At 43.0% G+C, this 144,179-nt stretch overlaps 1 protein-coding gene across 1 annotated transcript; it reads right to left on the bottom strand.

The window, feature by feature from the left end:
* Positions 1–57,240: 57,240 nt before the first annotated feature.
* On the bottom strand, positions 57,241–111,123 carry LOC147626749 (uncharacterized). Its single transcript, XM_086816769.1, has 10 exons — positions 110,716–111,123; positions 79,998–80,065; positions 79,837–79,898; positions 79,581–79,730; positions 79,292–79,465; positions 62,328–62,543; positions 60,275–62,205; positions 60,129–60,194; positions 59,977–60,046; positions 57,241–59,861 (listed from the first exon to the last, which is right to left on the bottom strand). The coding sequence occupies exons 1-10, from the start codon at positions 110,889–110,891 to the stop codon at positions 57,495–57,497; spliced, it is 5,280 nt and encodes a 1,759-aa protein (XP_086672895.1). The 5' UTR covers positions 110,892–111,123; the 3' UTR covers positions 57,241–57,494.
* Positions 111,124–144,179: the final 33,056 nt, after the last annotated feature.

The raw sequence follows: 144,179 nt of genomic DNA, 5'->3' as shown, positions 1-144,179 counted from the left end.
GTCTATGTCCCTAGTGTGTGAATGAATTCAAGGATAGGGTTCTAAAAAGTCCTTCAGCCATGACATCTCCGGATAGATAAGACTACACAGTTAATTAAGAGAACACATTTTGGTCAAAGAGACATTCACAAATATGTTACTCATTGTTTTAAGTGTCAGGTAAGTAAATCTGAAGGAGTTCGACCACCTAGATTACTTCACCCCCTGCAAGTTCCAGAAAGGCAATGGCAAAGTATATCCATGGATTTTATAGTTTCTCTTCCTAGGACCCAGTCAAGGAAGGATGCCATATTTTAGTGGTAGTTGATCGGTTTTCTCAAATGACACATTTCATTTCCATAGCCCGCCGAGACTGTGCATGCACCTTAGGTCATGCTAAGTTATTTCTACAGCATATTTTTAAGCTGCATGGAATACCAGAGTCCATTATATCTGATAGGGATTCAAAGTTTGCCTGGCCATTTTGGCAACATGTCTTTACAAGCTCATAGTTACTCTTTGTATAAGGAGTGGGGAGATCATCCAGATACCGATGGTCAAACCAAAGTAGCTACTCTTTGTATGAGTAGTGGGGATCATCCAGAGACCAATGGTCAAACCAAGAGGGTTAATCAAATATTGGAAGACATGCTTAGGGCCTATGTTTCAGAGAGGAAAATGGATTGGGAGAAGCTCTTGCCACTCCTTGAATTTTTGTGCAACAACAACATAGGTTTCTCTCCTTTTGAGATGAATTATGGGTTTACACCAATTATTCCAAGTACGATTGGTATTCCCACCAAATGCCCAAGTGCGGCTGAATTGTTAGAGAGAATGCAACACATGCTGCAATTGGCTCAAGGAAAAATTTGGAGAGTAGCGGATACAGCTAAACATTATGCAAATAAGAAGAGATATTTTAGATCTTTTAAGAAGGGAGATGAGGTATTTTTAATCCTCCCTCCTAAATCTACTTCCTTGAGAATAGGAAAGTGTCCAAAGCTCTCACCGAGATAATATGGTCCATGGAAAATCTTAAAAAAGATCGGTGATGTAGCTTACAAATTGGACTTACCCAGCAGATGTCGTGTCCACCCAGTTTTTCATGTTAGTAAGCGAACGCAATATTTACACAGTATCGACTGATGACTGAATCAGTGTTGATAGATACAGAGCTGATTGAAAGGAAAAGTGTCAGGTTCAATGCAATACTTTGCAAACATGATTTGTTGAAGTTGGAGTTGATTCCATAGCTTGTGTTGTTAAGAACCTCACTCACCAATCCTTGGTGACTTGCTTTAAGAGCTATGCTCCATTGCATCCATACAAATACATGTGTGTGCTAGTCGAGACCTTAATGGTCAAGCACATGGTTGTAGAGTAGGTTAAAATAACTTGGAGAAGCTCTTACCAATGAATTTGCTAAAATTTGTAAGTGGAAATCAACTTTAGGTCAATTTTTGTGTGACAAAAATGCTCGAAAGTATTTTCGGCCATACATTTCCAAGAGATAGCAATTGAAAAGGGCATCCAGGGGCTAGACAACAATGAAGTAGTCATTTGCCGGTTGAACCAAGGATTGGAGAAGCAAAATACCATGCTGAAAATATGTGTATATACTGGTTATGCTGAAAATTACCTTTTTATGACAAATGTGCAAACTTTTAGAGAGAGAGAGAGAGAGAGAGAGAGAGAGAGAGAGAGAGAGCCTTTCCATACTTGGAGAAAGTGGCCACCACTGGGCCACATTAGTAGAGGCCACACCTCTCCCATAAGTGGAGAGGGCTTCCATCAAGTTGTCCACACCCAGAGAGAGAGAGAGAGAGAGAGAGAGAGAGAGAGAGAGAGAGAGAGAGAGAGAGAGAGAGAGAGAGCCTTTCTATCCTTGGAAAAAGTGGCCATTATGTTGCAAACCGAAAGCATAAACCAAGAGTATTTACACTTAAACACTGTACTTAACCATTGAATTTAGCATAAGCATCAAAATATCATTTCATAAATATACATTAGAAGATTCACTTCTTTCTATCGTGACACATTTGCACAACATTACGAACCAAAAGATGGGATGGTCTCCCCCCTTATAAACCAGCATTTTCATTACCATTAAGGAATGAAACATCAAGCATCATTAGTGAGGAGCCTTGTCAAACTACGAGTTCTTTCCATAATACAAGTGAAGACAGTAGCAAAGAATATCTTCCAAATGATTGGCACACCTCAACCCTTCATCACTGTGAGAACACCAGGGGATCTCGTGATTATGCGTGAATCCGTTAAATTGAGACACTCAACCAGTTTTAAATTCATTCACCTTGCCCCTGGCTCAAGTGAAGTTTCACACCTATGAACATTCTTGTCAATGGCCTCTTGCACTTAGGCATATCGACATACATTTCATTTGCCCAAAGAAGTCTCACAGCTAAGAGTAAAATCATTGTTTTGCCTTCATCGTGTACTTGAAACACATGAAATTGAATGGCAAGGTGAAAGTTTTGATTCTTACCAATATTTTAGCGTGAATCCACAAGATTTAAGAGCTATTGCAGAATTTATATGTAGACCCTAATTCTTGGATAGCAACACATGATAGTGTTCCTGTCTATGAGAGCAACACACATAGTTAAAAAGATGTCGAATAGTAGTTGAAAATAACCAGTAGTAGTGGGATGTAAAATAGTTTTCCAATAGTTATGGAGATATTAAACTACTCCCCATTAAGAGTAAGATGAAGATAATTGATTGTAGTAGCTTGTAAAGGAGAGTAAGCTATAGCTATAGGGTTTTTTAGCACTCCAAGTGGGTTCTATTTCATTTTATGGTTTTTATGATTTTTGTCTTCTCTAAAATGATTATGATGTTATGCCTCATTGAAAAAAAGGCATTCCCCTCTCTTCTTTAGTAAATCCAACCATTCTTTATCCTAGATGAATGATTATTAGATAAAATCAAGTTTTTCATAATGTTTTTCTTAAATAAGTAGAAAATGTTTTCATTAGAATGATTTAAATACTCTTGGTGAAATTCTAATTAATTTTAGAGAGTTAAAAATTGAAAAATGGTCAGCCATACAAAGGAGGTTATGGCAAAATTTTCTAAAATTGTGTAAAATAAGTTTTACTTTTTTTTTAATTCAAAAAGAGTAATTCCCATCATATATGTATTCTTAAAGTGTTATTTTTCATCCTAGGTATAGAAAAATGCATACTAAAAATAGTTTATTAAAAAAAAGTGTTACTTCTTTAGAATTAAATTCTATACATAGAAGGAAGCATATTGAAATTGTTATTTTGATTATAAAAGTATTATTTTCATCATAAATGATTTTTATGCATAAATGGATGCATAAAAGAAGTTCTTTTATATTAAAAGAGTGATTTTTATCATAAATGATTTGTATGCATAAACATATGCATACTAAAAATATTTTATTAAAAAAAGTGTTAATTAAATTCTATACATAGAAGGGAGCATATTGAAATTGTTATTTTGATTATAAAAGTGTTATTTTCATCATAAATGGTTTTTATGCATAAATGGATGCATAAAAGAAGTTCTTTTATATTAAAAGAGTGATTTTTATCATAAATGATTTATATGCATAAACATATGATAAAAGATTTTTTTAAATATATTAAAAGTGTGATTTTCATCATAAATGATTTTTATGCATAAAAGAAATTCTTTTATATTAAAAGAGTGAATTTTATCATAAATGATTTGTATGCATAAAAGATTTTTTTTATATTAAAAGTATGATTTTCATCATAAATGGATTTTATGCATAAATTAGATGCATAAAAGAAATTGTTTTATTATAAAAGTGTGACTTGATTCCATCTTGATTTTTATAAGTGATTATATTGTCGAGTACTATGAGCTAGGAACTATGAGTGGACAGGTGGTGAGCGTTCTGGTTGCCAATGATGCCATAGATACTCCGATGAAGGAATGATTGGAAATAAGTATTCAACCAGAGATTTTGAGGATTGTGATCATTCAGTGACACAATGGTTTCATTAAAGGATTGTTTTAAAGGTAGCTGATGCTGAGAAAAAGGTAGCTGATGCTGAGAAAAAGGCAATTTCATATGGGTGTGTAAGTGGTATGACTAGTTTTATGTTTGCATGAACATCCGGCTAGGGGTCCTGGGAACTCTTTTCCCTGGTAACTGGGACAAAACCTAACCAAATTCCTAATTGGATCCCATCGCTACAGTGTTTGGGGGGTTGGCTAACCCATGGGACTGGATGGGGTTAGGCTAGACTGATGGATCCGTAAATCGAGACTCAAATTTCTATTTAGTTCGATAGATGAAGTAAATTCCGGAGAAAAATTGTTCTATGGAAAAGAATCAACGGTTGTGCCTCTCAATGAGGAAAAAAGGATTGGTCTCTATGATCCAAGTACAGTCTTTTTTCCTGATCTGACTATGGGACTTACGGGTTCGGTCAGATGAGCTCAGTTAGTTAAGGCTTTTGACCACGTTAGGGAAAAGTTATCCTAGTGGAATCGCTCGTGCTTTCCGGGCAAAGGAAGTTTTTTCGGGTTCGGTTTTGGAAAAACCGATGGATTAGTCTCTTGTCCGGATATCCATGGGCAAGGCCCCGAATGTGGGACCTTGCCCGCGCAAGAAGTGCTACTTCCGCTCCTAGCACCCCTAAATTTGTTGCGCGGTGGGGACAGGGATCTTACAATTCATGGAAGGGTAGTAACTGTGGTGAGTTAATTCTTTTTGTGAACTCATGAGAGGGAAATTGCCCTGGTGAGTGAAGCCTCGTGGAAGGGGAAACCCTGGCAAGCATGTTCATTCTTGGAAGGGCACTAAACCTGATAAGTAAATTCTTTTTATGAACTCATGGAAGGGCAATTGCCCTAGTTGAGTGAAGCCTCGTGGAAGGGGAAACCCTGGCGAGCATGTATGGTCTCATGGAAGGGTTGTTTCCCTTGTGAACCATATGGACATGTGAAGCATGTTTGGCTTGGGCATGCGTATGGATCATAGGGGTGGTGCCCTTATACAGTCCATTGGCATGGCAAGATGTTTTGTGGCTATGTATGCTACTTCTTTATTTTTGGAGGTACTTAAAGCTACTTCTGGAATTATGGATATTTGAGACACAGTTAGCTCTTGTGCCTATGTCTGTTGCTTATCTGGCTTATGGATTTATGGACATTTGAGACACAGTTTGCTCTTGTGCCAATTTGTCTAGTTATTATCCGGCATATGGAATTATGGATATTTGAGACACAGTTGGCTCTTGTGCCAGTGTCTAGTTATTATCCGGCGTATGGAATTATGGATATTTGAGACACAATTGGCTCTTGTGCCAGTGTCTAATTATTATCTGGCGTATGGAATTATGGATTTTTGGGACACAGTTGGCTCTTGTGCTTCTGTCTAGTTATTATGAGAGTTGTTGATTCAAGATATGGATAAAGTTTCTTTCTTGATACGGTTGGCTCTTGTACGTATCTAGTGTCCGATCGTGGATTTGGATTTATGTCTTTAATACTGGGATTATGAAATATTCTGGATTGGCACTATACTGGAAGGATATCTCGGTGGTATTAGGTTTATACAGTTGCAGACAGACGGAGGGATGTAATCATTTGGTCCCTTCACTAGTCTTGACCTGTGTTTCACACACTGGGCGGAACCAAGGTGTGTGAACAGGGATTTTCCACAAAAGAAAGCTACAACATTTTATTGGCATGGTTTGGCCTAAAAGATGGCCATACAACATGTGCAACATGGGATTTTATTCATCAAAGTGACTTATAATATTTATAAGTCGTTGTGTTCACATATCATTAATGATGGGCTGGACATATTATTATTTTGGCCATGGATAGGTGGACAAAAGAAGGCGCCTATTGAAGATTTTCTGAACTTTCACATGATCAAAAGTTTTGTTGGGCTTCGTAGTGTCAGATGTGTCAGGATAAGGTTGTTGCTTATTTTTGGCAAGGCAATCCCGTGATTTGCGATGTTAACTGTGGCGCTGATGTTGGGAGCGATTCGCGACGTGAAGTTGTAGAAAAAGTTCACGATGTGAACGTTGTTCTACAGTTTCATGTGGAAGCTTCCCAGTCAAAATGTTATGTTTTTGGGTGCAAAATACTTATCTAACGGATCCCAAATTGATTGTGCCAGGCCTAAGGAATGGAATGCAAGTTCTCGGCACAGTAAATGGCTCTTTATGTTTTTGATTTTTGTGAATTTTTTAAAAAGAAGAAAATAGAACACTAACCTGTTTGTTCACGTTGATGCTTCCAATAATGCAAATATCAAAATTAACAAGAAAACACAATGAAGCTCTATCCTAAGACCACTCCACCACACACATACACAACATCACAACCCATTTCTTACTACCACACAAATCTTATCCATTCATTTTCTACACAATGCACTACCAGAATATACAAGGACAATCATGAATCTTATGCAATGGGAGCTGAAACTCCAAGAGGATGGAAGAAACAAAGGTGTTTCCTTGATAGCGGCGCCAAAAATGTTATGGGCTACCACACCTCCAAGTGGTAACTCAATGCATTCACCTAAAGGATGAGCAATAGATCACAACTCTTGTAGGGCACTTACCAATGCTTTGAAATTGAGTCCCTTGAGGCCTCCAAGGTCACTTGTTAAGCTCCAACCTCCAAGATCCACCTCCACGCTATCACCGCGTAGAGTCACTTGCACCGTTGCATAAGGCAGTCACTCTCTCTCACTCTTCCACACAAGCATGAGCATCATGTTCAAGCCTTTCTCGAGTAGGTTGGTATGCCCATCTTTGGTCTTCTTTAGCCCTACGTTTAGCATCCTCGGCCCTTCGTTCATCCTCACCTCGAGCTTATTCGGCCCGTCATTCTTCCATCTTTTCGGCGTCTTCTTTTTGCCATTGTTGCTCCATGATGAGGAAAAGTCTTCCAATTCTGAGAGTTCTTTTAGCTTTTTAGCTGCTTCTTTGGCTTTTTCAACCTCCTCTTTAGCTTTTTTTTGCTTTGCCACTTCTTCTTCTTTGGCCTCTATCTATTGCTTTATTTTGCTCCAAGAGTAATTCGATGAAGTCTTCATTGCTTTGTAGAAGTGCTTGTGTAGTGGTTGTGTCTTCCTTGTAGATCTCTCCTTCCATATCTTCTTTGTAGCTTTCTGGCCATGTCTCTCCTGACATTGTGGAGGCTTGGTAGTTTTACTTGACCGTAGTTTTACCATCCATGGAATGCTCTCACTTCGGGTTACAACTTGTAGCTCTGATACCAATGTAACATTGATCATCGTAATGTGCAACAAAGCCTTCTTTATACCGGTGAGTTTATGCAATTCCACTTTGAGAGAGAAGAGGAGAGAGAGAGAGAGAGAGAGAGAGAGAGAGAGAGAGAGAGAGAGAGAGAGAGAGAGAGAGAGAAGATAGATAGTCACGATACATGGCTTCTTTTGGGTGCTCCCTCACAACAAGAATCTCACACCGATGGAGAGCTTTGAAGACATGAAGAAAAGGCATTGGCAAGAGGAGTCATCGTCTAACCGAAGGCAAGAAGAGATTGAACAACTCCGAGAGGAGATCTATTAGATATGAGAGGCCAAGGAAGAAGAGTAGTGGCAATGCGTGAGGAAGAGGCACATCAAGCATAGCTTCGGGAATCTGCGTAACCTCTCATAGACAAACTGATGGTGGTAGAATGGGGAAATATCATGGCAGCATCGGCAAAGGTCAAGGTGGAATCACCTAGGGTTGTGAAGCATCCCAAGACCAAAAGTGTTGGCCCAAGAAAGGAAGGCTTCCAAGGCAGGGGGAGCTCTTGAGAAATGCAATCATAGAAGGAGGTGCTCTTGAGGAACAGCTATTGCCTGAGATGTATGTATGCGAACTAGAACAAGAAACCATACGAGATCCACGACCAAAATCTGAATTGTAGATTAAAAAGATGGATCTATCGAAATCCTATTCGGAAGAGAATGAGCTCAATGGGAGGAGCCCGACACGGAAATGAAGCAAAAGGTGTATGGAATACCCTAGTGCTTCAAGTTTAGCAAGAGGGGATGTCATGTAACATCTATTAATCCTGATTGCTCATGGACATGCTTATCCTTGCTAGTAGGTATATGGGTAGATTTGGACCCAATTTTAAGGCCCTATAAGTGCCCAAAACTGACTGAAACCCAGGCCCATGGATAGGACACCTTTTGAACACAATTTGAAGGCCAAATATGACTGTTTGGACATTATAATGTAGGTCAAAAATGAAGGCTGCACAAAGCTAGGGTTAGCACAAGTATGCAACTATGGTGGGTGATAGGTAAGGCCATGGCGTTGACGTGTGTGCAGAGAGAGAGAGAGAGAGAGAGAGAGAGAGAGAGAGAGAGAGAGAGAGAGAGAGAGAGAGAGAGAGAGAGAGAGAGAGAGAACAAAGCTAGAAAAGAAAGAAAGAAAGAAAGTTGTATAACATCTTCAAAAGACCAAAATGACCTATGAGACCACAAGGTTACATCATATCCATGAGGTACATCATCTTGGGTACAAAATAGTAATAAAGAAAGATAACAAAAATCTAGAACTATAAAATATGATCTAGGTACATAAGTAGAGAGCTCTCATACAACCCTAATATATCCCTTATGGGCCGTTGTGACATGGTGCTCAAGGTGGTAAAACTGAGCTGTACCTCATGTATTGCTGTCACAAAGTAGGGGACAAGGATCCGAAACGATACCACTGTCACAAATTGGTGGGGACCCAAAACAATAATAATAGACCAACACTTCAAATACTAGATAGAGCATGGAAAACACAGCAGAAGAACCATAAACAATACAATAACACCACAATGAGCTGGAACCGATGGCCCTCTTTAGGAACTTTATTCAAAAATAGAAGCTTTTACAACTGAGGTGCAGGTGCATATAACACCGGATTTTCCACCACAAAGCATCGTCACAAATCTCTTGCTCGGATATCTATCCAGAGCCAAGACAAAACATAGCTCCAAAAGCCATCCAATAAACTATCTCACAACAGTCCCATAATCAGCCCATAGACTATGTAGACCCCACTTCTGATCTTTTCCCTTTCTCATTGTTGGAAGGAAGCCTCTTGCTTCCGATTTCATAGTTGGGAAGATGAAGGGAAAAGTCTAATATCAAATGATACTCGGCATTCTCAATCAAAGAAGTTAGAAGAACTTTCCAAAGGAGGTAAAAAGAGGTCTCCCTTCTGCATAGAGAGAGAGAGAGAGAGAGAGAGAGAGAGAGAGAGAGAGAGAGAGAGAGAGAGAGAGATGAGGTGGTCTCCCCTTTTGTAGGGACATTCTCTCTGCCCTGTTCATGATGTATGTCATCAAGCGAGATGGGCGCTAGGAGTTTGTCCACTTCGACAAGATCACCACCCGCCCCCTCAAGAAGCTCAGCTCTACAGCCTGCGCTTGTTGCTTTTTCAGAAGGTATGCACAGGTGTCTACAAGGGCGTCTACTGTGACCCTATGCTTGTCGCTCAGAAGGTCTACGCAGGTGTCTACAAGGGAATCACCACCAGCCAGCTCGATGAGCTCGTTTTGCCAAAACAGCCACTGCCCTAATGGCCAACCACTCTGACTATGCCCTATTCCCAGGCGATAGACTGAATAAGCTCGAGGTGAGGATGAACGAAGGGCCAAGGATGCTAAACTTAAGGCTGAAGAAGACCAAAGATGGGCCGAGGATGCTAAACTTAAGGCTGAAGAAGACCAAAGATGGGGCCAGACCAACCTACTCGTCGTCGAGAAAGCTTGAACGTGATGCTATGCGACTCCAAAACCAGTAGTTGATAGCCGCTATGCAAGCGAATGTGTTGTCTCTTATCCCTACCATGGCACACCACGGAGCGAGTTCACCCACCCCAACCACCACTATCATACAATCTCAACCGAACTTTAGTAAGTATGATGGTAAGTGTGATCATGCTACAATAATGCGATTTATTCATCAGTTTGTAGCATATTTTCCATTGGCTAAGCTTTCAGATCCTCAAGAACGATTCCACCTGGCAGCACCTCACCTTTCGGGTGAAGCAGTCACCCGGTGGCAACATTGGTCAAGTCTACATGTAGACCAGATCACAGGGGCTCCGCAGTATGTATGGGACACCTTTGTAGACCAGATCCCATGGACCCCAACAACAACATGACTATTATGATTGGCCACACACTAGCCAAACTTTATGAGTTAATACTTGAGCTTGAGCTCAACACACTAGCAGAGAGACATGGGCACATAGCATTAGGGTAGGCAGGCTTCCACAGGTCAATCTCTACGTTGGATCACATCTTCACCCTCCAAGCCATCAAAGAGGAGGCCATAGCATGACACCAATGGGTTTATGAACATGTGCCAGCAGGAGGTCAAGTCAAAGGAGCATTTCATATGCAGATGCACCGTATATTATGAGATTTGAGGGAGGTTCCATTGTCTCTTCAAAGAGGGGTTTGGACCCTTATTTAGGATCATGGATTACCCAGATTAGCGGTGCATGGGCCTCTTCCTACTAGAGCTTCACGGCCACAAAGACTCACTGATTAGGGACTTAAGACCCCATGGGAGACACCCACCCCGGCCGCCCCAAGCGACCATCACTCAATTCTTCTGACCACACAAGAGGATTCCCCAATAGCTATGGATGACATACACACAGTGTCACCGAGCCACACATTCTTGAGTGCTCGACCCCCCACCAAACCCCACTTTGGCATGACTCTAGGTCGGACCACAACACTACAACGAGCCCGCCACCCTAGACTCCCTGGACCTTGCCAGCAACACAGACATCGGCCCCTGCTTGAGGAGATCTTGGAGAGGCACAGAGCCTCCTATGGGCTAACCCCATGCTCGATATCCTTGATAGCCCCCTCCCCCTATTGAGGGGTTAGCTCCATAGGTTGTATGATGATGGTCCCACTTTGTATCATATGGCTCGGATTTGACATTCTCAGCTCATAGCTCTAGTATTTGTTTTCTTTAGTACCATGATGAGATTACATGGACACTATTATATCACTTTTGGTCTCATAGACCCACTGTGTCTTTTGGAGGCGTTTAATATAACTCTCTCTCTCTCTCTCTCTCTCTCTCTCTCTCTCTCTCTCTCTCTCTCTCTCTCTCTCTCTCTCTCTCTCTCTCTCTCTCTCTCTCTCTCTCTCTCTCTCTCTCTCTCTCTCTCTCTCTCTCTCTCATAGAGCCACTCGATCTTTTGGAGGTCTAAGGACTGACTTGGAGCAGTTGAAAGCTGCGAGTGATAAGTTATGGGAAGAACTGCAGACCACTAAGAAAGATTGGGTGTAGGTGGTGAAGAAGCACAAACCCCCACATAGCATCATACATGAGATTCTCGAGGAGGAGAAATGCAGGAAGGATAGGGCCCTCCATGTGCGAGTGCGGGGCCTACAGGCGGGGGCTTCCCCCAAGGAGGATGCCGTGACACTTTGCAAGATGCTAGGAGTGGACGGGATCGCTCCCCCCTTTGTAGATACATGGAGAGCAGACAAGGATATGACACGAGCATGACCCCTCATCATTATATTCCCGAATGCCACCAACAGATAGGCCTTCTTAGAGGCGAGCTGCCCTAAGGGCACATAGGTGTACATGGGAGATGATCTCACCCCAGCACAAGTGGCACATTTACATGAGGCAATGGTGACAGTTTATGAGGCCCATAGAGCAGGCAAGTGGGCTGTCTACAGAGATGGTAGGGTCATTATCACTGAGTGCCATCCAAATAGGGACCCGAGGTCTATCTACAGAGATGGGAGGATCATTATCACTGAGCGCCATCCCAAATAGGGATGTAGGGTCTATGAGACTAAACACCTGAGGTTGGTAGTATGGAATTGCAAAATGGCATGATGTGGTCGAATCCAGGAGGCTTGGGCGAGATTCTCACAGGCAAGGATGTCATTTTTTATACAGACTCATCAGAGCCCTGAGAGGGGCTTACCATACATAATCGGGTATGAGTGGGAGTCAGCTTTCCGAGTTGAGACCCGCACATCAGGAGGAGTACGTGGCTCTGGAGGGGTAGCTATCCTTTTTAGATCGCATCTTCGATAGATTCTCAGCATCGTCCCCGGAAGGACGAGGATACATGGTATCTTTGGGTGTGGCTACAACTTAGCAGTGACAGTCATCCACATTGCTGTGTGTTATTTTGCACCATGCCACTCGCCTTACACCACATAGCATGGCTAGTCACTGTACTTACCATTATATGGGGATATTATGGAGTTCTCACAGTTGGGGGAAGTCCTCCTGCTCGGGGATTTTATTGCTAGGACTGTAAGATTCCTCCCTTCAGCTTTTAAGGTGTGTAGGTGTAAGAACCTCCCCTTTTGATCTTATAATTATTCCCCTCTCTGAAATAAAATAAAGATCCTATTTTACCCTGTTTTGGCCTAGAGAGAGAAAATGCCTAGAGGGAGGTAATTTAAAATTGAGATATTTTTTGGATATAAAAATCCTCCTACGGTGATCCTGTAAGACACTCAACCATGCTAAGCATGCTCTCCTGAGCTTGCCTTTTTGTGTCCCACATATGTCATGTGATCATGATTTTCAATTTGAGGTGGTTGGGTGGGTTCCAGTTTCTTGCTTGGTCTATAAGGTGCACCTAGTGCTGAATCAAAACTTCTTTCATCCTCACTAAATGACGTACTAGAACTTGTTTCATCTCTGACTTTCTTTGGATCGTCAGGTTTTCATTATGTTTGCCCATGCGACGAGAACAAACTTTCTTTTGGGCTTTTATATCCTGTGTCGCACATATGGGTTTTGTGGTTTTTTTTGGTTTTTGTGGTGGCCTTTGAGGTGGATGCTTCTACATCATGTGTAGTTTTTGGCTCTTTTGGGTTTATGTCCTCCACATGCTCCTTTTCCATGTCCTTTAATTTAACCTTGGTTTCGATAGTTTGTTGTCCCTTGTTTTTCTTGGGTTTAGAAGGTTTGGTTTTTTCTTAAAGGCATGTTCTTCTACCCATTTCAAAGTGTTATCTTTTATATTCTTTTTTACACTCTCTCGTGCCTTAGCTTGTAAGCGTCTAAGTACATATAAGGGTACTGTAGACAATTTTGCATTTTTTACACTTAAGATGTTTAGAGTTGTATTTTGTGAGACAAGTTGCATTGAAGCAACTCGTCTTGGGAAATCTTGGAACATGTGGTCAATGCCACATCATTCACATATGGGTTGCAAAGTATCAGTGCAATCTGCCACATCAGTAACATTTGGGTTACAAAGTATCAGTGCAATCTGCCACTTTGTGAGGTCCACGATAATAGAAACACTTAAGTGTTTGCTTAACTGCTTCCTGAGAAGTTTCTACCCTTTTGACTGTTTCTACTTATAGTGCACGGGAGATGGAGGTTTTGAGTCAATTGTTGATGAATTGGGACACTTTGTAGTATCATGACCAAAGGATTTACAATATATGTAGTACAAAAAAACAAGTGCCTTGTATGCACAATGGGGATTGGGATGTTCGTAAGGTGATTGCACTGAACACAAGGCATTTCACTCCTCACTTGTAAAAGACATTAAGGATGTTTGGCTTTGAAGGATTTCATCCTCTCTTAGATATATTGATTAAAAGCTTTAAGCAGGGCTGCATAGAATTCAGGGAATGACAATTCTGAGATCGATCCTTCTTTACCCATTGCTTCACTTGGTTTAGATGATGAGGAACATCTCGTAACATGATCGTCTCCCATCATGTTATCATATAAACATATTGCTTCTTTACAACATTGATCAAATGTTTCTAGATTGGATATGATGATCAAGTTGTGTAAGCTGTTTTTCTTTAAGCCCATCATGAAACATCTCTTCAATTGAGAATCATTTAATTTTTCCCATGACTCACATCGTGAGTCCAAGAGTTTTATGCAAAGGATAAAGTCTCTAATGGTGTCATTTTGTTTACGCTCAATTGAATAGAATTCTTTCGCTCCACTCCACTGATCACCTTGTCTTGAAAAATCATGAATAAAGGCTATTTTCAAGGTTCTAAAGTTGGTCTTGATTGCCGGCATCAATGTTCTTGAACCATCGACTAGCTTTTCTCTTTAAGCATAGGTTCAATGCACATACCTTGGTGGGTCATTTTGGATTTCCAAAGGCTTTGCATCTCTATTCAAACATTTGAATGAATTAAACAGGATCAGTTGTTCCGACGTATTTGCCCATAATTTTGGAGATCGTACGGTCGTATTTTTATATGAGTCACTGAGGCCGTATGTGAGTGCTCTTGATGGTAGAGACTCATTGAGTCCTTGGGCTACCCCCCTTCCTAGACTAGTCAGCATGTCCAAGGTGTGGGCATCCAGGGGTTGAAAGAGTTGGTACCTATAGGATTTGTGAAAATGTTAGGTAAAGGACCAAAGCTCGGTGGGATTGAAGTGACAGGGGGTGCAAAACCCGATGACACTCTTGTTGTTGGCATGGCCAATGGTATTGGGAGGTGCATTTGGGGCATAGATCTCAATGGCTTGAAGATGTTTTTCCATTGGGTTCAGTGAGGGTTTCGGCCCACGTAGTCCCTTTATCATTGCCATGTCTGATTGCCTAATTGCTCCTTATATAATGAGCAAGCACACGTGTGTTTTTTTTTGCTTTTTATATTTCCTCACAGCCCATTTACAGCTTCAAGAGGCCTAGCGTACTGTTCGTTGGGTTAAACGAGTGTCCATTTTCCCTAATTAGCTTAGACGCTATACGCACGTGAACGACTAGGGATATTTTTCCAAAAAAAAGTACATGCTAGTAACTTCCTAGATGGAAGAGGAGGTCCTAAAACCTATTTTGAAACATCATAGTCTCAACATGAAAATATTTTTTGGAAAATTTTTCCCTATTTCGCAGCACATTTTTGAGAGTGTTCCAAAAGGAATTTGGAAAAACTCTGTATGAGAGAGTTGTAGTATTTTTAGAGCACTACAACTTTGTCTCTCTAAGTCGTTCGTGATTTTGTTGTTTAGACCCTCAAAAAGTAGCCCGAATATGGTCCGCAATTGTTTTCACGCTCTTTTTAATGATTTTTAGTGCTTTAAGGATCATTTTTTGCCTCAATTTTCTAATTGAATTTTGAGGCTACTGGTCAGAGGCCAAAATGATCGATTTTGACTTCAGACGGTCAAGACCAAATTTGAAGAACTCGATATCAACTTTTTGATGAGCACAAGCGCTTTCATCGGATTCACCGTTTAGGAGATATGAGCCTCCGAACAGGGGTGTTTTTTTTTGGGACTCACCCCACGAGTGTGTCGTGCCATAAAGTACTTAGGATTTCACACCATGAACCGAACTTCACAAAAAAAATTAATTTGGTTTTTTTTGTGTGAGGACTATTTCACGCCATGAAACACCTAAGAATTCACCTCGTGAACCGATTTCTTATTTTATTTTATTTTTGGCATAGACCCCTAGGGCGTGAACCCTTAAGGCGTGAGAGTGCAAAAAATACTTCACATTTGAACCATTTTTTGGTTTTTTTTTTCCCCCGAACTGTTTCATGCCGTGAAATACTAAGGGTTCACATCGTGAACTGATTTTCTTTTTCTTTTTTTTTGGGCGTGAACCCTTAAGACATGAGAGTGCATAAAATGGTTTACTCGTGAACCTTTTTTTTAAAGGCTAGTGAGAAATTCAAATTTCTTTGTTTAGAGGGGATATTTTTTCAATTTGAAATTAAGGAGATATAGGCATTTTTCCAAAAAGGTAATTGGAAATCAAAAAAGTCAACCTTTTTTATGACACCCCCTTACACCCTTCATAAATAAACCCCAAAATGGACAATTTGACAACTCATGGCATCTACTCAATGAATACTCATTAGCTCTAATGAGTTATGTAAAATTTTGATTAAGAATTAATCAAAGATTAATCTTTTCACTAATCTTTCTCTTTTATACTAATTAAGGACTCTAATTAACCATTAATCCCTAATCAATTCACACAATTGAGCACATCATTAGATAGAGCAAGGAATTGCTAAGCTATGTGCATCATCTAATGTGTAAATTAATGTATAATTAGAGATTAATCAAACTCTTAATTTTAATCTCTTCTTTTAAGGCAAAATTAAGCAAAACAAAGAGTCGGATTCCTCCAATTGATGAAGAAATTGATATAATTAGGTATTTTGAGAGCATGTAGATGCTCTCAAAACACTCAAAAACACTAATTTCGACTACTTACATGATCAATTTGGACTCCAAATAACCCATTTTCTAAATTTTTTCTCTCTTAAAGTGAATTAATCACCCTTAATGACAAAAACCTATCAATTTAGAGAAATTGGTCATTTTCAAGAGTTTTTTTATATTTTTAAGAATTTTTTACAGGTATTAAGCTACTCCTAATGGTTGCTAACACTGTACTGCATACAATTCCAAGAAAAAACACACAAATTAAGCTAAAATGAATGATTTTAATTTTATGTTTAACACTACAAAGAAAGCTAACATTCACTAAAAAATGCATTCTATTGCATTGTTTGATGTTATGGATGCAAACTAAACCTAATACACTCTATACACAAGTCCTAAGAACATTAAAAACCACATTAACAATAACAAGAATAACAAATTAAGCAAAAAACCTTCTTTACAAAAATAAAAAAGAGAGTTATTCTACACCAAATCACCATCAAATCCACATCTTTTCCATGGAAAACAATTAATCAAGATAATAGGCAATGGGTAATGCATAGATTAGAGAAAAAATGATGGAAAAAGCCAAGGGATGGCTCCCCGGCAATGGCGCCAAAAATGTTATGGCTCACCATAACCCCCCTTGCAAACAAGAGATTACCTGGTGAACCGCGGGACCACAAGGGACACATTTAAACCCACCTATCAGACAAGGGCCTCCTATGGTTTATTATCCTCCCAACCCCGCTCCTCCACCTATCCTTCCACAAACTACTCATGTTCCAGCCATGGCAAGGCTAAAACTAGAAATGTTGAGATTGGTCTTGGAAATAGAGAGGGGGTGGCTGTAGGTATCACACCTCCAACACAAGTGCAACCTGCCACCACAGCACCAAGATTAGAACGGAATAAACCCGCTAACATCTCGAAACTTATCACAAAATTTGATGGCATTGGAGACCCAATCCCATCAACACAACCTACCACAGCACCAAGATTAGAACGGAATAAACCCGCTAACATCTCGAAACTTATCACAAAATTTGATGGGATTAGAGACCCAATCCCACATTTAGAGATGTTTAATCAAACTTGTGATGCCTTCGGCCATGTAGAAGATCAAGTCAAGGTGAGCGCCTTTAGCCTCACCCTTGATGGCAAAGCAGGCCAATGGTTCAAGTCCTTGAAGACTGAGGACAAGGCCACCTTTGAAGCTTTGAAAGAGGCTTTTAAGGTTGGATATTCTCGCCAAGGTACCAGACGGAGCGTAGTTGAGCAGCTGCATACTGTAAGGAAGAAGGAAGGAGAAACCATCAGAGACTACATCAATAGAGTTAGATATCTCTACTCGCGCTGCAATGTCTGAGACAAGTTCTTTGACAAAAGTTTAATAGGGAGATTTTTAGAGGGTCTTGATGACATGCCCTTACATAACTCATTGTATGCCTTGGGCCATACCTCCTTTGAGCAATGTTGTAGGAGTGCTATGGATTTTGAGGACAATTTCAAGGGAACACATTCCTAAGAACTCCATGAAGGCACATCAAAAGCTTCCTTCAAGACTACCAGCACAAAGCTTGATGGGAAAAGCAAGGAGTCCACGTCATGAGGACAAAATGTAGAGAAATTGGTTGTTGCTTTAATGCAGCAAATGACCCAACAATGGAGAACCGGCCGGGATCGGGGAGGCCAACCCCATCTTTATCCAAAGCAGGATCTTGTATGATGTCCGGTCTTTCAAGCTAACTATACCGGAATAGAGTGTCCACATTTGAGACCCCGCCCTAGCCTCTACTATACATATTGCATGAAATGGAAAAATCGTGAGGTCTCCAACATCTAGCATCAAAAAGCTGCCTTAGCTAGAGCTCTACCTCAGGTGTTTCTCACTAACCCTAGGCAACCAATGGCCTTGCCACCTGCGCTCCATAACGCACCTTAACATGGCCAAGAAGTGTCCCATAGAGGAATCCTCAGGGTGTCTGAAATGCCCTTACCACCCCCGGTTCTTCCACCTCAGCACCCCCCACTACCACAAGAGTTGCACCAGTTTGTCAGCTAACCCTAACAAAAATCATTGAAGATGGGAATGAGAGGGAAATTCTGGAAGTCCCTATCTATGAAACCAAAGAGCCTACAAGCCCACCCTCACAAACCTTCAATCGTTACGTTATGGAGGGAGATCAAATGTACCCCGTGTACTTAGAAGCCCCAACACCACGGGCCAGAGACATGAATCGGATGACAAAGTGACCACCCATACAGTGCTATGATTGTGCAGGACCTCACCGGGTGGCTGATTGTCCTAATCGGAAGGGAATTTAAAGTACCTCTTGAAAAGATGCAGGGGAGAAGAGAGCTTGAGCTCTTGCAAGCACACACACACTCACAAAACCCTAAAAGAGAACACACGAGGTGAGAGGCTGAAAATCTTCTTCTTTTTCACACAACACTCAACACACCATATACAAAGATAAGAGTACACACTATATACAAAGATAAGAGTACACACCATATGAAAAGGTAGTCAACCAAATACATACTAGGGTTCTCTATAGCGTGAACCCAACTAAATGAGCTAGCACTATAACTATGCCAGTCTCTAGAATGGCTGTCATTAGGAAATTTTTGAGCTCATTTTGGGGCCCTATAAGGAAGTTTGACCGGAATATTCCCTCCAAAAAGGGACACTGGATAAAATTTTTGCAAACGAACTCCAAATTTGTCGGACCTCACATATTTAGATTCTACTCTTCAAAAGCTATCCATTGATATATAACACGATAGGGTTCGGAGAAGGGACAAGATAGATACCTAGAAGATTCCTTTTTGCCTAGGAAAGATTCACGTTACGTGAATCTTTCCTAGGCAAAAAGGAATCTTCTAGGTATCTATCTTGTCCCTTCTCCGAACCCGTTACGTGAATCTTTCCTAGGCAAAAAGGAATCTTCTAGGTATCTATCTTGTCCCTTCTCCGAACCCTATCGTGTTATATATCAATGGATAGCTTTTGAAGAGTAGAATCTAAATATGTGAGGTCCGACAAATTTGGAGTTCGTTTGCAAAAATTTTATCCAGTGCCCCTTTTTGGAGGGAATATTTCGGTCAAACTTTCTTACAGGGCCCCAAAATGAGCTCAAAAATTTCCTAATGCACACAGCCTGTCATCCCACTGGCCGCATATCACACATGATCTCACCAACCATGCCAGTGGTGTAAGTGTGGGGCCTATCCCCCAGGCGGGTCATCAGTGTCCACCACCTCACTAGATGAGCTCGATATCTCAACACCCCCCCTCGATCTTAACTCCATCTCATGTACACCAAGCGAAGCCCTGAATCTGCAAAGCTTCTCTGTACCCAATGCTTTGGTGAAGATGTCAGCGACCTGATCCTGTGTGGTGCTAACATAAACAAGGTCAACGTCCCCTGCCAAAACCTTCTCTCTGACAAAATGGTAGTCGACCTCTATATGCTTCGTGCGAGCATGAAAAACTGGGTTCCTGGCCAACTGTATGCTGCTAATGTTGTCACAGAAAATGACAACTTGTCTTTCCAACACTGATAGACCCAAATCTGCAAGTAGCTTTCTCAACCAAGCTACCTCACATGCTACCATAGCAGCACCTCTGTACTTGGCCTATGTACTAGATAGAGCAACTGTAGGCTACTTCTTGCTACTCCAAGTCACAGTAGCACTCCAGAAAGAAAACATGAAGCCACTAGTAGATCTTCTATCTGAGATACTACCAGCCCAATCAGCATCTGTGTACCCATGTACACATATCTCTGTCCCAATTTCATAAAATAGTCCACAATGCAAAGTAGACCTCACATACCTTAGTATGCGTCTCAATGCATCCAAATGTAGCTTCCGAGGAACCTGCATAAACTGACTCACCAACCCAACAGCATAGCTCAAATCTGGCCTGGTGATCGTCATGTAGATCAAGCTTCCTACTATGCACCTATACATAGTAGGATCCTCCAAAATCTCTCCCGAATCTGCACTCAACTTGCCATTTTAATCCAATGGCACTGAGATAGGCTTACAGCCTCTCATACCATACTTGGATAACATGTCCAATCCATACTGTCTCTGTAGTAATCCAATACCATGTGGTGACCTAATCACCTCAATGCCCAAGAAATATCTGAGCTCCCCCAGATCCTTCATCTCAAACTTCTATCTAAGCAAGATCTTTACATCAAAGATCTCTGCATCATGGTCCCCTGTAATGATCAGGTCATCTACATAGATGACAACAAGCACAACCCCTCTATCACTCTGTCTCACATACAACGAGAAATCTGCATTGGCTACATGAAAGCCAATAGTGACAAGATATTCAGAAATCTTGTCAAACCATGTTCTTGGTGCTTGTTTTATGCCATACAAGGCTTTCTTCAACCTGCAAACATGATCAGGGTGACTCACATCCTCATAACCAGGTGGCTGCAACATATACAACTCTTCCTGCAAATCCCCATGCAAGAATGCATTCTTTACATCCATCTGATGTAAAGACCATTGCTTTGATGCAGCCACTGCTATCACAACACTGTTGCCATCTTGGCAACTGGGCTAAAAGTTTCCTCATAATCAATGTCATATGTCTGCACATATCCTTTGGCTACCAATCTAGCCTTGTACCTACTTATGCTTCCATCACTGTTATGTTTTACTTTGTACACCCACTTGCATCCAATGGCTTTCTTGCCTTTAGGAAATTGCACTAAATCCTAAGTCTCATTTCCGTATAGTGCATCCATCTCCTTATCCATATCTTTCTCGCAACACACATTTCCAACAGTCTCATCAATGCATGTGGGCTCTACAACCTGTACAACTTTTGCCATGTATGCATAGTGATGTGCCACATAACCATCATAGGTAAACCTCTGCACAGGATTCTTCACTCTCCCAGATCTTCGCAGCTTTGCATTCATGGCTTCCATAGCCTTCTTTACACTAGGTGTTCTCATAGTTGGTATCCCAAGATCCTCATCAACGCTCATCTCTAAGCCACTAGACTCTCCCCAGATCAACATGAGAATGCCCTGCAAAAATGTCAGGCATACTAAGGGGCTCAATCACTTTCTCTTTGCCTTTATGTGATGTACTAATCACATTTGCAGGACTGGTATTATGACGCAGCCTCCCCCTCCATGGTCTATCAACTGAACCACTAGATGAGGACTTTCCTCGTCCACTCAAAGATTGTGATTGCTGACTTGCATTCTGTGCAACCACATTTCCACTCACATCAGCCCCAATAGCTTCTTTTTCAGCAGCATACCAGCTGCTCATCTCATAAAAAACAACATCCCTGCTTACCCTCAACTCACGTGTAGCTTTTGGATCTAGCTTTTGAATCCAACTTAGTTCTCAGCTCATCTGGCACATGCACATATGCAATGCATCCAAAGACTTTCAGATGAGACAAATTAGGTTTTCTACCAGTAAACCTCTCCTCTAGAGTTACATCATGTATGGCTGTAGTTGGAGTCCTGTTCATGATGTAAACTGCTGTAAAAACAACCTCATCCCAATAGCTATGCGGCATATTCTTCTCTCCCATCAATGCTCGCGCAATTTCAGCAATGTGCATGTATTTCAACTCAGCAACTCCATTTTGCTGCGGAGTGTATCTGCACATGTAAACTGTCTCTGAATACCATTCTTCTTCAAAAATTCAGAGAACTCATTGGAGAAGTACTCTCCCCCTTCATCTGATCTTAGGCACTTTACATGTTTCCCTGTTTGCTTTTAACTATAACTCTGAAATTCTGAAAATGAGTGAACACCTCACTCTTCTCCTTCATGAAGTATACCCACACTTTCCTTGTGTGGTCATCAATAAATGTCACATAATACCTGCAGCCTCCCATAGACATGGTCTTTGTAGGACCCCATACATTTGAATGCACAACATCTAGTGCATTTCTACTCACATTTCTGTCACGTGGAAATACATGCTTTGTTTGCTTTCCAAATTGGCATGCTTCACATATTTTCTACATACCTTCAACTTTAAACTTTGGCAACCCTGTCAGAATTCCTTTAGTCTGCATAGACTTCATTCTCTGCACATTCACATGTCCAATTCTTTTATGCCAAATGTCTGTGTCTACAACAATTCCTGAACCATTTGCAAACATCGCAGCACACTTCAGGCATGTTTACATTCAATGTAAACATTCTGCCCACTCTGTTGCCTTTTGCAACCAACCTGTACTTGTCTTTAAAGTCTTCAACATAACAACCCCATCAGGGTTAAACCGAACCTGCAAACCCTGCTCAATCATCTAACCAACTGAAATCAGATTCTTTGTTATGTTCGGAACATGAGGTACATCTGCAAGGTACTTCACTTTGCCATCCTGCATAGACAATGACACATCTCCAACATGGGCAATTGGATGAGTAGTGTCATCCCCTGTTTCCACAAAACCTAGTCTTTTAAGGTTTTTCATCACCTTGAACCACTCCCCACCATGACGTCATGTGGTTCGAAGCACCTGAATCAACGTACCATACATCATCTTTATGTGGCTGCTTCAACATTTTCAGACATGGCATTAACGACATGCTGCATACCTTTCATTATTCTCATTGTTTCTACTCGAGGATGCATAGTTGTTTCTGCTCGAGGATGCATAGTTGTTTTGCTGCAATTTTCCATTTTGCATGTTCTTATAACAATCTGTCTGCACATCTCCGAGCTTACCCACAATAAAAGCATCCACTTGTATCATTATACTGCCTTTGCCAATTTCCACGACCTCTTTGACTCCCCCTACATGTTGTTGTTTCCAATTTCCACGACCTCTTTGACTCCCCCTGCCTCTGAATTGGCCTCTTCCACCTGCGTGTTGTTGTTGTTGTGAATTCTGGGACTGTTGTTGTTGCTGCTGCTGCTGGCCATAATTCTGATTACCTATTCGGCCACCTCCTTGGCTGCATCCACAGCCTCCTCTACCTCGTCCTCTTCCTGAACATGTGTAGAAGGCATGTTGCTATGAATTGTTTTTATTTTGTGAAGACTGTTGGTCTTCACCCAAGCTCTTCTCTTCTATAATCAACATAGACACCAAACCTGTGAAATTGGGAATGTTTTCCCGAGTCTGAATAGACGTCTTGAACGCCTTGTATTGTGGCCCAAGACCACATAGACAGACTTCCACCTTATCATCATCATCTACTGAAACACCAATAGATGCAAGGGATTCCACAATACCCTTGATCTTCAATGCATAGTCATTCACACACATGCTCTTTTTCTCCACAGTATGAAGTTCATTCTTCAACTATATCTTTCGTGCCTTGGTATTTGTTTCATAGAGTTTTACCAAGGTGTCCCACGCCTTGGTATTTGTTTCATAGAGTTTTACCAAGGTGTCCCACGCCTCCTTGGGGGACTTGGCATCTTGTATGTGCCCAATCATGGTGTCCTGTACACTGATAGAGAGCCAATACATAACTTTTCTGGCTCCTTGGTTCCAATCCTTGAACTCTTTCACATCTGCAGAGCAGCAGTCGGATTGATCTCCGGTATCTCCGGTGCCTCTTCATGCTCACCTTCTATATAGTCCCAGTAACCCTTTCCCATCAGGAAATTTGTCAACCTGAACCTCCAAGCATGGAAGTTGTTCTTATCAAGCTTCTCAGCAACAATCTGGTTTATGCCATCATTTAACATCTTGCCAGACACACAAATTTACTAGAAACAGCACTCTGGTTTGTCTTGCATAAACTGCTGTATTTTCTGCAGCGGTACTGTACTACACTCAAATGTCACCCAGTGACCTCAATGTGCATACATACACCCAATGGCAACTGTTGACCTCCTTGTTGCAGCACACACAATGTCTGCACAACCAATCTGTCTTCCTGCAGTCCTTAAAACAGAGTTTTACAGAGAATCGATGACTTAGCCGTAGTGCTCGAAATCGCATGTTTCTGAAAAACAGAGGTCCTAACGCGCCTGAAAAGCATTTTCGGCCCGAAAAAGTTTATCCGATAGCTTTACTCCCACGAAGAAAGCTCCTCAATCAGAGATCGTTTGCCGGTGCCTCTCCCGTAGAGCTCCCGACACAAAGGTGTAGTTGCCAGCACAAATAGGGAAGAGTACATGAAGCTCTTACCCTCGTACCGCTTCCTGTGCTTCTCTTGCTTGCAGCTCAGTCCTTAGCATGAATCAGGCTCTGATACCATGAAAAGATGCAGGGGAGAAGAGAGCTTGAGCTCTTCCAAGCACACACACTCACAAAACCCTAAAAGAGAACACACAAGGTGAGAGGCTGAAAATATTCTTCTTCTTCACACAACACTCAACACACCATATACAAAGATAAGAGTACACACCATATGAAAAGGTACTCAACCAGATACATACTAGGGTTCTCTATAGTGTGAACCCAACTAAATGAGCTGGCGCTATAACTATGCCAGTCTCTAGAATGGCTGTCACACAGCCTGTCATCCCACTGGCCGCATATCACCCATGATCTCACCAACCATGCCAGTGGTGTAAGTGTAGGGCCTATCCCCCACCAGTGTCCACTGCCTCACTAGATGAGCTCGATATCTCAACACCTCTTCAGGTGCTCCTGCCCCATGACCCCATTGTGTGTAGGGTATGGTATTGATCACATGTATAAGGATTGTCTGCTAAGACCAAGAATGACGAGAAAGTCTCACGAAGGTAATCCCAGCACCGGCCTTAACCTGCTGAGTGTTAGAGATGGTTTCATCCGAGCAGTCCCTATCAACGTTTTAACAAGATTGCAAAACCGAAAGAGAGTCGCAGCACATCTACTACAGAGGCATCAACCTCACAAAACCACAGCCAAGCAAGAGCCCCTAAACAAGCACGAGCGACCAGGTGCTCAAGAAAGAAAGCCACAAAGATCGGCAAGGGTGAAAGTCGAGATGGTTTCATCCGAGCAGTCCCTATCAACGTTTTAACAAGATTGCAAAACCGAAAGAGAGCCGCAGCAGAGGCATCAACCTCACAACACCACGGCCAAGCAAGAGCCCTAAACAAGCACGAGCGACCAGGTGCTCAAGAAAGAAAGCCACAAAGATCGGCAAGGGTGAAAGTCGGGTGGTTATCAAAAGCAATTTGGAAGATGGCACAACTCATGCATCGAAATATTTATCTGAAGAGGAATATTTGCTACATGCTGTAGCCCAAGCTAGGGAACCTATTGACACACACCAATTACTAAAAAAGCTCATTGAATATCCTAACCCCATTGAGGAAAAGGGGAGACTTTTGGCAACCCAAGAACTGGTCCAAAAATGCCAAGCGCACATAGAAGATGAGCCTCCTACCTCTTACCTTGAGCCATGCCCATCGGTCGTAAACCTGAGACCTGCTGAAGAAGCTCAGGTATATCCTAGATAGCTTCCAGACCAATCACCCCCACAAAGGCTAACAGAAGCAGCAGCTTCCATTACAGCAGCTACCCCCAGTAGGGAAACAGGGTGGCTAAATATCTTAGAAACCTAAGAGATGACCATTTTAGGGAAACGAGCACAGAAATCCATGTTCCTATCCCTTACACTAAAAAGAGCTTAAGACTAAGCCAAACCAACCTTCCTCGCCAAACAGCCCCCGTTTCAAGAGACATTGTAGGTCTCTCTTCCTTCCTCTCTTCTCAAGTGTGAGACCTCTACCTCCTCCACGCACCAGAATCCGGGGAGCTAGCAGCAAAAGTAGAAACCTTGCATGCAGGGCAGAGTTTCCCACGAATGTCCGGAGGACAAGAGACTAATCCGGCGGCTCTTCCAAAATCGAACCCGGAAAAAACTTCCCTCGCCCATAAAGCATAGGCGATTCCTCCAGGAAAAATCTTCTAACGTAGTCAACAGCCTTAACTATCCTTTGTATTCTAACCGACCCCACGAGTCACATGGCCGAATCAAAGGAGAAACTTGCACTTGGTTCATAGAGACCAACGCTTTTTTCCCCATCAAAAGAGGCACAGCCGTTGATTCTGTTTCTATAGAACAAGGATTATCCTAAGACTTACTTCAACTATCGTAACTTGAATAGAATCCACATCTAATCACATCATTCCCACATCAATCCACATCTATTCACATCTTCCCACATCTAATCAAATCATTCCCACATCAATCCACATATATTCACATCTTTCCACATCAATCCACATCTAATCACATCATTCCCACATCTATTCACATCTTCCCACATCAATCCACGTCTAATCACATCATTCTCACATCAATCCACATCTATTCATATCATTCCTACATCAATCCATATCTAATCACATCATTCCCACATCAAACCACATCCATTTCATCCATTCAAATCATTTCACATCCATTCTCATCGTTTCACATCCATTCACGTCCATTCACATTCATTCACATCATTTCACGACCATTCACATCAGTTCATGTCCATTCACATCCGTTCATATCATTTCACATCCATTCACATCATTTCACGTCCATTCACATCCATTCACATCATTTCATATCCATTCACATCATTTCACATCCATTCACATCCATTATTATCTAAATGAATCATTTTCATAATTCATCTAGAAATTTGTGCATAACTTTCTTTATAGCATAAGATTTATATTTTGCATAAATTCATTCTTTAATGATATAAGTTTTTTCACTTTTAATATAAAAGTTAGTTTATGCATAGACCAAGGCTTAAACATAAACATTAATTCATCATAATCAAGAAAAGCATGGTTTTAAGAGAAAAACCACAAAATAAAATGCTTCCCAACAAGCATGAGGGAGGTTGGAAAGAGATTACCGGTGATGAGGTTTTTTTATTAAGCATTACTTTTAGTTTATTATGAAAACAAATTATGCACACTCATATTATCATTTATATTTGTATTTGTGAAGATTGAAGTGAAGATTTGCATCATGGGGGATGTAAAATTGAGTTGTCATCATTGAGGAGAAGCTGCCAAGGATATTTGTGAAGGTATTTTGATGATTTTACCTCTAATTTTGGTGATTGAGCATGGGAGAATGCTCTTGTGGAGGTGCATATTGCTTGTCAATACTATGGCAAGTGAGATGGTGGACTCAATGGAGTTCACATGTGTGCATCAAGAAGAGGATGCACTTGTGGATGTTGCTCAAGGAGATGAGCAAAGTTGTGATGAAAAGCTGTGGGACCTTTCACAATGGTTTATGCACCCTGGTTTCTTGTGGGAAACCTTAAGTGAAGCACCCTAGAATACTGCATGCAAATGGTAGAGCATGCAGAGCTCGTATAGGCCTTAACGGTGGCTGCAAAAACCTCAGTTTGGAGGTATGAAGAGGCAAATCTAGTTGCAACAAAAAGGCTGCAAGTATGGGCAGAATAAGCAGCTTGAAGAAGAAGACTTGGTGTAGAGGGTCTCGGTGGTGGAAGCAGCTTATCAAGATTAGAGAAGCTTGACATTAGGCCTTGCCATCTTGATGAGGTATACAATTTGAGGGAGCTCAACCTTTGCTAAGAAAGCACAACATGTCGAAGGCAATCTCCAGAAGCATGGCATTTCCATCTCATGAATTCAGGCTTGTAGATGAGAAAGCAGCAAACACAACACAAGATGGGGAGAGGGCCACAGTTGGTGATGCGTCAGGTTCTGAGGCTCTAGCTGGCGGAGGAGATCAAGCTTCAGGACGTAAGAACACGGGTTCAGGATGGCCTGGTTTAGCTGTTACTTCCTTTGAAGCTACTAAGGATATAATGGAAGTTCTGAGGACAAAGCATCCAAATTTAGCTAGCGAATTATAGGTGATGCTAACTGAAATAGGATCAAGGTTTGTTCCTCTACCAAAGGAGCGGTTTTTGGCATGCTTTCTTGCATCGCTGCTGCAAATACCCAATAGCTACAACTGCTGAGGTTCCCCAGAGGAGCTTGTTTTTCAACTGTCACCGATGAGCAACAGGAGACGGCAAGAAGATGCATTTTAAGCGAACAAAAAAAAGGCAAGCAGTGAACAGTAAGTGAATAGTGAGCGATAACAAACCAGCCGTAGAGCCGAGTGTAAGGTCGCCATGAAAGCTACACACATGAAAGGGCAGCAGAAGATGGAACTTGGTCAAATTGTTGTTGCAGCCGAGTGACTGAGCCAGGGGTAGTTACTAGTGCGAACCATCTTGGCATGTAGCTGGAATCTTGACAGGTTGCATAAATAAGCCTGGCACCGCACAACACGTTCAATGAGCTAGCGGTTTTTTTTTTAAACCTCACTTCTTGATAAGGTTTTTTAAAAACTTAGAATTAAGGGTCCATTCACACATAGACTCTAAGATTGTTCAAGTTGTAATTTTCTTCAAAGATATGTTCACGCATATGGGTCCGTTTTGCCCGGCCGGCTAAAAGAATTGTATTTTTTTTTTCCACCCATGGTATGAGGATAACCATACCTGAGTTCACCGCGAGTAGCTCAAAACGAGTGGAAATGCATGTGTGATTCTCAATACACTTCGAGATGGTTGTCAGAGTAGTTGGCTCTCACACAAGTGGTGGTGTGCATGGGTTAGTACCTTTTCCGAACACTGCGGTGGCTCAAAAAGGATGAGGGTGGATTCACCCGAGTGAGTGGTGCTCAAATGAACTTGGTGTCTACATTGGGTAGATATGGCACATGCATGTTGACACATGCAGGAGCAATTCTAGATGTGTTTAGCCGCGTTTGATGGACACTCCAATGTATCATTGAGGGGGAGTATTGAGAGGTAGCAATTGCGGTTGTGCAATGCTACATTGATATGGGTGATGGGTGATGGATGAGTTGTGGAACACCTCGATTAAGAGGGGGTGTTGAGGGATGTAATCGTGGTGTTGTGTGTATGTAGGAAAGCACCCTAGAGGTGCAAGATATTAAGATAAGAATGCCACATGTAATATTGTGTGGTGTGTGAGTATTGACCAAAAGAGTGGAAAAGGAGTTGCCACATGGATATGGCATGTAAAGTGGGATAAGGCTAGAAAGCATATATCATTGTATGGTTCAATTGAGATATGCAATAGAACTTGTGTCTTGAGTGTGCAATCTCTCTCTCTCTCTCTCTCTCTCTCTCTCTCTCTCTCTCTCCCCCCTATGGAGTTCTTAGTGTGATTTAATCCACCTTAATTATGTTGCTTAATCTATGTCTATCACCACGATCAATCCTATTTTAGGATTGTTAACACTTCGAAGGTGATGAACTCAATGTAGCCTTGCCAATAACCTTCGATGGCCTCCAAGTTATAGCAATCTTGGATGGAAGAGCAGGAGCGAGCATTGTTACAAAACAATGCTAGGAAAAATGGGGAGCGCCTACCTTTGATGACACCATGTTAATCCAATTCTAGGATTAACAAGAGCTAGTGCCATTATCTTACATCAAGAAGTCACGGTAGATACACCAAAGGGTCATACATTCAAGATATGAAGCAATAGTGTCCAAAGCTACAACTTGGATGGATGCCCGTAATGTTGTACGAAGTATTTATGGTGATTCCCGCTTTTGGAGCGTGTGGACTTGAATGGGCGCCTGTAATGTTGTACGAAGTATTTATGGTGATTCCCACTTCAAGAGCGTGTGGTAACAAGTTAGGATGAAGTCCTAAGTGATGTACTTCATGGATATATTATGAGAGTAGTCATTGTAATAGCATTAGGCCTCTTATGAGCCTAAAGTTCTCGGTCGGCCACAGTTTAAGTGAGTGTAAACACTTATGGCCATGTATATAAGTGAATTTCTCATAATGCAACATACTCTCCCATTGTGCAATTGAGACTTGCTCTTGCTAATCTCTCTCCTTAATGCATGCTAGTGAGTGTGTGTGAGTGAAGTGAGGTGAGAGGAGGGACGAGAACCCGTAGTGCAATGCGACGGTGTGACAACGCTCGCGGGAGACGCGATGGAATGGCCTCTCAAGGAGTTGTAGAGCTTGGAGACCTCAAGGGTTACGAGCTCGGCCATTGGAAAGATCCTCACGATAATTACAGTTCACCAGGTAATCTCTTTTTGGATGTGTTTCAAGTGGCCGAGGAGCCATCCCTTGGCTTTTTCCATCGTTTTGCCTCTAATCTATGCAAAACCCATTGCTCATTATCTTGATTAATAGTTTCCCATGAAAAATATATGGATTTGATGGTGATTTGTGTGAGACTTGGTGTAGAATGGCTCTCTTTTTTGTTTTTGAAAAGAATATTTTTTGCTTAATTTTTAGATTAATTTTTGTTTTTGTTGTTGTTTTTATGGTTTTTCATGTTCTTAGGGTTTACATTTAGTTTGTATTAGGCTTAGTTTTCATCAAACAATGCAAGAGAATGCAATTCTTAGTGAATGTTAGCTCTCTTTAGTTTAAACATAGATCTAAGATCATTAATTTTAGTTTAATTGTGTGTTTGTTGTTGAAATTGTTTGGATTAGAGTGTTCGCAAGCATTAGAAGTAACTTAATCTTTCATGAAATTTCTTAAAACCGTCAAAAAATCCTTGAATTTGACTAATTTCTCTTAATGGACTGGTTTTTGTCATTAAGGGTGATTAATCTTGTTCAAAAGGCCAAAAATTTAAAAAATGTGTTAATTGGAGTCGGATCATATGAGTAGTCGAAATTGGGATTTTTGAGTGTTTTGAGAGCATCTAGATGTATCAAAATACCTAATCACATCAGTTTTTGATCAATTGGAGAAATTTGACTCTCTTTGCTTAATTTTGCTTTAAAAGAGGAGACTATGATTAAGAGGCTAATTAATCTCCTAATTTAGATTAAATTTCACAATTGTTGATGCACAAAGGTTAGCATTCCCTTGCTCTATCCAATGATGTGCTCAATTGTGTTAATTAATTAGGGATTAATGTTTAATTACAGTCCTTGATTAGTGTAAAAGAGGAAAAGATTAGTGAAAGGATTAATCTCGAATTAATCTTTAATCATTTTTTTACATAACTCAATACAGATAATGATCAATGAGTAGATGCTCATGAGTTTTATCAAAATTATCCATTTTGTGGGTCATTTATGGTGTAAGGAGTGTCATTAAAAGGTTGACTTTTTTTATTCTCTTACTTTTTTGGGAAAATGCCCATACCCCTTTCATTTTAAATTCATAAATATTTCCCACCAAAAAAGTAAAATTCGTATTTTCCACTAGACTCCACAAAAAAAAAAGTGGTCGTGAACGGAAATCCGGGTGTGAACGAAAATCAGACCGTGAACGAAAAAATTCCAGCCGTAAAAGTTGAGACCTAGTTTTAAAAAAATTGAATTTAATATTCCGTTGAGTTTGGTTCACGGGTGTGAACCATTTTTTGCACTTTCACGGAACTAGGTTTCATGTTTTTTTTAACAAATCGAATTTAATATTCCATGGAGTTCGGTTCATGGCGTGCACCATTTTTCTGCTCTTTCATGGAACTAGGTTTCACGTGAAAAAAAAATCAAATTTAATATTCCGTGGAGTCTGGTTCATGGCGTGAACCATTTTTTTGCAATTTCACAGAACTAGGTTTCAAGGGAAAAAAATCAAATTTAATATTCCGTGGAGTCGGGTTCACGGCGTGAACCATTTTCTACACTTTCACGGAACTAGAGTTCACGCGCAAAAAAACAAAACAAAAACAAAAACAAAAATCAAAAATCACATTTAATATTCCGTGGAGTCCGGTTCATGGGGTGAAAACCATTTTTCTACACTATCACGAAACTAGGTTTCACGTGAAAAAAAAACAAATTTAATATTCCATGGAGTCCTGTTCACGGCATGAACCATTTTTATGCACTTTCACGGAACTAGGTTTCACATTTTAAAAAAATTCGAATTTAATATTCTGTGGAGTCCGGTTCACGGTGTGAAGAGAGGTGCGTCGGTGGAAAGAAAAGAGAGACTCTGGAAAACACCCCTGTTCGGAGGCCCGTATCTCCTAAATCGTATATCCGATGAAGGCACTCTAGGGCTCATCGAAAATCTAACATCGAGCTCTTTGACTTTGGACTTGGTCGTCCGAAGTCAAAATCGACCATTTTGGCCTCTGACCAGCAACCTCAAAATTTGACCCGAAAATCGAGACAAAAAACAGCCCAAAAACCATGAAAAATCATAAAAAAAACAGCGCCGCGAAAACGACGGCGAGCCATATTCGGGATATTTTTTAGGGTCTAAACAACAAAATCACGAACGACTTAGGGAAACAAAGTTGTAGTACTCCAAAAATACCACAACTCCCTCACATAAAGTTTTTCAAAATTCCTTTTGGAACACCCTCAAAAACGTGCTGCGAAACAAGGAAAAATTTCTCGTCTTATGGAAAATAGGTTTTAGGACTTCTCTTCTATCTGGGAAGTTCCTAGCATATGCTTTTTCCGGAAAAATATCTGTCGTTCACGTGCGTATAGCGCCTAAGCTAATTAGGGCAAACAGACACCCATTTGATCCAACGAAGAGTACGCCAACCCTCTTGAGGCTATGATGGTCTGGGGGAAAGTATAAAAAGCAAAAATAAATAAATTTGTGATTGCTCATTAAGGAGCACTTAGGCACTCTGACATGGCCACGATAGAGGGATTGCCAGCACACAAGCACTGAACCCAATGGCTGACATTTTCGAGCCATTGAGATCTATGCCACAAATTCACCTCCCAATGCCATTGGCCATGCCTATAACAAGTGTGTCATCGGATTTTACACCCCCTATGACTTCAATATCACCGAGCTTTGGTCCCTTGCCTAACATTCCCGCAAGTCCTATAAGTACCAACCCTTTCCTGGATGCCCACACCTTGGACATACTGAGTAGTCTAGGAAGGGGGGTCTCCCAAGGACTCACTGAGTCTCTTCCAACAAGAGAGCTCATATACGGCCTCAATGACTCAAAAGAAATACTACCGAACTTACCTACTACCTCGACATCATTTCAGTAATAAATTTAAGAATCAATATAGAGACTTAGGTGCACATCAAGAAGAAAATAACAATGCTTTTGTCACCCCTCTAGAAGTGAGAAATGAGTGCACAAGAAGTTGTTGCATCATGACCTAGATAACCCATTTAAAAAAGAAAAAAACTCCAGGTCAAAACCTGCAAATTCACGGAATTCCATCTAAAGGAATTATAATTCACGGAGTTCCATTTCTCGGCTTAAGAACTTACACTTTCACGATTTAAGCCCCATCACAGATTAAGCCATATCACGCAATAGCCACTATATATTTGTTAAGCTTATTGCTTACTATTCTTTTGGCAAAATTAATGTAGCAGTTGCTCCATGAGTACATATCCATACTCATGCACCGGAGAACATTTACACCAAAGCCTCACCATCGACAACTTCCAGGTACATCTCTAGATGGGGGGGCTATGGTGGGTGAAAGCCTGGTCAATGGTACAACCTATCGCCTGAATTTTCCTTCAAATTACAAACCTCTCCAAATGACACTACCATCTTCACAAATCAATGATCTTCAATCCTTAGTGAAGATCTCTATATTATCTTTGACGTAATTCTTTCAACCCTCACCAACAAGTGGCTACTTCAACACCACAGAGCAATTCAATAAGAGTCTATATGACTCAATTCTTGTACTTCATGTAAACCTGCTTCATATGCATTAAAACATAAAAAGCATCTACAGAAGAAGACAGGATCAGGTCCTACTCAACAACATTTGACAAGAATCCTGCCACACAAAGGGACATCATCACAAGTCAATTACTTTAAATGATGAATATCACTTCAATGAATCAAATGAGAAACTGAGAATCGCTATCTGGTTCTACGTTCCTCCGGATCCTTCTCTTTCTTCTCTCCCATTATTAACATCTCTTAGTGTCCCTACTAACAAAAATCACTTGTAACCTTTCCGATGATTTCCAAAAACAAAGTGAGCCAAAAAAAAGGGGCTCACATAAATATAAAAATGCAATCATTCGCAAAAAACCCCACCCCCCACCCCATTAGGAATTCCCTATACACCACTAACCTCTTCATTCATTAACTAGCTTTTCTTATTCCTTCCGGAGGAGCAAAGACCATTGAACGTCATTCAACATCAAAGCCATCAACAAAGCTTGTTCATTATCCCCACATAAAAGTCTTTACCGTGATCATGCGGGTGCGATCGCCATCAGGAAGAGGCGAATGTTAATCGAATTCTAGATTAACAAGAGCTACCACCATTATCTTACATCAAGGAGTCGCAATAGTTACACCAAAGGGTCATACATTCAAGATATGAAGCAATAGTGTCCAAAGCTACAACTTGGAAGGGCACTTGTAATGGTGTGACTGAGTATTTATGGGCGATTCTTGCTTCAAGAGCATGTGGTAGCAAGTTAGGATGAAGTCCTAAGTGATGTACTTCATGGATATATTATAAGAGTAGTCATTGTAATAGCATTAGGCCTCTTATGAGCCTAAAGTGCCCGGTCGACCACAATACAACTCTCCCATTGTGCAATTGAGTCTTGCTCTTGCTAATCTCTCTCCCTAATGCATGCTGGTGTGTGTGTGTGTGTGTGTGTGAGTGAAGTGAGGTGAGAGGAGGGACGAGTACCCATAGGGCAACGTGGCGGTGTAACAATGCTCGCAGGAGATGCGGTGGAATTGCTTCTCAAGGAGTTGTAGAGCTTGGAGACCTCAAGGGTTACGAGCTTGGCCCCATTGGAAAGATCCTCACGATAGTTGTGATTCACCAGGTAATCTCTTTTTGGATGTGTTTCAAGGAGGGTTAGGGTGAGCCATAACACACCACTTTGCTGGTTAAACTTGCTAATGGAGCCACAGGTAGTAGACCCATTGGTCTACTATGGGATCTTAAAACTAAGATCCTAGGAACTACTTACCGCCACATCTTTGTGGTGAATTTTGGAAGTCTCTCTTACGATTGCATCCTTGGCAGACCATTCATGAGAGAGTCAAAAATGATTCATGATTGGGATACTGTGACCACATATACATTCAACGAAAAGATCTAACATTTAAGATCAATCTACAAACGTGGAAGGTCCACCACCCCATGAGCAACATATCATTCATAGAGGACTCTATCACAACGATGTGATCCACTGTAGTCCACCTGTGCGCCAAACATGCCAAAAGACACTTGAAGATGAAAGGGAGAGTGAGGCATGTGCACCACTTTTAGAGCCTGAAGACTCTTAGAAATGGATGCATATCCTTGCTACCCTAGACATTTTTCCTAGATTCACTGGTACAAGGTTTGCTACTACGGCAAACGGGCAAGAGATTACATCGCTATACAGGCTCAGTTTAGCATAGCGGCCCAATGTCACCACCCAAGAACTTGAATAGGCTATTAGAGCAAAGCCATCAAGGGGTACACAGTCCCATAGAATGCATAGGCTTGAGGGATTCCTTGGGCCAGAATGATACATCTTCCCAGATGATTCGAACACCCACTGGTTGAAGTATGTGGGAGTTGTGGAAGCGCATGACCACTTCAATGAAATGTGGGAAAAGGAGTTTTCCAATAGCTCTCTTTTGGTCCACTCTACCATCCCACAGCCAACAGAACCCACTAAACCCAAACCAAACTCATAAAAACTTTGTCGTTAAGCATGTAAGGCACGCAACAAGAATCTAGCACAAGCTGAGAAGGAAGCCAAAAGGCTAGTCGATGAAGAAAGTGCTAAACCTGAAGAGACTAGACAAGTGCCTAAACATTTTAAGACCTTCCAAATTGCCGACCAATTTGTCCAATATGATTCGGCTCAAAGGTCTGACAGTGGGCAACCAGGGACCTCTTATGATGGTCCAGCTAAAGTTAAGGAGATAAATTTGGCAGGCTGGGGGGAAGACCCGAGGCCAGTGTATATTGGTGAAGACCTCTCTACAAAGAAAGAGACCAAGTTTATTGCTCTACTAATAGAATTCCAAGATTTCTTCGCTTGTAAGTACACAGCGGACATGAAAGGTGTACCTCCAAAAGTGGTCCAGCATACCATTCCAATGGTTGATGGAGCCATGCCGATCAAATAACGGGCCTATCCAATGAACCCTAAATACTCCAAGATGGTCTGTGAAGAGATTGAGAGAAATATTGATGCTGGATCCATCTATGAAATGAAGCATATGGAGTGGGTATCACCTATTGTGAATGTGCCCAAGAAGAATGAAAAAGTCAGAGTGTGCGTCGACCTCAAAAAGGTCAATGTTGCTACCATTAGGGCCACTATCCCTTACCTTTCACCGAACATGTGCTAGAATGAGTAGCAAGAAAGGAAGCTTACAGCTTCCTTGATGGATTCTCTAGATACAATCAGGTGCTAATCGATCCCAAGGACCAACACAAAATAGCCTTTGCCAATCGAATGGGGCACATACACATACCGAGTCATGCCCTGCAGGCTGACCAATGCCCTCGAAACCTTCCAACATCTCATGTGTACGGCTTACAAGGAATATCTTCAAAATTTCCTTAAGTTCTTGAAGGAGAACCTTGCATGTGTGCTAGAAAAGTCCAGGCTTCTATACCATATCTCGTTGAACCCCCTCAAATGACAATTTTGGGTTTGGCATGGAGTGATCCTAGGACACATTATCTCCAAGAAGGGAATCTTTACTGATGATAGCAAAGTGCGGCTCATCCTAGAGCTGTTGCCACCCACAAATTTCAAAGGAGTCCAGCGCTTTATGGGACACGTTGACTACTATCTACAATTCATTTTTATGTACGCTGATATTTCTTGACCTCTTTACATACTCCTCATTGTCTTCAAGTGGACTGATGAATGCCAACAGGCTTACACTATGCTCAAAAAAGCCTTGGCAAGCTCTCCAATTCTCAAGTCCCCCAATTGGGATATAATCTTTCATGTCCACATCTATGCCTCTGCTTTTTCTATAAGGTGTGTGCTGCTCCAACTAGGAGAACACAAGATGGATTTCCCCATCAGTTTTTCCAACCACCAACTTAATGAAGCTGATAGGAACTACACTACGACTGAGAGAAAGGGATTAGCCATGGTCTACACTGTTAAGAAGTTCTACCACTATCTTTTGGCAAGACTAAGTTTGTTTTCTTCATAGATCATCAATCTCTCCTATACTTGGTAAATAAGCCATGTATGACAGGAAGAATCACCCAGGGGTTTCTTATACTACTCGAGTTGTATCTACCGTGACTCCTTGATGTAAGATAATGGTGGTAGCTCTTGTTAATCCTAGAATTGGATTAACATTCCCCCCTTCCTGATAACAATCACTTCCGTGTGATCGTGTTGAAGACCTTTATGTGGGGAGAATGAACAAGCTTTGTCGATGGCTTTGATGTTGAATGATGTTCAATGGTCTTTCTTCCTCCAGAGGAAATAAGAAAATCTAGTTAATGAATGAAGAGGTTAGTTGTTTATTGTTGGGAATTTCTAACGGGATGGGGGTTGGGGTTTTTGGTGAATGATTGCATTTTTACATTTGTGTGTCTTTTTTTTTTGCTCAATTTGTTTTCGGTAATCATTGGCAAGGTTAAATGTGATTTTTGTTAGTGGGGATACTAAGAGATGTTAATAATGGGAGAGAAGAGAGAAAAAGATCCGGAGGAACGTAGAATTAATCATCAGAACGAGATGGTGATTCTCAGTTCCTCATTTGATTCATTGAAGTGACATTCATCCTTTAAAGTAATTGGCTTGTGATAATATCCCTTTGTGTGGCAGGATTTTTGTCAATTGTTGTTATTGTTGTTGAGTAGAACCTCATCCTGTCTTCTTCTGCCTATGTGCTTTTTATGTATATTTAAGTGCTCTTAGAAGTAGATTTTCATGAAGTACAAGAATTGAGTCATATAGACTCTTATTGAACTGCTCTGTGTTGAAGTAGCCACTTGTTGGTGAGGATTGAAAGAATTACGTTGACTTACGAGGTTAATGTAGATATCTTCACTAGAGATTGAAAATCATTGAGTTGTGAAGATTATGGCGTCGTTTGGAGAGGTTTGTAATTTGAAGGAAAATTCCAAGCGATAGGTTATACCATTGACCAGGTTTTCACCCACCATGGCCCCCCATCTAGAGATGTACCTGGAAGTTGTTGATGGTGAGGCTTTGGTGCAAATGTTCTCCAATGCATGAGTATGGATATGTACTCATGGAGTAGTTGCTACATTAATTTAGCCAAAAGAATAGCAAGCAATAAGCTTAATAAATATATAGTGGCTATTACGTGATATGGCTTAATCCGTGGCCCTTAAACCATGAAGTGCTGGTTCTGAAGCCATGAGATGGAACTCCGTGAATAGTAATTATGTGAGATGGAATTCCGTGAATTTGCAAGTTTTGACCTCGAGGTTTTTTTTTAAATGGGTGATCTAGGTCATGATTTACAAACAACAGCTTCTTGTACGCTCATTTCTCACTTTCAGACAAGAGCATTGTTATTTTGTTCTTGATGTGCTCCTAAGTCTCTGTATTTGATCTTGAATTTGTTGTTGAAATGATGTTGAGGCAGTAGGGAAGACTGCTGATTATTTACTTGAACAGACAAGCTCTTGTGTTGGTATTGAATGCACGAGAGTGGTTGAGTGATTTGCTTACTGTTTCTTGGGTCTCCATTCTTGTCAAACTGTAGGTGCAGTTTTTGGGGTTGAAGTCGATGGTGACGTTTTCTTCACATTGCTCGATTTTGGCAACCATATGATGGAATTACCATCATAGTATCCTTGTTGTTGAAGTACATGCATAGGCACCCATCTTTGATGAACACTATACTTTGGTGGCCGATGTGCTTGGTGTTAAGGCTTTCTTTTTTGTGCAAGTTTAGGGGACTTTGTGATGCACTTGGGGACCCAAGCTTTGTCATTTCTTTGGTATTACCCTTGTGCTTGCACCAGTGTTTTTGGTACCCACAGTTGTTGCATTGGTGGAGTTTTTTGAGGAACTCGCATAGGCTTTTGTGGACGGTGTTGTCGAGTATTCTTTTTCTTCCTTGGCTTTCGAGTGCTACATTGAGGAACTCGCATAGGCTTTTGTGGACAGTGTTGTCGAGTACTCTTCCTTGGCTTTCGAGTGCTACATTGAGGAAGAGATTTTGACTATCGAGGCACCCAAAGTTGATTGGCACCTTCATGAAAAGATGCAGGGGGGAGGAGAGCTTGAGCTCTTGCAAGCACACACACACACTCACAAAACCCTAATAGAGAACACACAAGGTGAGAGGCTGAAAATCTTCTTCTTCTCTACTCAACACTCAACACACCATATACAAGAATAAGAGTACACACAATATGAAAGGTACTCAACTAATACATACACGGGTTCTCTATAGTGTGAACCCGACTAAATGAGCTGGCGCTATAACTATGCCAGTCTCTAGAATGGCTGTCACACAGCCTGTCATCCCACTGGCTGCATATCTCCCATGATCTCACCAACCATGCCAGTGGTGTAAGTGTGGGGCCTATCCCCCAGGCAGGTCATCAGTGGCCACCGCCTCACTAGACGAGCTCGATATCTCAACACTCCCCCTCGAGCTCAACTCCATCTCATGTACACCAAGCGAAGCCCTGAATCTGCGGAGCTTCTCTGTACCCAATGCTTTGGTGAAGATGTCAGCTACCTGATCCTCTGTGCTGACATAAACAAGGTCAAGATCTCCTGCCAAGATTTTCTCTCTCACGAAGTGGTAGTGGACCTCTATGTGCTTTGTACGAGCATGAAAGACTGGGTTCCTAGCCAACTGTATACTGCTAATGTTGTCATAGAAAATGACAACTTGTCTATCCACTGATAGACCCAAATCTGTAAGTAGCTTTCTCAACCAAGCTACCTCACATGCTGCCATAGCAGCTCCTCTGTACTCGGCCTCCGTACTTGATAGAGCAACCGTAGGCTGCTTCTTGCTGCTCCAAGTCACAGTAGCACTCCCCAAAGAAAACATAAAGCCACTGGTAGATCTTCTGTCTGAGATACTACCAGCAACCGTAGGCTGCTTCTTGCTGCTCCAAGTCACAGTAGCACTCCCCAAAGAAAACATAAAGCCACTGGTAGATCTTCTGTCTGAGATACTACCAGCCCAATCAGCATCTGTGTACCCATGTACACATATCTCTGTCCCAGTCTCATAGAATAGTCCACAATGCAAAGTAGACTTCACATACCTCAGTATGCGTCTCACTGCATCCAAATGCGGTTTCCGTGGAACCTGCATAAACTGACTCACCAACCCAACAGCATAGCTCAAATCTGGTCTGGTGATCGTCATGTAGATCAAACTTCCTACTATGCTCCTGTACATAGTAGGATCCTCCAAGATCTCTCCTGAATCTGCACTCAACTTGCCATTCTGATTCAATGGCACAGAAATAGGCTTACAGCCTGTCATACCATACTTGGACAACATGTCCAAGCCATACTGTCTCTGCAGTAATCCAATACCATGTGGTGACCTAATCACCTCAATGCCCAAGAAATATCTGAGCTCCCCCAGATCCTTCATCTCAAACTTCTGTCTAAGCAAGATCTTTACATCAACAAAGATCTCTTCATCATGGTCCCCCGTAATGATCAAGTCATCTACATAGATGACAACAAGCACAACTCCTCTATCACCATGTCTCACATACAATGAGAAATCTGCATTGGCTACATGAAAGCCAATAGTGACAAGATATTCAGAAATCTTGTCAGACCATGCTCTTGGTGCTTGCTTTAAGCCATACAAGGCTTTCTTCAACCTGCAAACTGGGTGACCCTCATCCTCATAACCAGGTGGCTGCAACATATACACCTCTTCTTGCAAATCCCCATGCAAGAATGCATTCTTTACATCCATCTGATGTAAAGACCATTGCTTTGACGCAGCCACTGCCATCACAACTCTCACCGTTGCCATCTTGGCAACTGGGCTGAAAGTTTCCTCATAATCAATCCCATATGTCTGCGCATATCCTTTGGCTACCAATCTAGCCTTGTACCTGTTTATGCTTCCATCACTGTTATGTTTAACTTTGTACACCCACTTGCATCCAATGGCTTTCTTGCCTTCAGGCAATTGCACTAAGTCCCAAGTTTCATTTCCACCATATAGTGCATCCATCTCCTCATCCATAGCTTTCTCCCAACACACATTTCCAACAGCCTCATCAATGCATGTGGGCTCAACAACCTGCACAACCTTTGCCATATATGCATAGTGATGTGCCACATAACCATCATAGGTAAATCTCTGCACAGGATTTCTCACTCTCCCAGATCTTCGCAGCTTCTCATTCATGGCTTCCATAGCCTTCTTTACACCAGGTGTTCTCATAGCTGGGATCCCAAGCTCCTCACTAGACTCTCCATCAACATGAGAATGCCCTGCAGAAATGTCAGGCATACCAAGGGGCTCAACCACTTTCTCTTTTCCTTTACGTGATGTAGTAATCACATTTGCAGGGCTGGTATTATGACGCAGCCTGCCACTCCATGATCTATCAACAGACCCACTAGATGAGGACTCTCCTGGTCCACTCAAAGACTGTGATTGCTGACCTGCATTCTGTGCAACCACACTTCCACTCAAATCAGCCCCAACAGCTTCTTTTTCAGCAACATACCAGCTGCTCATCTCATCAAATACATCCCTGCTTACCCTCAACTCACGTGTAGCAGGGTTATAACACCTGTATCCCTTTTGCTCAAGGGAATATCCAATAAACACACATTTTTCAGCTTTCGGATCCAGCTTAGTTCTCAGCTCATCTGGCACATGTACATATGCAATGCATCCAAAGACTTTCAGATGAGATAAATCTGGTTTTCTGCCAGTAAACCTCTCCTCTGGAGTTACATCATGTATGGCTGCAGTTGGAGTCCTGTTCATGATGTATATTGCTGTAGAAACAGCCTCAGCCCAATAGCAATGCGGCATATTCTTCTCTTCCATCAATGCTAGCGCAATCTCAGCAATGTGCCTGTTTTTCCGCTCAGCAACTCCATTTTGCTGCGGAGTATATCTGCATGTGAACTGTCTCCGAATACCATTCTTCTTCAAGAATTCAGAGAACTCATTGGAGAAGTACTCTCCCCCTCCATCTGACCTTAGGCACTTTACATATTTCCCTGTTTGCTTTTCAACCAAAACTCTGAAATTCTGAAAGTGAGTGAACACCTCACTCTTCTCCTTCATGAAATATACCCACACTTTTCTTGTGTGGTCATCAATGAAAGTGACATAGTACCTGCAGCCTCCCATAGACACGGTCTTCGTAGGACCCCATACATCTGAATGCACAACATCTAGTGCATTTCTGCTCACATATCTGTTACGTGGAAACACATGCTTTGTTTGCTTCCCAAATTAGCATGCTTCACAGATTTTATGCATACCTTCCACTTTAAATTTTGGCAGCCCTGTCACAATTCCTTTTGTCTGCATAGACTTCAATCTCTGCACATTTACATGTCTTATTCTTTTATGCCATATGTCTGTGTCTGCAACAATTCCTGAACCATTTGCAAACATCGCAGCACTCATTTCAGGCATGTCTACATCCAACGTAAACATTCTGCCCACTCTGTTGCCTTTTGCAACCAACCTGCACTTGTCTTTGAAATCTTCAACATAACACCCATCAGGGTTAAACCGAACCTGCAAACCCTGCTCAATCATCTGGCCAACTGAAACCAGATTCTTTGTTATGTTCGGTACATGAAGTACATCTGCAAGGTACTTCACTTTGCCATCCTGCATAGACAATGGCACATCTCCAATGTGGGCAATTGGATGAGCAGTGTCATCCCCTGTTTCCACAAAACCTGGTCTTCCGGGTTTTTCATCTCCTTGAACCACTCCCCATGACTCGTCATGTGGTTCGAAGCGCCTGAATCCACATACCATACATTATCTTTTTGTGCTGCATCAACATTTTCAGACATGGCATTCACAACATGCTGCATAACAAACAACCTTTCATTATCCTCATTATTTCTGCTTGAGGATGCATAGTTGTTTTGCTGCACTTTCCCATTTTGCATGTCAGCTTGCTTCTTATAACATTCTGACTGCACATGTCCAGGCTTACCACAATAATAGCATTCACGTGTATCATTATATTACCTTTGCCAATTTCCACGGCCTCTTTGACTCCCCCTGCCTCTGAATTTGCCTCTTCCACCTGCGTGTTGTTGTTGTTGTTGTTGATTCTGGGACTGTTGTTGCTGCTGCTGCTGCTGGCCATAATTCTGATTACCTGTTCGGCCACCTCCTTGACCGCGTCCACGGCCTCCTCTACCTCGTCCTCTTCCTGAACTCGTGTAGAAGGCCTGTTGCTCTGAACTATTTTTGCTTTGTGAAGACTGTTGGTCTTCACCCAAGCTCTTCTCTTCGATAATCAGCATAGACACCAAATCTGTAAAGTTGGGAATGTTTTCCCGAGTCTGAATGGACGTCTTGAACGCCTTGTATTGTGGCCCGAGACCACGTAGACAGACTTCCACCTTGTCATCATCATCTACTGACACACCAATAGATGCAAGGGATTCCACAATACCCTTTATCTTCAGCGCATAGTCATTCACAGACATGCTCTTTTTCTCCACAGTATGAAGTTCATTCTTCAACTGTATCTTACGTGCCTTGGTGTTTGTTTCATAAAGCTTTACCAAGGTGTCCCACGCCTCCTTGGGGGACTTGGCATCCTGAATGTGCCCAATCATGGTGTCCTGTATACTAATGGAAAGCCAATACATAACCTTCCTGGCTCCTTGGTTCCAGTCTTTAAACTCTTTCACATCTGCAGCAGTCGGATTTATATCCGATATCTCCGGTGCCTCTTCATGCTCACCTTCTATGTAGTCCCAATAGCCTTTTCCCATCAGGAAATTCGTCAACTTGAACCTCCAAGCATGGAAGTTATTCTTATCCAGCTTCTCAGCCACACTCTGTGTTATGCCATCATTAGACATCTTGCCAAACACACAATTTTACCAGAACCTGCACTCTGGTTTTTCCTGCACAAATGCTGTATTTTCTGCACAGCGGTACTGTAGTACTCTCAAATGTCACAACCAGTGACTTCAATGTGCATACATACACCCAATGGCAACTGTAGACCTCTTTGCAGCACCCACAGTGTCTGCACAGTCAATCTGTCTTCCTGCAGTTCTTAAAACAGAGTTCTGCAGTGAATCGATGACTTACCCGCAGTGCTCGAAATCGCCTGCTTTCTGAAAAACGGAGGTCCAGACGCGCCCAAAACGTGTTTTCGGCCCGAAAATTTCAGTCCATAGGACTAGATAGTTGCCCTATAGCTTCACTCCCGCGAAGAAAGCTCCTCAATCGGAGATCGTTTGCCGGTGCCTCCCGTAGAGCTCCCGACGAGGGTGTAGTCACCAACACAATAGGGAAGAGTAGTTGAAGCTCTTACCCTCGTACCGCTTCCTGTGGTTCTCTTGCTTGCAGCTCAGCCCTTAGCACGAACCAGGCTCTGATACCATGAAAAGATGCAGGGGGGAGGAGAGCTTGAGCTCTTGCAAGCACACACACACACACACAAAACCCTAATAGAGAACACACAAGGTGAGAGGCTGAAAATCTTCTTCTTCTCTACTCAACACTCAACACACCATATACAAGAATAAGAGTACACACAATATGAAAGGTACTCAACCAATACATACACGGGTTCTCTATAGTGTGAACCCGACTAAATGAGCTGGCGCTATAACTATGCCAGTCTCTAGAATGGCTGTCACACAGCCTGTCATCCCACTGGCCGCATATCTCCCATGATCTCACCAACCATGCCAGTGGTGTAAGTGTGGGGCCTATCCCCCAGGCGGGTCATCAGTGGCCACCGCCTCACTAGACGAGCTCGATATCTCAACACTTCATAGTAGCCTTGAGCTACAAGTAGTTGCTTCTCCACCCACATTTTAATACTATTAAGATATCGTGATGATGGGAGTCTTGGTGGAGTTTTCTTTAGGGTTTATGTGGAAGGTTTGGGGCCTTCCTTGACTTTGGCTGGTGCTGAGGCTACAGGTTTGAGACTCATGGTTGCTGATGATGAGGTTAGAATCTTTTGTGGAGTGGCTGTCGATGATGAGGCCTTTGAGTATGTGGTTGTCTCCTTTGATGAGGTTTGTGGATGAAAATGTATAGGCTCCGGGGTCTTTCCTTTGAGTTCCCTGCTGTTAGAGATAGATCGTTGGAATCTAGGAACTTCTTCAGGAATAGCTGCTCATTGCAAGGTTTTGGCATCGAACTTTATAGGTGAGGATGGGGTTGAAGGAGTTGATGATTTATCAGAGTCAGTCGTTAGGTCCTTGTGTAGAGGGGATTTTGTGGAAGAGGTTTGTATCTGTTTACGTTCAGCATCATAGAAATCCATTAAAGTTGGATCCTCTTCCTAGCAGTATGGTATTGTCGACTTTTTGTCGTTGGAAGTCATGATGACTTTATCACTAGCAAAGCACAATGGTGGTTGGGCAGCAACAATCCATTTATGCCCCAAGATTAAATCTACTTCCAACACATACTCAACCACAAAAAACTTGCAAGTGAGTGGGTTAGTTTCAATATACATTGTATGTTCAAACTACCATTGTATGTTCAAACTACCCCAGACATGGCATGTTCAAGTCTTGTGTAAAGGTAATCCTTTCAGGATGTGTCGTGAGTGTTGGTTGACCTAACAAATCCCATAGCTCGAGGGTCATGAGATTGTCTTCTCGTGTTGGATAAAGCTGTGCTTGAGCTGTTGTGATTTTATTTGCAATTTCCAATCCAACCAAAATCCTAGGGATCTTTTCAGTAAGATATGTTGGAAGTTCCAGCTCCTACAAGGTTTCTGCCTCCCGTAAATAGCAATTATACATTGCCTGCAGGAGTGTTCAAGGTGACTATTTGCATGAATTCATCTAGTGAATACAACAATTCACTAATCCAAGGTCCACCAAAGACGACATCATACTCAAGGGATTCTAGGGTAACATGGAATGTAAATTCCATATCGTCCATCGATTGTTTGAGTAGTGTGTATTTAAAGTAACCTACAACTTCAATGTTTTGTTCATTGGTTTCTTTTGCAAGACTATTTCTTGTAGGGATGAGTTTAGGTTGTCCCAATGACACCCAAGTGTCTATTGTCATGATGTTATGACTTACTTGAGGGCTAATCAATGCGCGTTTGTGCGCTGAACATCATTGCTTGTAGGAAAATCCAACCGTACCATGATAGAATCTTCCAAAAGAACCATGGGTATTTCGGTTATTGTTTCAGCTTTAGATCTTGTCTGTTTCATACTCCCATTCACTTTCATCCTCTGTTTGGGTCTCAACTTTTTCAAGAGTACCCAATGCGTACACTGGCACACTTGTCTCACTGACGATTCTTAATGAGGGCTATTTGGAAACTTGTGAATCCTCACAGTCCTATTTTATGGAGTTCATTATGTCCTTGTATAACTCAGGTTGAGCCATTAAAGATGCAATTGTTAATGTGATGCTGGCTTTATCATGAGAGAAGAGCATTCTTCTTCTTCCGAATGAGGTTTTGAGAGTCTTCTATAGAGAGTATGTCTTCCTCTTGAAAGGGAAAGCGGTACTCCTCTAGGCTTTGTGTCTTGGTTGCTATTTTAGGATTGGCATTATGAGGCTCAATCACAACTGGTGACCCTATAAGACATTCAACCAAGCTAAGCATGCTCTCTTGAGCTTGCTTTTTGTATTCCGCATATGTCATGTGATTATCATTATCCATTTGGGTTGGGTGGGTTCTAGTTTCTTGATTGGTCTATGTGGTGCACTGAGCGAAGAGTAAGAACTTGTTTCATCCTCACTTAATGATGCTCTAGAACTTGTTTCATTTTCTGACTTTCTTTGGTTTGTCAATTTTTCATTATGTTTACCCATGCGACGAGATCGAATTTTCTTTTGTGTTTTTGTATCTTGTGTCGCACATATGGGTGTTGAGGTTTGTGTGGTTGTCTTTGAGGTGGATGCTTCTGCGTCAGGTATAGCTTTTGGCTCTTTCATGTTTTTGTCCCTTTTTGGGTTTATGTCCTCTACAGATTCCTTTTCCATGTCCTTTAATTCGACCTTGGTTTCGACAATTTGTTGTCCTTTGTTTTTCTTGGTTTTAGAAGGTTTTGTTTTCTCTTTTGGGTTCTGTTTTAAAGCATGTTCTTCTACCCATGTTGAGGTGTTGTCTTTTACATTCCTTTTGATTGTTTCTTATGCCTTGGCTTGTAAGCATGTAAGCACATTCAATCGCACTGTGGACTATTGCCCGTTTTGTACACTTAAGATGTTAAGAGTTGTATTTTGTGAGACAAGTTGCATTGAAGCAACTCGTCTTGAGCAATCTTGGAACATGTGATCAATGCCACATCGTTCACACATTGGTCTTGCAAGGTGTCAGTGACTATGGGCATGGAAGTATTCCAAATTGTGCAGTCTACCACCTTGTGGGGTCCATGATAATAGAAACACTGAAGTGTCTGATTAACTGCTTCCTAAGCAGTTTCTACCCTTTGGACTATTTCTGTTTTGGTGCAAGGGAGATGGAGCTTTTGAGTCCATTATGGATGAAGCGGGACACTTTTTAGTATCATGGTCAATGGTTTTACAATATATGCCGTATAGAAGAACAGGCGCTCAATCGAATAGAGTTCTGTTGTTGCACTCCACCGATCACCTTGTCTCGAAAAGCCATGTATAAAGGCTGACTTCAAGCTTTTGAAGTTGGTCTTGATCGCAGGCGCATCAATGTGATGAACCATTGACTAGCTTTTCCCTCTAAGCATAAGTTCAACGCATGTACCTTAGTGGGGCAGTTGGGATTTCCAAAGGCTTCACATCTCTGTTCAAACATTTGAATGAACTGAACAGGGTCTGTTGTTCCGTCATATTTACTCATAATTTTGAAAATTTATACGGCCGTATTTTTGTATGAATCATTGAGGCCGTATGTGAGTGCTCTTGTTGGAAGAGACTCAGTGAGTCCTTGGGCCACCCCCCTTCCTAGACTAGTCAATATGTCCAAGGTGTGGGCATCCAAGAAAGGGTTGGTACTCATCGGATTTGCGGGAATGTTAGGCAAGGGACCAAAGCCCGGTGGGATCAAAGTGCTAGGGGGTGCAAAACTCGATGACACGCTTGTTATAGGCGCATGGCCAATGGAATTGGGAGGTGAATTTGTGGCATAGATCTCAATGGCTCAAAGATGTCAGCCATTGGGGATTCAGTCCTTGTGTGATCCCTAGCAATCCCTCTGGCCATATCACAGTGACTAAATGCTCCTTACTAAGCAAACATAGTTTTTTTTTTTGCTTTTTATATTCTCCCACAGCCCGTTATAGCCTCAATAGGCTTAGCATCCCTTCGTTGGATCAAACGGGTGTGTTCACCCCAATTAGCTGACACTATATGCACGTGGATCTTAGAGATATTTTTTTGGAAAAAGCGTATGCCAAGAACTTCCCAGATGGAAGAGGAGGTCCTAAAACCTATTTTCCATCATTGTCTCAAGACGGGGAATTTTTTTTTTGAGAATTTTCCCCCTATTTCGCAGCATGGTTTTGAGGGTATTCCAAAAGGAATTTTGAAAAACTCTGTATGAGGGAATTGTAGTATTTTTGGAGTACTACAACTTTGTTGTTCCCCTAAGTTATCCGTGATTTTTCGTGATTTTGTCATTTAGACCCTCAAACGATAGCCCAAATATGGCTTGTCGTCGTTTCCATGGTTTTTGGGCTATTTTTTGCCTCGATTTTTGGGTCGAAATTTGAGGCTACTGGTTAGAGGTCAAAATGGTTGATTTTGACTTCGGACGACCAAGTCCAAAGTTGAAGAGCTCAATGTCAGCTTTTAGCAGCAGATGAGCCTTAGAGCGCCTTCATTGGATATATGGTTTAGTAGATACGGGACTCCAAACAGGAGTGTTTTCTAGAGCTTTTTTTTCCACGGCCTGCACACGATGGAATTTTTTCCGTTCACGGCCAGTTTTTTGTTTCACGGATGGAATTTTCCCGTCGCTTGCACTTTCACGGGGACGGACTTTTTCCGTTCACGGTCGGATTTTCGTTCATGGTGGCGGACGGACTTTTTTCTATTCACGGTCGGATTTCCGGTTCACAGTCGGACTTTTTTCGTTCACGGTCGGATTTTCGTTCACAGACAGACTTTTTTCGTTCACGGTCGAGTTTTTTTTTTTGAAGTCTAGTGGGAAATACGAATTTTCCTTTTTTGGGGGGGGGCAATATTTTTTGAATTTAAAATGAAAGGGATATGGGCATTTTCCCTAAAAGATAAGTGGGAATCAAAAAAGTCAACCTTTTAATGACACCCCTTACACCCTTCATAAATGACCCCCAAAATGGACAAATTGACAACTCATGAGCATCTACTCATTGAATTCTCATTAGCGTTAATGAGTTATGTAAAAAATGATTAAGAATTAATCCAAAATTAATCCTTTCACTAATATTTTCCTCTTTTACACTAATCAAGGACTCTAATTAACCATTAATCCTTAATTAATTCACACAATTGAGTACATCATTGGATAGAGCAAGGAAACACTAATCTTTGTGCATCAACAATTGTGTAAATTAATCTTAATTAGGAGATTAATTAGACTCTTAATTATAGTCTCCTCTTTTACGGTAAATTTAAGCAAAGAGAGTCAAATTTCTCTAATTGATCAAAAAACTTGATGTGATTAGGTGTTTTGATGCATCTACATGCTCTCAAAACACTAGAAAATCCCAATTTCAACTACTCATATGATCAATTTAGACCCCAATTAATATATTTTCTAATTTTTTGGCCTCTTGAACAAGATTAATCACCCTTAATGACAAAAACCAGTCCATTAAGAGAAATTAGTCAAATTCAAGGGTTTGTTGATAGTTTTAAGAAATTTTTTGAAAGATTAAGCTACTCCTAATGCTTGCTAACACTCTAATCTAAATAATTTTAACAAAAAAACACATAATTAAACTAAAATTAATGATTATAGTTCTATGTTTAAACTAAAGAGAGCTAACATTCACCAAGAATTGCATTCTATTGCATTGTTTGATGCAATGGATGCAAACTAAGCCTAATACAAACTATGTGCAAGCCCTAAGAACATGAAAAACCATAAAAACAACAACAAAATCAACAAATTAATCTAAAAATTAAGCAAAAGCATTCTTTTCAAAAACAAAAAAGAGAGCTATTCTACACCAAATGTCACACAAATCACCATCAAATCCACATATTTTTCATGGGAAACCATTAATCAAGATAATGGGCAATGTGTTATGCGTAGATTAGAGGAAAAACGATGGAAAAAGGCAAGGAATGGCTCCTCGACAGCAGCAGCGCCAAAAATGTTATGGCTCACCCTAACCCTCCTTGAAACACATCCAAAAAGAGATTACCTGGTAAGCCGCAATTGTTGTGAGGATCTTTCCAATGGCCGAGCTTGTAAGCCTTGAGGTCTCCAAGCTCTAAAACTCCTTGAAAAGCAATTCCACCGCGTCTCTCGCGCGAGCGTTGTCACACTGCCATGTTGCACTACGGGTCCTCGTCCCTCCTCTCACCTCACTTCACTCACACACTAGCATGCATTAGGGAGAGAGATTAGCAAGAGGATTAGCAAGAGCAAGACTCAATTGCACAATGGGAGAGTATGTTGCATTATGAGAGAAAGTCACTTATATACATGGCTATAAGTGTTCACACTCACTTAAACGGTCGCCAACCGGGCACTTTAGGCTCATAAGAGGCCTAATGCTATTACAACGACTACTCTCATAATATATCCATGAAGTAAATCACTTAGGACTTCATCCTATCTTGCTACCACACCCTCTTGAAGCGAGAATTGCCATAAATACTCTATCACACCATTACGAGCGCCCGTCCAAGTTGTAGCTTTGGACACTATTACTTCATATCTTGAATGTATGACCCTTTAGTGTATCTATCGTGACTCCTTGATGTAAGATAATGGTGGTAGCTCTTGTTAATCCTAGAATTGGATTAATAACCTATCACTTTTGTAACCAAATATACTCAAGTCCGATACATAATTACTGACGAATTATTGCACCAAGTGGGTAGAAGCTCGTGCAACATGTAAGGCTATATCGACTGCTAAATTTCTTTACGAATCAGTCATCACACGCTTCGGCTGCCCCCTCGAGCTCGTCATCAGGACAATGGGGCACACTTTATTATTGAGGTTATCCAATTCCTCTCGCAAGAGTTCTTGTCACTCACAGGAAGTTCTCCCCATATTACCCACAAGCGAATGGCCAAGCAAAAAGCACGAACAAAATCATGTGTGCCATTCTGACCAAAACCGTGAAGGCTAGTCGCAACAACGACGATTGGGAACAAAAGTTGTCGGCTGCACTTTGGGCATATATAACTTCTTACAAGGCAATAACTAATGCTACTCTCCCTTCAATTTAGCCTTGGTACTAAAGCAAACATGCCTATGGAGTTCTTAGTCTCCCTAGCTTTATGTGTCGGAGTGCAAGAAAAGCTCACTAGAAAAATCTTAGGTTGTTGCCTATTCGAGCTTGATAAGCTTGATGAAACACGCCTTTTAGCAATATACAGCATGATTGTTGAGAATTTAAGGCGTAAACAATGGTTTGACGACTAGCTTAAGGATAAACAAATAGTAAACATTGTTTCTTTTATTTATTATCACTTAATTACTTCTAAATCTTCACTTATTAACCCTTTAACATACCCACAACTAGATCATTTTATAAAAGAACTACCAATGAATAAAATGCCATTAACATCAACTCTTACAAACCTTAAGAACCCACAAAAACTAACACTTTTCCTTCATTAATCATATTGAAATTCTTTCTCTAACTCTAATTGTTAACCCTCTATTATGTAGTTAACTTCATTTTACACTACACCCCCATCATAAACTTATTTTTTGCTAAATCCCTTTTACAAAATGAAACAACATCAAAAATAAAGCCTACTTGCTTTTTAAACCATCTCCAAAATATTTAATAATAAAGCATTATTAATTTTCCAACACAGTAGCAATTTTTCCCCCTATTTTTCTTGCTAAAAATAGCTTATTTGCTAATTTTTACCCCCAAAATTTATTAAAAATAGCTAAAAGAACCCAATTTTATGCCCAAAAAAGGGGGGGCAAATCAAGCCCCAAAATTAGGAGTTATCACTAGTGCAGACATATAACTTAAAAGGTTTGACTTATTGGAGGATCTTTGAGGAATCAGGTGTAGGCATTTACAATCTTAGATATTTGAGAGGAAACCTCATTTGGAGTTTTCTTGTGCGCACTTTTGCTTCTTCTACATGATCAACCCTCCCATGCTTTCTAGATGGCCCTGCTACTTTAGCTTCGTGAGATGGGTGCAAGAATAGTTGTTCTTTTACTAGAGTCTCCCCTTTTGGCACTTCTTCTATACTAGGAACCTCTTCCTATGGCACCAATTCCTCTCGTACTACTTCCTCTACTTGTTGGTGCAGTTCTCTAATTGGAGGTGTTGCTTATGCCTCGGTGAAGAAAATAAAGTCAATTCTTGTATTCGGATTCACACTTGTCACCATTATAGAAAGTTTTGTTGGGGGAGGGAGGGAGATATGCTTGCACATATTCCTCACCCTCATGTAATGCTTCTTGCCCACCCCGATCTTTACAAGGGCATGACCTGATAGGAGTTTTCTTTGTCCGAAGTCTTGCTTTATTCTTCTGCTCCATGCTTGTTAGAATTTCCTTTGTGCTAGCAATGACAACATTTGCGTTCTCTAGATCTTCCACCAAATCCTCCTGATTGAGCTTGGTGGGTTGTGTAAAGAATTCTTCTTCTATAGGACTTAGGGTATCTATGATGTGACTATCTAAGAAACCTCATGGTGGAAGATAAGGGTTTACCACCTTGTTTGCTACTGGTAGGTTTACTGCATTGAGCTCCTTGTGAAGATAATATGCCTAATCATCCTTGAGGTTCATATGTATCTTTTATAGCTTATGGAGGTCAACACGGTTGTACCTATCAAGTGGCTTGATTTGCATAAGCATGTATACAGCCCTTCATGTAAGCTCATCTAATTTTTGTTAATGTTGGTGTATTCCACCATTATTGTTAAACATCTTTTCTTTAAGAATTGTATAAAAGGGCATGTCCTTGTGCTTCACCTTATATGTATGTGTGGCTGGCAAGTTGCATGGCCTGTCAAATATCTTCCTCCTTGAGATCACCTTATGTGTGTGTGTGTGGCTAGCAGGTTGCATGGTCTATCAAATATCTTCCTTCTTGAGATAACCTTTTGTGTGTGTGTGGCTGGCAAGTCGCATGGCCTATCAACAAATATCTTCCTCCTTGAGATAAACTTATGTGTGTGTGGATGGCAGGTCGCATGGCCTATCAAATATCTTCCTCCTTGAGATCATTACCCTTTCTTGGTCCCATCCTACAAGGTTACTTCTCCCATTTTTTTCCTTTGACATAGGACTGTATAAACTATGCACACATGTGAGCATTGATAAACTCTGCACATGTGAGCATTGATGATCCTTTTGTTATGTGTACTATCCTAAACGTATTGCCTCGATCTCAGCCTTGACCTTGGGGGTTTCAAGAAACAATAGGCATTTTAGTGAGTGGTACTAGAAGGTTACCTTTCCCCTTAGAATTACACCTCTCTATTGATGATTCTTACATCTATGTGCACATCAATAAGAGCCAGTGAGAAACCAACCCTTTGTATTCCACATCTTTTTTTGGGCATGTCATATATGTTTCACACAATGGGATTACTCTCTAGGAAAGAAAGTAGAAAGACCCTCCTCTCCATTCAGAGAGGTGCCAGGGCAATGCATTTCAACTTTCAAGGGTCACTATGGAGTCTTTGTCATCATACTGCAATGGAAATAACCTTTTCTTCCAAACATCTCCTAGTTGGGAAGATCAATACAATTCAGGAACTGGAATATCATGACGATGAAAAATTTATTGCAAATTATGACATACAACAATATGCCCGTCCTAGACATTAGAAAGCATAACATGGAATCTACACAATTCAAGAATACCTTCCCCATTCAATCTGCTATTCGTCTTTGGATCTAATCTTTGGCTTTCTTCTCAACAGCACCTCTTTCTTCGAGTGGCACTTTGCTTCTCACTATTTCAATGATCCTCTTTACTTCGGCATTATATTCAACCTAATTTAAACCAAAAGTTTTATAGCATAAACAATGATCCTCTTTACTTCGGCATTATATTCAACCTAATTTAAACCAAAAGTTTTATAGCATAAATAATTTGGGCATGAGACCAAAGATCAATAGTATATCTTCAATTAGAAAAATAGTCATTACTAAGCTTTGAACAACATGAAACACAAGTCGTGCCAAGCATGCTTGTGTCAAAGGATACTAAGGCCTTACACCTTTTAGCTCCCTAGACCTTATGTGCTCAATAATCCTGCACTCTTCTACAGTGTACTCATATATTTCTCAACATCACATTCACAAATGTTGTTGGCATTTATGAGTGTATCTCTTAAGCTAGGCTTGATAATAGCGTGCTCAATGAGCCTTTACAAAGAAAAAACCAACATATTAGACATAAACCATAAACATATTGAATTTTAATTTTTAGTTGCAATAGGTGTACTCACACCTTCATTCTTTGCAAGCCTGCAAATAGAGTAATCTTACTTGTCTTCCTAGGATCAATGATTGTGCACCCCACCCGCATGTTCCTCCACTTTGTTTCAGTATACATCTCCTCAATCAAGGGCATCGATGCCATTGTCCTATGATTTCCTTCCCATACATATAACATTCTATTGGATAAGAATTGAAGGTCTGGCCTGCTTGCTAATTCTGCCTCAAATTCACCCTCAACCTCTTGCCATAAATGAGACCAAGAGGCCCTCATAACATCATCCACAACAATCTCATCTCCCTAACATGTACAAAATTGATGTAATAAATGCACACTTCTTTACCATGTACCCCTCATGCTTACCTTTCTACATCTTTGAAAGAGTGTGCATATTGAGATACACATATCTTTGATGTCATAGTTTACTGGTACCTACATCCACCTAGACTCCTACCCATAGTTGTTCTTCCAAATTCCCTTTGTAATGAACTTGTTATCTCCCATCAAGAATGACTACCCCATTCTTATGAAAGTGAACCCACAAGGTACAACCAAGACAAAGTCAAGTAAATGGAGAACTAATCTATAAAATAAACAATAAAGGATTAATTTAGGATTTACTTTTCTATTTTAGTGTTTCGAATGGGTTATATGACTCTATTGTAGGATCAAATTTATGAGTGCCTCACGACTACTATTGTTGACTATTTTATATCTAGACCCACATAACATTTGAAAGACTTTTTACACATTCTTTAGATGACTAAAATAGTCTCTTATCCTTTGATTTGTCATTTTTCATCGCTGTTCACTACCACCATGATGTCATCTCCCATAAGGTTGAGAGAGGAATAACAATCCTTACAGTTGGCCATATATGCCGAGATGCCCCATTAACGATGATCCAAGAATCATCATGTGCTGCAACATCGATTGTCTCATTGCATGCTTCTTCAATGCAAGAGAAAACTCTCTTTTTGCAACATGACTAGATTTTTCCCTTGAGGGTGCCATTCTTAGCATCTATCTACTTTTCCCTACGTTCTCTGGCTAATGTGCCCTTTCTTGGTACAGTTTAACTATTTTCTTCTGATTTGAAGAGTTAAAATCCTTACCCTTCTTCTTTGTGTTATTGGAGTAAATCTAGTCGTCACCATTGCAAATGTGCATTCACATCTCTTCATCTCGGAGTAATGAGAAAAAATCCTCGAGTGAGGCTTGACACCAATATTCACAAATGTAACAAGATTATCATATTTAAGCATCAATGTCCTTAGATAGTGATAAGCAAGGTCTAGGGAGAGAGCACTCATGCTGATTATAGTCATCTAGTCACAAAAATCTTTAATTATGGTGAGGAACACATCCGTCACTTACCTTCATTCAGCTTCTCTTGTTGGAGATAGCTTTTGAGACTCGTAAGTATTGGCTCTACATTGCCTATACATCTGACTAAGAGGAGACATGTTAAACCATGGTCAACACACTATCTTCCACGCTAGTGAGATGATGGTACAAAGAGCATGTGCATCCCTTCGACTCCAAGAATAAGAGAATTCTAACACACTTCCCCACCTCCCACGATCATTCAAGCTCAACTTGGACCACACAATGTCAAGACAAGGTATCCAAAAGTAAAGTCTACCTATCCCTTGTGTGAACCATTGTGAGATAATGATCCATTGCAACATGTAGCATATTTGACAATGTGCCAAATCTAATCTAAACCATCCAACCTCCTAGATTACCATCTCATATGGATGCGGGGATGAAGGACATCCAAATTGTTCGACCTTGGCTACTCTTCATAATGGGAAGTCATACAAACATGAGGTAGCTAATACTTGGGCAAAGCAAAATAAGGGTGAAACAAGACCACCTTTACAAAGGAAAGAAGTAATCATGTTTTGTTGTTATAAAACAAAAGACTTATCTTCAAAAGCATTTAAGATAGATTTGACCATTATCGAAAACTTAAAGTTAAAAGCTTCTGTAGTTAAATAAGAAAGACCAAAATTAAAGCGAAAAGACAATCCATTGGTAGAATGTAAATACCAAAATCAATGAAGAAAACCAATCCATAATGAATGTTAAAAACTTGATACGTGCATTAGTCATAAGTGATGAGTTATGTTACACATCCATGAGTGTACATCTGAGCAAACATTGTTAGTTGACACCATGTTACTCAACTAGCATTTTAAGGTTGTTCGAGTAGAGCATGTAAACCTTACCAATACTATGTGAAGACTAACCTTGGTATTTAAATGTGGTAGCTAACATTGATTAATAGAGATACCCGACCATGCAAACAATAAGTATGTGGTGTTGCAAAACAGTGTTCTGTTAAACCTTTGGAGACACAAACACATTCAAGACATGCACCACAGAGTGAGTGAGGATTTAAGGTACCATTACTTACATGTGGACCAATAATTTCTTTCTTTTTTTAACTTTTGCTCTGGTTGTCAATGAGGGTCAAAGGCAAATTTTTCTATTTGTGTTGTAAGGAGTAAATTTCCTAGCAAAACCCTATGGACGGAGCCACATGGCAAAAGGGCCTTTGTGAGATCCACTTAGCTCGAGCCCAATATGCATTTTAGATTCAGACATGACAAATCCCTTCCTCTCCAGAAAAAGAAAAACAATGTAAAAGCAAACCTCAAACCTTATGTACAATTGTCATTGAGATTTGCGATTTTTGAGACGAGTGTGAATCATTTCTTCTACACAGAACGACTAGCAATCAATCTTCCCTTGCTCTCAAGAACTTGCCCTTGGAGAACTGATAAGAGTTTTTGGGCACAGTCTAAACTCTCCAGATTCATGCTATTCCACTGAGAAGAGGAACTCAAAGCAGTAAGGACATCACAAATGACCCACTTTGTGCCTATCTGTTCTGCATGGCTGCGTCTTTTATCATCAGATCCCACTGTAGCCATGAATCTGTTGATGTCACAAGGCTGAGTATCAGCAATAACAGGCTGTGTATCTCCCTCTAAGGCTTCGAATTCTTTGCAATTACGTGCATCTGACCTTGGTTGGATCTCACCTCGAGCACATCTAGGAGGTGTGCTTCCTTTATCCGAGACCTTGCAGTCTTCCCAACCTTGGACATTCGACCTGGATCGAGTATCTTCGTGCACATTCTGTGGTTCGACGTAAGCTCTTTGATATGACAACCCAGAAGAAACAAGGATTTGAGCAGGGACCTGAGTGTCAATTATTCCAGCACCCTCCATTTCATGTCTCCCCAGGGGTGAGACCAAAGGGTTCACAACTTGAATTTCACAGGATTTAGATGCTGGGCAAGTTCCACTAGATGACACTGTCGTCTTTGATTCTTCACCTGCACCAGCTTCACAGTTCCTTGCCTTCAATTTTTTGCCAGACCTAAGTATCTTTGAAGGAGTGACAGGCCTTAAACCTTGCACTCCTGACTGGAAATGAGGCTGATTTCCTGCCTCTCCTAGCCTTTTTCTATGCATGGCTTTGTGTTCTGCTCTGTCTACATCTACTCCACAAGGATATGTCCAATCACCATTTTTTCGCAACACTTTCTCATCTAGCAGTGATTTGTGGTGGTATAGCAGTTTTAACTCTGGTGGTAGAGCATCACCCAAGTTACTAGGCCCCCCATCTGAACTCCTAACAGTCATGTTTTCTCTAGCTACCATGTCAGAATGTGCATCTTTATTGATTAAAGGTTGAGGTTTCTGTTTTGTATAGGATTCTGAAAGCATTAAACTGGCATTCGCATCTTGAAGTTTCTCATCACCCTTCACAAACTGGTTACACATTTGCAGGACTACGTCTTCTGGATCCTCAGAGTCAAGTACAACTTGACTTTGGCTGAAATCCATGCTTGTATAGGTTTTAATGCCTGCTCCATGACTGGTACATCCACTTCCAATAGCTCCACGTTGTGATAGCCTCACCTCTTTTTGATGATCGGTCAAGGGGCCTGGCATCTTTTGAGTAGGAGGGATAGAGGCATACTCTAGATATTCATCATCTAGAAACCTGAGTTTTTTCCTCCGTGCAGAAGCTCCTGAATCCCATTCAGATCCAGTCACATTATGGTTCCTGGCAACTTGCAAAAGATCCTGGTCTTTGGCCAGTTCATCATGACACAGCAGATGGCGCTGCTTTCCAGGTTCTATAGAGGCAGCCATATTTGGTGCTATTTCTTTGGGGATTCCCTCAATGGTTTGCACAACTTTGGAATTTCTACATGACACGTCCTCACCTTTCTCAGCACTCAGCTCGGACCTCTTTCTCACTACTCTATTTTTGTCAAACAAGCACACGTCTTTTACCTTGTCCACAGAACCAGAAGCAGGTAGATGTTTCCATTGCTCTGTAGTCGTGAGTGTTAATGCATCTTTGCCCACATGAGCTCTGTCTTTAGAAGTATCTGTGCTCATAGCAATGGAATGTGCATTATCAACTGGCCTTTTGATCCTTTCTAGCAGTGCATTTACTGGTTTATCAGTGTGCTTTGATTTGTCGTTCACAAGCAAGTTGGATGTATGAACATTCATAGATGTGGACATTTCATCATTTTTAGATCTGGGATCGGTACTTGCCATCCTGCAAAGTGAACCTTTTTTTCTCTCCAAACACTGATCCTGAAGCACTCGGAACTGCCTCCGTCCTGTAGGTGCCTCTGAAATGATTTCAGATGATATATCTGAATGTGTCCTGCCTTTTGATGTCATATCAGAATACTTGGCCCAACCTGGCAAAGAAATCTTCACCTTATCTTTAAGTTGGTGAAGTATAGGAACCAAGCAGGGTGGATAGTTCAAGAAGGATGCTTTGCTGCCATAAGTTGCTTCCCAAAATGAGAGCGTAGAATTGGATATTGAAGTCTCAGAACACTGTAATGCTGGTATCAAAAGGGGAGCTTGAAGAGAGAGAAGATTGGAATCGAAGATTAGAGGGGGCTGGCACCTCTGTAGGCAACTTAAAAGCTTCTCCCATAGATTCTCTAGAGCCTCCATAAGGACCTTCGAAGAAGATGATGCATTTTTCTTAATGAAAATGCTCTCAGAAGAGCTAAGCCATTTAGCAAAAGGCTTGGAAAAATCCTGGAAGCAGTAAAATGACACTCATGTCATGCACCAGTCTTTATGGCATGTTAAAGCTTAAAAACAAGAAGAATAAGACCATAATAGGGTGGAAGAATCCTCAAGGCATTTTCACCTGCAAGAACATGAGTGCATCCTGCTGCGAGTGAAGGCGTGCAACAAAACTTGCTAATGCTTCTAGAACCCTGAGGTCACGAGCATCAGCCTTTTAATTGGAACCATGACCCAAATGAGACAAAAACCACACCAAGTTGTAGTAGATCATACCTTGAAGTAGGATCAAACCACCATGTCTTGCCAGCTGTGAGTTCATTCCATGATAACTCTAAAAGCCTGGGAGAGAATCAATAGGGTTAGGAAACTGTTCGAAGTTGAAAGAAAGAAAGCATATAGATACAAGGTGGTGGTGAAACCTGGATGTGAGACAAAGGATGTCACGGACATTGCTGGCATCCTCTACATCGTTCCCCACTGGACCATTACTCAGACAAGATCCACCTATAAAGCTTCCCAGTCTCTTCTTTCGGTTTATAGCAAGCATTGCAAGGCTTGATATCTCTGTCTGCTTCAGGACATTGATAATGATAACACCCAGCATTTCAGATAAGAAACGACTTTCAATGATAGCATGCTCAACTTTGTTGTGATGCACATGTTGCCAGTGTGTTTCTAGCAGCTTCAAAATCTTTTGGCAATGCGCACTTGGGAAAAAATTTGGCTGTGATGATTTCAGCGATGAAATACGTGAGCTACAGTTGAAAAGCCTGGTCCATGCAGCAACCACAAGCTCAAGCTCATCAGCACCTTGAGAAAGCCTTACACTCTTGGTATCTTTGTAGCTTGAGTGACCTTCTCGAATGCCACCATTGTAATCAGAACGCAAATTAGGGACATGCAAACAGAATTTCAGAGGAAGGAGCAGAAATTTGTGAACAACTTGATAGCCTGAGTCACCAATACCAGTCTCAACAGCTGGTACATCATTTGCACCCTCTAAGTAACTTGTCATATGATCAGCAAAGATCTTCCAAACTCGAAGAAAGTAGAAACCCTTCTTCCACAACTGCAACTTTGTCATTGTAGTACCTTCCTCTGTTTTGGTGTCACATACAAGTAGATTCAGATCTACCCCACTTGTTGTTTCTTGCCTACAAAGCACAACAAAGAAGAACGAGTCCAAGACATGCCCCACTCCCCATAGGTTATTCATGATACCAAGACCTGCCTTTGTAGACACAGCCAGTTTTTCTAGTCTTTCTAATACCTTCTCCTCCTCTCCATCCTCACAAAGTACAGTACGGCCAAACCAAATCCAGATAGCAATCATATACACAATAGGCGTGACCAGCTCTCCTGAGCTGGTGCGCACACAGTCAGCTTCTTTCTGGTCAGAAATGTCCAGTGTGCTCAAAGAATCACAGGAGTGGTCTTGCTTCTGTTGAACGTCTTGATGCAAAAAACATAGTTTGTAAAAAGATGACGACAATACAAGGGAGCCGAGCTCCATCAGAACTTCAACAGCTGGCCACACAACGGAACCTAGCTCCTTGAAGCCCACTATCAACTCGCTCTCCTGAGCAATCTCATGGACAAACCTAAGCACCGAATGTACAGATTTAACATGTTGCATTGAGGGTTTGACAGACCCCTTCTCATCACCCTCTACTCCTATAATCACTAAAAATAACATTCTTAAGGCTCCATTAAGGCTGAGGTTGTCACTGGATGACTTTTTATAGTTTTCAACCCCACATTTCCAAAGGACCCTTACAAGCTTTAGTATGGACTCTAGTGACTCCAAAGACCATGGGGCCCATTTGATTAGCAGAGTGCTCTCTGTTTCATTTCCAGCAGATTTACACAAAGTCGGAGTTTTGGGAGAAGAAGCCCTTCCCTCTCGACCAATGGAGAAGGCTTGAGATGAGCAGGAGTCAAGCTTGCTTTGAACCTTACAAGCAATTAATGCTTCTAAAGCATTAAGGCAGAGATCCCACACCCCAAGAGTGCCCCTCTCAGGACCGGACTTGAAGATCGCTTCAAACATTGGAGTAACCACAACAGCTTGTACAGGCAAACTGTTGATCTCAGATTCAAGCTTGTGTGAAAGGTAAGTCCAGGTGCGCCAGCACGCAAGCCTAACAGACTGATGGCTTTCACCACTCATGATAGTTATCAAAGGCATCATGAGAAGCTTTAGGCGTTTCACAGAAGGACTTGCATTGGACTTGTGAAAATCTCCAGATGAAAGGGAGACACTGTCTGTTTCTGGTTGAAGACCACTGCCTTGCAGTACTGGTACGACCGGGTGCTGGAATAGGGCATCAATCAAGGCTTCCCATGCAACCTGTTCCACAAGCAGTTCCCTTTGAATGAGTAGGTTACAGACACATTCATCCCAAATCTTCTATTACAAAAAACATAAACCTCAGTCAAACTGGTGAGTGATTAAGGGTTGAAGGTACAAACCAGTGAAGCTATTTGAACCTGTGAATCATGGCTGGTAAAAGTAACCTCGGCTACTTTCAGCATTTGATTCACCAAGACCCTGTTTTCTCCAGCTTGACTTCCAAGGAGCCGAACAAGCCAACTCCAAGCACGAATAGTGGGTACTACTAAGACCCTTGACTTTACCGTCTTCTCCATGATTGACATAAGTGTCTGATTTATGTCAATAGCTACAACCTGTACTTAGGCACACAAAAAACAGAAAAATTGTTAATTTTAAGTATTGCACTGTTGATCAAGTAATGGGTATTGTGGCATTTACCTACTACCAACTGAGGCTCGCATTCAAGGTTCAATGATCATAGGGAAAAACACCTATTTGTCGTTCTCAAAGAACTCTAAATTAAATTAGTCAATGACCTTGATTTGGTCAAAAACTTAGTCAAAGGACCTTAGCCTCGACCAAGGTTTTCACCAGCTCAAACAGGCAGACCATGATACAAGGGAAACATGGAGAGTGCTTAACTTTTTCTTGCTTGAGAAGGACCAATTTAATCTAGTCAAAAAAACCTAGCCAAATTTTAATCAATTCTTGTTTGTAGAACACTTGCACCTATGTGCTAGGGTTTGCTAGAGATAAAAAGAAGAGTTCGGCAGAATCACACATACAACACACACAAGAGTCCTGAACTATTGCTTTGTATTGTGTACAAGAAAAAAGTAATACAACTGAAATTCAAGTACAAGATGTGGCTGAGAATGAAGACATCAAATCACAGCTCTGTGACCTACTGTACACTCCTGGCTAGCACTTCACCTACAAAGAAATGCTCTGTGAAGTCCAACATTGAGGAAAGCATATGAATATGCCGATTTGGGTACCCACATATATATATGCACCAATGCTCCTAGTTGGCCAGTACTAAGGAAAGCAGATGAATATGCCGATTTGGGTACCCACATATATATATGCACCAATGCTCCTAGTTGGTTAGTAGTACTGTTGTTGGGCCACCTGTACCCGATTGCCACATCATTGTTGCCACGTGGCAATGCCACATGTCCTCTACGCTATCCGACTCTACCTGTCGACTGCTATCTAATGTCTGGTTGTGCCTTGCATACTCGTAGGTGTGTCACATTCTCCCCTACAACTATCCTCCGTTGCATGGCCTCTTAATAGGCTCTCATCAATGGGCAAGACTCATCCGTGAATTGATCCTCATTAAACCAGACTGCCTACTGGATTGGGTAGCCTTTACCTTGAGGAGATACTGGAGCTGCTTTCAACAAGAACCTTGCTTGTACTAGTGCAAAACAACCTACTCAAGTACTAAGACTTCCTATAATCCCCTGTCATCCACCAACTCTGGTTCATCCTCATCCGACGGAGCACTTAGCTTTGGCCCATGATACTCTACAAGGTTGCTCACATGAAACAACGGATGCATCCTCCAATGGCTTGGTAACTCCGGCTTGAAGACTACATCACTAAGCTTCTTGATAATCTTGAATGGACCTTGCTTCTTTGGAGCTAGTTTGGAAGCAACTTCCCTGAACTGTTTGAGCCTCTGCTTCATGATTTTCAAATAAACCCAATCTCCTTCCTTGAAGGTTCTATCCCGCAATGTTTGTCGGCCTCGCAAAATGCCTTCCGTATTTCTTGCCGAACTTGTCGCAATAGTTGGTCCAAATCTTGAACCACCTGGTCTACACCATAGTTCCCTATGGAAGTTTTGAGAGCTTGGGTCATCGGATTATCATTGATGGCATGCTCCACCAATGGCAAGAACTCCTCCCAAAGAGTTTAATGCTCCTGACAATAACACTACAGCATCATGATCATAGTCTGGTTCATGCTCTTGGTCCAGCCATCTATCCGGGGATGAAAGGCAATAGTGAACTGTAACTTCGTCCCCAACCCATAGAACAAGGCCCTCCAAAAACCTCCAGTGAATTTCGGATCCTTGTCTAAGACGATCCTCTTTGGAAGTCCATGTAAGCGGAACACCTGATCACCTCCTAAGCATCTCCATCTGACTTGCAAGGAATAAGGTGGGTCTACTTACTCAACCGATCAACAAATGTAAGAATACAATCATTCTGGAACCTTCGGCTCTTCGGCAATCCAACCACGAAGTCCATAGAAATGTCCTCCCTGATGGAGATAGCACAAGCGGAAGCATAAGCAGTAAACATATGAGAGAGTGAAAAGGAGATTGAGAGAGTTGGACAAGATCACCTTTTATAACAACAGGAAAGCTTTACAATGGCAATGGCCAACAACTGAGCGTTGAACTATGTGCAAGGGAAATGGATGAATGAGTGAATAATTGGAAACTCCTTATATAGTGCAATAGGGACCTGGCTGCTTGATAGCTCGCTGAAGCTCCCGCCTCCCCTCTCCCTGCTCGCGTTGCTGCACAGCGCCTGTCGCCCCCCCTGCCTGCTCGCCCCCCCGTCTTCCCCTCGCTCCTTGCCCCCCCACCTTCCCTGCATTGCCCGCCGCCTATCTTTTAGACCCCCCCCCCGCCTGCTTCTGCTGCTGCGCACCCCCCCCCTTTTCCACCTACTGCCGCCGCCTTGCTTTGCTCACCCTCCTCTCCTTGCGCCTCCCCCCTCCCCTCTGCAGCGCCTCATCCCCCCCCCCTCCGCCAGCTCGCTTCCTCCCATCCCTCTTGCGCGCAGCCCCCGCCCTCCCCCCCCTTTTTTGGGTTTTTCTTTTTTTTTCTCCTTCGCCTGCTCCCACCCCCCCCTCCTTCCTTTTTTTTCTTGCTTCCGCCCCCCCCTTGGGGTTTTGTTTTCCTTTTTCGCTCCGTATCCCGCCTCTCTGTGTGCAACTCGGTTCCAGCAGGATCCCGCCTTCGCCGCAGCTTCAGACTCTGATGGAGGCTCCTCCCGCCCCGCCTCAGAGGGACTCATCCGCAGCCCCCTCGCCCGCCCCTGAGGTCACCCCCATCAAGCTTTCTCTTTCGCCAGAAGAGGAAGCGAGCCTCACCGCAGAGGTGGAACGCCTCCAGGCTCATTCCACCATCTGCCGTATAGTCGGCACTCACCCCAGCAGAGGGGAGATCAGGGATCTTCTTCAGGCCCGCCTTCTTGCAGATGTGGGCAAGATCCTAGATGTACAGCTTCTGGGCCAGGGACATTATCAGATTGAGTTCGAGGCCGCCCAGAGCGTTGCCAAGGTCCTTGCCATGAGTCCCCTTGACATCAGGGGTGCTCGGGCTTTCTTCAGACCTTGGCAGCATGGATTTGACCCAGCAGCGGCGGAGCAGGGAGAGCGCCTCTTCCATGTTACAGTTTGCTTCCCTGGTCTCCGCCGGGAGTATCTTCCGCTCCTCTCCAGGCTCGGAGCATTGGTGGGCTCGGTACTAGAGACGGGCCCCTCAGCAGCTTCAGTGGTGGCCAGAGCAACTGGGCTACCTTCGGTCAGAGTGTTGGTGTCTGACATCTCCTCCCTTCCTAAGGTCATTCAGCTACCTAGGATAGGGGGGGGTGGATAGATTAGAGAGTGGAGTTCTCGGGGCTCCCGAACCAGTGCTTCATTTGCAGGCAGGTCCCTGGCGTTCACCTGCAGTCCGGAGAGCGCTGAGCACTGACCTCGCTCGAGCATCACAGAGGAGACCTATGCCGATTAGGGCTTCACGGATTTCATCTATCCGTAGTCGGCTGAGTCACCTTGGCATTAGACAGCGCTCGGAGGCTTTTGATTATACCTTCACACGGCTTTTTGGAGCAGAGGGCCCCCATGAGCCAGCACCCATCCGAGTTCATGTAGTGATACCTCCGGCCCGCGAGGAGGAGGCACTAGACTCAGCGGTGGCCTTCTCGTTCCCTCTATGTGGCCCATGCGACCGGGAGTGGACTCTAGAGCTCGCTCTCAGCACTTTGAAGACTCAGGCAGTTGAGTTTTCTCATCACATGAGCGATCTGGAGGTGACAGATGTGATAGGCCGACTTTGGGAGTTAGCTCATTTTTTCTTGGATCCCGGGAGTGTGGATACCTCAGGGATTCGGCATTTGGTCGTGCGCATAGTGGCAGACTTAGCACGCGACCCTGGATATGTGTGTATACACGAGGTTGCTCTGTCAGAGCGGGAGGCAGTCGCCATGGGCCACAGCCACCACTGGCGCCTGATCCGAGATTCTTGCAGTACACCGGGTGGGCAGATTCGCAACCGCTCGGATGGGGACTACTCTCCATCCAAGCCGCTTGCGAAGGCCCGCCGCACGGCTGAGACAGCATCCACCTCAGCAGGGCATCCATGAGGATCATCTCATGGAATGTACAGGGCCTGGCGGAGCACACTTTATACGCTATCGTGGTTGCTTGAGGCAGGAGCTTCAGAGATGCCTGGTTGGTGGCAGCATTGATATTTTGATGATGGAGGAGCACCACTTGGGTGAGAGCAGGATTCGGAGATATGGTTGGGTGATGCCTGGTAGATGGGACACTTTTTGGTCTGCAGGTTTTGGTCCTTTGGGTGGACAGGGTGGAGTATGCATGGTCATTGCAGATGTATGGCGGCAGGCCATTGTGGATCGAGGGATCATTGTGCCTGGTAGAGCACAGTATGTCATTCTGAGGATGCATGATGAGCTATTGGGTGTGCTCAACGTCTATGCGCCCAATCATGCGAGTGCCAGAGCAGAGTTTAGGACTCAGGTTACAGATGCATTGCCAGAGGCCGCACATTGGTGTGTCGGGGGAGACTTCAACATGCTTGAGGACCCGGCAGATAGGGTGGGAGGCAGTCATGTTACAGTGCACGGCACGGAGCTTGCAGCTTGGGACCGGTTTTGCATGTCACTGAGGATCACCGATGCATGGCAGCATGGGGGCTTTCTCTCGGTCTCAGGACAGTCTTAGTTTCTCTCGGTCGGATCGCCGGCAGGGAGGGACTAATCTATCACGGATTGATCGCTTTTATGTGGGCGACTGGTTAGGGGAGCGAGGGGGCTCCGTCGGCATTCTCGCTGGCACCTCATTTTCAGATCATGCGCCAGTTATATTGACATTGGAGGAGGGGACACGGGAGCCCAGCTTGCAGTTGAGGATCCCAGAGAGGGTACTTATAGATCCCAGTCTCGCTGAGGACATTGAGAGGATCTGGCATGATAGTCAGTGCTCTGACCAGGATGCAGCGGGCCAGTGTGCCCAGGGACTCATCGATCTTAGCTCTTTTCTACACGCTGCAGCTTTGACACGGCTGGGAGAGATTCGCGAGCGGGAGCATCGTCTGAGACACAGCCTTCCTTCGCTACAGCGCCTTCAGGAGCAGCAGCCTACATGTGAGTGGGTGGCGTCCTAGCTGAGCTGGGCACGCCAAGAGGTTAGAGAGGTAGAGGAGCAGAGACATGAGTTTTACTATCGTCGTCAGGCCTCTCAGTGGACGCAGCTTGGTGATAGAGTGACTGGAGAGTTTTTTGAGATCACTGGAACCCGTCATGCGCGAGCAGGAGTCCGCCAGCTTGGTAGACCGGATGGATCGGTAGCTACTGAGCTCGGGGAGATCAGAGCCATTGCCACTGCATTTTATAGTGACCTGCTTTCAACGGAGCCAGCCACTGAGGATCGAGATGTTTGCAGACAGACTGTGTGGGCCCATGTGCAGAGGAGGGTCACAGACCGTATGCGTACAGTTCTAGGTGCGCCTCTGTCAGAGATTGAGCTTGCCGAGGCCTTGAGGGTCCTGCCACGACATAGTTGCCCAGGGGAGGACGGACTGACGCCGACCTTTTTTATGCGCTATTGGGACCTTTTGGGGCCAGGCCTCCCGCAAGGGCTTTCAGCATGTTTTGGACACTGGGGTGATGCCGCAGAGCTTTTCAGAGGGCTTGATCTATCTTATCCCCAAGGGGGAGGGAGTATCAGATGATATTCGGCATTGGAGGCCTATTACGATCCTCAATACTGTCTACAAGGTCTTAGCAAAGGCCTTGAGTTTGAGGATCCAGCCCTTCCTGGGGGAGTTGATTCATGCTACTCAGACAGGATTTGTCAAGGAGCGCAGTATCCTTGACAACATCTTTACTTTCTGGGAGGCAACGGCCCGAGCTAGATTTCTTGGCGAGGACTTGGTCGTGATGCTTCTCAATTTTGAGAAGGCATACGATAGAGTTGATTGGGGTTTCTTAGAGGGCACTATGCTTCGCCTGGGCTTTGAGCCAGGATGGATCAGAGGGGTGGCAGCTCTGTAATCCACAGCTCGCAGCCAGGTGCTGATTGCAGGAGGACGGGGGCCGAGTTTTGAGCTGACCAGATCAGTCCGTCTCAGGGGTGTCCTCTCGCCCCTGTTCTTTTTCTCTTTTTTGCGGAGGCTATGAGTATGTATTTGACAGCAGAGGAGGTTGGTTTGAGAGGACTTCAGCTCCCAGTCCGGGGGGAGGACTTGCTTGATGCTGAGTTTGCAGACGACACGGGCTTATTTTTGCATGGCCAAGAGGCCAATCTTCTTCGGGCTGAGTAGTTGCTCCAGGTTTTTAGTGCAGCTTCGGGAGCTTTGATCAATTGGCGCAAGACAGTGGCCTTTTGGATCAGTAGTGCTCCCACTCCGGCATGGAGCCCGGACCCCGGTTTTAGATGGATTCCTCCAGGCACAGCAGAGCGGCAGGCCCAGCTCGTAGTTTTGGAGACTGGCAGGCCTTCTGCAGTCTACCAGAGGAGATCCAGGTGGAGAGGCTGAGTCACTTCAAAGGGGGGTTGATTATGAGGGATGATATTCAGGAGGCACTCACAGAGGAGTGGTTCACGCCTCTCGAGCCAGTGGCCCCACGGTGGATGGGAGCCTTTACACAGTTGGAGATCCTGATTGCTGTCAGAGCTTGCACTGAGGATGGCAGTTGCCTCTACTATGAGATTCAGGATGAGGGCAGACTCCAGAGAGTGGAGGTGGAGTCGCCTTTGGTTGCAGAGTGCACCTTTCAGAGGATTCGGGTAGTGGCCGCCGCTTCTCGGAAGTGGCATATTGACCCCGACCCTGCTGATGTGCTCCCGGATTGGCGCATATGGGCATATGCAGCGCGCCCCTTGGCCCGGCTACAGTGGGACCCCGGGGAGTACGAGTGGCATGATCCTTATGCATCCCTTGAGGCCACAGAGATCACCTTTTTCCAGTATACTGTTCAGCTGGGGCGGCATATTTTGACGGCGAGGACGGTCTCTCCAGCAGCACCGGGGCATTGGCGACTACAGGGACTCTCACAGGAGTTCCTGGAGGATTTTTGGGCTCGGCTCTGGGCTAGTCGACAGGCCCGCAGGATCTCGACTTTTCAGTGGCTGGTCGCCCACCACAGGGGCTCAGCAGTTGGCACTTGGCTTGTTTACAACGGTCTTCCGGCGGCCTGCGTCCGATGCGGCCACCCTATGGAGACACAGAGACATTGCCTTTGGGATTGCCCTCAGGCACAGCAGATTTGGCTGCGGATGCTGCGTATTCTGGCCCTCCTCTCTCCAGAGGGTATGTTTACGTGGGATGCCACTGCTTGGTCGACTTCGTCAGGGCCTGCTATGGGCTATGAGATGGAGCAGGGCAGTCAGGCCATCAGATTTATTAGGGGCCAGCCTCGCCTGGTTCCGGCACCGGATTTCTCGTCCGCCAGAGCTGGACACAGGAGAGGGATTTACGATGGGAGCTCCTCAGCAGCCTCACCATCTGGTTCACCTGGAGGGCCCGGTGCTTTACGGCCTTTGAGGGGAGATTGGAGCCACCAGCAGAGACTGTACGGGGGATTTGGCAGGAGTTGATCCACACCCTGCGAGGACAGTACGACCGCATCCGGGGAGACTCGGATGAGGCGATCTTACGGCGCCAGGCCTTTCACACCACTTGGCGCTGTGGCCCACACACGGGATCCCCCCGTTGGCACTACAGGCCACCTGTTTGGCTCTTCCCCCCCCCCCCCCCTATTGTATGATTTAGCCTCTCAGTTCTTTGTACTGATGCTTGTATTTTGCAGCACCTAGGGAGAGTCTCCCGAGCTGCCATACTGTACTCACTGCTCTGTCTCTCTTATCAGCAGGAGAGATCCTTTGTAGCCCTACGGGCGTTTTTTATATAACTAATGAAAGGATCTTTTCTCAGAAAAAAAAAAGTGCAATAGGGACCTGGCCGACTCTCTCTAGGGCTGGCCGACTGGCCCTAGACAAAAATAAATAGGAGAAAATAGATTAAAAAACCAAATAAATGGTGGATCCCCAAAACACTGAGATGCACAAATTCTAACACGCCTTCTGCAACTCATAGTGTGCAAGAGTCTGAAGAAGATAAGTCGATGAAGATGCAACAATGGACCCTCCAACACCGCAAATACTGGAATCACCTCGGAGAGAGCATCCACCAACCTCGAAACAAGATGCCACCACGAACAGCAAGGAACTTTGCTTGGCCACGAATTCCTACACAAGTGTGCACTGAACTCCAAACATAGATGATGAGCTACTGGACACACCGCGCCCATAATCCCCAACAGTGGACGGAACACATCATGTCCCAAAAGCCTCGAACAATGAACTTGGAACAAATCCAATTCATAATCTCTGCTGTGCCACAGATAACCATGTCTTGCCAGATATCTAATGCTTGGAACTCCGAACCACGGTCCCCATGCACCAGTAGGTGGAGCTGTAATTAGCCCCCTCTCCCGCCCACAAACCTCTTCTGGCTGGAAGCACATGGGGGGAAACTGCATGTGTACTAGAGAAGCACACCATCTAGGGTCTCCTCAACCGGAAGCGCCCTGGGAGCCCTAGAAGTGGTACTAGAATTTGTATCACTATCCTGTGTCGTGTCTTTGTCTTTTCTCTGAGACGAAGCCTTGCCCTTGTAGTACCATTGACCTTGAATTTATAACTAGGGGTGGTGTTGTCAAGAAACTCCAAGGTTTTTCTAATGTCTTTTGTGTACAAGCCCATAAGTTTTATAGTACATAGTACACTTAGTACTTTTAATGTACTAAGTGCACTATGTGTACTAGAGCAAATATACATGTGTGATAGGGGAGTCACACACTCATACTGTGAGTTGACTTATCCCCACATGTCTGCAAAACAGCCAGAGGGTTATGCAGTGAATGGAAAGGAGAAGCTTGTATGCAAGCTGAAAAAGAGTCTTTATGGGCTCAAACAGGCACCAAGGGAATGGTATCATAAATTTGATACATTCATGAAATCCCAAAATTTCAGGAGGAGTGACATAGATCACTGTTTATACACCAAGAAAGCTTTGGATGGCAGTCTATTGATCCTCATCTTGTATGTTGATGATATGTTGATTGCCAGGAAATCTCGTAAAGAGATGGATGCCTTGAAGAAGAGGCTGCATCAGACCTTTGATATGAAGGATTTGGGTGATGCAAATCACATTTTGGGTATGCGGATACTTCGGGACAGAAATCAGCATGTGTTGTATTTGTCTCAGAAGGAATACATTGGCAAAGTTTTGCAGAGGTTCAATATGGAAGGGGGGAAGAAGACTAGTACTCCTTTGCCTCCATATGTGAAACTCAGTGCTATGGACAGCCCACAGTCGGATAGTGACAGGGCTGATATGGCCAAGATTCCGTATGCTTCAGCTTGTGGCAGTCTCATGTATGCCATGGTTGCTACCAGGCCGGACATTGCATTTGCAGTGGGAGTGGATACTAGATACATGGCCAACCCTGGCAAGAAGCATTGGGAAGCACTGAAAGGTGTCATGAGATACCTGAAGGGCACACACGATATGTGCATCTGCTTTGGCAAACAGGATGCATTAGTGCATGGTTACAAGGATTCGGATTATGCCGGTCATCCAGATAACCGGAAGTCTACTACCGGTTATGTGTTTACATTCACAGGAGGTGCTGTGTCATGGATATCCAGGATGCAGAAGTGCACTGCCTTATCTACTACAAAGGCCGAGTATATTGCAGCCACAGAGGCTTGCAAGGAGGCATTATGGCTATCTCGGTTAGTGGTTGATTTGGGTTATACAGGGGATATTCCATTGTTGCATTGTGACAATCAGAGTGCCATCCAGTTGGCAAAGAACCCTGTCTTTCATGCAAAGACGAAGCATGTGGATGTGAAGTATCACTTCATCAGAGAGGTGATAGAGAACAAGCTGATTCAGCTTGTCAAGATTCATACGGATGACAACCCAGCTGATCTGTTGACAAAGAGTTTGCCTCCAGAGCGGTTTGCTCATTGCAGACACTTGATGGGCATTGGATGAGGCCAGTTTCAGCCTTGATATGGCCTTGTATATTATCATGTACATGCTGATTTTTTCTTTTCCTTTACTTAAGGGCACTTTGCCTTTAAGTGGGAGGTTGTTGGGATAAAGGCATTATGCCCACCCTTGTAGTGTGTACAAGCCCATAAGTTTTATAGTACATAGTACACTTAGTACTTTTAATGTACTAAGTGCACTATGTTTACTAGAGTAAATATACATGTGTGATAGGGGAGTCACACACTCATATTGTGAGTTGACTTATCCCCACATGTCTCTCTCTCTCTCTCTCTCTCTCTCTCTCTCTCTCTCTCTCTCCCCCTTCTTCTCTGTGTATGTCTCCCACATGAAACCCTAACTCTCTCCCTTCATCTTTTTCCACAAGTAAAGCAACGACTCCGACCATTCTTCTGAACTAAGAAAAGTACCTGATCATAATTGTTGACTGACGCCTTCAACTTACCCTGTGAGATGAGAACGGAGTCCTCCTCCAAAAGTAAGGAGCTAAGATCATCAAAATCCAACTGAGTGAATGTGACCTGGCACCGCAAAGATCAAGAAATCACATCATAGTTCCGAGAAAGCTTGGTGAGGATAAGAGCAGCCAGCTGAGAAGAGGACAAAGCAACACCCATAGCCAATGTCGAGCAAAGAGATCCTCCAATTTTGACCATACCTGATGAGCACTAGTGAGAGTTTGCACTACCGGTGAGACCTCCTCGGTGATGGTCCGCACAAGCACAGAATGCGCCTCGGAGTCCCGATTCTCCCAGTCTCGTAATTCCACAAAAAATTCATCCTCTTGATCTTGAGTCCACCACCTAGAGTTTTGAGGACGCTCGGGCTTCCTTTCAACGTCCTAAACAATGTCCCACAAACCCATGTGGATGAACCAGATCCGCATCTGAAGCTTCCCATGAGCATAGTTGGGTCCTTTCAACTTGTCATCCTTGTTCGTACAGGGGGGAGCCATATCCACAACAACAAAGAACAAATCTCAGTTCTCAAACACTTCTCTCAAGTGCTTTCCAACAAAGCGAGGCACCAGGAACAATCAACCCCCTCTCAAACCTCAGAGAGAAGGAGGCTGGACAGCAGCAAAACAGTCCAAGAAACCACCAAGAACCTCCTAACCAGAAGGGCAAGGACTCGTGGAGGAAGAAGGAAATGTACAGCCACTTGGCTGGCAACTCCACATGCAAGAGAACTCACCAAATCTGATGCCGGAGCAGAATTTGCAGCCAAAACTCCAGCGCTTGCCTCTGTAGGAGAAAACGCAGCCAACAAACTCGCCGCAGCAAGAAGGGCTGGCTGGACCAGAAAGCGCAGCAATGTGTGAAAACGCAGCCACTGTTTGGGGCTGAGCTTCAGCCAAGAGGAGATAGGGCAGAAAACGCAAGGCAAAGATGTAACCGCGGGCAGATTTGCAAAGCTTGGAGCAGCCTGGACCTAAGCGAATGATACCATGAAGGAGATAGCACAGGCGGAAGCATAAACAGTAAACATATGTCATGTGCAAGAATTGCCATGGACATTCTCTGGAGCTAGTCCAGAAGGGGCAGCCAAGAAAAAGAGATTAGAGCCAAGACTTGGAGCAAGGCATGGAAGACTTGGAAGAGGTTGTCGGCTGCACACAGTGGAGTCAGCTGTACCAGTGGAAGGCGGCTGCAGGCGCCACAGCATTTATGGAGAATTTATGACCAGTCGGCTGGCCAACCACAGTCAGCCAGCACTCCAAGGGGTTCAAGAGCCTAACAAAAAGGCACATGTGCTCATTGAGTAGATCATTCACTCCACTAGGGAGTGGTCCCAGTAGTAGGACTGTTTTGGTGTATTCCACCTTTTCATGAAGGCAGCCTATGGGTACCTTTTTGTACCATATGAATATACTGAATTTCCAGCTATCTCTCTCTCTACTCTCCCTTCTGTCTGCGTTTTTGCATCAGCATGTTCTCAGTGGTGTTTAGGGCTAAAAGAAGACTCTCAGAGCTTCCGTGTGTTACATTGGTGTGTCAGAGCATCAGACTCAACAAAGCTAAACACTGATTCAGTCCCATATGATGGTGTACAGGTCCAAGGTACAGGAAAGTGCATGGGTACGAAGCCCAAGGCAAGGAACACAAGATCGAGAAGAGCTCCCAGGAGGTTTGTTGGTGGTGTTCCACAAAGCCAGAGGGGGTGGCAGTCCTGTGAGCCAGATAGGTTTTTCGGGCAACAGTCCCAAGGGAGGATTATCCTCCAAGGGGCGATGTGAGAGTGCTAGACTCATTTCTCAAGAATGAAGACCAAGACAGTGTTCAGAGTCAGGGCAGGAACGGATTGGGGACTGGATGGAACAGATGCATAGATGTTATTCAGAGTCAGAGTGGTTTTGGAGACCGGGCCGGGTTTTCAGTAAAAAGGGATGCCAGAGATGGATGGATGGATGACAGAGGGACTTCAGGAAATAGAATGGGATGATGACAGTCATCCAAGAACAGGTTGGAATCCCGTCATCAAGTTTAGCAGAGGGGGATGTCATGTGCAAGAATTGCCATGGACATTCTCTGGAGCTAGTCCAAAAGGGGCAGCCAAGAAAAAGAGATTAGAGCCAGGACTTGGAGCAAGGCATGGAAGACTTGGAAGAGGCTGTCGGCTGCAAGACACAAGCTGTCGGCTGCACACAATGGAGTCGGCTGTACCAGAGGAAGGCGACTACAAGCGCCTCAGCATTTATGGAGAATTTATGACCAGTCGGCCAGCACTCCAAGGGGTTCACGAGCCTATAAAAAGGCACATGTGTTCATTGAGTAGATCATTCACTCCACTAGTGAGTGGGTCCCAGTAGTAGGACTGTTTTGGTGTATTCCACCGTTTCATGAAGGCAGCCTATGGCTATAGATGTAGGGTACCTTTTTGTACCATATGAATATACTGAATTTCCAGCTATCTCTCTCTCTCTACTCTCCCTTCTGTCTGCGTTTTTGCAGTATGTTCTCAATGGTGTTTAGGGCTGAAAGAAGACAGTCAGAGCTTCCGCATGTTACAACATATGAGAGAGTGCAAAGGAGATTGAGAGAGTTGGACAAGATCACCTTTTATAACAATAGTAAAGCTTTACAATGGCAATGCCTCAGTTCAGTCCAGATATCTCATCAATCACCAAGTGCTGAAGCTAAAGCAAGGGCCAGGACAGCCCAGAACAGGCTAACGCAGAAGGGTGAAGGATTTGCACGTCAAGGGCAGAGTTATCTCAGCCAAGAAAGGTCAAGTTTTCTATATTTATTTTCAGATTTGCATCATTCTAATAAAGCAAATACACCATTCACGGTGGAGGCCCTACAGAGGGTATTCAGGACCCAATACTGTGTCCTCTTCTCCCTCTCTCTCTCTCTATTTTTCTGCAAATCTACATTCAGTTTTGTGCGTTATTTTCGTCGCGACAGGTGTGCTGTTTTCTGAGCATTGAAGTTACCCATCTCCCCCGAAGCTTCCGCATGTTATAGGGGCAGCCCACACAGGCTGCCCAGCAGCCAGATCTGAGGCGCCTCATGGCCAGCAGTGGTTTTTGGTCATGCGCTGATTTTACAGCATTTAATGCTGATTTTACCAGTCCTAGAGCAAATTTTAGATAGCCGACTGGCTTTAGACCAATCGACTAGCTTCCCTGAAGGGTATAAATACCCAAGACATAAATCAGTTCATTTATCTCATAATTTACCAAGTGCTGAAGCTGAACAAAGGGCTAGGACAGGCAAGCTAACGCAGGAGGAGTGAAGGATTGAAGGTCAAGGGCAGAGATCTATCTCAGCCAAGAAGGTTCAGGTTCAGTCTTTTATTTCAGTTTTGCATCATTCAAATAAAAGCAAATACACCATTCGTGGTGGAGGCCCTACAGAGGGTATTTGGGACCCAATATTGTGTCCTCTTCTCCCTCTCTCTCTCTCTCTCTATTTTTGCACATCTATATTCAGTTTTGTGCATTAATTTCGTTGCGACAAGTGTGCTGTTTTTCTGAGCATTGAAGTTACCGATCTCCCCTGCTGCTTCCGCATGTTACACCACCATTCTCCGCACATCTGCCACCACTTCTTTCATCTGCACACAGGGGTCTACCGCCAAGCCACCTTGCAGTTCCAAATGCCGAGCTACACGCTCCCTTCTAAGCATGAGGTATGGATCGGGCAAATCACAAAGCGCCAAGCGCAACAGATTTCTCAACGCCTCACCCAACACAAGAAATGAGAGTTCTACACTCGGAAAGAGGAGAGTTATACTAACTCTTCTTAGGGACAAACTGCATAGAGGCCTGGAGGAAACTCCGAGAACATCGCCCCCCCACACGTATCACCTGCCTAGACAGATGGCACTCCTATGCGTGCTCCCTCTTATCATATCCCCCATCAGCCACCTCTACCCCACCACCAGATCCCCAGCCCACCACCTCCGCCTTCTTCACAAAGGGCATGGTCCTCAAGGCCATCCGTAGACTACGTAAGGGGCGGGCCCAAGATCACAAAGGACTCACTGCCGAGTACATCTCACATGCTGATGATACCCTGGCGCCCCTACTAGCTCACATGTTCAATAGAGCCCTTTGTGAAGGATTTCCACCCCACCATCAGCCCCATCCTCAAAGCCAAAGATCCACTTGATCCTAATAATTACATGAGGATCATGATTTGCCACACATTGGCCAAACTCTATGGATCGGTGCTAGAGGCAAAGCTCAATTCATTTGCAAAGAGACAGGGATAAAAGCCTTAGGACACACAGGCTTCGAGAAGAGCTACTTTACTCTTGACCACATCTTCACCCTCCGTGCCATCATCGAGGGTAGAGCTTGACATCAAAACTGCTTTGTGGATTTCCGCAAAGCTTTTGATACTGTACCCCGGGCCCGCCTCCTACAACATCTACAGGAGATAGGAGTCCCATCTGACATGGTTTGGAGCATCATCGCCCTCTATGAGTTTGTCACCAAACATAGACACAAACTCGAATAGACCAAAATCACTGGAACTATCGGAACCCTTTTCACAAAGTTTCCGGGGGTTTTATACCCGTCTAGGATCTTGGCAGCCACTACCGGCTTGCCACCTATCCTATTCTGGATTCTCCCAGCAGCTGCCCCCGTCCAGGTTTGTGCTTCTTGTTGTGTTTGTTGTGTTTCTTCTTGGTCTTCCTGCTTGCCTTCCTGGTCTTCACATCCTCAAGTCCACCTCCACCTGCAGATTGTGCGAATAAACTTGGCTTGGTGGTCTTGATCTTCTTGCTATGGCAACTTGCACACAGGCTCTCGCTGTACCCATCCAGCCTACTCACTCGGCTGGCTCATTGTTCTGCACTCAGGCTTGTTCTTCAACTTCCCGAGTGAGGCGTTCATGGAGATATCATACAGATGAAGACCACTTGACAGAATGTTGCTGTAGTCCGGTACTAGTTTCTCCTAATCTTTCTCACTAGGAGAGAGAGAAAGTCATGACCCATTGTCTAGACATAACGAGACTAGAATTAAGGCCGTACAATTCATCAAGGTGTGGACAAGATTATTGGGTTTTATATAGTAGGCCTATGGCTCATTTTAGGAGAGTTCCTCTGAGGGACTCAAACCTTGTCACATGCTCACACGTGGACATGGCTAATCCCATAGCTAAACCCTGATTAGGCAGCAATTTTAAGGTACATAACAAGCTCTAGCAGGTAAAGAAGAAATCCCCAAAGGCAACCCACCAATCAGCCAGGTCATGAGCATCAAACAGACAAAGTCAACAGCATTTAAATGATATAATATGATTTTTGAGCTTAATTTTGTTGGCCGACGGTTGTCGGTTTGCTGCAGGGGCAGCCAAGGAGCTATAAATAGAAAGTCATAGCAAGTCATTAGATCATCTGATCCCCACCATGGGGCAGGTCAAAGTCAATTCATAGTCAGTCCTTTAGATCAATTCTCAGTCCTTTGGGAGGCCAAACGCCATGGAAGTTGTACATACATATACCTCTTTTTGTACCATATCAATATATTGAAAATACAGTTCATCTCTCTCTCCTTGCTCTATCCATTCATCACATGTTCCTAACTAGTAGGCTTAGAGCTGGATCAAGTAAGTGAAGGCTTCTGCACATGCAACATTGGTATCAAAGCATTCACACTCAGCCATCTAAGTATTAAGCTGTCCCAAGGAAAGTGCACAAATCCATGGAAGAATGCAGCCAAGGTGGCATTTATGAGGTGGTCGGCAGCAAGCAAAGCCAAAGGAAAGCATTCCCTAGCATAACATTGGCTCTCAGATCAGTTCCAAAGGTGGAGCATCAGGCATCATCATTCTTCGCAAGAAACCATAGCTGTGTTAAGGGAAAGGGATTGTATGCATGGGGACAAAGTGGAACAGATGCACAGTAATCAAACCACACTTGGAGTGGAATCACAGGAGTGAACTTGGGTGGCCACTGACGTAATGAAATTTCTTATTGTTGGCGTGTTTCACAGTGTCAAAGTCTGGTGTTAAAATCTCTCTTACCCTAAATTCCTTTTATAAAACTAAGGCATCATAAGATTGTATCTAGGCAATAGTTGGACACAAACCTACTCTACATTTAAAGAATCAACACAAGAGCCAAGGCTCCACGAATCATCCTCAATGGAAGTTCTTTCCTTGAGGAAAAAAGAAAACCTAGTCTACCTTAAGGTTGCAAGAAAGACCCCATGCATGTCTGGAACGAGAGACCGTCAAAGGAACCTTCTTTTATTATCAAAGTAAACACATTATGTAACTTTTAATACAAAACCTTTGAAAGGGAAGAAAGTGGTGGCAGTAGAGATGACTCCACATCCTTCAAACATCGTTCTGCCATGTCTCTGTCTCTTTTATCTGCAGAGAGTAATCTTTTATACACAGGAGGCGCCCAGACTGAAGCTGATGCCCTCATTTTTGGAACCTTGTGTACCATTTTGACTACAGCCTGCATGCCCAAAAAAAGAACTTCCTGATTTACGCTTGCTAGATCCTGCTCTTATCCGGTTGAAAGTAGCAGAAGCAAAAAAAAACCAAGCAAAAGCCAAAGTCAAAGTCATTGCCTGAAGAGCTTCGTATGTTATAGCCTTTGATCCCATCGGATTGTCAATGGCATGCACTATCGCTCGTAGTATAAAATAAATCTGGGTTTCAAGTAGTGGCACCCCAAACTCCTGAATTCCAAGACACCAAACTGCCAAGCTGCAAAGTGCCTGGATAAGGCAGCATAAAATATGATATAGCTTCAAGAGCGTGAACCAAAGACACTAGAAGACGATGCATCCAGAATCAGAAAGCAATGAAATGAGCAGTACGTACTTTCCGATCCGTTGAGGGGATAAGTTCAAGCAAAGAATGCAAAACTGCTGAAGCACTTTCACCTGTAGTTCAAAATGAAGAAACTTGAAATGAAACTTGGCACACTTAACTGTAAGGTAGTAAGGAGCACTCTTAGTACGAGGCACATAGGCAAAGCTTACCCGAAAATGCAGCCACAATGTTTTCATGGTGTAAAATATAGCCAAGAGATCTCAATGCCAAGGCCGCACTACAAAACATCATACCACCATTATCTCCAGCTTTTTAAACACACACCACTTGCAAACACAAGGTATGTAACCCTAATCTACTGTATATGCTCATACATACAATGGTTCTTAGATCTAGACTTTGCTCAAGTTCATGCATGCTAACCTACTATGCATGCAAAAGATGTCTTCTTGAATCCATACCTTGGTCGTGCTCTCTAGATGCTTGCATTCTTGACTAGGCATGCTAACCTACTATGCATGCAAAAAATGTCTTCCTGAATCCATAGCTTGGTCATGCTCTCCATATGCTTGTGTTCTTGACTAGAGCTGCCTCGGGCTGCCTCTACGGAGGAGTTCTTGCCAAAACCTGAGAGATGCCTCAATAAGGGTTGAAACCCCCTTTATAGGGTTCATAGTTTGTTGATTGTTGCTAGCCGTTTTTGGGTCAGCCCACACTTTGATTGTTGCTAGTCGTTTTTGGGTCAGCCCACACTTTGCAAGTCCAAAAACATCATTCAAAGCTTCATAAAACATGTTCATAATGTACCCAACTTGTGTCCCAATCATTGGGCCATGTCCAAGGCACCTTTCGGACCATATCATACCCCTAATCTTGCCTAAGAGGCGGCTGGATGTTGAGATCTTGCAGGTGTGAAGCACATGATACTTCATAACGTTTTCTATTCAATGTCAGACCAAGAACCATAGCAACTTTCTGCACCCTTTTATTCAAAACCTCAACACTTGTATTTGCTGAAATTGCACGACTTCTGATGATATGCCCAGCTTTGCTGCTTATCCAGGTTGAATTGTGTGGAAATAAGTGCTTAAATGTGTGATGGCAGAGACATCTCCATGTTGTGAGCTCCCTTGGGAGACGATTCGGAGATAGTCTGAGGTTCGTGTGTTTGCTTGATTAGGCGAGTGATCTCGTATGCATTGTCAAGGTGTGGACAAGTTGCTTGACTCTTGGGCATGTGGAAACAATCTTGTAATATATTATGTGTGTAGAACCAGTTTTGGGGGACATGGGCAAGCAGGTGGATGATTGAGAGTTGATACAACTGAGATTTGGTCCGACTGGCCCTAGTTGACAACCCTAAACCACTATAATAAACCCCCATGGGTCAACGTGATCAACTCGTTGGCTCAGGACTTAGCACCAGCCGCCTGATTCACCCATCCTCTCCATCACTTCACCATTCAGCGCAACACGGAAGGTAGTCGTCCAACATTCAGCAGCCCGGCTAACTCAACGCCATCATTGTGCATCATAGACTGCAGCCGGGGGAACCTTCATCAGCGCATCGGTGATCATTATCATCGTCTACACCAGCTGAACCTTCTTCAACGCATTCAGCAACGTTTTCAGCCTTGCACATCACTTTCAGCCATCAGCTCTACCACAGCAAAAGCCCGGCTAATATACACGCACATCTTCATCGTCGGCTCTACCCCCTGGTCACAGCAGTAGCCCGCCCTCATCTTCACGGAGTGCCACCATTGTCCCCGACGCGAGCCTTCATCATCGACCTAGCCTCTTGCTTTTTCGTCTTTGCTTCTTCGCCGGTCTACTACTAAGAGTCACCTCACATCAGAGGGCCTCTTGTACTGGATTACTTCATCTTTATACATACACTCATTCATCCATTTCATGCTGTGTTGATTTTCTCTGATCTCTCGCACATCTGGTCCTTCCGTCCTTTTGCCCTCACTGTAGATCCTTGTAACTGCTTGTATTTCAACAATTTATTCATGGTGTCCATCTCACACTATGGCCACTTTCTGCCAAATTGGGTTGCTGATGAGCAACAAAGAGGGCAATCTTAATGCTCAAGTAGCACGGGGCACGTTTTATAGGTTGATCCCCCCCCCCTCTTCCTTGTGCTAGTCGGAAACCCAACCAATAGTCGTGGGCTGCTAAATTAACCCCTTTGCACCTTTCATGTTTTCTCGTAGTTTGTGTTGAAGACCATGACCTTGGTCTTTCCAAGGCTGACCATAAGGTCTCTCTCTCTCTTCGTCAAACCTCTCCAATTTATGTAAGAGTTTTGTAGACCCTCAGCTAAATCTAAGATCTCTACCATGCTTTTACACAAAATGCACATCCAATGTCCCACATTTCCAACATTGTAGCTAGTCATCCATTGCTCCTAGGTTCCCAATCTGCTCAATCTCATATGCTCTTTGCCTTGCAAGATGGCACTAGGTAACCCTTCACATGCAAACCTTAATCATTAGAGATCACTAGTCCCTTCATAAGTGAGGGCTCACAACAGTCTTTCCCCCTAGAACTACCTTCACATGAAAACTTTAATCCTTAGAGATCACTAGTCCCTTCATAAGTGAGGGCTCACAATGATCTTTCCCCCTACTACCACCCTCCTATACATGGCCTTGGTAAACATGCATATGTGTTACATGCATGGAAGCTCTGTGTGTTCTATCAACCCTAAACACCTTTCATAGGAACATCTTGATGAAAAATGCAAAGAAGAGATGGAGAGAAGAGTGAGAGATAGCTATATTTTCGGTATATTCATATAGTACAAAAAGGATACATGTTCTTCACGGTTTTGCATCTACACTTTGGCTCATGATGATGAAGGGTAACCCCAGTGCCCTTACTTTTGATGAGTTGATTGTAGTGCTCTTGCAAGAAGAGAGATCTCGGCAAAACCGAACTAGTATGTGTGTGGGAGATTAGGCATTTGCTACCAGTCAAAAAGGTAAAGACAAAGCCTTTTCTCAAGGCGGCTGTAAGCCAAAGGCAGAATCAGCCCAGTCTTTTGGAAAAGACACGGAGAAGAGGAGTAATAAGCCTAAGAAGAAAGACGAATGCAACTACTGTCGGAAGCCAAGCCATTACATCAATGAACGCAAAAAAAGACTGGAGAAGGAGAAGAAGAAAGAGTCACGTATGGCTGTGGGCCGATGCATCAGCACCAAGTGCTATGCGAACTATGCACAAGATGATTGGGCAGATGATTGGGCACTCATTGTGCACTGCAATTATGATTCTTCTATCCATGACGTATACATGTCAGAGACAGATCACCATGTCCGGTACCTTGATAGTGGTGCTAGCAAGCACATTACTTCTCAGCGTGATTTATTTTCTTCACTTGACTCTGCTCCTCAAGGAGAAACAATCACATGTGTAAACAACTCCTCGTATCTAGTAAAAGGAGTTGGTAAGGTTGTTCTCACTGCTGCAAATGGTGGGACAATCACTCTCTTAAAAATCTTGTTTGTGCCACGCATCAAAAAGAACTTGTTGTCAGTCTCTGCCATTGGTAGGACAAGCCTAGTGCTCAAATTTGTTGGTGACACAGGTGTACTCATGACCGGAGAAATGGCGACATCACTATGGTGTTTGGTACTCTAAGCCATGGGCTTTACAAGTTAGACAGGTATGAGAGATTGGCACATAACACTTCTTCAATTACCACCACACATGCTATGAGTGACGCGGAGCTATGGCATACCCACTTTGGTCACTTAAATTTTGATAGTTTGTTGTGCCTTAAAGACAAGAGATGGCTGAACAGCACGCTTGACTCTATCTCTCTCTCTTGGAAGGAGGCGAGCTAAAGGAGGCGCCGAGGGCTAACAGCCGAGAAACCATTTTTTTTCTCTCTCTCTCTCTCTCATCATGGATTGCAGGCTTTGTTTTAGAGATTGGGATACAGAGGATCAAGCTAAGATGCACAGGATGATGTTCTTGGAAGAGATGTGTTGTTCTTCTTCGTCTTGGACTTATGTGTATTCAGGGATTGCTTGACACTTCCTCTATCTTTCTTTCTCTAGGTTTTAGCAACCGTGTTTGGATGGTATATCTGTCATGGAAACAGGACATTGGTTTTCGAGAGGAAACAGGACTTTGGTATCGAGGAAACAGACCTATAGTTTATGGGATACAGGTCTTTGGTTTATCGGATGCAGGTCTTTGGTTTCATGTGGAAAACATGTCTTTGGATTCATGTGATCAGGTTGTAGTCTTCTCGAGGTTACATGCAAGCTGAGACTACAGGGAAGGACATATAGTTTGGTATAGCCCTACTGCTGTTTGGGAAAGGGTTTGAGGGATCCATAGTAGAGCGATGGAGAAGACCTTTTCAAGCAGGGAGGTGTTGTACAGGTGTGCCTTCTCTATGGAATGCTGTGCTGTAATAATGAGAGTTCTTATTTGGAAGAACTGGGTGAAACTATAAGGGATCCTATTGGTAGAGGATTCTACAAGTTGTACTTTGAACTCAAATTTTAATCAAGTAAAGAAATACCGCAAGGGGCGCCATTGCGTTTTGGGGCCAATCGGTGTCCGTGTAATTTTTGCAGGAGCACTCTAGCTCCCCCTCTTTGTTTCCTTTTCCAGGTCCCCATGGATGATGAAGTGTTTTGTGTGCGAGTGTTTGTTTCACCGCCCGTTAGATTTCTGAAGGCCGGTTTCATCGCAACAAGGCAAGGCTTGTTACAAAGGGATATTATTGCATTGGCAATGCATCGTGGTTGGAATGTATATCAATTGGATATCAAGACTGTCCTCTTAAATGGTGACTTGCATGAAGAGGTTTATGTATCTTAGCCTCATGGTTTTGTTGAGAAGCAACAGGAATCTTAAGTATGTAGGTTAAGAAAAGCTTTATATGGTCTTAAGCAAATTACCACAACATGGTATGAGTGAGAAGAGGCAAGAATTTGAAGTATGCAGGTTAAAAAAACGTTTTATATGATCTTAGGCAGACTTCTAGAGCATGGTATGAGAAGGTAATGCATACTTGGTTGCAAATGGTTTTTGCAACAATCCAACTAAGAGTACTCTCTATGTAAAGAGGAGTAAAGATTGTTTTTTGGTCATCATTTTATACGTTGGGATGACATGTTTTGCAACAATCCAACTAAGAGTACTCTCTATGTAAAGAGGAGTAAAGATTGTTTTTTGGTCATCATTTTATACGTTGGGATGACATGTTATGTAGCATGCGGAAGCTTCGGGGAAGATCGGTAACTTCAATGCTCAAAAAAACAGCACACTTGTCGCGACGAAAGTAACGTACAAAATTGAATGTAGATATGCAAAAAAATAGAGAGAGAGAGAGAGAGAGGTGGACTTGCTCGCCTGTGGACCTGCTTGCCTGCGCACGTGTGTGCGAGAGAGAGGATTCTCCTTCGCTTCCCCTCTGGCTGCAGCTCTCACCTGTGTGTGTGTGTGTGTGTGTGTGTGTGAGAGAGAGAGAGAGAGAGAGAGAGAGAGAGAGAGAGAGAGAAGAAAGAACATGGAGGACTTCCAAGGCACTCCCATCGCCGTCGCCTGATACATCGCAGAGAGTTTTGTGGCCCGGAACTAACCAGGTATTACTGTAAGTACAGCAGGTACACTAGGGTTTCTAGCAAGTACTGCAGGTCCAGTAGGGTTTCCAGCAGGTGCTGCAATACAGTAGGGGTTCTTGCAGGTACAATAGTTTCTGCAAGTACTGCAGGTACAGAAGAGTTTCCAGCTGCCGGTACTGTAGGTACAGTAGGGTTTCTAGCAGGTGACTTGCAGGTACAGTAGGGTTTCAGCAGGTGGTGCAGGTACAGAAGAGTCTCCAGTCAGTACTGCAGGTACAGTAGGGTTTCAGCAGGTACTGTAGGTACAGAAGAGTTTCCAGCCAGCACTGCAGCAGGTGCTGAATTTCGGTTTGAGAGAACGGGTTTTCTTTGCTTTTGTACATGGATTTGGATGACTCGGCTGCTGCTGTTGGTGGCATGGCTGCCAATAGCCTTAACATGGATCTTATTGAGGAGATGATCGAGAAGGATGTGGGTTATGCTTCAAATGCCTCGGAGCAACAAAAACGTCAAAGGCTTGATGTTGATGCAAGCTACACTCCGGTGAATGTTGGAGAGAATGCAGAGGAAAGTTCTCAAGTACCTTCTCCGGAGTTTGCACGTTTGCTGCAGATCACTGGTGAGCTTCTGCAAGAATATGTGAAGGCAAATAGCGTGCAAATGGCTACAGTAGATAATGGTGGTGTGGCTGATGTATGCATGGAGACTTCTTTGTTGCTACAACAGCTAGCAGATTTTCATGATCGTGCTGCTATCTTCTTCTTTACTGGGCGTATTCCGTTGTTGCCTCGTCTTAGAGCATGGTTGGGCCGCTTGGTGTCGCCTGAGGCACTTGAGGAGATTTACGATCGTCCGAGAGGCTTTTATGAAATACTTTTTCGCACTTCGGAAGCCCGTAGGGCAGTCTTGGAGCAGGTGCCACTCTTTTTGGATGGGCAGTTGGTTCATGTGGTTCCGTGGAAGCCTATGGTAGAGTACCAAGATATGTTGCGCCAGGCTTGCCCAGTTTGGGTTGAAGTGAAACAATTCCCACCAATGTTTTGGCGTGTTTTACCAAGTCTCATGCGAGGTATCGGTGATGTCGTGGTGGTGCCTCGAATGACATCTAGAAACCGAAAACGAAATCGTCTATGCATGTTGTGGGATACTGGGAGACCTAGGCCGACACATTTGCGTGTCAATATGACTGGGCTGCAACCTTTAATGTATGAATTGAGGTGGGATACATTTGCTGGCCATTGTTTCAAATGTAGTGAGATGGGCCACTTTGTCTCCGAATGTCCTAAGAAAGAACAAGTTGTTGCTACCAAGGATATCGTTGATGGGGGCAGTTGCCCGTGGAAGATGAGCATGATGCTCCTTTACATGATGCCCAACACATGGATGTACATGTGGATGTTCAGAATGAGGTTGAGCAGCCATGGATGGAAGTACATGGTAAAAAGACACGATTTGTTGCCCCGCGGGGGGGATTTCTCAGATGCTGTTTGGCGGGGGCCTTTGCGTACTCATCGGGGGCCCTTACATACATATGCTCGTCGCCCTTTGGGTTCAGGTGCCCAGCAACAGACCAGGATTGAGAGGTCGGGAGGCCAACTTTCTCAGGGTACAGGGGCTCTTGGGGTGGATAGAGTAGAACGCTATCCTATTAGAAGTCCCCTAACAAAAGAAGCACAACAACAATTGCCTCTTGTGTTTGGTTCGAAGGGTGAGGTCATCTCGCCATGGGATGATCATTACCCTTTGGCACGTGCTCAGGAACTCCAAGGGCAGTCTGAGATCACAAATACCATGTCTAAAAATGCAATGCTTCAAAAGGTTCGTGATTTGGCAGATTGTCCTGGGCCTAGTACACGGCCTTGTTGATTCCTTTTCTGGGAAGGCTTATGAAAATTGTACAATGGAATGTAAAGGGTATTTCTTCGCGCCAAAAGCAGTTCAGGCTGTGGCGTACAACTTTTTGTCATGGTTGGGATGTTTTGTGTGCAGTTGAACATAAGCAGCATAAGTTGGCTGGCAAAGCCTATGTATATAAGGGGTTTAATGTTTTCTACAGCGGACATCCTGCTTCACAGTCAGGTGTTATGTTTGCTGTTCGTTCGCAGTTTCAGCCTTCTCTTGTGATTCAAGATGTTCATGGAAGATTTCTAGTGATACAGATTGTTTGGGATGATACGCTTTTATGGTTGTTAGGGGTGTATGCTCCAAATAATGCTCGTGCACGCCGTTTGCTGTGGAATGACTTGTGCACGCCGTTTGCCGTTTGCTCGTGCACGCCGTTTGCTGTGGAATGACTTGTGTGCTCTTTCAATCTCTCATCTTGGCTTTGTGATGGGAGACTTTAATATGTGTGTCTCCAGGAAGCAAGCCACGTCGCCTCATTCTGTAATGGATGGCCCGGAGAGAATAGCGTGGGAAGCTTTTGCAGCAAGGTCGCTAAAACAAGACATGTGGTCTTGGTTGCATCCAGATGAAAGGGGTTACACTTATGCCTCACAACAGTTTCGGGACACTTATGCTAGATTGGATAGGATGTATATTTTACATCAAGATCTCTTTTTGCCAGAGGTTCTTACTATGATGGTTGATCAGCACAACAGGTTTTCTCGGATCATTGGCCGCTTGTGTTTGAAATGGTCTATCATCCTGTGGATTCATATAAAGGCTTGTTGGGACGCTTGCCTTTGCGCTTAAATCACACTTTTTTGGAGCATGAAGTTTTTGATGTTTATATGCGTCAGTTGATACGACATTTCTCCACAAGAGTGTCCATGGCTGATTATCATGCTTGGCCAGTGTTCCTTACCAACACTCGAAAATTAGCGCGGCATTATGGTCTTGCTAATGCCTCTATACAAAAACAGCATGTGGCTCTTCTTGAGTCGCTTTTAAAGGGCTTGCAGGCGTTCATGTTTACTGACTCTATGGATGCTGAGGTTGTGGATGCCATAGAATGGTTGAAAAAGGAGCTATCTAGGGTGCAGGAAGCACAATATGTTCGCTTTAAACTACTTGCATGTCTTGATGCTTTGCGGGATGCTAAATGTCAATCTCATCGCTTCTATGATAAGCTGCATCAAAAACATATGCGTGAGAATATTGTTAGGCTGATGGATGCCCAAGGCAACCTTGTTACTCAACCTTCTGAGGATATTCAGCATTGCATCAGGTTTTATGAAGATTTGCTTGCCCCTGGAGAGGATGTCTCGCCGGCTGTCCTGGCTGCGAGCGAGTCATTGTTTGCTGAAGTACTTCCATCAAGTTGACCCTGATGTGGCGGTTCAGCTTGATGCTCCTGTTACTCAAGGGGAAGTGGAAGCTGTTCTCTCCAAACTTCCCATGGGAAAGAGCCCTGGTTGGGATGGTTTGACAAATGAGTTTTTCCGAAAATATGCTGATCAGCTTGCAAAGCCTTTGACGCTTATTTGTCAAAGGGTTTGGGATGAAGGATATATGCCTGCCGATTGGAAGTTGGGCATACTTCGTTTGTTGCCCAAAGTCCCTTCGCCTACTTCTTTGGCTCAATGGCGCCCGATCTCACTTATGGGTATTATGTATAAAATCTTTTCAAAGATTTTTGCCAATCGCTTGCAGAAGGTGCTTCCTACTCTTATTCATCCATATCAATATGGATTTGTGTATGGCAGGAATATTTTGCATAATATTCTTAATGTTCAAATTAGAGTGAATTATGCCAAGGCAAAGAAGCAAGAGATTGTGATGGTGCGGCTAGATCTTGAAAAAGCTTTTGATCATGTCAGCTGGTCTTTCCTTTCTCAGTTATTAATGACAGCCATTGGCTTTGGTCCCAAAATGGCTAATTAGGTGCATTTACTTGGCTCTGGCTCTATCACTCGAATTATGCTCAATGGAGGACTTTCGGATGGTATTTCTCTCACCCATTCTCTCAGGCAGGGCTGTCCTCTTAGCCCTCTTTTCTTTGCCATTGCCACTCATCCTATGTTATCTTGCCTAGATGCTATGGCATCGCATGGTGAAGTGGTTGGTTTGCATCTCCCTCATGGCAAGCAATTGGTTGCTCAAGCCCTTGCGGATGACACTTTTATGTTTCTCAGGGCCCAAAAAGCCAATATAGATCGAGCAATGGAAGCTTGGAATAATTTTGCATTGGCTTTTGGGCTGAAAATAAATTCAACAAAATCAACCCTCATTGTATGCACGGAATTTAATCTTGAAGCATTAGGGTGGCAAGGTCGTGTGGTGCATACAAGAGATATTGTTCGTCATCTTGGGTATCCGGTGGGTGTGGATGTGGACCCCCAAGCGCTTCTTGCTTTCTGCTCGGATCTCGGATAAATTTGTGTATTGGAAAGCTCAAGGGTGGCCTATGCACGTGAGGGTTAAGGCAGCTCAGGTTATTATGCTTAGCATGATTTCCTATTTTTTGCCTTTGCTACCTTGGAGGCACAAATCTCTTCTCCGTTTGGTTGCTCCCATTCGGTTTATGCTGTGGAAGAGGCAAGGAAATATTATGGGTCAAACATGGATAGCTTGGAATCACATTACGATGCCCAAAAGAATGGGTGGGACTGCTTTACTGGATGTCCGCTTGCATATGGTGGCGCGTAGGTGGGCGCTTTTTCAGGATATGTGTTTGCAGGAACATCCTTGGATATTCATGGCTCATGACTTGATTGAGTTGGAGGGATTGTCACATGGACGGACACGTGTGCAGGCTTCATGGTGGGACATTGTGAATGCGGCTCATCCTGTCCGTATTCGCTCATCTCACATTTTATCGCATATTCTCCTTTCTTGGCATGAAGTTCTACTATTGGCTCGGTGGGATCCTGGTCATGAAAGACTACTTTTGAACTCTTTGCAGTTCGAAACATTTGTGGAGTCGCGTGTCATTGTTTGACCGGACAGAGATGCTTCACGCATACGACTCAACCGCATGGTCAGGTTAGGCTTGGTTAGAATCTGAGATGCTGGGATACCTGGTCGTGATAGGCCATATTCATTTCGTCGTATTCGGCAGCACTTTAGGGTTCCTCGGACATTTCAGCCACTATGGGTTGACATCATGCATGTAGTTGAGCCTTTTACTCCATTGCCTCGGCCATCTGCAGATCAGCCTTGGCTTGATTGGGCACTATGTAAATCTGGTGACTTGATATCACTTTCAGCTAACCAGGTCTATCATAAGCTCGTATCAGAGAAAGATTGGGTTTCAGCCAAGGCCAATAAGGTGTGGGGATTGCACAAGTCTAAATCATGGTGGCAGAAAACTCTTATGCGTGGTTGGCAGTCTAAACTCCCTTACCAAGGTAAGATTTTCATTTGGAGGATGTTGGTGGGAGGGTTACCTACACGGGATCAGCTCAGCCGTCGTAAAATTACATTGGCCTCTTGCTTCTTCTGCACGACATGCACTGAAACAGTTATGCATCTGTTCATGAGTTGTCCAGTGGCCCGTCAGATTTGGTCTTTTGTCTCTCGCGTTTGGGAGGCAGTAGAGAGGTCTACTGTTTCAGCTCATCTGTGGATATTTGGGATTTGTCCTCAAGTCATTACTTCGGACAGTCACCTTGTGATATTCCATTTCCTTAGATGGACAGGACTTTGGCATATTTGTACTACACGGAATGGGTTCATCTTTGATTCCTTGTCTGGAATACATGGGCACATTCTACGTATCCGCGGTTTGCTGCTTTGGCAGTTTTCTTCTCTTCTCTCAGCTCAGCTACTGGATGCAGATATTATTTCGTTATGGTCTACGGCGGCTCGGCTGGCTCATCTTTGATGCTTTTATCTGGGATGCTTATTTGGCTAGGAGGCTTTCTTATTAGTGTACAGGTTTGCATGGTCATGATCCTTTAGAGGATCTTTTGTGGGGGTTTTTTTGGAGCCATAGGTTCTGTGTGAGCCATGTGGCTGATGTACATTTTTACATATAATATAAAACACCATTTCACAAAAAAAAAGAGAGAGGAAGAAGAGGACACAATATTGGGTCCCGAATACCCTCTGTAGGGCCCCCACCACGAATGGTGTATTTGCTTTTATTAGAATGATGCAAAACTGAAATAAAAGACTGAACCTGAACCTTCTTAGCTGAGAAAGATCTTTGCCCTTGACCTTCAATCCTTCACCCCTTCTGCGTTAGCTTGTCCTTGGCTGTCCTGGCCCTTTGATCAACTTCAACACTTGGTGAATTATGAGATAAATGAACTAATTTATGTCTTGGATATTTATACCCCCTAGGATGCTAGTCAGCTGGTTTACAGCAATCGGTTGTCTTAAAGTTGCTCCACAACTGGTAAAATCAGCATTGAATGCTGAATAATGTTGCCCATCACTTAAATAAGTGCTGGCCACCATACACAATAGCTAGTGGCTGCTAGGCACCCTGTGTGGGCTGCCCCACACCCAGCCTAAGCCCTCTAGGGCTATGTACCCTGTCGGCTGCCTGTCCAGGAGCCCTAGGACTGTCCTACAGCCCTTCCATGGCCATCCCATGGCTGGTGGGCACAGCCAAGGCCTTCCTGTCCCCTATGGGGGTGATTCTACACCTCCCCCATGCCCATATATGTCCTTGGGGTAGCCCTATGGGCTGGCCCCTTTCCTATATGCAAACCCTAACTGTCTACACAGAGATCTGGCATCCAGTATCATACCAGATACACAAAACCACTGACATCATTCCAAGAGGGAGACTCACAACGCGGACTAGCACTGTTTCATGTGCAGGACAATGCACACCTTACCTTGGACGCATGTGCAGGACAATGCACACCTGACCTCGGACAACTGGAATGGAAACCTGGCTGACTCGTCCCGAACTGGGCTCACATGGGACCAGTTTTCCATCCCAAGTCCTGCACCTTCTGTACAAATATGTCTACGTGGCATCCAAGTGCGGGATGCACGTGACATCCCCTTCTGCTTAACTTGACGGAAGCTGCATAGCCTCCAAATAATCCGTCAATAACGCCGGATAGTCATCGAAAAACTCTTTCTCAAGCCATACCGCTTCATGGGTCCCTCGGTCCTGAAACTTCGTGAGGAACTGTCTTTGCCTTCGGTGACCTGAGCCATGCTTGAAACGGTGCAAAAGGATCTGTTCTGAAACCATAACTTCAGCTTCATCAATAATATCTAGTTCGGCCTCGTCTATAACTTCTGAAGGGATCGGACCTGCATATGGCTTTAACCAACTGACGTGGAACACATCGTGCATAGTCCAACACGGAGGTAGCTTCAAGTTCATTGAAACCTCGTTAATCTTTCTCTAGGTGGGAAAAGGTCCGAAGCTCCTAAAAGACAACTTTGGGCATCGCTTGCCCACCTGTTTCAACCTTTGCTTCATAATCCGAATATACACCCAATCACCTTCTGAAAACTTTATTTCCCTTCGGTCTTTATTGGCCTGTCGAGTGTAGGCCTCTTGCGCTTTAGCCAACCTGTCCTTTACTGACTCCAAAATCTCCTAGTAAGCCTCCGTCAATCTGTTCGCTTCAGGTACTGAAGACGAGATTCTGGTGAATAGCAACTAGAATGGTCTTCCAAACGCTGCCTCATACGGAGTCCTGTCAATAATTGAAGAAAAAGAATCATTCAAAACAGCTTGAACTAAAGACAAATATGATTCCCACTTACCTTGCTGATCGTGGATATAACACTTCAACACATCTCTGTCTGGCCGTCCGTCTGTGGGTGAAATGCACTAGAAAAATTCAATTTAATACCAAAGTTATCAAACAATGCTCTCCAAAAATGACTGGTAAACTTGCATCTCGGTCTGACACTATGGTCCTAGGAATCCCGCCATTCGAGTACCAATGCCGAATGAACAACTGGGCAACATCCTCAACGGTCACATTGGCCCTGCATGGAATAAGCATAACAAATTTACTAAATCTATCAACTATAGTTAAGCACTGAGTATTACGCTTACTCGGGCTGGAAGGCAGTTCGTAACAAAGTCCATCGAAACATCTTGGAAAGGACCCTCAAGAATTGGCAAGGGGGCTATAACAACCCTATCTTCTTTCCACGAGGAGCTTTCATCTTTTGACAAATATCACAGTGTTGTACATATGAAAACACGTCTCGCCTCATCTTTGGCCAATAATATTGCCGTTCCAATTTCTCCAAAGTCGAATTCATATCCCTATGACCACCAATAATGGCGTCATGGTGAACGCCTTCACAACACATAGTCGGTCTTTGTAGAAAAGCCAACCATCACGTATCAAAAAGTGGCATGATTGTAACGTACTCATATGTACGTATTTTTGGGGCTATTTGATTCGGCGATTTTTAACATCTATATTTAATGTTGAAAAGTAGGAAATACTTAGAGTACATAAAAGATTAAGTTTGGTCACAAATTTAGTAATTTAGATATATAGATTTTTGGGTCAATTTTGAGACTTTTTATGCATGTTTTGTCGTGTCATTTGTATGCGATTTCATTTCTATACTTAACCATGTTAGATAATGTGTAAGAGGGTCATAGTGAGTGGTTTACCTTAAAGGAAACTCATATGTGGATTTACATAGTAAATATAACCGCATCGAGCGCCCGAAACAAGACTCAGACACCAAATTGACCCTTAATTTTCAATAACGGCCTCGCATGAGGATGTAGATAACTTTATTTGTCAGAGAGACGAATTAAAGAAAGTTAGTTCATCACACGACGAATAAAGTCCGTGTTCAGATAATTGGGAGATTCCGCATGGGATGGCCGGTATTCGCGAAACGAATCCGACACCAATTCTCGTGGGCTGTTTTTTTTTTGGTTTCTTCCAAACTCTTGAGGATTTTCTATGCAAGATAGCAGAAAGAGATTTTGAGATTCGGACCGGCCATCCTTAGACAGGAAACGCCAAACAGAGATTGAGATTTATGCCCTCTGGGAGCCATTTGGTAGAACCCATAGTGGACGAGATTTACTAGAGACATACCTGGGACAGCCGCGACGTCCAGAGTGATGGTTGGGTGGACAAGCGTTGGAGAAAGGCCCTATTGGCTAGATCTTTTGTTGGTGATTATCTCTTTGATTTTGATTTTTTTGTATTGACAAGTATTATTGTTACTTTGGATTTGTAAACGAATATGATTTATTGAAAATCTCTTCGTTTTTATGAAGTATGAGTGATTTTTTCTGTAAGATTTGAGAAATTTTGTGTTAGAACATAGAACAGAATACGGGTACGTTTCAGTTGGTATCAGAGCCTAGGTTGGGCAATCCACACTTAATTGGGAATATTGCAAGTCTTGGATGACTAATATTATTTTCGATTTTTGTGATACAACCAAGAATTTCTTTCTCTTGAGAATTGTTTTGCAATTTTGTTATACAGTCACAAGATGACTGCACATCAAACAAATTCAGTAACAATCCGGGGCAAGAAGAGAAGCTTTTACAAGGATTATTGCGTGTGGGTGTAACTCCAAAGGAAGTTACCAGACTTATTGACAGGAATCAAGAATTGGAGGAAAGAATGAGAGTCATGCGCGCTTGAGCTTCCATGAATTTAAATGAAGAAGACAGAGATGACCGAGAAGATGGGGAGATGGAAGATCGTCTAAATTTTGATGATAGACAGGGTCAACGAGAACGGCAAAGAGCAAGAAATTCTGATGAGCAGCAAGAAGAACCTAGTGAAATTCCTATAAGCGCTCAACCAAGAGTTGCTGCACAGGTTGGTTTCGACCTTTCAGTTCATCGAGCTATTAAGGAGTTGCAGGATACAGTGCAAGCCATGAAAACTGCTATGGACAAAGAATTTAAATCAAGACATGTAGATGATTTTGCCCTCAAACAAGTTACAAAGAAAAGGTCACTACCAACCTTTAATGGAAAGAGGAAGAGGAGTGAAGAAGCAGAAGCATGGATGGAGCAGCTTGAAGATTATTTTCGAACATGTAACTTCAGTGAGGAAGCTAAGGCAAAGACGGTAGTACTTCTTTTTTAAGGTTCTGCAAAATTATGGTGGAAGTCTATTATGCGCAGCAGGGACTTACGGAATGAGGACATCACGTGGCCTCTAATAAAAAGGCATATGATTCAGCATTACTGTCCACTAGAATACCATATGGAGAAAATGAATGAATTTTTAAACTTGGAACAAAGGGCACTTACTGTTGCAGAATATCATGATAAATTTTGGGACTTACATAAATATTCACCCTCATTAACAGAAAAGGAAAGAGCCTCCCGATTTGTGAATGGCTTAAACATGCAAATCAAATTTCTAGTTAAGGGTAACAAGCCAACTACAGTCCAAGATGCTATGCTACGTGCCATGACATATGAACAGATGGGAAAGAATGAAGAAAGTTTTGGAAATAAAAGAAGAGATCAAATCCGTTTTATGATAAGAAGGGAAATTTTATGTAGAATAGAAGAATGTAGACTAGTGAGAAGAAGAATGGTAATCAACCTTTCACATATTTGTCCCCAGAGATGGTAGAAAAGGCGCGATGTGAAGGCTTATGTTTTCGTTGTTTACAAAGAGATCATAGAACTCATGAGTGCAAAAACAAACCAGCATCACGTGAGGAACGTGAGAAAATAATTACAAAGGATCAAAAAACAAGACAAAATTTGCAGGAGAATGTACATGGATTTTCAAGTAATGACAATGCTGGTGGAGCAAAAGAAAAAGCTGCTACAACTATGGCCGAGGAGATTGAAGAATATGCACATGTCAATGCTGTTGTTCATGCAAGTAAGGCTGAAAATCGAGCTTCAATTATAAAAATTCCTATCAAGATTGCAAATAATGTTTTTCACGTGTTGATTGACTCAGGAAGCACCCATAGTTTTCTATCCCCCCACGTGACAAAACAGTTAGGAATAACTGAATTTTGTCAAAAGAAGCTTATGGTAGAGCTTGCTTCAGGAAAGCAACAGACATGTAAGGATTATGCCAAGAATATGCCTTTCGTCATAGGTGACCTCAAGTCAAAAGCAAATTTCCATGTGTTGCCTTTAGGAAGGTATGATGCCATTTTAGGAATGGATTGGTTAGTGCCAAGAAAGGCCAGAATAATGTGTCATTAGAAGCGGGTTTGCATGATTGGAGGTGACGGTAAAGATTATTGCTTACAGGGTCAAAGATGTGATGTAGAATTTAGAATGATGTCTGCTATACAGTTTGTTAAAGTAGCAAGAAAAGATTGTCATGTATATGCCGTGGAATTGTTGACAAAAAGTCTTAAGGAACAAGCATAGGATGATGATCATCCTATGCTTCAAGAATTTCAAAAATTATTTCTTGATGATTTGACTAAATTGCCTCCGCATAGATTTGCAGATCATGAAATAGAGCTCATACCTGGTGCAGAACCTGTATGTAGAGCTCCTTATCGATTATCTGTGAAAGAAAGTGCAGAGCTGGAAATGCAATTGCAAAAAAATTTTTTTTTTCCGAGAAAAGATCCTTTTATTAGTTATATAAAAAACGCCCGTAGGGCTACAAAAGATCTCGCCTGCTCATAAGAGAGACAGAGCAGTGAATACAGCATGGCAGCCCGGGAGACTCTCCCTAGGTGCTGCAAAATACAAGCATCAGTACAAAGAACTGAGAGGCTAAATCATACAATAGGGGGGGGAAAGAGCCAAACAGGTGGCCTGTAGTGCCAACAGGGGGATCCCGTGTGTAAGGTGTAGAAAGGGCCACAGCGCCAAGTGGTGTGAAAGGCCTGGCGCCGTAAGATCGCCTCATCCGAGTCTCCCCGGATGCGGCCGTACTGTCCTCGCAGGGTGTGGATCAACTCCTGCCAAATCCCCCGTACAGTCTCTGCTGGTGGCTCCAATCTCCCCTCAAAGGCCGTAAAGCACCGGGCCCTCCAGGTGAACCAGATGGTGAGACTGCTGAGGAGCTCCCATCGTAAATCCCTCTCCTGTGTCCAGCTGGCGGACGAGAAATCCGATGCCGGAACCAGGCGAGGCTGGCCCCTAATAAATCTGATGGCCTGACTGCCCTGCTCCATCTCATAGCCCATAGCAGGCCCTGACAAAGTCCACCAAGCAACGGCACCCCACGTAAACATACCCTCTGGAGAGAGGGGGGCAAGAATACGCAGCATCCGCAACCAAATCTGCTGCGCTTGAGGGCAATCCCAAAGGCAATGTCTCTGTGTCTCCATAGGGTGGCCGCATCGGACGCAGGCCGCCGGAAGACCGCTGTAAACAAGCCAAGTACCAACTGCTGAGCCCCTGTGGGCGACCAGCCACTGAAAAGTCGAGATCCTGCAGGCCTGTCGACTAACCCAGAGCCGAGCCCAAAAATCCTCCAGGAACTCCTGTGAGAGTCCTTGTAGTCGCCAATGCCCCGCTGCCCGCTGGAGAGACCGTCCTCCTCGCCGTCAAAATATGTCGCCCCGGCCGAACAGTATACTGGAAAAAGGTGATCTCTGTGGCCTCAAGGGATGCATAAGGATCATGCCACTCGTACTCCCCGGGGTCCCCACTGTAGCCGGGCCAAGGGGCGCGCTGCATATGCCCATATGCACCAATCCGGGAGCACATCAGCAGGGTCGGGATCAATATGCCACTTCCGAGAAGCGGCGGCCACTACCCGAATCCTCTGAAAGGTGCACTCTGCAACCAAAGGCAACTCCACCTCCACTCTCTGGAGTCTGCCCTCATCCTGAATCTCATAGTAGAGGCAACTGCCATCCTCAGTGCAAGCTCTGACAGCAATCAGGATCTCCAACTGTGTAAAGGCTCCCATCCACCGTGGGGCCACTGGCTCGAGAGGCGTGAACCACTCCTCTGTGAGTGCCTCCTGAATATCATCCCTCATAATCAACCCCCCTCTGAAGTGACTCAACCTCTCCACCTGGATCTCCTCTGGTAGACTGCAGAAGGCTTGCCAGTCTCCAAAACTACGAACTGGGCCTGCCGCTAAAGGCCCCCAGGCTAAAGGCCCCCAGGCTAGCCGAGGCCGAGAACCCAGCATATGACCCTGCTCTGTGCGAACCGCTGGGCTCCAGATGAGCGGCTGTCTGGCCCGCTCCTCAACACAAGGAGGAGGCCGCTGAGAGAGCCCCGGTCTCAGCAGCTCCCAAGCTCTCAGGATACTCAAAGCAAATCTGTCCTCCCATCCTCTACTGAGGCCTGTCCTCCTCATCTCTATAAAGATCCAGCGAATCTCTGGTGCCCAAGTGCCCCCTGCTGGGGGCGCCCGAGCCTGCAACCGCTGCAAGAGGAGCTCTTTCCAAGGCTCAGCGCCTGGAAGCAACCCCCGAACGATAAGCTTCCCCAATAAAGCTCTACTCTGATCGACTGGATCTATAATGCCCAAACCTCCCTGAGCCAGCGGAAGTGTAATAACTGCCCATGCAACCTTTGCCCGAGCTGGCTGACCGTCCCGCCCAGACCACAGAAAGTTCCTGATCAGCCTCTGTACCTGGCTGATGCAAGAGCTCGAGAAAATCCAGCAAGACGTAATGTACCACATGGTCGCTAACAGCACCTGATTTGCCACCACCACCCTCCCAGCCAAGGATAGTCGAGCTGTACTCCAATACAAAAGCTTCTTCCGAATGCTCAGAAGAAGCAGGGCAATCTGCTGCTCAGGTGACAAATCTAGGCCAATCTGGCATCCCAAATACCGCACTGCTGTGCCTGGAGGAATCCATCTAAAACCGGGGTCCGGGCTCCATGCCGGAGTGGGAGCACTACTGATCCAAAAGGCCACTGTCTTGCGCCAACTGATCAATGCTCCCGAAGCTGCACTAAAAACCTGGAGCAACTACTCTGCCCGAAGAAGATTGGCCTCTTGGCCATGCAAAAATAAGCCCGTGTCGTCTGCAAACTCAGCATCAAGCAGGTCCTCCCCCCGGACTGGGAGCTGAAGTCCTCTCAAACCGACCTCCTCTGCTGTCAAATACATGCTCATAGCCTCCGCAAAGAAGAGAAAAAGAAAAGGGGCGAGGGGACACCCCTGAACGGACTGATCTGGTCAGCTCAAAACTCGGCCCCCGTCCTCCTGCAATCAACACCTGGCTGCGAGCTGTGGAATACAGAGCTGCCACCCCTCTGATCCATCCTGGCTCAAAGCCCAGGCGAAGCATAGTGCCCTCTAAGAAACCCCAATCAACTCTATCGTATGCCTTCTCAAAATCGAGAAGCATCACGACCAAGTCCTCGCCAAGAAATCTAGCTCGGGCTCTGAGTAGCGTGAATCAACTCCCCCAGGAACGGCTGGATCCTCAAACTCAAGGCCTTTGCTAAGACCTTGTAGACAATATTGAGGATCGTAATAGGCCTCCAATGCCTAATATCATCTAATACTCCCTCCCCCTTGGGGATAAGATAGATCAGGCCCTCTGAAAAGCTCTGCAGCATCACCCCAGTGTCCAAAACATGCTGAAAGCCCCTGCGGAGGCCTGGCCCCAAAAGGTCCCAATAGCGCATAAAAAAGGCCGGCGTCAGTCCGTCCTCCCCTGGGCAACTATGTCGCGGCGGCAGGACCCTCAAGGCCTCGGCAAGCTCAATCTCTGACAAAGGCGCACCTAGAACTGTACGCATATGGTCTGTGACCCTCCTCTGCACATGGGCCCACACAGTCTGTCTGCAAACATCTAGTCTAGTGCCTCCTCCCCGCGGGCCGGAGGTATCACTACATGAACTCGGATGGGTGCTGGCTCATGGGGGCCCTCTGCTCCAAAAAGCCGTGTGAAGGTATAATCAAAAGCCTCCGAGCGCTGTCTAATGCCAAGGCGACTCAGCCGACTGCGGACAGATGAAATCCGTGAAGCCCTAATCGGCATAGGTCTCCTCTGTGATGCTCGAGCGAGGTCAGTGCTCAGCGCTCTCCAGACTGCAGGTGAACGCCAGGGAACTGCCAGGGCCTCCCGGGAAGGTGAGGCGGGCGGAGGGGGAGGAGGGGGAGGCGAGGGGGGTGGAGAGGGAGCCGCTGCCGAAACCGGAGCCGAGGCGGGAGGAGGCGATGGTGGAAGCGAGGCGGTGGGGGGGGGGACGGGGGTGGGGGTGGGGGGGGTGAAGGAGGGGGTGCTGGCATCTCCTGGTCCTCAGTCGTCGCCGCGGGGGTCTCCTCCTGGAGGGGAGAAAAGCTGTTCCTCACGGGAACCCAGTGAGGCTGAGACTGTGGCTGCTGCTGCAGCGGTCTCTGGACGTGCTGCTGTGGCTGTCTCCCTCGGCGGCGCCCCTGTCCAGGCTGCCACTCCGAGGCCTCTGTGGCCTGAGCAGGTGTCCCGGAGGCAGCCTGCCGAGCCGAATCTGTGGTGGGCGGGCCATCAGTAGCCTGCTGTGGTGAGGGTTGGGGTCTCCTGCGAGGGCAGGCCTTGGCCAGATGGCCGACCTATCTGCAAATGAAGCACTGATTCGGGAGCCCCGAGAACTCCACTCTCTGATCTATCCATCCCCCCCCTATCCTAGGTAGCTGAATGACCTTAGGAAGGGAGGAGATGTCAGACACCAACACTCTGACCGAAGGTAGCCCAGCTGCTCTGGCCACCACTGAAGCAGCTAAGGGGCCAGTCTCTAGTACCGAGCCCACCAATGCTCCGAGCCTGGGGAGGAGCGGAAGATACTCCCGGCGGAGTCCAGGGAAGCAAACTGTAACATGAAAAAGGCGCTCTCCCTGTTCCGCCGCTGCTGGGTCAAATCCATGCTGCCAAGGTCTGAAGAAAGCCCGAGCACCCCTGATGTCAAGGGGACTCATGGCAAGGACCTTGGCAACACTCTGGGCGGCCTCGAACTCGATCTGGTAATGTCCACGGCCCAATAGCTGTACATCCAGGATCTTGCCCACATCTGCAAGAAGGCGGGCCTGAAGAAGATCCCGGATCTCCCCTCTGCTGGGGCGAGTGCCGACTATACGGCAGATGGTGGAATGTGCCTGGAGGCGTTCCACCTCTGCGACGAGGCTCGCTTCCTCTTCTTGCGAAAGAGAAAGCCTGATGGGGGTATCCTCAGGGGCGGTCGAGGGGGCTGCAGAAGAGTCCCTCTGAGGTGGGGCGGGAGGAGCCTCCATCAGAGTCTGAAGCTGTGGCGAAGGCGGAGCGAATGCGATACCTGCAAGAACCGAGCTGCACGCGAAGGGCGGAGAGGGAAGGCGGGAGGATTTTTTTTTTTTAAGAAAAGAAAAAAAAGAAATAAAAAGAAGAGCGGGGGGGGTAAGGCGACGAAGAAACAGGGGGGGCGGGAGCAACGCGAAAGGAGAGGCGGTGGGGGGGAGAGAGGGCTGGCGGAGGGGGGGGGGGGGGACGGGGCGCTGACGAGGGGAGGGGGCGTGAAGGCGAACTGAAGGGGGGGGAGCGTAGGCGCAATGAAGTGGGGGGGAGCGAAGGCGAACTGAAGGGGGGGGGGAGGGGGAGCGTAGGCGAAATGAAGTGGGGGGGGGAGCGCAGGCGAAATGAAGTGGGGGGGAGCGAAGGCGAACAGAAGGGGGGGGAAGGGGGGGGGGGAGGGGGAGGGGGGCGCTTCAGCATGAGAGAGGGAGAGAAAGCGAGGAGAAGGGGGGGGGGGCGACGGCGAGAAGAGGGGGGGGCGCAAATGCGCTGGTAGGCGGGGGACAGGGCACGAGTAAGGGGAGGCGAGGGGCGAGCAGCGCGAGCAGGGGGGTGACGGCGGGAGCTTCAGCGAGCCGATGTCTGCAATTGCAGAAATTGCTTCAACAAGAATTTATTAGGCCTAGTGTGTCGCCATGGGGTGCTCCTGTTCTCTTTGTAAAAAAGAAGGATAGGACTATGCGGCTGTGTTGATTACAGGGGCTCAATAAGTTAACGATCAACCCATTGCCAAGAATGGGAGAGCTTTTTGATCGGTTGGCAGGGAGTTGGATATTTTTTAAAATTGATCTGCGATCTGGTTATCATCAGATCCACATCAGAGAAAGTGATATAGCAAAGACTGCATTCAGAACACGTTTTGGGCATTATGAATTTGTTGTGATGCCATTTGGATTAACAAATGCACCCGCTACTTTTCAGTGTGTGATGAATCGCATTTTCCAGGAGAACTTGGATGACTTTGTGTTAGTATTTTTGGATGACATATTGGTGTTTTCCAAAAGTAAAGAAGCGCATGAAGAACACTTGCGAAAAGTGTTTCATATATTGCTAGAACATAAGTTGTATGCAAAGAGGTCCACATGTGAATTCTTTAAAGACAGGGTGAAGTACTTGGGACACATTATATCTAAAGCAGGTATTTCAATGGATCCAAGAAGATTACGGCCACTGTGAAATGGCCAACTCCCATTTCTATTAGAGAAGTTCATGGATTTCTGAGATTTGCAGGTTTTTACCGAATCTTCATTTTTGAGTTTTCTCATAAAGCAAGTCCTATGACGGACCTTCTGAAGAAGGGTAGAATATTCACCTGGACTGTACAATGTGAGCAAAGTTTTCAGATTTTGAAGCATGCATTGACTACAGCCCCTATGCTTAAATTGCCTGAGCTTGGAAAAACCTTCTTGGGTGTAACGGATGCTAGTATTATAGCGCTTGGTGGGGTTTTGATGCAAGATGGGCATCCGGTTGTATTTGAGTCATGTAAGCTGAAACCTCATGAGAGAAATTATTCAACATATAATTTGGAATTATTGGTTGTTGTGCATGCATTGCGTGTATGGAGACATTATCTCCTTGGAGTTAAGTTTCAGTTGCAAACTGATCAATCTACTTTGAGGCATTTGTTTAGCCAAGCGAAATTGAATGCAAAGCAAAGAAGGTGGATAGAATTTTTGCAGGAATATGATTTTGAAATCATTTATAGACCAGGACGAGAAAATAAAGTGGCCGATGCATTGAGCAGAAAACCAAAAAGTTGCTTTAGTGAGTGCAATCACTGTCATACATAATAGTTTAGAAGAACAGGTAAAAAGTGAGATCCCAAGAGATTCTTTCTTCAAAACAACTTTTGCGAGTTTGACAAGCAACCATGAATAAAGAGTTGTGGGGTCGAGTTTACCATTATACTTATTGAAGTTCATTTTCTCAGGAAAATGACTCGAGGAAGCCACTGGTGTCAAGCTGGCGTCCAAAGCTACAAGGTAACGCTCACGTTCCACTCGTCGCATGGTTTCGTCTCTTCACGTTGTTGGATCTCCAATGCACGCATCTGCAACTCAACCATCGTACTCAGCTGCGGTCGTGACGCTGCGAGTGAGTCCCTGTGTGTAGAGGATCTGGAATCTGGGATATGGAAGGAGAGGGAGAAGAAGATGGAAAACCAGGCGCTGGAGAACGGGTGCGCTCTTCCAGAGCCAGGATCTGCGCCTTCTGCTCTTCCAACTTGATCGTCTGGTTTGCAATTACTCGCATCATCTGTTGGAACATCACTGTAACACTCACGCCTGATGCCCTGGTTGGGCTGCCTGGTGCACTTTGGTCCCAAGGTTCTTGGTCTCTCTCGTCGTCGAAGCTCGCCATAGCAGGAAAACACACTTCCTTTTTGGAGCGCAATCTAACCATCCACTATGTGTGTGGGATACTTCCGGAGGCTGAAAACCAACTATTCTTCAAGGGACAGGAGTCACTCCGAAAGAGGTAGTCCACCGGAGTCCGAAAACCAACCACACGAGCGAGAAAAAATTTATGGTTTCTTGCTAAATCTTTACACTTGAAGTAGGCTTTGATACCACTGTAACATGCGGAAGCTTCGAGGGAGATCGGTAACTTCAATGCTCATAAAAACAGCACACTTGTCGCCATAGTTGTCAGGTACGATACCGTATGGTATCGTACAGTATGATATGATACCGTACGGGGAAAATATGGTACGATATTAAAAAATTCTTATCGTACGATAAAATACAGTGTTTTAAAAAATAACTTATAAACTTAGGTATTTCCAAGTCCAAATATGGAGTATTTTAGAAAGGAGGGAAGCATCATAGTACAGAAGAAGCTCAAATAGCCATAGATAAGCAAAAGAAAGACCATTACCTACCAAAAAATTTACTTTTTTGGGGGGAATTTTTTACTTTTGAAAAAAAAATTCTGAGAAAAAAAAAATATGAAAAATTCCGTACGAGTACGTACAGTATCGTACCATACGGTATCCCGTACGATATGTCATCGTACCCCGTACGAAAACAACCCTGCTTGTCACACGGCGAAATTAACGCATAAAACTGAATATAGATGTGCAAAAAAATATAGAGAAATGAAATGAAATGATATATTAACGTCTTTAAGAGGCCATAATGGCCTATGAGACCAAAACTGAGAGTACATCTGAAGTTGGTGTCTCATCAAAGAGAACAAGACTAAAAAGTACAATAAACTGATCGTCCTATAGTTATAAGAACAGAATTGCAAGACTCCGAGATGATACTGAGTAGAAAATACTGGAAAATACTGGAAAATGTATATCAGGTAGATCCATGTATGCTGATCAGTTGTAGTGTTGCCCTCTCCTTAGATCAAGTATCTCCACCATGGGGTTGTCTAGAATGGAGACGTCATAGAAGCGAGGTAGGCGCCTCCGATGCCGAGCAATAATGGCTCTGATCTGGCGATGGTGAGGATGCCGTGGTCGGGATCCTAGTGGGCGTGGTCGACGAGCACGACATAAGATAACTGCTCTATCAGTGGTGACTCCCTAGGAGCGTGGTCGGTGCTCTGATGGCCCAATGGAGGAGGTATCAGGAGGTGTGTGGGTTGGGTTGCTGGTGCTGGTGCCGAAGAAATCTGTCAGGGTCCTCTGTCTAGGTACATCATGGCTCGGCCTCCTGTCCTGCCAAGAGGGTCTCTCTATGTCTCCGTAGAAACAATCCGAGGCATCTCTTATCCTCAAACTCCATGACCCTGCGTAACGGCCCAAAACCCTCTCGGAAGAGGGAGTGATATCTCCCTCGGATCTCATAATAGACTGTACATCAACAAATGTAGTGTTCCTCTGTCTCTACCTCCTGGTAGCATAGCTGACAAATGCGGTCATCCACGATCTGATGCACATATCGCCCTGTCTCAATCCGCAACTGGTGTGATGAGGTCTGGATCTGTCCAATGGCACAACGTATTCCATGTGATAGGTGTACATCCATGTACGCCGGGCGGGTGATAAAATCATCCAGTGATGAGAGGTGTAGAAAATGGCTCTTGTAATGAGTCATTTTCGTGCCCAAGGGCTCAAGGGGACTAGTCCACGTCCTCTCTGTGTCCACTCTGATGATATCCATCCTGATCACGCGGTTTTGCTCTGAGCGGGTGAGATCCAAAAATGGACAATCCAGACTGGACTGAAAGGGTGGTAGTGCCTCTATCCGCAAACCAATGATCTCATCTGAGCGTACCAACAATGAGTATCTCCATCCTCTGCCAACTGTATGGATGAGGTCAATGCCAAATGGGAGTACCTCTACTGAGGGAGCTCCCATAGCCGCTGTAAAAAGGTAACTGCCTGGAATAGGACCTCGGTTACTATTGGTGGGGCACCCAGCTCAGCCCGAACAATCTCATGTGGTACTGATGATTTGCTCCGAATCATGCAGGCAATCATCATAATCAGTTGTCTCTCCATTTGCCTCCATCCCTCATCTGTCCCTCTCTGAGATTTGTGATGTATACTGGGCACCCAAATTGGAGCTCCGTACACGAGGGTCGGTGTGACAAGCGTATCAAATAGCCACAATTTGGTGCATGGCTCCTGAAACTGTATGTGTGCACACTGCCTCTCAAGTGCCCCCAAGGCTGCATGCCCTCGAGCTAATCTAGCTGCTGCTGCCTCCTTCAGGGAGAAATGCGGTCCTGTGAAAGTAACTCCCAAGTAGACATATAACCTGACGTACTCTACCGGCTCCCCTCGAAAAGTGAACTGAGGCTCTAATCTCGTCACCCATGCCTGTGTGGTGTTAAACACCATAACCTTGGTTTTCCCAAGGTTCACTGTCAGATCTCTATCCGCACAGAAAACCTGTAATGCATCCAGGTGTCTCTGTAGTCCTCCCGGAGAGTCTGAGATTAGAACAATATCATCAACATATAACAAGATGGGTATCAACACCCCTGCCAGGCATGCCCCTGGGCCTCCCAATCTGTCTACATAATCAGAGACCGCATCAATGTACAGTCCAAAGAGGGTGGGCAATAGCGGGCATCCCTGCTTCACCCCTATCGTGCTGGTCACCCTATCAGATAGTCCGCCTAGAGCTCGGACTCTGCCTGTCACAGACTCATACAAAGCATATATCCCCCACTGCATATCCTCGGGTACCTCAATGTCATGCAATCTGTGCATAAGCCTGGCACATGGTACGGTATCGAAGGCTTTGCGGAAGTCCACAAAGCAGCAGTATATCCTTCTCTTCTATGCCCTGCCCTCTTCAATAAGTGCCCGAAGTGTCAGTATGTGATCCAAGGTAGTAAATCCTCTCCTGAAGCCAACCTGTCCATGTGCTCGATGACCATGCCTCTCTGCCCATTGGCTCAGCTCCGACTCCAATATAGAGCCATATAATTTGGCCAAGTAATGACCAATCATGATCGTCCTGTAGTTGCCTGGTACCATGGGGTCCCCACTCTTAAAGAGTGGTACAATGATATGCTCTGTCCAGCTTGTCGGGAAACCCTCACAAATGGCACGATTAAACACATGTACGATGAGCGGAGCCAAAGTGTCTCGTGCATATGAGAAGTGCTCTCCAACTAGCCCATCATGATCTTGTGCCTTTCCATTCTGTAACCTGTCTATTGCATCTAGCACCATCCGCATAGTAAAAAAGGTGCTGCTAGGCGGTCTAGCTCCCAGTGGAGGGGGGGTGGGGGACTGTCCTGGTGCATCATATAGCTCTCTAGCATAAGTATGCCATGCCTCAGGTGCAGTAATCGGAGTACCAGGCTGTCTCTCCTTAAACATCTTCCATGCCCTCTTGCTGTCCTTCCCCAGGAAGAGTTGGTAGATCTCCTCCTCTAGCTTAGCCAGATAGGCTCGTTTCTTCCTCCGCACAAGGCGCCGAAAGATCATCCTGGCCTGTCTATGTGTGTGAGACCCAATGGCAATCTCACGATGTAGCTATGCTCGTGTCTCACGACACTCCTCATCATGACTGTTCTGTGGGGCAGTGCTGCGGGGGTGGGTGGAAGGGATCATAGTGCAGGGAAACGCATATGAGGTGGATGCATGTAGAACACCTGCCAATCCTCGTGATCTCGTCCAGAGAGCTATGCGGATCTAAAGCGAACAAGCCATCAGATACTGCATCCCGATAAACCCCAACTGTCTCACGTGTAAACTGATATCTCGGGTACCTAGGTAGATGAGTGGCTGGCCCATCTCTCGGGGATCTACCTACTAGTGTGAAACTCAGGTATGCATGATCGGCTGCTATGCCAATGGGCCTACTGGAAATCGTGAAGCCCCGCACATCAGGTATCAATGAAGGAGATCCCATCAAGTAGTCCACTGTGCTCGCTCCCCCTTTAGAGTTCCAGTGTGTGAGAGCATATGATCCTTGCCATCTCAATAAGCCCTTGTATATGACCAACCCATGTGCACTCCCGAGTGTGAGAAAATGCCTGCCATAATCTGTAATCTCCCCCTCATCCTGTGCTGATCTCTGCAACCCTACATCCTCTGCCGTGATCTCCCGGTAGCCATCTTCGTAAACCTTCGTGAGCCAAGGGACATGATTCCTTCCCTCAGTCTTCTGCGGTAGGCATTTGGTGCCTTCGTGGGGGTGTGAAAGGTTGTCTCACCATCCTGTTCCCTCTCTAGTGGATGAGACATGTTTCCCCTACTAGTTCCTGCCTTGGGGGCCTGAGCAAGGGTGGGTGGGAAAAGGAAGGCAGATGATGTACCTTCTGCCCGACTGTACCTCCTGCACCTTACTGTTTGCACCTACGCAGCCTGCCAATAGGCCTCCAGCCGTCCCTTCTGCGCTTTCTGCAACTACCTGCAAACCCAGGCGCCTCCTGCAGTTCTATTTGCCTGCAGCTCAAACTTGGTAAGCACCTGCGCAGAAGGTGTGTGTCTGTGTTGTTGGTGTTTGAGTGAGCGCTATCACCGCCCCTGTGCATCACTGTGTCTACTGACTATGCAGCGCCGTGTTTGCTTCTGTGCGCTCACGTCTACAAGAATATCCACCAACCTGGACCACACATATGGCGAAAACAGCAGCGAGGCAGAGGGCGAACACCTAGCACTTGTTGCCCATCGCTGAGCGCGCCCCTTGCTGCCACTTGTACCTGCCCATTGCACTGCTCTTGGTGTCGCACGTACCCAGCTACGCTACGCCAGAGCGCGAAGCGCGAGCAGGGCCAGGTTCACGCCAAGTGCACAGATTCACGCCAGGTTCACGCCAGGTTCACGCCTATGGAGAGAGAGAGAGAGAGAGAGAGAGAGAGAGAGAGAGAGAGAGAGAGAGAGAGAGAGAGAGAGAGAGAGAGAAGAGGACACAATATTGGGTCCCGAATACCCTCTGTAGGGCCCCCCACCACGAATGATGTATTTGCTTTTATTAGAATGATGCAAAACTGAAATAAAAGACTGAACCTGAACCTTCTTGGCTGAGATAGATCTCTGCCCTTGACCTTCAATCCTTCACTCCTTCTGCGTTAGCTTGTCCTTGGCTATCCTGGCCCTTTGATCAGCTTCAGCACTTGGTGAATTATGAGATAAATGAACTGATTTATGTCTTGGGTATTTATACCCCCCTAGGATGCTAGTCGGCTGTCTTAAAGTTGCTCCACGGCTGGTAAAATCAGCATTAAATGCTGAATAATGTTGCGCATCACTTAAATATGCAGATGAACCATTTGATGCATCACTTTATCAACAGGTTATCTATCTATGTAATATGAGGTGAGGCATTCAGTTTGGGGTCTCCCAATTAAGCAGATTTATGCATAGTTCCAGAAGTAAGCATTGGCAAACTGCCAAGCGAGTATTCAAATACTTTTAGGGCCTTCAGTCTCTTGGCTTATTCTATGCTAAGGGGAAGCCTATGAACAGTTGCACATGCCATATGGATTTCCAAGTGTTGAACTATATGTAAAGTGGAGATGGGCCTAAATGAAAACCCACAATGCCATGTAAAATGGACTCGAAAAACCTGCCAGTTACAAAGTATGAAAGGGCAGGAGATCAAGGAGCACTTTCTCCAATAACCCAATTTCTTATGAAAGCCGAATTGGCACTATAGTTTCTTCTTCCTAAATAAATTTTGCCCCTTGTCAAAGTTTGTTTAATAACTAGACAACAAATGCTTGGGCCTTTCTTGAGGCAACATAGGAAAAGGCTTTCCAAATCCTTGGGGTCATAAATTATATGAAAAATGACACGTATCTTCTTTAAGTAAGGAATAGTGATAGCAAAGGGAATCTCAAATCATCTACAAACAGTAGGATGGCTATCGAAGCCTAGCAAAGTGGTGATACTGCCTCTCCAGTTCTATCACTAAAATCTTTCACTTATTATTGACCACAAAATTGGGCAATAAGGCGCAGCCTTATTTGGGTCAAAAGTGAATTGGTTGTGCCTGCAACTGTATAACCCTCTAATGTCACTATGTCATGTATGGTCATGGTCATCTTACGTTGAGTTTATGAGAAATTAGAGCATGCAAGTGTTATTATCAATGTCTCGGAAATCCCTGGCTAGTAAATCCCTGGCTAGGCAAAGCAATGGATTGATGTGTGTGGTTGCATCCTGTCAGGCAAATGTGAGGCTGAGAGAGCAACAAGGGGGTGCAATATGCGTTTTCACTGCACGGGGTGCATTCAATTTGCCAATGAAAAGTGCTCACTGAGGGAGAGCTACGGCATGGACCAAGGGATTACATGCTTCTTAAGCATAACAAGGATTTTTTATTTATAGGCAAGTGAGCATGCCTTCATTGATAACATGCAATTGGCCAGCTCCATAAAGTGGGCCCAAGAAGTAATGTTAGCTGTCAGCCCTGGATGCTGCCCTCCTGCTGGCCTGCTCATCTACAGTGCCAGACACGGATGCATGCAATGGTCTCATATCCAGGGAGCACTTTAAAGTAGGGAAGTAGCCTTTCGAACAGAATAGAAGTATCTTGATTGGAGATCTAGTATGGATGAACTCAAAAAGTAGAGCAAATCCCCACAGGAGAGCATCTCTGCCTGAACCACATCAATAGAGAGCTCTGTGAAATGAAGGCTGAATAATACGGAGAACAACAAAAACACTGAAATTTAATGGCTAAAGATCCAAGAATTGATTCGGTCCCAAGGACGAGCTGAGGAGAAAGCGGAATTTTTATTCACAAACTAGATATGTTGGGGTATGCCTTCAACATGCAGCATGAGAGCTGATTGAAAGGGTTGTTTCTTTTCGGAAGCCTAGAGTAACCATGCATTAATCTACACGACAGTATGGAGAAAACAAAGCAGGAAGCGGAACAGCGCTTACGTTTCCTCATGCGTGGCCGCAATGTCGGACAAAATGGGGTGCAGGAGGAGTGGCGGGATGCTCTTCTCCCGCTGCAGGTGAAGAAGGAAAGGGCGCAGCAGCTCCGTCTCGCCGTCGGAAGGGGTCCCCGACGCCAATCCGAAGGTGGTTCCCTGAGAAGACCCTTGCTTGCCCATCCCTTCCAATCGGCGCCGAGAAGATGATTCCTTGGCCGGAAGATTACAGGTGGAGAAGAAGAAAGGGCAGGCCTTGCTTTGCAAAGGTGCAGAAAAAAAGAACACAGAAGGTAGAGATGAGCCTTGGCAGTGGCGCCAAGCGAAGGACACAACTCCAGAAGCCAGACGAAATGGCGCCAAATGTCCAGACGTTGAAGGCGGCGGCTTCAGACGAACGACCGCCGGGTTTGTGCATTATGTTCACACACGTAGGTGACCAGTGGACACAAGACTAACATCAACTTGTTTTATACCCGCGGGTTGCTGCGGTATTAAGGAGCGAAACGCAGGAATGGACGCCGGAATACAAAGGGTCAATCGAAGGGATTTTTCCCTCTTTACTTTTAAGAAATCCGAGATTTCTTTTTTCTCTCCTCTCCTTGTGCCTTGGTTGTCCATGGTTAATATGTAATAGATAAGCAATAAAGCATATTGAGAAATCAGTTGTAGAGATTGATCAAGTTGATCAAATTGAACAAATTGAATCCTCCATAGTGTAAATAGTTGCACATTTGGCAAGCTCACAAAATAAAAAACATTAGCTAGTAAAAATATACAAGGACTCTAAGCATACTTTGACTAGGCCTGACAAGGGGATCTTTATGCAATCATTATTTGAATTTCTATTTTTTCAAATATATATTTGCTTGAGCTAAAATGGGGGCAACTTTTTTGGTTTCCCCAAATTCAAAATGGCTGAAAAGCCTTCCCTCCTCTCTTCCCTCCACTTTTAGGTCCCCCCCCACTTTCTCTCTCTACATTCTCTCTCTAAGACGCCCTTGTCTCTCTACCACTCTCTTTCTCTTCCCCTTTCTCACATTTGGGTGTGCCATGGCTCTGCATCTCTGATTAGTAAGCTTCCATAACCTCTGCACTTGCAAATGCAGATATCTCACACTCTCTCATCCTCCATGCCTCATCTTTTTATCATTTTCTGCTCTCTCTTTTTTTTTTTTTTTTTTAAGTCAAATACCCCTTTTTGTTTAAGCTGGACTGATGAGAATAACACAAGAACAGAACCAAGAGCCATCACTCATCCTTTTTATCATTTTCTGCTCTCTCTCTCTCTCTCTCTTTCTCTCTCTCTCTCTCTCATGTCTTTCCCCCATTGAAGTGCAGAAAATCCCTCTGTCAACCTCCATAGCTTCAGAGCTTACCATTTTCCATTCTTGCATTGTTTACCATACATATCCCCTACTTCCGTCTGCGATCTACATCTCTCTCTCTCTCTCTCTCTCTCTCTCTCTCTCTCTCTCTCTCTCTCTCTCTCTCTCTCTCTCTCTCTCTACTGTATTATGCTGCAAAACCTCAATCTACCATTTTCTATGCCTCTTGCCATCTTCCTTGTCCTTTCTCCTATTACCTAATCAGAAGATCTATGATCTTCTAATATTTTTTACAGCAAAAACTTCATTGCACTCTCCTCAGAATACCCTATCCTCACTCTTGCATTGTGTTCTACAAGAAGCTCTTTTCAGCACTGCCTAACCCTAAAGAAAATGCCACTTGAAGATATATCTAACAGAGCACCAAAGTTCAGGTTACATGTAGATTTGGCTGCTGAGTATGCTACCATTCGCAGCACAAAATCAAGTGGTGTGACCAATGTGCCATTGGGTACTCTTCGATCACAAGGGAGAAAATGTATTGACCTCTGGAGACGAATGGATTCATATACCCTATTGACCCGATCACCAATGCTCCACCTCATTTTGTTAATATCACTACATTTCTTAGTTATGTAGGTGATGGAGCTAATGGTCTATTTGGCTATTGTAGGAGGCTTTCTTTTGTTGCAGCTCAGGAATCGCATTCAAGACTGCATTTTCGAGGCTTATGGCTTGAGTTGCAGCAGCAACACAAGAAGGACATTGATAGGCTTGAAGAAGTGGTGAACAACTTGAAAACTCAGAATCAGGAGCTCCAGAAGGACAACTTGTTGCTTAAGCAGGCCTTTGATATTGAACGGGACAAGATGAATGCAGCCAAACAGGATGCACGAAACAAGCAACGACACCTTGCAAGCCTGAAGAAGCTTCCAGTAGGCTTTCGACAACGGAAAAGAAAGCGTCAGTCCCTAGAAACCTTGGCAACCCTAAGTGGAGCAAGAAAACGACGTGTACGAGCAACAAGGTAACTTCTATTCTTACCATTGTTTTGCAGGCCTTTTTGTATTGTGAAACATATTGATGCTATTTTGTATTTATGTTCCATGTAGAGATATTGCTGGGGATATGATGGGATATGAAGGTGGTGCTGAGGAATGTAGAGCAGGCATATTGAAACATGTTGTTAAGTTATCAGACATATATAAGCTGCTAGAAGATCCCACGTGCAAAATATCTAAGCAAATCCGAAACAAAATTTCTGGAGAGCTGCAAAATATGGTAAGCCTCATACAGATTATGGATGCATGTGATAGTGCTGGTGTCAGTAGGAAGGGATATGAAGCCATTTACAGGGTGTTTACACTAGGTCATCGTGCTAAAGGACTTTTTCGACCCATGCTACCAACTCCATACAGTGTAACCATGGCAAGAAAAAGTGCAAACTCAGAAATTGCAAACATGTTAGGTGGCTACCGTCATGTGGAGGATTAATGCCTGTATGTACTACAAAGGTATTTGAATACAACAAGTACAACAATGTCTTTATTGATTTAAGGACCCTTCAAAGAGCTATGATTTCTTATTATGGTCTAAGCATTGAAGCATTGAGGAGTGCCAAGGTCACGCTGTGTTTGTGTTAAAGCTTGATGAGTGTCAAATTGTAAAAGGACGAAAATTAGAAAGAGTCAGCCTAACACTTATGAACAGGGCTATGAAAGGAAATCTGGAACAGGATGATAATCTTCTTGACTGTAGTGCACAAGCCTCAAATTCCAACAAGGGAAGTCAATCTCAGGGAAAAGATTACTATGGAGTGCAATCAGAAAAGAATATATGGTGGTTGTCAGCATTTGAGCTTCCACAGGAGACGAATGATACATTACGATGGTACCTTACCCGAACAGGCATCCCAAATGTCATATCATTGCAATCAAAAGGAGAAACTTTACATGTGGAAGATGTAGGAACATTTAAAGTTGAGTGGCACATGGCAGGTGATTTAAAGACATTGAAGTGTATGCTGGGATGCAAGCTAGGAGCAAATACTTTTTTTCCATGTATTTATTGCTGCCATTCAAAATCAGAGTATATTGATCGCGGCAAAGCTTCAGGCAAGGTTGCAGCCACCAAGACGACCAAATCTCATGCAAAGGGCAAGAAAAATGTACAACCACCTTCAATGAGAGTACAACGCAAAACAAAGATCCAAAGAAACCTATGCAGTGGGTTAATGGCATCATGAATTGTAATACCAATTGTCCGCCTAATCGTGATCAAGAAGATATCTCATGGAGTCCTATATTAGAGATTCCACTTTCCCGTACTCATATTTGCACGCTTCATGCTAGGTTACGCATAATGGACAAATTACTGAAGTTACATATCAATTATGCATGGAATATGGAGCCTAAACATCTTCGCAACGAATGCATCAGTAAGCTGGAAGATGTTCTTTCAAGCGTGGGGCTTCATGGTGGTGCTGTAAAGTTAACGAAGGATACTAAAAAGTCAAGACCGGGTCAGGATAATCCAAACAAAATATGCATGGGTGGGTCCAAAGCAAGACACCTTCTCTCAAATTACGAGGGGTACAATAGTCACACAAAATATGAATTATGGAAGGCCATTTATGAATGCACCACTTATCGTGGGAATAATGCAGAGCTTGGTCTCAAGCGGGCAAGGCTGTGGGAGTCACTTGACAAAATGATTCAATTGCTAGAAAAGGCTCCACTTGTTGCTGAGGAGATTGCAAACTTAAAGACTGCAATACATACATTTACTCAGCAAATGGTTGATGCATGGGGAGAAACACATATCACCCACTATATGGTATTTACCTTTCTATCTATTTACTGATATTAATCGCCAAATAGTAAAATTCTGATATGATCTTTGTTGCAGCACATTATATTTGCCCACGCACAGTTTTTTCTCGACGAATATGGTCCAATGGCAATTTGGAGCACCCAAGGAATGGAGCACTCTCATTATCAAGCTAAGACAGCATACTTTAAGAACACGCGACATGGTGGAGGTGGTAATGAAAAAAGTAATGCCTTGCATGAGATGTTTAATTGGTTTTATCGCAGTTTGGGAGGTCGACGCTGACAGAAACCAAAAGAGCAGGTGTCATTACTACAAAGGGTTGTAAAAAATGTCAATCTGCAACAAGCAATTGCATGGCGAGCATCAAGTGCCATGCATGGGATGCGTGAGTGGTTCGCTGCGCGGAGGCGTATGGGTCGAAAATGGGTTCCATATTAAAAAATTGTAGCCTTTTTTAAGTTAAAGCTTTTTTTAAAAAAAAATTCTAGAGTTTTTTTTATCAATAAGTTTTTTACAAAAACTATATAAACCTGTGAAAGTGAGTTTAAAATTACATTTTCACGTTCATTCACTCGTGTAAGTCAATGGATGGCTAGAGCTAAGCACACTGCACGCAAAACTGAGAACCCAAACGTACCGTCTAGTGCACACAATTTGATACAGGCAGTCGCCACGGCACAGGCATTTCAACAAGTGCAAAAACGTATCAAAAAGAAGCATACAAGCATGGACAAAGAGGTAGAGACTCGACAGGAAGATGTACAGCCGGATGTGTTTTCAGGAATGGACAATATTGAGGATGTCTCCAAGTAGCCTGGAGACATCGGCTCATTTAGAGCCATGCGTACACCATTCCCCCGACCTCTCTCAGAGGCTGAGCAGCAGGAGCGTGTGCTGGAAGAGTAATAACGCCAGATTGATGAGGAGGCGCATAGAAGAAGAGAGCAACAACAAGCCCTACTCCCTCAGCAGCTAGAAGAGGAGCAAAGGGTCGCATTTGTGAGGAAGACCAGGAAGCACTTCTGTGTATTGAGCTAGAGCAGTATCAACAGGCTACTGACTTCTATGAAGCAGAGGAAATAAGCCGTCGTGAAGAGCAGGATAGGCTCTTAGCACAAACACTACATGAGGAACTTGAGAGGTGTCAGCCCCAGTCTCCACCTAAAAACAAAGAATAAAGATTCGTGTGAAGAGAAAGAAGGAACGTGCAAACAGGCAGCAAGAGGTGGAGATGGAAGAGGAGGATCGACGACAAGTAGAGGAGCAAAGGGAGAGGGAAAGACTGGAGCAGGAGGAGAAAATGGAGAGGGAAAGACTGGAGCAGGAGGAGCAAAGGGAGAGGGAAAGACGGGAACAAAGAATTCAAGAAGCACGCAGATTAAAACAAGAACAAGAAAAGAAGAAGGCAGAAGCAAGTAAAAGAAGACTAAATCTAGATCCAGCCGAGCAAAAAAGGCGAAAAAATTTAGAAATGATAGATAACCATGGGAAGAGAGGTCACATCCACCACCACCCCCTGTAGCCAACAAGAAGAGAAGATGGAAACCGGGGACCGTGGCTCTGCGAGAAATCAGAAATTACCAAAAGAGCACAGACCCCATCATGGCGAAGGCCCCTTTTGCAAGAGTTGTAAAAGAAGTCATCGACAAGTACAGTGATAGGGTCACTCGGGTACAGAGTACGGCACTGGAGACCCTCCAAGAGGCGTCAAAAACAATTTTGGTCTCTCTGTTTCAAGATTCGGTGCTGTGCCATGCTCACGCCAAAAGGGTGACCCTAAAGCTTGTTGGCATGGCACTTGCACTACGTTTACGTCAAGATAAAGCGCTCCATAAGGAAGGATTTATAGGATAGGATTAAGCTTTTAGGCGGCGGCCTTTGTGCCTTTTGTAATCTCGAACATTGTAATACATTTTTTTGAATCTATAAGATATTGTCAATGACTCATTAACCAACGTATTCATTTGTTTCAACTGTGTTATAAAAGCAGACATTTCATTTCTTGTACTGTTGTTTGAATGGGTAAAACTATTGATCATGTATTAAGAGCCTTAGTTAAACAGGAACAAAATTTATATTATTGATAAGGTGATTGTGAAACATTATCCTGTTATACGTGGTATTGTTGTTGGCATTAAACAAAGGATCCTTACATAGTGCAGAAACAAAATTAAATTGAATTTATTTTAGGTCCAAAAAAAGGCTTAAAGCTCAATAAGGCCTTAGAAAAGCTCAGGGACAAAAAAAAAGTTATTTGGGGCTCAAAATCACCTGGTGAAGTCTGGCATTAGATGAAACATTTTAAAAAGAAGCAACAGTTTTTTTTTGATGTTTCTAGGCAGAGTAATCATCAAAAAAAGTGCACACAATGCATTAATGTGTGAAAAAATGATCAAATGATGCCTGTGCGCTACGGCGCGAATTTAAGCCTGTCCTGAACTTTGAAAGGCATAAATTTGCGCCGTAGCACACAGGCTTATTTTTTTCTTTTTTGTACTCTTTCCAACATTATGTGCACTTTTTTGATGAAAAATATGCTTACAAACATCAAAAAATATTAAAATTTTTTTTTTTAAATTGTTCAGATTTTGTACTGCCAGATTTCAGCTGGATGTTAAGTGACATTCAAAGAACAAATATTTGATCATTATCAATGAAATTTCCTACACATTCACATGCTTGCCAAAAGTTTATAAGGCACAGTGCTGACACACAAGAGAAATGGTTCAGAATTCTTAAAAACATTACAATTAAAAAAGTATACATTTTGTATTGATTTCGTAGAAAGAAAATTACAAGTTCCTGAGAAGATTTCTGAGAGCTTCTTTAGCTTTGTCACTCTGCGTGTCTTTCTCACCTAGGCTATTAGCTATAATAATAGGATTGATTACACCTTTGGAGATTGATGTAGCACAATGGCTTAGCACATGGCCGGTGTAGTTGCCTGCAAATGTATACATAGCTGTCTCCCTGCTAATAAGTATACATTTGTTTGCATTATTTGCTAGCCCATCTTTGGTGAGAACCCCACTTAGAGCTTTACACTTGATGAGCTCTGTGCTTGTGCCTCCTCAGAGTACTCTAAATGGATTACTCGAATAAATGATGGAGAGAGGCTAGGAAGGTAATGAATCAGGGAGGTGTCTCGTCCATCGGATTGCACACGAACTCCACCTCCACGTGCAGCAAACTTGTCAAAAATATAAGCTTTCTACAAGAGAAAAAGATCAGGTGTTAGTAATAACTCACTTATAAATATGATGGCACGACTTTGATTTAACCCCACCTCAATGTCATCATCACATTGGCTAATGTGTGGGTTGCATATGTCTATACTGCTTCCACGCTGCTCAACTCATGTATCTACATGCAAGCGCTTATGTGGTTGAAATGCTTCTTGAGGGACACTTTCATACTTTGCTGCTACATTTTCTATAGCAACAAGAGCATTGGAAACAGTTTCCTCAATTGTACGTTCTGTATCATAACCTTGGAATGCTAGCGCTTTGGTAAGATCATGGTCATCAAAATCAATCTGTACACCTGCAGTCTGTTGCTCAAGTGTGTCTTCTTTACAGAAACCAGACCCAATTGCTAATATGCTTAGGGCCTCATCCTCCCTTAACCCCAAGGATTTACAAACGTCATCAAGGAAAAGAAATTCCTTGTTATCCATGATGATGGGATTCAAAGTGGCTACATCCAACTCAGGGATCTCTTCCACAATTTCATCCCCTTCGAGGTCACGATGAGGCTCTTCATCCTCAGTTAACCCTTGTTGGAGAAACACCAAGGCCATGGACACTTTAGCTTCTTCTGAGAAAACCTCTTCCACCTCGCCTTTGGATTCCTTCACAAGAGCTACTTCTTTACTCACTGCCTTTCCCTTCTTTTTTTCTGTATCCCTGGCTTCTTGCAGAAACAGTGCTAACGTCATATCCCATGAAAGGAAGGTGGGGCCTACATTACCAACCTGCAATTCATAAACGGTGTCATCATCTTCGACCCTGTAATTGCTAGATGTAAGCCCTTTCAAAAATCGGTTGAGCGTGAATCGGAACGACTTGTCACCATGGTACAGATGCCTGATTAAGTTCACTGGAACCCATTTAGTGGTGGTCTCAGGCAATTGCACGACATATTGTGCCACTACATCATTCATGTACTGGACCTGCTCTTGAAAAGCCTCTGCGTGAAGGTCTATAGTTTTCTGCATATCAATCACCCCCTCAAAAATGGCGATGTTTTGACCTGCACCTGCTGAGAGCCCAATTTTCTCAAGCTTTGCGCGTAGCGAGTTAGAGCTTGAAGCCATGGCGGGATATTGAAGGGAAATAGAAATTGCAAGATCTTAAGAATGAAATGAGCTTTATAGAGCAAAACCTATTCTTATAAAGCATTCCACTATAACATTTAATAAATTTATAGAACATACTTAAAAATTTTAAAATTAACAAAATTAAAATCCAAATTACAGTGAAATACAGAGGACATTGGGGCTATGGTGCAATCAATAATTTTGTATTCAAAAGTACACCACTATAAATTATCACCAAAAATCACTCAAAATGTTACCTAAGTCTGCAACTTAACAGTCTTTCAAGCTAAGGACCCTAGGGGGCTCCAATGACACACAGAGTGTATGTTTCTCTAACCTGACGCATGGGTCGATTAGAAACAACAAACTTAAATTGGTCCCTTACATTAAAGGACATGACAATACGATCTCTCAACTGAGCAAAATTCCAATCATCATTAACTACCACTGTATGCTCCTCTCCTGGGTGAACTTCAATATGAAGTTCTATCTCCTCCCTAGCATAGAGATCAGAGTCCAAAGCTTTCCATTCACCATGTGAGCATTTCCACCTTCTAATAGGGTACACCATAGTTAGATTTTGCTTGCCTATCTGATACCTGCATCTTACCATTGACATTACCGCTGAGCACTTTATTACATCGCCCTGATGTTTTGCCACCTTGGTGGTCCAATCGCCTTTTAGAAATGTATCTAGAGCTTCAAAGGCCCCATCTTTGCTTATCCACATTGTTGGGGTGCGATGAAACTTGCCTGCTTTGAAAATAGCAATAAACACATGTAAAGGCATGAAAAGAGATACACTTATCCTGTGGGATCCATATGCAGCCTTTAGGCTTGACTGAATGTCATGGAAAATCCTGCGCTGAAAGCTCTCCATTGTGGTGGGGTCTGGAATGGGCCATTCCGGGCTATTTAGTGCAAGAGGAGAAATTGGCTCAAGTGCTCCAAACCTTCCCCTCTGTGGCACAACATATGTTGCAGCAATGAAAAATACTCCTCTATTTGCAAGTTCGGAACTTGTTTCCCCAGCATACATAAGCCTACCTAGATCAACATGACATGCTTCGAAAGTCCCTGTAAAACATTCTAGAGGCTGCCATTCCACACATGTTGAAGGGAAAACATCTGCATACAATAGAATACATTGGAGTTCTTGATATTCACATAGTCTTCATGCAAGCATTTCTCTAAACCAAAGAAACATTAAACAAGTTCTGAAACTTACGGTTAGTTGGGAACCGTGGTGAGTTCTCATTTTCAAGATGTATTTGGCTTGAGGTGTAAACATGTTGCACCTTTGCAAGCCGCTTTCCATCCTTGTTGCAAACTTTGAATTCTAAGATCCTTCCTTTCCAGTGATGGCTTGTGGAAGCCATGTGCCTTCGAGGAACCTTGTGTACACCCCTCAAACTAGGCTGCATTGTTATCCACATGAACCGCTTAAAAACGGTAGGAATTCAATAACCTTCATCATCCTGTACTTTGGAAATAGCCATGGACTCGATAGTGGATGATGGCCTGCATACACACTGAAGAGCCATAGATGGCCCAAATGAAAAGAAAGTGAATGTTAAGAATATGGCAAAAAAGCAAATACCTGCTCAGAGAGAGAGAGAGAGAGCTAGCTAAAGCTTCAAAGAAGTTTGCTGTAAATCCATACACACAAGTCTTGGAAATCCTAAGGAAACACCAACTCTTTGCAAAGAAGAGCAAGTGTTCCTTCTCTGTTGACCAGGTTGAATACTTGGGATTCATAGTGTCAAAGGATGGGATTCATAGTGTCAAAGGATGGGATTTCTCATGACCTCGCAAAGATCCAAGCAGTAGTTGAATGGCCAGAACCCAAGTCAGTAAAGGAAGTTAGAGGATTCCTAGGGTTAACTGGATGGTATAGGATCTTTATACCTAGATATGCTCAGATAGCGTCCCCTTTGACTAACCTTCTCAAGAAAAGTACACTTTTTCAATGGATTGCAATGTGTCAGAGTGCCTTTGACAAGCTAAAGACAGCCTTAGTAACCAACCCTGTTCTTAAATTGCCAGATTTTACCAAACCCTTTCAGGTAGTTACTGATGCCAATGGATTTGCCTTAGGCGATGCTCTAATGTAGGAAGGTCATGCAGTGGCCTATGAATCCAGAAAACTCAGAACACATGAGAGGAATTATGCCGTCCATGACTTGGAGTTACTCTCAGTAGTATGCTATGAAGTTGTGGAGACATTATCTTTTGGAACAAAGGTTCACCTTGATGACAGATCATCAAAGTCTGAAGTGGATCTTCACCCAAAGGGATCTCAACATGTGTCAAAGGAGATGGATGCAGACTCTGCAGGAATTTGATTTTGAAATAAAGTATCGACCGGGGAAAGAAAATGTGGTTGCAGATGCGCCCAGCAGAAAAGCCTCCTTGCTTGCAATTACAGTGGTGTCAAATCCATTGATCAATGAAGCAAAGGAGAAAATCATGCAAGACAAATTCTTTGCCCCTATTGCTACCCTTCTGATGCATGAAAGCAAGACTCCTCAAGAAATGAGTTGAGTTCTTGGGTACAAATTGGATGAAGGATGCATTTCACAGATGAAGTGGGAATGCATCAGTATGGAATTTGTCACTGGATTACCTTCAGTGCAATGAGGTTACAACTCCATTTTTGTGGTAGTTGACAGGCTAACCAAAGCTGCCCGTCTGATTCCAGTGAAAGAAACATACTCTGCAGAGCGGATGTTGCTAGAGTTTTCCTTAAGGAGATCTTCAGATTGCATGGTTTACCCAGGAGGATAGTAAGTGGCAGAGATCCCAAATTCACATCGAAATTCTGGACTGCATTCTTTGAAGCAGTAGGAACTTTCTTGGATCTCAGCGCCTATCACCCTGAAACAGATGGACAGATGGAAAGGGTGAATCAAGTAATAGAAGATATCCTTCAGTCATGCTGCGACATCAGGGAACCCAAGAAGTGGTTAAGTCATCTACATCTGGTCGAATTCGCTTACAATGCTTCTTATCATCGGAGCATTGGGATGAGTCCTTTCAAAGCTTTGTATGGACAAGATTGCCTTACACCATTGACTTGGTCTGATCCATTGGTCAGAGTCGAAATGTCTAGAAAAAGAGATGTGAGAGAGAGTTCGAAGAATCAGATATGGTCTTCATTCGAGTACGACCAAAAAGAAGTTCCTTATACTTAGGGAAGTACAAGAAGCTCTCTCCCAGATACTGTGGGCTGTATGCGGTCATAAAGAAAGTGGGAGATCTAGCCTACAAACTTCTTCTGCCTCCCCATCTCAAGGTACATGATGTATTCCATGTCAGCTTGCTTAAGAAATATGTACCTAGCCCGAGTCACGTGCTTTATGATGAGCAATTCATCTCTCTAACTCAAGGCCAGATGGAACTCCAACCTGAGGAAATCCTTGATATTCGGGAGAAGATTCTCAGGAGAAGAGTCCTCAGAGAATTCTTAGTAAAGTGGAAGGTGTTTCCTCTAGAAGACGCCACCTGGGAGAAAGAAGAAGAGTTGGTGAAGGATTACCCCCACTTTGCGAGATGAGGACATCTCGCATTTTTCAAGTGGGAGAGGATGTAAGATTCCTCCTCGGGCTAAATATTGATTAAGCCTCTACTTCAATCTCTTGTAATCTTTCTATGTTTTTGAATACAAGAAAATATTATTTTTCCTTGTTTTGCCTAGTGAGATAAAAATTTCTAGAGAGTGTTAAATCAATATTGGGATATTTTAAAATAAATAAATTCTACAAATATCAAAAAAATGTTTCCCTGAAACAGAAAATCAAAATAGATTTTCCAAGGTGTAATTGGAATTAATAAAAATTGATTTAGAAGACCTTAGCCTAAGGGTTAAGATTTTTGATTTTTTTTTATTATGGTCCAATTAAGGTTCCTATGGACCAATAAGATTAATCCAAGTGTTGGGACAAGATAAATCCAAAGAATAAAAGAAAATACCCAAAAATGAGTAAATGCCCACATAAGATGAAGAGTTGACTAAGTACTAGGTTTATTAGTTAAAAATTATGAAGTATTAATAAAAAAATGAGATATTTTGGAGTAATCATTCATTTTTGACACATGGGTAAGGAAAAGGGGGCCCTTCAAGGAGGCACCTATTTCACATGTGTGGATGAGTTTTAAACTAAAAAATAATAGGATATTTTTATCTCTCCTCTCTCCTAGATCAAACCAAATAAAAAAGGGAGCTAAACTAGTCCAAATCTTGTCCAAATTCAGCCAAATTGAAGTTGGAAAATTCTAGAACCCAGTTCGACTCAGTTAGTGGCCTCCCTCACCTATAAATAGACCCTCATTCCTTTGTATTCTCATATGTGAACTAAACTATGTCGGTATTACTTTAAGTTAAGCTTATTTTCTATTATCCTCTAAAAACCCTCTACAAATTGAAGAGATTGGAGCTTCTCTCTCTCTCTCTCTCTCTCTCTCTCTCTCTCTCTCTCTCTCTCTCTCTCTCTCTCTTCAATCTTCCTTGGAGACTCCAACAACATACCAAACCAATTGATTGATTGGGGGCCTCTACTGTGATCAAAGAATCAAGTAATTTAGGAGGTAAAGTGTGGATTATTGTCTTTTTTTTCCTTAAATCTCCAAATGTTTCTCTTCTCAACCCCTCTCAAGCTTGAGAAGCATTAATTTGAATGGCTTTTGAATACTATTGAAGATCTTTAATGTATTGTAATGAAGAAATACATAAATTTCCATTTATGCTTAATTTATATTGGTTTTTAAGCATTTCTCTCTCTCCTCCAAAGAATGGTCATTCCTATGACCTATTCTCAGTTCAAATGAAGCTTCTCATGAAGCATTTCTCTAATCTAAAAGTAATTTCTATGCTTGTCTAATTGGAGGCCAAAATAATGGCTTTTTAATACTTTTATGCTATTTAATTTATGGTAAAATTAAGAATCAATCCATAATTGGATATTGATCCTATTAGTGGTTATTCTAATCACATGAATAATACTAAACTTTATTCTTTCAAATTTATTGAGAATTATCAATAATAGTAGGCGGAGCTATGGTAAAATTTTTAAAAAATAAACACATAAAATATTTTCATTTATATTATGAAAAGAGGACTTCCTACCATATTCTAGGATTAATCATCCTAGATTAATTGAATGATTCTTATTGTAATCATGGAAAAATTAATTTTTATGTTTATGCATACATAATAAATTAGAAAAAAGAGGAATTTCTAGCAATTCATTTTTATGTTAAAAGAGTAATCCCCACTATGACAATGGAAATCCATGTATTCCAATGAATTAAGAGAAAAAATTGGAATGCTAAAATAATGTATATTTTATTTAAAAATTAAGGAAGGATTTTAGCTAAATTTATCTTTTTGCATAGATAAATTTCAAATGATGAAAGAGGAATTCCCACTATATTGGAATCCAAATATTTAAATGAGGAAAGTGTAATTCCTAGTGTAAAGGAATTAATGAAGATTTTTATTTATATTTTAAGAAAAAATTTACTTAAATTTATCTTTTTTGTATAGATAAATTTAAATGATGAAAGAGGAATTCCCACTATATTGATATCCAAATGTTTAAATGAGGAAAGTGTAATTCCTAGTGTAAAGGAATTAATGAAGATTTTTATTTAAATTTTAAGAGAAAATTTAGTTAAAATTATCTTTTTGTATAGATAAATTTAAATGATGAAAAGAGGAACTCCCACCATATTGGAATTCAAATAATTAAATGAGAAAAGTGGGATTTGTAGTTTAATGGATATTTTTATATGTAATTTTTTAAAGAAGTTTTTTAGAGAGATTTAATTTATGGTAAAAGAGGAATTCCCATTGACAATTGGATTACACTCATTGAAATGAGAAAAAGAAGGATTTCAAGTTTATTAAAAAAAGGTATTGATAATTTAGTTAAAAGATGAATTTCCATCATAATTCTACCTAATGAATTAAGGTTGAGAAATTATGTGGGAGAAGGAATATATTTGGATATTTAATTAGTGAAATCACTAAATTGATATTTACCCAAAATGTAGATGTTTAGTTGAAGGGAATTCTTGTAGAACTAAACCGAATGAATTTGGTTAGACTACGTGAGGGACAGACAGTAAACCTAATTGTCTTTCTCTCGATCTGAATCATTTGAATCGATCTGAATCATCTGAATCATCTGAATTGTCCTTCTCTCGATCTGAATCGATCTGAATCATCTAAATCAGACAAAAACTTCGTGACCAATTCCAGTTACTAAATCCAAAGAATAGACTACCAAAATTAATCTAGTTTTTCCTTGACCAAACTCACCAAGAATCTAGTTGGACAAATGGACAAAATGATGGGTAGATTACCCTCATGAGAGATCAAGGATCCTCATTATGAAACTGGAAATTATGGAGAAAGGGTTTTTGGAACCGATCTCAAATTGGAATTTTACTTGCATTGGAACCTTTGTTTTTTTCATTCAAAGGACTGTTTTACGCTAGAATGCTGGAGGAAGCATTTGGCTTATGTTTTTCTAAGAGGAGGTTCGTTGTTTGGAACAGCTAGTGGGGAGTCGTCAAGGGATGTTGCTCGTCGCTCGCGGGGCAAGTGCTTCCAGTACAATGGACGAGGACCGACAAAGTGGTCCCTAAGTGAAGTGCTAGGACACCTAAGGAGAATCCTAGAGGGTTTTGACTAGGTGATGCATGGGCTCACAGTTGCTACTAGGACACCCATGCATACGTCGAGGAAGATTTTGGATGGACAAAAAGGAAAAAATTTTGGGAACCAAATTTTGATACTAGATCTCGTTGGTTGGCCAGCTGGTCTTCAACGGAGAGTTCAGAGGATACATTTTTGTAATACAATGGACTTGGAATTTTGGAAAATGATGATTAGAAATATTATGATTTCTATTGAAGGATTGTTTTGAAGGATTGTTTTTTAATCCAGTCGAGTCTGTTATAAATGGCAATTTCATATTAAGTGCGTAAGTGGTATGCCTACCTTGATTTTTGCAGCTAGGGGGCCTGGGAACTCTTTTCCTCGGTACTCGGGCAAAAACCCAACCAAATCTTTATAAAGGAATCCCACCAATTCAGTGGTCGAGTGGTTGGCTAACCCATGGGCTGTAGGCTGGATCGGAGGATTCCTGAGAAACAACTAGATACGATTAGTTACGTTATTTAGTTTTAAATCCTGAGAAGACCTTGTTGTGTGGGAGGGGATCATCGGCTGTGCCTCGTAAATGAGAAAAAAAGCAGTGATTCCATGGACCAAGTGCAAGTCTCTTCTTAATCTGACCATGTGACTTCAGGTTTGGTCAGATCAGTTTATCTAGTTAAGACTTGACTCGTTAGAGTAATTTCCCCGTTAGAAGATTTTTCCCAATTGGTGGAATCGCCCATGCCTTCCGGGCGAGGGGAGTCTTCCAGGCCTAGTCTCAGAGGGGCCGCCTGGGCTAGCCTCTCGTCTCGGACATCCACGAGCAAGGCTCCGAGTGTGTGGACCCAGCCTCGAGTGTGTGGACCCAGCCCCGCGCGTGGGAGGCCGAAGTCGCTTCCACCGCTGATGGCGACAGGAGCCCCAGAGCGGGCGGGGGACCTCACAGCTGGTATCAGAGCTTTGTTGAAAGCTAATAAGGATAAATGAATTCTTATCAGAAATTGATTACAAAAACTCAAAAAAAGTATTTTTCATAATGTATTTTCATTCCGTAAGTCTCATTAATACAGAATTTTTAATCAAAGAAATTATTTTTTTAGATGGAAGTTCCATACTTATCTGGTATTCTTGACCTCACCCAATCTCACAAGACATGACTATGTTTGCCTTCGAACATCTCATCTCTTCCACTGCAACTCGAACAAGCCGAGTCAGACTCGCACCCATTTCGAGGATTTATATTTTCCTGATCTAGCAGAGAGACGACAGCATAAGTGGTTCACGCCTCTTGCGACCGACGTGCAACCTGAGGCAAAACCTCTCATTGGCCATGCTTCTGATAAAGTTGAAAGTGGTACATGGTGTCATTCTATATCATTCAATGCCTTAGAATTTCAGACTTTCATGCCAAATCTATAGACTCCTTAGTCGCTTTATTCCTAAGGAGAAGATAATAGCTCCCTTGGCAATAAGTGAACGTTTGTATCAAGGCATGGCTATGGCCCACAGTACCGCCGTCTTATGCGTCTCCCGAGAAGATTTTGATTTCTGGAGCCGAGCTGCTCTATGTACATATTGGAACTTTTCTATAAATAAAGAAATGTTTTTTGGAGAGAAATTCCCTGTTGTATAAGTGATTATTTATGGACGAACTGATAAAAAAAATATGTTATCAGACATATGTCATAGATCTCCAATAAGATCATTTGTCTTGTTTAAGAAATTGTTTTCTGAATCCCTTAAGTCTTAGGATCTCGTGGACGATATCAAAAATATTTTTTAATAATATATCATTTTTGGAAGAATCACGAGATGAGGAAACCATGGCCATCAGCCAGACCCTCTCTCTAAAGATGATGAGCTTACCCTGACGTTCACAAGGCTCTTCATAGAACTCAGCCACGACCCTTCAAAGGAGAAGGGGAGAACTTAGGCGAGGCTGTGGAGAAATGGGTGGAAGCCATGGAAGAATATTTTGACGTCACCGGCTACAATGAGAACGAAGCAAAATGGCTCTTGCTAAGCTGAAGATAGTGGAAATAGCCAAGGTGGCATGGAGGAACCATTGTGACACCAACCGTTTGGACAGAAATACTCAATCCTGGAACGACCTTAAAACCTATTTAAGGAAGAGATTTTGTCCCCCTGGATTTTTGGAAACCAAAATGAACAAATTCTTAGAGCTGAAGCAGGGGAGCAAAACCCATTTTGAGGAATATCACCAGGCCTTCGCTCTTCTACTTAAATATTCACCACCTCTAGATGAAGAGCAACTCATGGCCAGGCTCATTCGGGGAATGAACGAACCTTTGGACACACTAGTCAAAAATGCCAAGCTAGTGTCCATGGGCTGAAGCTGTCAGAATGGCAAAGGACTTTGACAAAGCCTTCATCGTAAAAGTCCCGCCAAAGCCAGCTCCCTCATCCTTCAAGATATTTCAAACTCCTAGAAGTTCTTCCAACTTTTCACCTCCAAAGAGACACCAAGGTCCTAACCAGAATGTGGAGAGGGGAAGCTTCAGAAATGAAGGAAGACCTTTCCCCTGAAGTACATTCTCAGGAACTCTGGCTCTCTCCATAATGCGAAGGGAAGAGCTTCGAAGCAAGAACAGATGCTTCGGATGTCAAGTGTAAGATCCCTGTTCCCATCGAGCAACGGATTCGGGGTACTAGCAGCGGAAGTAGCACTTCTCGCGTGGGACAGGGGTCCCACACTCGGGGCCTCGCCCACGGATATCCGGACAAGAGACTAATCTGTCGATTTTTCCAAAACCGAACCCGGAAAAACTTCCTTCACCCGGAAAGTACGGGCGATTCCACCAGGATAACTCTTTACTCTAACGTATTCAAGACCATTACTAATCCAGCTGATCCGCCGACTGCACCTATAAAGATACTCGGTCAGATCAAGGAAGAAACTTACACTTGGATCATTGGGATCAACGCTTTTTTCCCCATTAAGAGGCACAGCCGTTGATTCCTATCCATAGAACAATTACTATCCGGGATTTACTTTATCTATTGTAAACAAAAATTGAGTTTCGCTTTACGGATCCATCAGTCCAGCCTAACCCCATCCAGTCCCATGGGTTAGCCAACCGCCCAACCACTGTAGTGATGGGATCCAATTAAGAATTTGGTTAGGTTTTGTCCCGGGTACCAAGGAAAAGAGTTCCAAGGCCCCCTAGCCGGAAGTTCATGCAAACATAAAACTAGTCACACCACTTACACACCCAATATGAAATTGCCTTTTTCTTAGCAGCATCAGCTAACTTTAAAAACAATCCTTTAATGAACCATTATGTCACTGATGACAATCCTCATAGTCTCTGGTTGAATCCTTATTTCCAGTCATTCATTCATCGGTATACTTATGGCATCATTGGCAACCAGAACGCCACCACCTATTCACTCAGGGGCCTTTTCCATAGTTCCTAGCTCATAGTAACCGGCAATATATTCATATAACAGAATGGAATCTCCGTGGAAGATCAGCAAGATCAACCCACAAATCCATATAAAAGAGCCATGGACTCATCCGTTGAGAACCAGCAAGGTCAATCAACCAGATCCATGCCCGGTTTCAGAAAACAATTCTTATTCTTTATTCCAATATCTTCCACGACGCACGTGTGGGTATCTTCGGCGACCCAAAGCCCGAGCACCGTATGGTCAGCACCCTCTAGGATCCTTCGCAGGTGACCTAGCACTTCACTCATAGGCCGCTTCCTTGGTCCCTCATCCACCGTACTGGAAGCTCACCATTTAAATCGAACCAAGACCTCGATCGACCTTGCTACGTGAGACATCCTCCATTGACACTCCGTCTCAGCAGTTGCAACTTTAACAGTTAGGTCTTCATGACCTTAATCCACAAGACGGTCAAAATGCTTCCCCAGCATTCTTGACATAAAACAGTCGTTTATAAACAGTCACAAAATACAGTTTCTAAATCGAACTCTCGTCTTTCCACATTATCCCTCCTTAGTCCACATTACTTATTCCACATTCCATTCAATGTGTACTCATTCTCATCCATTTCCTCATATCGATGACACATTAATTCACATACACATTCACATTCACATCCATACATCCACATCTACATGCATACATCCATTTTACATCCTCATTTATACATCCACATCCCATATCCACATTCATACATACACATCCATATCCACATCCATACATCCACATCCACATCCACATTCACATCCATACATCCACATTTACATGCTTACCTCCATTTTCACATCCTCATTTATACATCCACATCCCATATCCACATCATACATACACATCCATATCCACATCCATACATCCACATCCACATGCATACATCCACTATCACGTCCTCATTCATACATCCATATCCACATACATCCATACATCCATATCCACATTCCCATTCACATCTATACATCCACATCTACATCCACATACATACATACATCCACATTCCACATTCCACATCTACATCCACATACATACATACATCCACATTCCTATCCACATCTACATCCACATACATACATCCACATCCACATTCCACATTCACATCTATACATCCACATCTACATCCACATTCACATCTATACATCCACATTCCCATTCACATCTATACATCCACATCTACATCCACATACATACATACATCCACATCCACATTCCACATTCACATCTATACATCCACATCTACATCCACATTCACATACATCCACATCCACATTCCCATTCACATCTATACATCCACATCTACATCCACATTGACATCCACATTCCACATTCACATCTATACATCCACATCTACATCCACATTCACATACATCCACATCCACATCCACATTTCCATTCACATCTATACATCCACATCTACATCCACATTCACATCTATGCATATACATCTTCATGCATACATCCATTTTCACATTCATACATCCACACTCCCATCTCCACATCCACACATCCACATACATACATCCATTTCTTCATTCTCATTCATATAACCCATATGCCTTCACATCTAATCTTTTACATCACATCCATTCTCGCCCTATCACAACCCATATACATCTTATCCTATCACATACACTTCTTACCTCATCCCATACACATCTTATCACATCTTAATTCATCTTATCACCTCCTAACTTATTTCATAAGCATCTTATCACCTCTTATCACATCTTATACACCTCTTATCACCTCTTATCACCTCTTATCACATCTTATACACCTCTTATCACATCCTATTACATCTCATATCTATTTATAGAATACAAGAGAATTCTTATATTTGATATAAGATTTCTTTACACAATGCATAAATTCTATTTAAGGAGATTAATACTTTCGAAGTAAAAATCAATCTTTTATGCATCTTCCTATGCATAAATTCATTTTAAATGAAAATGACACTTTTGAATTAAATTTCAATCTTTTATGCATTTTCCTATGCATAAATTCAATTTAGATGAGAATGACACTTTTGAATTTAAAATCAATCTTTTATGCATCTTCTTATGCATAAATTCAATTTGGTAGGAATTACACTTTTAGAATAAAAGAATTTCTCTTATGCATCTAAGTTATGCATAAAATCCATTTATGATGAAAAATCACACTTTTAGTATAAAAAGAATATCTTTTATGCATACCTCTATGCATGAAATCCAATATGATAAAAGTAACACTTTTACAATAAAATAATCAACTTTTATGCATACCTCTATGCATGAAATTCAAATATGATAAAAGACACACTTTCATAATAAAATAATCAACTTTTATGCATACCTCTATGCATGAAATTCAATTATGATAAAAGTCACACTTTTATAATAAAATAATCATCTTTTATGCATACCTCTATGCATGAAATTCAAATATGATAAAAGTAACACTTTTATAATAAAATAATCATCTTTTATGCATACCTCTATGTATGAAATTCAAATATGATAAAAGTAACACTTTTATAATAAAATAATCATCTTTTATGCATACCTCTATGCATGAAATTCAAATATGATAAAAGTAACACTTTTATATTAAAATAATAATCTTTTATGCATACCTCTATGCATGAATTCTAATTATGATAAAAGTAACACTTTTGTGTTAAAATAATAATCTTTTATGCATACCTCTATGCATGAATTCTAATTATGATAAAAGTAACACTTTTGTGTTAAAATAATAATCTTTTATGCATACCTCTATGCATGAAAATCAATTATGCATAATATAAAAATTAATTTCTCTAAGATTACAATGAATATCTTTCAATTAATCTAGGATGATAATTCCTAGAATATGGTAGGAAGTCTTCTTTTCATGCTTTGAATGAAATTATTTTATGCGTAATTTTTATAAAAATTTTGCCATAGCTCCGTTGCTATGACTGATAAATCTCAATTTTTCTAAGGGATAAAGCTTATCATTAAGAAAATAATTAGAATGATCTCTAATTGGATCATTAATCCATAACGGATTGAATCATCAATATTCATGAAATACATAAACTAAAAGCATAGAAAAAAGCCATTAATTTGGCCTCAAGCATAGATTAATCTTGGGTTAAGGAAAAGCTTTATGAAAAGCTTCATTTGGATTGAGAATGGGTCATGAGTATGACCATTTCTTGAGTGAGAGAGAGAAATTACATAAAAACCATTTGAATTAAGCATAAATAGAAATTTATGTAATTCTTAACTATCATTAATCAATTAACTTCAATAGCATTCATCAAATTATGTAACTCTTCACTACCATTCATCAATTAACTTCAATAGCATTCAAAAACCATTCCAATTAAGCTTCTCAAGCTTGAGAGGGGTTGAGAAGAGGGAAGCATTGAGAAATTATAGAAAAGATCAAAATTCACCATTTACCTTACAAATTGCTTGATTCTTTGTTCACGGTAGAGGCCCCCAACCAATCAATTGGTTAAGTATGTTGATGGAGCCACCAATGGGGATTGAAGAAAGAGGGAAGCTCCAATTTCTTCAATTTGGAGAGAATTTTAGAGAATAGTAGAAATTAGCATTATTTCAGCATAACTCTAGTATAGTAAAATTCTTCTATTTTTTTCAAAGGACTCATGTTCTATTTATAGGAGAGGGAAGCTCTAACCAAAGCTAACTGAATTCTAGAATTTTTCAAATTCAATTTGGTTGAATTTGGACTAGATTTGGACCTAGTTTGGTTACTTTTTGATTCGGTTTGGTTCCATTTTGACTTGGTTTGGTTCAAGAGAGAGGAGAGATAAAAATATCACATTATTTTTGAGTTTAAAACTCATTCAAGCATGTGAAATATGCACCTCCTTAAATGGACTCCCCTTCCTTACATATGTGTCAAAATGGAATCATTATACCCAAAATATCTCATATTTTTAATATTGCTCATAGTTTTTTACTAATAAACCTTGTATATTTTCAACTCTTCATCTTGTGTGAGCATTTACCCATTTTTGGATATCCAAAATATCTCATATTTTTAATATTGCTCATAGTTTTTTACTAATAAACCTTGTACATAGTCAACTCTTTATCTTATGTGAGCATTTACTCATTTTTGGGTATCTTCTTTTACAAATTGGATTTATCTCCTCCCTACACATGGATTGATGCTATTGGCCCATGGGAACCTTAATTGGACCATAATCCAAAAATTTCTGAAAATCTAGACCCTTAGGCTAAGGTCCTTCATATCCATTTCCAATTAATTCCAATTGCACATTGGAAAGTTCTTTTTGAATTTTTGTTTCAGGGAAACTTATTTTAATAAGATGAGTTATTTTTCTATCCAAAAATATTCATAATCTGAATATTCTCTCTCTAAAATATTTTCTCTCTCTATGTCAAAACAGGCAAAGACGAGAGCTCTTATATTTTTGAAGAGGGAATTGATTACAGGGGAATATGCTGGACATTTTTAGAGGCTGGGGAGGAATCTTACATCAGGGACTTGGGCACCAGCTCAAGCCCATCTCCTTCTGTGGGCCAAGGAAGCCAGGGTCCCAGAGTTTCGAGACAGACTCCTTCATATCAGTCCATAATCAGGGTCCCTCATGCCAGAATCAGGGTAACCCAAGAAGAGTGCTAGCTCAGCCTGGCAGCCTCCATGCAAAGCAGTCTTTGAACTCCCTCCCAGAATCGGAATAACCAAAGAGAGAGAGAGTTCCACCTCAGACTACTGCAGCAGCCAGAGCAGTCACCATAGCTGAGGAAGTGGAGGAAGAGAAAGGACAGATCTATGCAGCAATTAAGCATCAGAGGAATAACTGTCAATTCTCAGTCCTCCAGACTGGAGCAGAGTACTAGGGTAAGAAATTCAAGCTTTTGATTGATTCAGGTAGTACTCATTCTTTTAATTCCCAAGGATGTCTACGTAAATTAGTCCTAAATAAAAAATTAGGGAAACCTATGCAAGTGGAATTAGCCAGTAGGAAGATTCTTTTCACTCACCTTGAGATTGATTTTATTCAGTTTAGACTAGATGGGAACGTAACAGAGTGCCAGTTCAGAATCCTACCCCTGGGAATATATGATGGAATCCTTGGAATGGATTGGCTCCAAAAGAATCAGGCTAACATTCATTGTCACAAAGGAACCATCTCTTTCCTTGACCTTCATGGGAATAAAGTTCAAGGAATTGAAATTTTCGGATCCCTAGTGCTGCAATTAGTCAAGGCTTCCAAATTATTAAAGGGCTCAGAAAGAGGCAAGATGTGTATGTCGTTAAAATGAATCCAGTAGACATAAAATGCAAGGCTAAAGAACCAGAGTGGTTAAGTGAGTATGCAGATGTATTTCCTGAAGAGCTGACTGAGATACCTCCGTCTTGTGAAGTAGATCATGAGATCAAATTAACCCTCGGAGCTCAGTCAGTAGCCCAGCGTGCATACAAAATGCCAATCCCTGAAGCCATAGAACTTAAGGAGTAGTTAAGACAACTATTAGAGCAAGGATTCGTCAGACCCAGTGTCTCACCTTGGGGTGTGCCCGTTCTCTTTCAAAAGAAGAAAGATGGAACGTTAAGACTTTGTATTGACTTCAGAGGATTGAATCAATTAACAATTAAGAATAAGTATCCTATTCCTAGGATTGATGAACTTCTGGATCAATTAAGTGGGACCCAAATGTTTACAAAGATAGATCTCAAATCCGGTTACTCTACGAGATTAGAATCAAGGAGCAAAACATCCCAAAGACATCATTCAATACTCGCTATGGGCATTATGAGTTCACAGTCATGCCGTTTAGATTGACTAATGCCCCGGTGACATTCAATCATCTTATGCAGGATATTCTCAGAGAATACTTGGATGATTTTGTTCTTGTCTTCTTTGACAATATCTTAGTATACTCAAAGAATGCTGCAGACCATGAAGATCATGTGCGCAAAGTCCTGGAAACCCTAAGGAAAAACCAACTCTTTGCAAAGAAGAGCAAGTGTTCCTTCTCTGTTGACCAGGTTGAATACTTGGGATTCATAGTGTCAAAGGATGGGATTTCTCCTGACCCCGCAAAGATCCAAGCAGTAGTTGAATGGCCAGAACCCAAGTCAGTAAAGGAAGTTAGAGGATTCCTAGGTTTAACTAGACGGTATAGGATCTTTATACCTAGGTATGCTCAGATAGCATCCCCTTTGACTAACCTTCTCAAGAAAAGTACACTTTTTCAGTGGACTGCAATGTGTGAGAATGCCTTTGAAGCTAAAGATAGCCTTAGTAACCAACCCTGTTCTTAAATTGCCAGATTTTACCAAACCCTTTGAGGTAGTTTTGCTGATGCCAGTGGATTTGCCTTAGGTGGTGCTCTAATGCAAGAAGGTCATGCAGTGGCCTATGAATCCAGAAAACTCAGAACACATGAGAGGAATTATGCCGTCCATGACTTGGAGTTACTCTTAGTAGTGTATGCTTTGAAGTTGTGGAGACATTATCTTTTGGGACAAAGGTTCACCTTGATGATAGATCATCAAAGTCTGAAGTGGATCTTCACCCAAAGGGATCTCAACATGCGTCAAAGGAGATGGATGCAGACCCTACAGAAATTTGATTTTGAAATAAAGTATCGGTCAGGGAAAGAAAATGTGGTTGCAGATGCGCTCAGCAGAAAAGTCTCCTTGCTTGCAATTACAGTGGTGTCAAATCCATTGATCAATGAAGCAAAGGAGAAAATCATGCAGGACAAATTCTTTGCCCCTACTATTGCTACCCTTCTGATGCAAGAAAGCAAGACTCCTCGAGAAATGAGTCGAGTTCCTAGGTACAAATTGGATGAAGGATGCATGTATTATAATAATCGGCTATGTATCCCCAATTGTGTGGGAATAAAGGGAAGAATTCTGAGAGAAGCCCATGATAGCCTGATAGCTGGACATCCAGGGTTTATAAAAACCTATATGTTTGTGAGGAAAATCTTCTTCTGGCTAGGGGACTCAAAAAGGATGTACTTGATCATGTGCGAAAATGCTTGATGTGCTGCCAAAGAGTTAAGGCAGAGAGAGTCAAGATGCCAGTGAAACTGCAGCCTCTAGACATTCCACAGATGAAGTGGGAATGCATCAGTATGGACTTTGTCACTGGATTACCTTCAGTGCAATCAGGTTACAACTCCATTTTTATGGTAGTTGACAGGCTAACCAAAGTTGCCCATCTGATTTCAATGAAAGAAACATACTCTGCAGTGGATGTTGCCAGAGTTTTCCTTAAGGAGATCTTCAGATTGCATGGTTTATCCAAGAGGATAGTAAGTGACAGAGATCCCGAATTCACATCAAAATTTTGGACTGCGTTCTTTGAAGCAGTAGGAACTTTCTTGGATCTCAGCACAGCCTACTATCACCCTGAAATAGATGGCCAGACGGAAAGGATGAATCAGGTAATAGAAAATATCCTTCAGTCACGCTGCGGGGCAGGGAACCCAAGAAGTGGTTAAGTCATCTACATCTAGTCGAATTCACTTACAATGCTTCTTATCATCGGAGCATTGGGATGAGTCCTTTCAAAGCTTTGTATGGACAAGATTGCCTTACACCAGTGACTTGGTCTGATCCATTGATGATCAGAGTCGAAATATCCAGACAAATGCTTGACGACATGCACCAGGAGATGCAATCAATCCGTAAAGATATAAAGGTATCCCAAGATTGGCAAAGGCAGTATGCAAATAAAAACAAATCTGAGAGAGAGTTCGAAGAATCAGATATGGTCTTCATTCGAGTACGACGAAAAAGAAGTTCCTTATCCTTAGGGAAGTACAAGAAGCTCTCTCCCAGATACTGTGGGCCGTAATATGCTGTCATAAAGAAAGTGGGCGATCTAGCCTATAAACTTCTTCTGCCTTCCCATCTCAAGGTACATGTCAGCTTGCTTAAGAAATATGTACCTAGCCTGAGTCATGTGCTTGATGATGAGCAATTGATCTCTCCAACTCAAGATGGTACTCCAACATGAGGAAATCCTTGACATTCGGGAGAAGATTCTCAGGAGAAGAGTCCTCAGAGAATTCTTAGTAAAGTGGAAGTTCTTCCCTCTAGAAGACGCCACCTGGGAGAAAGAAGAAGAGTTGGCAAAGGATTACCCCCACTTTGCGAGATGAGGACAACTCGCATTTTTCAAGTGGGAGAGGATGTAAGATTCCTCCTCGGACTGAATATTGATTAAGCCTCTACTTCAATCCCTTATAATCATTCTATGTTTTTGAATACAAGAAAATATTATTTTTCCTTGTTTTGCCTAGTGAGATAAAAATTTCTAGAGAGTGGTAAATCAATATTGGGATATTTTTGGATAAATAAATTTTACAAATATCAAAAAAATCTTTTCCTAAAACAGAAAATCAAAATAGATTTTCCAAGGTGCAATTGGAATTAATAAAAATTGATTTAGAAGACCTTAGCCTAAGGGTCAAGATTTTCAAAAAAAAAATGATCCAATTAGGGCTCCTATGGACCAATAAGATTAATCCAAGTGTTGGGACAAGATAAATCCAAAGAATAAAAGAAAATACCCAAAAATGAGTAAATGCCCACATAAGATGAAGAGTTGACTAAGTACTAGGTTTATTAGTTAAAATTTATGAAGTAATAAAAAAATGAGATATTTTAGAGTAATCATTCATTTTTGACACATGGGTAAGGAAAAGGGGGCCCTTCAAGGAGGCGCCTATTTCACATGTGTGGATGAGTTTTAAACTAAAAAATAATAGGATATTTTTATCTCTCCTCTCTCCTGGATCAAACCAAATAAAAAAGGAAGCCAAACTAGTCCAAATCTTGTCCAAATTCAGCCAAACTGAAGCTGGAAAATTCTAGAACCCAGTTGGATTCAGTTAGTGGCCTCCCTCACCTATAAATAGACCCTCATTCCTTTGTATTCTCATATGTGAACTAAACTATGCCGGTATTACTCTAAGTTAAGCTTATTTTCTATTATCCTCTAAAAACCCTCTACAAATTGAAGAGATTGGAGCTTCTCTCTCTCTCTCTCTCTCTCTCTCTCTCTCTCTCTCTCTCTCTCTTCAATCTTCCTTGGAGACTCCAACAACGTACCAAACCAATTGATTGGTTGGGGGCCTCTACTGTGATCAAAGAATCAAGTAATTTAGGAGGTAAAGTGTGGATTATTGTCTTTTTTTTCTTAAATCTCCAAATGTTTCTCTTCTCAACCCCTCTTAAGCTTGAGAAGCATTAATTTGAATGGCTTTTAAATACTATTGAAGTTCTTTAATGTATTGTAATGAAGAAATACATAAATTTTCATTTATGCTTAATTTATAATGGTTTTTAAGCATTTCTCTTTCTCCCCCAAAGAATGGTCATTCCTATGACCTATTCTAAATTCAAATGAAGCTTCTCATGAAGCATTTCTCTAATCTAAAAGTAATTTTTATGCTTGTCTAATTGGAGGCCAAAATAATGGCTTTTTAATACTTTTATGCTATTTAATTTATGGTAAAATTAAGAATCAATCCATAATTGGATAATGATCCAATTAGTGGTTATTCCAATCACATGAATAATACTAAACTTTATTCTTTCAAATTTATTGAGAATCATCAATAATAGTAGCGGAGCTATGTCAAAATTTTTAAAAAATAAACACATAAATCATTTTCATTTATATTATGAAAAGAGGACTTTCTACCATATTCTAGGATTAATCATCCTAGATTAATTGAATGATTCTTATCGTAATCATGAAAAAAATTGATTTTTATGTTTATGCATACATAATAAATTAGAAAAAAGAGAAATTTCTAGTAATTCATTTTTATGTTAAAAGAGTAATCCCCACCATGACAATGGAAATCCATGTATTCCAATGCATTAAGAGAAAAAATTAGAATGCTAAAATAATGTATATTTTATTTAAAAATTAAGGAAGGATTTTAGATCCAAATATTTAAATGAGGAAAGTGTAATTCCTAGTGAAAAGGAATTAATGAAGTTTTTTATTTAAATTTTAAGAGAAAATTTAATTAAATTTATCTTTTTATATAGATAAATTTAAATGATGAAAGAGGAATTCCCACTATATTGGAATCCAAATATTTAAATGAGGAAAGTGTAATTCCTAGTGTAAAGTAATTAATGAAGATTTTTATTTAAATTTTAAGAGAAAATTTAGTTAAAATTATCTTTTTGTATAGATAAATTTAAATGATGAAAAGAGGAACTCCCACCATATTGGAATTCAAATATTTAAATGAGAAAAGTGGGATTTTTAGCTTAATGGAATTAATGGATATTTTTATGTAATTTTTTAAGAATAATTTTAAAGAGATTTAATTTATGGTAAAAGAGGAATTCCCATGACAATTGGATTACACTCATTGAAATGAGAAAAAGAAGGATTTCAAGTTTATTAAAAAAAATAGGTATTGATAATTTAGTTAAAAGATGAATTTCCATCATAATTCTACCTAATGAATTAAGGTTGAGAAACTATGTGGGAGAAGGAATATCTTTGGATATTTAATTAGTGAAATCACTAAATTGATATTTACACAAAATGTAGATGTTTAGTTGAAGGGAATCCTTGTAGAACTAAACCGAATGAATTTGGTTAGACTGTGTGAGGGACGGACATTAAACCTAATTGTTCTTCTCTCGATCTGAATCAGTCAAAAACTTTGTGGTGGACTAATTCCAGTTACTAAATCCAAAGAATAGACTACCGAAATTGATCTAGTTTTTCCTTGACCAAACTCACCAAGAATCTAGTTGGACAAATAGACAAAATGATGGGTAGATTACCCTCATGAGAGATCAAGGATCCTCATTTTATGAAACTGGGAATTATGGAAAAAGGGTTTTTGTAACCGATCTCAAACTGGAATTTTACTTGCATTAGAACCTCTGTTTTTTAATTCAAAGGACTGTTTTATGTCAGAATGCTGGAGGAAGCATTTGGCTTATGTTTTTCTAAGAGGAGGTTCATTGGAATAGCTGGCAGGGAGTCGTCAAGGGACGTTGCTCGCGGCAAAGCCTGCCAAGGTCTTGACCAGCCTCGGTACGGTTAAAATGGTGCACTTTCGGTACGATGGGCGAGGACTGACGAAGCAGTCCCTGAGTGAAGTACTAGGACACCTAAGGAGGATCCTAGAGGGTTCTGACCAGGCGATGCATAGGCTCGCAGTTGCTAGGACACCCATGCGTACGTCGAGGAAGATTTCAGATGGACAAAAAGGAAAGATTTTTGGGAACCAAATTTTGATACTGGATCTCGTTGGTTGGCCAGCTGGTCTTCAACGGAGAGTTCAGAGGATACATTTTTGTAATACAGTGGACTCGAATTTTGGAAAATGATGATCAGAAGTATTATGATTTGTATTGAAGGATTGTTTTTAAAGCCAGTCGAATCTGTTATAAATGGCAATTTTATATTAAGTGTGTACGTGGTATGCCTACCTTGATTTTTGCATGAATCGCCGGCTAGGGTGCCTGGGAACTCTTTTCCTTGATATCTGGGAAAAAACCCAACCAAATCTTTATAAAGGAATCCCACCAATTCAGTGGTCGGCTAACCCATGGGCCGGATAGGCTGGATCAGAGGACTCCTGAGAAACAACTAGATATGATTAGTTACGTTATTTAGTTTTAAATCCTGAGAAGACCTTGTTTTGTGGGAGGGGATCATCGGCTGTGCCTCGTAAATGAGGAAAAAAGCGATGATTCCATGGACCAAGTGCAAGTCTCTTCTTGATCTGACCATGTGACTTCAGGTTTGGTCAGATCAGTTTATCTAGTTAAGACTTGACTCGTTAGAGTAATTTCCCTGTTGGAAGATTTTTCCCAATTGGCGGAATCGCGCGTGCCTTCCGGGTGAGGGGAGTCTTACGGGCCTCGGTCTCGGAGAGGCCGCCCAGGCTAGCCTCTCGTCCTGGACATCCACGGGCGAGGCCCCGAATGTGTGCATCCCGCCCCGCGCGGGAGGCCGACGCCGCTTCTACCGCCGGCAGGAGCCCCGGAGCGGGCGGGGGACCTCACATTCTGGATTTTCAAGTGCATCACAAAGTCCCCTAAGCTTGCACAAAGAAGGAAACCTTAGCACCAAAAACATCAGCCACCAATTTATAATGTGAATTCATCAAAGATGGGTGCCTGTGCTGCACGTGCTTCAACAACAAGGATATTATGAAGGTAATACCATCATATGGTTGCCAAAATCAAACAATGTGAAGAACGCCTCACCATCGACTTCAACCCCAACTTTATCAAAAGTTTGATAAGAATGGAAACCCAAGAAACACCAAGTAAGTCACTCAACCACTCTTGTGTATTTAACACCTACACAAGAGCTTGTGTGTTCAAGAAACCCCATGGGTAACCAACCGGTAGTCTTACCTACCGCCTCGACAACATTTGAGCAAAAAATTCAAGAATCAATTCCCACGTCTGCAATAGAGACTTATGAGCACATTAAAGACAAACTCACAATACTCTTTTCACCCCTCTAGATGTGAAGCGTAAGTGCAGCAGCTACGTGGCAGACATAAGAACATATTCTCTTAAAAAGGAGAGTAGCCACAAGAACCTATTTCTCGCAAGGTGGTAGTAAAAAAAAAAAACTAAAACACAAACCCAAACACCCTTGTGCAACATACTCTCCCATCGTGCAATTGAGTATTAATCTTGCTAATCTGTCTCCCTACTGCATGCTAGTGAGTGTGTGTGAGTGATGTGAGGTGAGAGGAGGGATGAGTACCCATAGTGCAACGTGGCAGTGTGACAACGCTCGTCGCGGGAGGTGCAATGGAATTGCTTTTTAAGGAGTTATAGATCTTGGAGACCTCAAGGGTTATGAGCTCAGCCATTGGAAATATCCTCATGACAGTTGTGGTTCACCAGGTAATCTCTTGTTGGATAAGGGGGTTAGGGTGAGCCATAACATGGGTGCTGCTGATATATAGGAAGACAGCTGATGTGAAGGGATTGGGTAGGCCCTCTCCCTTTGGTGCGATGTTTTTGGTCTTTGAGATGATGGTCCTTGGCCCTAGGGTTTTGCATTGGTCCTTGGGTCCTATACTGATTAGCTATACTTGAAACAGGCACAACTTTCCAGACTGATGGTTCTATCTGGGTCTGTTGGCTTCCACTTTGCCCTACTTCCACTCTCAGATCTAGAGATGGAGTGGGCTCACTTGCTTGTGATTGGTCCACGCCCCTTGCCCTCGGTCGTGGTGTCTTCTGACCATGTATTTCCCATGATAAAAGCATGGAGCCTCGAAGCAAGGCTTCTCTTTGGGAATGTGTGGGAGAGGTAGGAGCTTTCTCTTGGACAGATGGTATGTCCATACACTGAAGTTCTGGTTCTCTTGTTTTGATTTATGAAGTCCCTTTCCCCATGCTTGGGTGGTCTTTGCTTTCACTCGTACTGTCAAAGACAGGCACCGTTTGACTCCACTCAGTATTGATCGATGGTTGCAAAGGAGATTCCTGAGAGTTTGCTTCGTCGAAAAGAGGGTTATTTCGCACCAATCTACCAAATCGTAGGCGCATGGAAATATGGAACTATTGTGCAAAACCCCTTTGTGGAAAAAAGGTTTTTTTCCTGGGGAATGGAACGGCCATATGCTTTGGAGCGAATGGGCATACACTTCAAAATGCAAAACGAACGGGCGTACACTTCTCAGAGAAAGAAGGAATGATGTTTGCCTACATAATGAAAAGGGAACGGGCATACGCTTCTCAAGGAGATAAGGAATGGACGTACGCTTCAAGATGGACATGGGCGTGTGCTTTGGAGATGAAAGAAGGAACAGATGTTCGCTTAGGAGAAGAAGGGAACAAGCATTCCAATTGGGTCCAGAGTGGAACGGGCATGGCATAGATGCCATGGACATTTGCTTCCAAAAGCAGAATGGAACGAGCATTCCAAGTTAAGTCCAGAGTGGAATGAGCATTCGCTTCCTGAAGGTAGAAAGGAAGGGACGTTCGCTTTTAGAGAAAGAAAGGAATGGGCTTTCACTTTCGAGATTATGTGACAGAGGGTATGGCACAGCCGTGGCACTTTTGAAACGACCATGGAACTTGTGATAGAGCTCTGGAAACGGGTGTTCTCTTCAAGATGAGGAGCGAATGGGCATGGCACGTTAAGAACAGCTGCGACACTATTAGATCTAGGAATTTTTGAAGATTTGTCTGGGGATTTATGGGTGCATGTCTGAAAGCCCCCTGAATATTCTTTGATAGTACAGTTACACCCCCCTAGATTGAATGCAATTTATGCTCAATTTAATGCAATTATTCCTATTTTAATGCATCTGCCATATGTAGGTAGGAAATCTTGCTAGATTTGGTCAACAGCAGAGAAGGGAGCACACGTGGCACATGTGCCCCACGACTGTGGCCTAGTAAGCGAATAGGGAAATTTTGCTAGATTTGGCCAACAGCAGAGAAGGGAGCACATGTGGCACATGTGCCCCACGACTGTGGCCTAGTAAGCGAATAGGGAAATTTTGCTAGATTTGGTCAATAGAAAAAGGGAGCAAACGTGGCAGATGTGCCACAAGCGTGGCCTAGTAAGTGAACAAGCGTTTTCTTCTTAGATCAACTAAGGAGAATGCACTTTTGCCTGGTTTTTTCCTCAATCACCTACTGATTCAGGTGTTTTCCCAGTGTTCTTTTATGTTTTTTTTTCAAAAGGGAGCTAGAGATAATCTCTAGCTATCTATTGGTGCCTATAATGCGTGATTAAAACTAATAAATTGAGATTAATTTGTGGATTAAGTTAGAAAGCAAACTTAAAGAAAAAAGCACAGAAAATCAAGGTTTTGCATGAATGTGAGAGGATCCAAAGACCCATGGTG

The sequence above is a fragment of the Cibotium barometz genome, chromosome 22 (assembly GCF_041138505.1).
Source record: "Cibotium barometz isolate CiBa-2024 chromosome 22, ASM4113850v1, whole genome shotgun sequence".
Lineage (NCBI taxonomy): Eukaryota > Viridiplantae > Streptophyta > Polypodiopsida > Cyatheales > Cibotiaceae > Cibotium > Cibotium barometz.
This window is presented reverse-complemented; position numbering and strand designations above follow the sequence as displayed.

Excerpts from the sequence above, each read along its gene's own strand:
- LOC147626749 (XM_086816769.1), bottom strand. The coding sequence starts at position 110,891 with ATGGGCAAGCAAGGGTCTTCTCAGGGAACCACCTTCGGATTGGCGTCG. Across the intron at positions 79,731-79,836 it reads TCCCCTCAACGGATCGGAAA|GCACTTTGCAGCTTGGCAGT; the intron begins GTACGTACTGCT and ends TGCCTTATCCAG. Across the intron at positions 79,466-79,580 it reads TAACATACGAAGCTCTTCAG|GCTGTAGTCAAAATGGTACA; the intron begins GCAATGACTTTG and ends TTGGGCATGCAG.